This window comes from Phocoena phocoena, chromosome 19 (genome assembly GCF_963924675.1).
Source record: "Phocoena phocoena chromosome 19, mPhoPho1.1, whole genome shotgun sequence".
NCBI classification, from domain to species: Eukaryota; Metazoa; Chordata; class Mammalia; order Artiodactyla; family Phocoenidae; genus Phocoena; species Phocoena phocoena.
This window is the reverse complement of record NC_089237.1, coordinates 21,997,302-22,128,287: the sequence shown is the minus strand read 5'-3', so window position 1 is coordinate 22,128,287 and position 130,986 is coordinate 21,997,302. Positions and strand designations below refer to the sequence as shown.

The 130,986-nt window shown below is 38.9% G+C and overlaps 1 protein-coding gene across 2 annotated transcripts; it reads right to left on the bottom strand.

The window, feature by feature from the left end:
• Window positions 1-21,305: 21,305 nt before the first annotated feature.
• On the bottom strand, window positions 21,306-122,474 carry NPEPPS (aminopeptidase puromycin sensitive). 2 transcript variants are annotated; one of them, XM_065896551.1, is made up of 24 exons: window positions 122,413-122,474; window positions 117,302-117,473; window positions 106,563-106,647; window positions 61,597-61,674; window positions 53,160-53,281; window positions 50,555-50,662; window positions 49,104-49,304; window positions 48,554-48,650; window positions 48,411-48,444; window positions 47,433-47,547; window positions 45,133-45,297; window positions 44,217-44,321; window positions 43,608-43,668; window positions 41,635-41,744; window positions 39,217-39,280; window positions 36,710-36,849; window positions 34,743-34,877; window positions 33,276-33,495; window positions 29,157-29,299; window positions 27,975-28,031; window positions 25,020-25,127; window positions 24,376-24,531; window positions 23,874-23,921; window positions 21,306-21,629 (listed from the first exon to the last, which is right to left on the bottom strand). In XM_065896551.1, exons 1-24 carry the CDS (start codon window positions 122,472-122,474, stop codon window positions 21,477-21,479), a joined length of 2,739 nt encoding a protein of 912 aa, XP_065752623.1. In that variant the 3' UTR covers window positions 21,306-21,476. The 2 variants fall into 2 exon arrangements, with proteins under 2 accessions (XP_065752623.1, XP_065752622.1); XM_065896550.1 differs by lacking the exon at window positions 122,413-122,474 and having other exon boundaries at window positions 117,302-117,562.
• Window positions 122,475-130,986: the final 8,512 nt, after the last annotated feature.

Sequence of the window (130,986 nt, the reverse complement as noted above, 5' to 3'; positions counted from 1 at the left end):
CAGTTTCTTGACTTCCCCTTACATTGGTACAGGGGCTCCAGGTGAAGAATTTCCAGAATTGTTACATTTTCACCATATTGATCTAGGGTTAATTGGATGCAGCTAGCTTATAGAGCTCTTTGCCATATAGCTTCAGCTTGTGGAAAAATTGCCCTACTCTAGCCATACTGGGAAAACCTAAGAGCAACTCTGTCCTTGTTGAGAAGTTCCAACCAAGAGTTAGGAAGTTTCCTGGTGGTCTAGTGGTTAGGATTCCGCGCTTTCACTGCCGTGGCCTGGGTTCAACCCCTGGCTGGGGAACTGATATTCCACAAGCCACGCAGCGCACACACAAAAAAAGAATTAGGAAAGGTTGGCCAGCTACCTTTATTCCTTAAAGGAAGACGAGATCTTTCTCTGCCAGAAATATCTGGAGTTCTAAAGCTGGAAGTGTGTGGACACCGTTCCTTACCCATCCTGTGACTAGTTGATTTCCTGTGGCTTAGCAGTCCTTTTAATCTCAGCCTTTTGCTTCATCTATCAGCTGATGAAGAACTGCCCTGTGTGTGTAACTTTATTAGGAATCAATGAAGATTGAGATGACGTCCATCAAAATCTTTGTATTGTCTTTATGAGTATTACCCATACTACAAATGATCCGCAGTTCTGTTTCACTCCAAGCCAAGTTTCTCCTGTCCTCTTAGCAGTTTGCTGAGACACCTCCTCTGCTCAGCATCGGTCATGATACTACCAGTGAGGGGAAATGGATTTTTAAAGTAGCTGGAATAAAATGCTGGGAAGATCAATGTTTTGCAGCAAAGTTCCAGTCAAACATAAGGTCCTTACCACAGCCAACTGAAATGAGTTTTTAGTTGAGCTAAGATAGGTGCTTTGTAGTCCCTATCAAAAACAGCCAAGGCTGTCATGCATTCAGCAGATGCTACTGGGCGCGATAATGTGAGTGCTTAGCACTGAGATTCCAGAAACTGACTGCCTGAGTTCATAACCCAACTCTGTCACTTCTAAGCTTGTGTGATTTTCTTTGCTTTATGTAAAGTGGGGCTAATAATTGTACCTGCCTCATACACAACTTTTAGGAGGTCTTAGTGAGTTGATACACGTTAAGAGCTAACACTGCCTGGCATCTTGTATATGTTGTATATACATTGGCTATTATCTATTTGGCATGTATTTTGTACGAAGTGAGTGGTTCTTGGCCCTTGGCCTATTAGGGAAGAAAGACTTTAATCAGTTAATCTCACAAACAGATGTAAAGTTGTAAAAGTGAGAGATACCAAAGAATGACCCAGCCAGGAGGCTCAGGGAAAGGTACTTGAGAAAGGAAGAGTTAATTCAGGTGGAGAAGGGAAGAACAAACATGTGCAAACGCCCTGTGGTGGGAGGGAGCTCAGGGATTATAAGAAACTGCAAGAAAGCCGGCACACCCAAAATACAGGGAACAAGGAATTGAGACAAAGCTAGAGTGTTGAGTAAGGGAAAGACCATGTGAGAGCCTCACAGGCCAATGCTTTTGTCTATATCCTAAGACCAGAGGGCAGCTACTCAAAGGTTTTAAAAAGGTCTTTGGTTGCAATGTGAAGATTAAGACTGGAAAGAGAGGAGCAGATGCAAGGAAACCAGTTAGGAGGCCATTGCAATAATCCAGATATGAGCTGATACTTGTAGAAAGGAGAAAGGTAGAAGGAATAGTGGAAATAGAGATAGGTATTGAACTTGGTAATTGATTGGAAGGAGAGGGAGGCGTCACTGGTGCCTGCTAGATTTCCGGATGGTGATGCCATTTGCAGTGTTTCCCAAGTAGGAGGAATTGGAGGCCATGTGGTTTAGTGAATGTGGAGAGGTACACAGGGGCTTCAGGTTGTATTTCTTGAGCTATGTATGGAGTCCATGGGTTTTAATATGCTATTCTCTATAACAGGAATATTCATGTCCAATGAACAAATTCTGAAATTAAAGAAAGTGGATTTCAGTCTTACTCTGCCACTTCCTGCTCTCTGATCCTGAGCAAGTTACTTGACGTCTTAGTCTTGTGAAATGGGAGAATCTCTGCCATACCATTGGGTGATCTGAGCATGAATGGGAGTTGGGAAAGTGCTCGGTGCAAGTGTCTTATGACGGGAGATGTTCACCAGTATCTGTTAAACAATGACTTGGTGAATGGTTGAGATCAGATGGCATTCTCCAGCTCAGTCCCCCCACTAACCCATGGTGCTTATGCGTGAGGAGACTGGCTGCGAGGGGAGAAGCAATCATGCTATGACCTGATGCCTTTTCCTCCTGAGCAAAGCTGGCTGACCTCAGAGGGGTACATGCAACTCGTCCTTGTGTCCCGTGAGAAGTGATGGTCTAGCTTTGAAAAAGGCGCTTTAAAACTTAACTTCACCGTCTTTTCCAGTGTTATCCACACTAGGGCCCATGTGTACCATTGGTCCAATCAAGCCGGTCATATAGTTTCGTCCTGCATAAGTGCTCAGCACTATCCTAGGCCTGTCCCCTGCCTAGGTTCCCTCCTCATCTCTCCCAGTCTTCAGGTCATGTACAAGTTTGTTTCTTTGTTCATTCATTCAACTACATGAATTTATTATATGTACCCCCCACCTCCCAGGTTATTTCAGGTATAACATGGGGATGTGATAAAGTCCATAAGAAAGGTTCAAACCAAATGCTGTCATGGAGCTAAAATATCAGAGGAGGAGGAGGGATTTTTTTCCTGACTTGTGAGAGTACTTAGTAGACAAGGGGGCTTTGAGCTGAACCTTGAAGGACTGGAGAACTTTGTAAATATAGAGTTTGCAATGAAGCCTTCTACAACTAAGGTAGTACACATTTATATCTTCACTTACTAACAGTGTGATACTGGGAATGCTTATTTGATATCTTTGTGTCTCAGTTTCCTCATCTGTAAAATGGAGATAATAGTTTTAGCCAGGGTTGGCTTATAGGTGTGAGACCTATACAGTCACACAGGTGCTTAGAAATGCTGGCCCCTCACTTGGTTTAATGCTCTGCTGTCACCATGTTGAAATTCTTAATAATTTTTGAACAAGGGGCCCTGCAAATTGTGTCCTGATCTTGCCTTGTAGGATTATTGTAAAGTCCTGAGAAGTTAATACTTGTAAATTTCTTAGAACAGTGAGGGCCTGGCATATGATGGGGGTTCAGTAAGTGCTAGCTGTTATTATTATTATCCTCTGAAAATTACCACAGTGTAGCTCACAGTATACCTCATAGTTTATTTAGCATTTAAATAACCAGCAGATTTTTTTTTTTTTTTTTTTTTTTTTTTTGCGGTACGCGGGGCTCTCACTGCTGTGGTCCCTCCCGCTGTGGAGCACAGGCTCCGGACGCCAGCGGCCATGGCTCACGAGCCCAGCCGCTCCTGCGGCATGTGGGATCTTCCCGCACCGGGGCACGAACCCGGGTCCCCTGCATCAGCAGGCGGACTCTCAACCACTGCGCCACCAGGGAAGCCCACCAGCAGATATTTTTGAGTGCCTGTTCTACAAAGGCACTGGATGGGTCACAAAGATGAATAGGACAGTACTTCCTCCCCTAGTTGGTGGAATAAAGCGTGTATTTTAAGCATACTAATTAGTAATAAATAATAAAATATGTCATATGGTGAGTATAGAAATTTTTAAAAATAGATTTTTGGGCTCCACCTTCAGAGAATCTTAGTAGCTCTGGTGTGGGGCTTCAGAATCTGTCCCCCAGGTGATTTTATTTATTTATTTATTTAAGGGTTTTTTGTTTGTTTTTTTTTTTTGATGTGGACCATTTTTAAAGCCTTTATTGAATTTGTTACAATATTGCTTCTGTTTTATGTTTTGGTTTTTTGGTCACAAGGCACGTGGGATCTTAGCTCTCCGACCAGGGATCAAACCCACACCCCCTGCACTGGAAGGTGAAGTCTTAATCACTGGACCGCCAGGGAAGTCCTTCCGCCAGGTGATTTTAATGAACAGGCAAGTTTTAAACCATGGGCATTAACTCCAGGGAGGTCATGTGGAATAGAGGCAAAAAGCTTGGCATTGGAGTTGGTCAGGCTGGGGTTCCAAGTTCTGCCATCTGCTAGCTCTGTTACTTTGCATAAGTTACTTAGCTTCTCAGTTTCCTCATTTGTAAACATTAAAACCATACTTTAAAGATTAAATTTTAAGATGGTTGAAAAGCTGAGCGCATAGTGGACACTTAATTATGGGTTTTTTTCTCTAGAAGGGGGAGATGGTATCCCAGAAAGGGGCAGTCAAAGAGGGCTTCCTGGAGGAGAGGATAATCTACCCCCATACAACCAGTATGGTTTGGATGGGGAGAAAATCCTCTGATTCCACACTCTAGCAACATCCAAGATATTAGGTGAATATTAGAGGAATGCTAAGTCACAATAATTGATGGGATTTAGCGGCTGATTAGAGACAAAGGAGAGAGAAGAATGAAAGGTGAGTCATAGGTCTCCAGCCTTGAGTATTTTTGAGAGTAATCATTTTAAAAACAAGATCATGTATAGGAGCTGAGTTGGTGCAGGAAGGTGGGGTAGAGGTTAGGGGAGGGGTCGTGTGTATCCAGTTTTAGAAGCGTTTAGTCTTTCATGTCATAAGGGGACAATCAAGGGAAACTGTACATTTTTTTTTTTTTTTTTTTTTTTTTGGCTGGGCCGTCCAGCTTAACGGATCTTAGTTGCCTGACCAGGGATTGAACCCGGGCCCCCGGCAGTGGAAGCTCTGGGTCCTAACCAGTGGACCACCAGGGAATTCCCAGAAACTGTACATTCTTGATTGGGATTTGGGAGAAAGGCTGGTGCTTGGGAAAGAAGTTAGAAGTCAATAGATCAGAAACAGTCACTGAGCTCCCAAGGATAAATTATGTCTTAACATTCTATAAAGAGAGAAAGAAAAGGAAAAGATTTTGGAACTGGAAATGGGGTTACAAACTAGTAGGCACTAAAAGTGAGAGGGAGAAAAGAAGGAAGAGCAGAGGTAGAAAAAGAAGTGGGAGAGTGGACTGTTCATAGCTATGGTGGTCTGGATAATGTTCCCCAAAAGATGTCCATGTGCTAATCCCTGGAACCCAAGAATATGTTACTTTACCTGGCAAAAGGGACTTTGCAGCTGTGGTTAAATTAAGGATTTTGCGATGGGGAGATTATCCTGGATTGTCTGGGTGGACCCAGTGTAGTCACAAAGGTCCTTAGAAGAAGGAGACAGGAGGATAAGAGTCAGAAAAGGAGATGTGATGACAGAGGTAAAAGCCTGAGTGATGTGGAGCCATGAGCCAGGGAATGTTGGCAGCCTCTGGAAGCTGGAAGAGGCAAGGAACAGATTCTGCCTTAGGGCTTCCAGAAGGAACACGGTTCTGCTGACCCATTTTAGACTTCTTTCAGAACTGTAAGAGAATATATTTGTGTTGCTCAAAGCACTAAGTGTAGTAATTTGTTACAGTAGTGATAGGAAACTACTGCAGTGGTTAACAACTGAAAACAACCCAAATACCTAACAGTGATGGATTGGTTAAATAAGTTACAATACATTAGTATGATGGACTATTATAATTGTAGTTAGCCATTAAAAATTATGCAGTAGGGCTTCCCTGGTTGAGAGCCCGCCTGCCGATGCAGGGGACATGGATTCGTGCCTGGGTCTGAGAAGATCCCACATGCCACGGAGCGGCTGGGCCTGTGAGCCATGGCCGCTGAGCCTGCACGTCCGGAGCCTGTGCTCCACAGCAGGAGAGGCCACAGCAGTGAGAGGCCCGCGTACTGCAAAAAAAAAAAAAATTATGCTGTAGAAGATAATTTAATCGTGTGGGAGATGTTCATAGTAGATTGCGAAGTACAGAAAATAAGTTAAAATATTGTAGGTATTTATGTGGAAAATTCATCAAGAGGTACACCTAAGAGTCATGCATTTTTTGCACTGACTGTATGGTATACCTCAAAAAGTTTTGCAGATTGCACATAGATGTCCTGTTTGGTTCAAAGAAGGGAAGCATGTATTATACCTGTGTATTCATGAATAGGGAAAGGACTGGGAATGTATAAACCAAATGTTAATAATGGCTGTCTCTGGGTGGTAGGATTACAGATGATTTTTTTTATTTTTTATTTTTTTTTTATTTTTGCGGTACGCGGGCCTCTCACTGCCGCGGCCCCTCCTGTTGCGGAGCACAGGCTCCGGACGCGCAGGCCCAGCAGCCACGGCTCACGGGCCCAGCTGCTCCACGGCACGTGGGATCCCCCTGGACCGGGGCACGAACCCGCACCCCCCACACCGGCAGGCAGACCCCCAACCACTGCGCCACCAGGGAAGCCCTATATTCATTTTTTATTCTTCTCTGTGTGTTCCAAGTTTTCTTCAGCGAACAAGTATTACTTTTTTGATCAAAAAATATATTTAAAAAATTAGTTTTTAAAAATCAAGGGAAAGGGGTAGGGAGAAAGTCTGGAGAATGATTTGCAAGCTCAAGGGCAAGGGCCCTGCAGCACCTGGCACAACCAAGCTTCTATAAACTATTTTCTGAAAATAGGTGATTTTATTTTGGCTGGGGTACCGGGGGCATGCTGCATGGCATGTGGGATCTTAGTTACCCGACACGGGATCGAATCCTTGCCCCCTGCATTGGAAGCACGGAGTCTTAACCACCGGACTGCCAGGGAAGTCCCAATAGGTGGTTTTTTAAAACATTGTATCCCCCCCACCCCAAAGCAGAAAGGGACTCAGTACTGGGGACATAGAGAGAAGGAAGAAGAAGAAAAAAGGCAAGAATATAGAGATAAAAGCTTCCTGGATCCTGAGTTAGGAGGGCCTCCAAGAGATGTGAAGGAAGTGGAGCAGATTGTCTAGTCTTACCCCGGCCCGGTTCTGTGTTTGTCAAAGAGTCTGGAGACAGACCAAACACCCTCAGCCGTTTTCTCCTTTCATTTATTCAATCCTTCTTTATTTTCTTCCTTTGTTCTTTTTCTAATTATCAAAGTAATACATGCTTCTCACTGGAGAAGTTTGAAAAGCATGAAGAGTTAAGCAGAAATCACCTGTAATCCCAAATTATATCCACCACTGAAATATTGGCATACTTCTCAACGTAGTTCAATTTTAAATGAAAATTGAAGTATTATTATGTAACATTTTTGTTAGCCCCCCCCCCCCCAAAAATGTACTTTCAAGAATTTTAAATTGGTTCAACTCATTGTCAGGTTGTGTTAAAAATTAGTATAGGGGCTTCCCTGGTGGCACAGTGGTTGAGAGTCCGCCTGCCGATGCAGGGGACACGGGTTCGTGCCCCGGTCCGGGAAGATCCCACATGCCGCGGAGTAGCTAGGCCCGTGAGCCATGGCTGCTGAGCCTGCGCGTCCGTAGCCTGTGCTCCGCAATGGGAGAGGCCACAACAGTGAGAGGCCCGCGTACCGCAAAAAAAAAAAAAAAATTTTTTTTAGAACCAGTTTACCAGTACCACAGCTTATGCCCCTTTGCAGTCAACCCTCTATCTTACAACCACAGTCTGCTTTCTGCCATCTTTCTTTTACATTTTTAAAGGATTCTAGGGACTTCCCTGGTGGTCCAGTGGTTAAGACTCTGTGCTTCCAACACAGGGGGCACAGGTTTGATCCCTGGTCAGGGAACTAAGATCCCACATGCTGCTTGGCGTGGCCAAAAAATTTAAAAAAAAAAGAATTCTATAAATAAATCATGCAGCATATACTCTTTGTGCCTAGCTTCTTTTGCTCAGTGTTTTGTTTTGTTTTTTTTGAGATTCATCAGCATTGTTGCACATAGCAATAGTTCATTCCTTTTTGTTGTATTCCACTGTATGGATATACAACTTGGCCACAGCCTTTATTTTGGCTTCCACAGGAAGGAACAGGTGAAGCTGGGTAAGCAGGCTCAGGATTGGCTAGTTTAATAATTTCAGTGGACATTGGGGCATAGGGACTATCTCTAGTTGTCTGGTATCTGGCCCTGGGGTGATGAGGGCAGAGGAATAGTGACTCTAATTGTGAGAGCCTGATAAAATAGGTGGTTGGAGTAAGGGTTTTGGATCGGTTGTTTATATATAAAAGGTGCACTGGCAGGAGAATGGTTTACTATCTCTAAGAACTGGCTAGTGTTGGGAGGGCCAGTCTGTCCAGGGCTAGCAAAGCCCCAAGATGTCAAATACAGAAAATTTTTTAAAACACGATTAATACACCTTGTTGAAAGGTTAATCTAGGGACTTCCCTGGTGGTGCAGTGGTTAAGAATCCACCAATGCAGGGGACACAGGTTTGAGCCCTGGTCCAGGAAGATCCCACATGCCGCAGAGCAATTAAGCCCACGCACCACAACTACTGAGGCCGCGTGCCACAACTGCTGAAGCCCGCATACCTAGAGCCGGTGCTCCACAACAAGAGAAGCCACCGCAATGAGAAGCCCGCGCACCACAACAAAGAGTAGCCCCTGCTCGCCACAACTAGAGAAAGCCCATGTGCATAAATGAAGACCCAGTGTAGCCAGAAATAAATAAATTTATTTTTAAAAAAAAAGAAAGAAAGGTTAATCTAATCTAGAAAGAATCTGAACTCTGGGATGCTAAGCATAGCTGAAACAAGCCTACATAACAGATGGTGCGACCTGGCCCCCTTGTCACACTTGGCCCTAAGATTCTCCTAGCCAGGCTATTACCCTACAATCAGTAGATTGGAGGATCCTTTGGGAAAACTGACCAGCTCAAGAAGAAATACCTATAGATACTGTATTAGTCTCCTAGGGCTGTTATGACAAATTACCAAAATCTTGGTAGCGTAAAACAAAATAAATTTATTCTCTCTCAGTTCTGGAAGTCAGAAGTCTGAAATCAATCAAGTCTGAAAACATGTCAATAGGGCCACGTCCCCTCTGGAGGCTCTAGGGAGCATTTCTTTGCCTTTTCCAGCTTCTGGTGGCTCCAGGTGTTCCTTGGCATGTAGCAGCATCACTCCAATCTGCCTCCATCTTCACATAACTTTCTCCTCTTCTCTCTGTCTCTCCTCTGTGTTATCTCTTATAGACACTTGTTATTGGGTTTGGGGCCCACCCAGATAATCCAAGGTGGTCTTATCTCAAAATCCTTAACTTAGTTACATTTGCAAAGACCCTTTTTCCAAATAAGGTCACATTCACGGATTATGGGGATTAGGATGTGGATATATCTTTTGGAGGGGACACTATTCAACCCACTAAGAGCTGAGAGTCCCAAGTGAAAGTCAACTCACTATAGTAATGCCCAACTGCAAAGCCCTGTCTCAGAACACAGAGCTTCCAGAAAACTTTAGTGCCTCAGTCTTAAACATGAATGGACTGTCAGAGATTACCAGGTAGTTGAAGAAAATCTCTGACATGAAAAACAAAGACCAAACAAACAAACAAGAACAAAGGAACTTAGAGGATACAGAAACAGCACAGAGACCAGAACAAAACAAAGTATAACTTAAAAAGATGATAGGGGACTTCCCTGGTGGTCCAGTGGCTAAGACTCTGAGCTCCCAATGCAGAGGGCCCGGGTTCAATCCCTGGTCAGGGAACTAGATCCCACATGCATGCCACAACTAAGAGTTTGCATGCTGCAACTAAGACCCGGTGCAGCCAAAAATAAATATTAAAAAAAAAAAAGATAGGTACTTCCCTGGTGGTCCAGTGGCTAAGACTCCACATTCCCAATGCAGGGGGCCCGGGTTCGATCCCTGGTCGGGGAACTAAGATCCCAGATACTGCAACTTAGCCCACACACCATAATGAAAAGCCCATGTGCCACAGCAAAGACCCAGCACAAAGTAAATAAATAAAAATAAATTTATAAAAGGATGATAAATATTCTCAGATGTGGAGATGTTATGTCCAAGAAATAAGAACAGAAGCGTATGTATATTAAAAGAATAAAACAGATCTTAATATAACCAATAACTTCAATCAAAGAGTTGGAAGATAAAGTTGAGAAAATATCCTTTCTTTAAAAAAAACGCTGGGGAATTCCCTGGCGGTCCAGTGGTTAGGACTGCGCTTTCACTGCCAAGGGCCTGGGTTCAATCCCTGGTTGGGAAACTAAGATTCCACAGGCTGCGCAGCCTGGCCCTCCCCCAAAAAGTAACCTGGAAAATTGGCATGAAAAGATTTTTAAAAGCTAGAAGTAGCCCAGGAGGATTAACATTCAACTAAGAGGAGTTACAGAGAAATAGAGAAAAGTGGAGGGAAAGCAGCATTGAAGGAATAATTCAAGAAATCAAGTCGAAACTAAATGGCCTACATCTCCAGAATGAGAAGCCCACTGAGTGCCCAACATAATGGATGGAAAAAACCCCAGAAATTTCAGGTCATTGAGTAAATAGAGGAAGGTTACTAAAAAATTCTGAGAGAAAAAGCAGTTAACGTTCAAAGGAACAGCCGTCAGAATGGTACCATGCTTCCCATCAGCCATGCTGGAATGGTGGAGGAATGCTTTCGAATTATTTATGACCTCTAACTTTATGAATTAGCCAAATTGTGAATTCAGTAAAGTAGGCATATTTTCAGATGCGTGAAATCTTTAAAAATTTTACTTCCTACCCATGTACCCTTTCTTAGGAAACGTCTGGAGGATGTGGTACACCAAAACAAGAATAAATCAAGAAACAGGAAGACGTGATCCTGGAAACAGGATATTCAACAGAGGTGAGAAATGAAGAGAATCTTCAAGATGATGATGAAAGGAAATCCCAGGGTGACATAACCTGGCTGCAGGCCTTTGAGAGTAATCAGGACTGGGGCAGGAGGACAGAAGGGACGTCTCCAAGAAATCAGATGGAATGAATAGAGGAAAAATTTACACTTCTGGTGATGGTGGAGAATAAATTCATTATAGGGACATGGAAAACTAAGCCAAAAAAAAATTTTTTTTGTTTTGAATTAATGATTAACTCCAGGTAAAAAATGTTTTAAAAAACCGAGAAAGAAACAAAGCTTAATCATAGTAGACTAGCTTGGCTGTGGATAATATTTATGGAGGCGTAATTGTGTCAACAGAGTATGGATGTTGATCTCCACCAACCCCAGCACTTGTGGGCTTTCCTTTGTAGACTGCATTCCAGCCAGCAGGAGTGCTGTTTGTTCCAACTACCCAGGGCTTCTTTTCTTTAAATGGGAGTTAAGTTAATTAAATTCAATTAGTAAATTAATAGATTAAATTAATTGTTGAATTAAAATATCAGTAAAAAATGAGTCTAAGCAATACACACACACATTTTTTTCTTTTTTAGACTAAACACCTTGAAAAGATTATCAAGCTTTAAACTTGTGTTCTAACTAATTTGAGACTTTTGATTTATCCAAACAACATGTAGTGTATACCCAGCCTTCATCCCATTAAATAGGGAAGTTAAGTGCTATGTATTTGAATCTGGCATATGTTAGGCTGACGTGTGACACATTATATTGTAAATTTTTTTCTAGTTTTTTTCCACTAGTGAGCAGTTTGAGGGCAGGCTCTTGTCTGTAAGGTTCTGGCACTTGACACAGACCTTCGATTTTTTTTTTTTTTAATCTAATTTTAAGTCACCACAAGAGACCGCAGTTTGAGTTGATGACCACATCTAATACTAGCAGAGCCTTCCGTTGCTCACACACTGTCACATCCGTCTGCCCCATACTGAGGTTGGTGTTTTCAGTATTCTCTCTTCTACCGTCCCATTTTGCAGACGACGACCTGAGTTCCAGAGAGTGCCTTGCCGAAGGTCGCACAAGTCAGCGTTGGAGCCTCTAGCAGAACTCAGGTCTCCTGACAACCAGTGACGCATTAAAATACTTTTTTTAAAACTGTGGTTAAAAAAAATTACCATCAACCATTTTTAAGTGTATAGTTCAGTAGTGTTAAGTATAGTCACATGGTTGTGTAACAAATCTCTAGAACTTACCCATCTTGCAAAACTGAAACTTTATATCCATTGAACAACTCTCTACTTTCTTCCCCTCACCCCTGCCCCTGGCAACCACCATTCTACTTTCTGTCTCTATGAATTTGAGTGCTCTAGATACCTTCTGTAAGTGGAATCACACAGTATGTGTCTCTCTCTGATTGGCTCGTTTTACTTAGCATATGTCCTCAAGGGTGATACATTTCCTCCCTTAAGGCTGAACAGTATTACATTGTAGCACATTTTGTTGATCCGTTCTTCCATCAACGGACACTTAGGTTGCTTCCACCTTTTAGCTATCACGAATAATGCTGCACTGAGCATGGGTGTACACGTATCTCTCTGAGATGTTGCTTTCAGTCCTTTTGGATATATACTTGGAAGTGCGATTCCAGTAATGCATTTTTTAAGTTCTCCATCTCATTCCAAAAATGATTTGAGGCCACTGTCCCAGCACCTTCATAAGTATTAAAAAAAAAAAAAAGTTCTGAATTTCTAATGAATGAACAAAGGGGTCAGAATGGAACAGAGGAGACAACAGAAAGGAGTGGCCTATGAGAAGTCTGGTAGAATAAAGCTTTTTACCTTTACCCTCGGGAAATAGCTGCAAATAATTAAGATCCACCAGAGATGGACTGGAGTGGCCAAGGCTTGTTTTCTCATCTACATAAAGGTCTCCAAAGCATTCCCAAAGTTGCATGCAAACAGAGTAAGCCCTGTGCATATGAAAGGGTCACAAAGGAGGGATTCGGTATTCATGATACGTGGTCTGTACAGGGGTGGGTGCACAAACTCAGATATTCTGGGCCTGTCATGGGACCTTCATAAAGGATCTAGTCAGAGTGGGGACTGTGGTAGAGTGTGCTGGTCATAAGTCTGTACTCAGCTCCAGACATCGATGTCAGATCTTACGATTTTTCAAGAAAAACTAGATACACCTGAAACTAACACAACATTATAAGTCAACTATACTCCAATAAAATTTTTTTTAAAAAAAGAAAAGCTGGAAATCTGGATTTCTGTGTGAAATACCATGATTTTTTAAAGCTGGCATTTAAATTTTCAAAGATTTAAAAGGCATTGTGTAAATCAAAGACAAAATACAAGTTTGCAACCTCTGGTGTGTGGTACTGTGGAGCATTTATGGTAGGTAGCTCTGGGGAAGAATTGTGTCTGGTTTGTTTGGCCAGGGCTGGGAAGAGGTTAATGGGGCCTAAATCAAATGCCTGCATCTGCACAAGCTCTGCCCTTCTGTCCTTGGGTAAAGTTTAATGTGTTGCAGGCAGAGAGGAAATGGCCTAAAATGAACCATTAAGTTCTCCTGGTAGCCTATCTGCCGGTCAGACAGGAGAGGAGGGCCCCCAATTTCGCATCATTTCTGTGAGATTCGTTTGTGCCTACTTTACAGAACCGCTGTAGAATAAAACATCACAGATTTGGAAAGGTGTTGAATTTCTCCTAAAATGTAATGCAGGTGCTAGCTGGGATAATTATCTTGCTGTGAAGAGCTCAGAAGAGTGTAATGTTTTGGGAACAGCTTCTACAAAAGCTGACCTAGGAGATGCTGGGCCCCAGCTGTGGCTGGAAGAAATGAAGGGGAAAGAACGTGTCAGCCGTTGTGCTCTGGTGGGTTTGAGAAGGAGGCAGAACACTGATCTTTCCTGGAAGTGGCATTGAAGAGTCAGTGCAGAGTTGAGAAATACGTGTGGCCATAAATGGCATGACCCTGCTCCAAACAGCTCAGCTCATGCCTGGCTTCGTGAACCTCACACTGGAAGTTTCAACTGAAATAAACTTCTGACCTTTCCATCAGTTCCTTTCAGTCAGAGTTTTATATGTTATAGACTATTTCAGGGACTTCCCTGGCGGGCCAGTAGTTAAGACTCCTCACTTCCACTGCAGGGGGCACGGGTTTGATCCCTGGTCGGGGAACTAAGACCCTGCAAGCTGCATGGCACGGTCAGAAAGAAAAAAAAAAAAAAAATTTCATATTCCCACTTAGGAGATTTGAACTGTTACTTCTGTTACTTAAGAAAGCAGCACTGCTTATTACTACTACTACTACTACTATCATAATGTTAGTAATATTCCTATCATGCTTTATAACTTACAAGACCTTTCACTTGCATTCTTCTCATTTTGTTTCCTGGTAACTCTGAGATTATTATTTCTCACTTTACAGATAAGGAAACTGATGGTTTCCCATTGTCCTTTAGCTAAAGTTTAGAATCTTCAGCGTGACCTAAGTCCCTCCCTAGTCTGGGCCTTGCCTACCTCTCCAGATCCCTCTTTCACTACCTTCCCAAGACCTCTCTTTGTTCCAGCTATTCTGGGTTTCTTTTGAGTTCCTTAAGTAGGTCAGGTTCTCTCCAGCCATAGGCCTTGTGTTGCATGTGCCGTTTCTCCCACATAGGACACTTTTTCCCTGTCCTCTTTGCCTGGCTAGCAACTACTCATCTTTTGGGTCTCAGTTTAACACCATTTCTTCACGGGAGCCTTTCCTGAACATTGAGGCTATGTTGGACTCCCCACTAATATCCTCTTATACCCCCCGGCACTTCCCATTCCAAAGACTCATCACACTTCAAGTTACTCATTCAATAATTCTTGTTCCTGCTGGACTGTAAGCTCCATGAGGCAGAAACCAAATCTGCCTTAATTGATTCTATAGTCTCAGTGCATCGTATAATATACTTTCATTCTGAAAGCTTTTGTAATGAGTCTGCTATCTGGATTCCATTGCCATGGAACTAATGCATCAAAACCTTGCCTTCAAGTCCAGTGCTGTGGGGCTTTTCTGACAGGCTGCTTCTGATATTTCAATAACCAGCATCCTTTGATGAGTGACCAAAATGCACACCTCCCACATCTAATAGCAGGTTGTAAGGTTAGAACACAGTGACACTGTATTCTTTATTAATGACTAGAAAAGGCTGGTGCTGTTCTCACCTCTTCTGTTGTTTCTGTGATGCTCACATACCAATGAGAACCTTTGCCCAGCATCCTTTTGGAGCAGTCAAGGGTGGATCACAGATGACAGGGACATTAACAGCTATTCATGGCTTCCCTGGTGGCGCAGTGGTTAAGAATCCACCTGCCAATGCAGGGGACACGGGTTTGAGCCCTGGTCCGGGAAGATCCCACATGCCGCAGAGCAACTAAGCCTGTGTGCCACAGCTACTGAGCCTGCTCTCTAGAGCCCGCGAGTCACAACTACTGAAGCCCGCACGGCTCTAGAGAAGCCACCGCAGTGAGAAGCCCACGCACCACAACAAAGAGTAGCCCCCCCACCCCCGACCCCGCTCGCCGCAACTAGAGAAAGCCCACGTGCAGCAACGAAGGCCTAACGCAGCCATAAATAAATTAATAAAATCTATTAAAATCTTTTTTAATAAAGGATTATTTTTAAAAAATGAAAGCTATTCTGACTATTCGCATCTCAGGTCTTGGTTTGGTGCACACCTGGGTCATTTATAGTTGGATGGCACATTTGTTTCACTTGTTGGAAGCAGTGAGGTATAGTTACCAAATTAATGGTGCAAGCCTAGGAGTGGAAGTAATACAGTTGCTCAAGCTGGCGAGGCAGGCATTAAGCAGGTAAGCAGGGTCCAGTGGGAGGAACGCATGGCCTCATTTCAACAGCTGCAGCAAGCTGAAGTCCCTGAAGGTGTTCAAGCCAGCTACATCTCTCCTCAGCACAGTCTTTATGAAATCTGTCACCATATAACTTCCTTAGTCCAGTTCACGGTGATCAAAACTTGTGGCTAAATACCCAGGCAGTGGCGTATAAGGTTGCAAATGGTAGTTCCAAATATAGTGCAGTTCACGTCTCCAGTAAGGAAAGAACACTGAACGAATTCATTACATGAACTGCTTAAACTAACTGAGCCTGAGAGCTTAAAGCCACATTCCTCAAATATGTGCACTCCACAAAACTGGCACTTAGTGTCAGGCAGTCAGGCTGGAAAATAGTCGTGAACCAAAGAATCTAAACAAGGAAGAAATGCTCTCAGGGTATGCATTTGCCATATGTTACTTTGTTCTCAAGTCATCTTTGGTGATGAGCTCCATGACTTAAAGCATGACATCAGGGGTCGCAGTTCTGAGCCTGGCACACTTGGCGTCACAAGGCAAAGACTGAAGATGTGTGGCACTGGTTACAAAGGGGAATAGGCAAAAGGGGCACAGCCTGTCTTTGTTACCAAAAATAATTAAGTGCATAAAGTATAAAAACATAGCTGGAAGAGGGCTTCCCTGGTGGCGCAGTGGTTGAGAGTCCGCCTGCCGATGCAGGGGAATGGGTTCATGCCCCGGTCTGGGAGGATCCCACATGCCGCGAGCGGCTGGGCCCGTGAGCCATGGCCACTGAGCCTGCGCATCCGCAGCGGGAGAGGCCACAACAGGGAGAGGCCTGTGCACCGCAAAACAACAACAACAACAAAAACATAGCTGGAAGAATATGCCCCAAAGTTATCTATTAATCATGATTGTCTTTGGGAGGTGGATTTATAGGAAGGGATAGTCACTTTCTAGGGTTTTTTTTTCCCTTCAAAATTTGGAAAATGGATCTGTATTACATTTTGTGAACAGAATTAAAATTTTAAGTGGATACAGTATTCTCAGATGAATAGCAAATTGTTACAATGAGGTTGGTAAAGAAAAGCCACAGACTGTAATTATTTTCTACCATACACAAAAAATACACTTGCATATAGTAGATATAGAACAGTTCAAATAGAACTTTCTTTGGTGATGGATATGACCTATATCTGTGCTGCCCAATATGGTAGCCACTAGCCATGGGTGGCTACTGGGCACTTGAAATGTGGCTAGCGCAGCTTAGGAACTTATTTAATTTAAACTTAAATAGTGCATATGGCTAGTGGTTACCGCATTTGCACACACAGGTCTAGAACTTTCTATTTACAGGAAATAAGATTGTCAGCAGGGGCAGGGAGAGACCAGATTTGGTAGCCAAGAGATCTTCTATAAGCCATGTTCTGTTACGCTGTCTATCCAGTAGAGTCTATGTACTCTAGGATTGTTACAAGAATACAGGAGGCACTTCTTTACACTTGTAAAGGCCACAGCATTAACTTCATCCTACCACACCCCTTCACATTCTCCTGAGTTTAACTGCTCCATTGATAGACGAAGGAACTGACCTATTAGAAAAGCAACAATCATCTCACCCATCCTCATTCATCTCAAATATTTTAAATGTTTTGTATTTTTTTCTTATAAGCTGTTTCTTTTCACCTCTCCTCCATTATCTTGTATTCTATGTTGTCTTGAGACTTCTCCCATTAAACCATCAGCCATTCAGTATACTGTTTTCTTAATTTCTTTGTCAGTCTAATAAGCATTAAGACTATATATCCATAAGACTAGTATGTATTATACAAGGTAGATAATCAATCCCCTAATAAATTAGAGTGGATTAAAATTGCAGTGTAATGTAATATACCTGTACAGTTTGTCAAATTTACGATAAAAGTTAAGGTTGTTTTGGGGTGAGAGGAGGCGGATGTCTCAGAGGACCATACTGGTATGATCAGCCGAACCATGGCAAGATTTAATTTTTCTTTCTTTCTTGGTTGTCATTTTAATTGGTGTATAACATGTCTGCTGGCAGCTGCTGGCAGCTTCCTGAGAAAGCCCAGATTATGATAGTAAGCTGTGTTCCTTCTCTTGCTAATTCCACCCCAGCATCAGACCAGTAGTGAAAGCTACAGGTGCCAGATATCAGCAACGAAATCAGAGGAGCAGAGTTCTTTACAAATGCCATAAGAACCCAATTGACTTTCCTGACACTGCCATCTATCACCGTTTGCCGTCAATCGTACTGTTAGAGCAACCTGATTTGGGTTCCTAGGGAAAGCAGTTGTTTGGCCCAATGTTTCATTAACCTCAGGGTCTCCTGTCTCAGTCTTGCACTGGAAACCAAACACCTTAACCACTTCGCTGGCACTCGGGTTGGTACAAGAAGGCATGGTCCATCTTGGGTGGGTATTTTCCATGACCACAAAAGAGAGTCCTATTAAAAACAACAACTCTGAGATCCTAAAACTAGTATTTAGTAAGAAGAGATTAAATTCTCATCAGCTGATTTTATTATTGAGTCAAAAATGATGCTGTAGGGCTTCCCTCGTGGCGCAGTGGTTAAGAATCCGCCTGCCAATGCAGGAGACACGAGTTCTGGTCTGGGAAGATCCCACATGCCGCGGAGCGACTAAGCCCATGCACCACAATGACTGAGCCTGCACTCTAGAGCCCGCAAGCCACAACTACTGAAGCCCGTGTGCCTAGAGCCCGTGCTCTGCAACAAGAGAAGCCACCGCAATGAGAAGCCTGCGCACCGCAACAAAGAGTAGCCCCCGCTCGCCGCAACTAGAGAAAGCCCGTGCGCAGCAATGAAGACCCAATGCAGCCAAAAATAAAAATAAATTTATAAAAAAAAAGATTCTGTAAGTATAGATTCAAAATTATAAATTTATTACCCACAGCTTTTTATTTTCTTGCTGAGAAAAAAATTACTAACCCTACAAATGTGGCTCCAAGTCCAGGACTCATTTGGATAATAGAGTTGAAAACTTGATTTAAAGCTATAAAACCCCTCCTACCCCCCCCCCCAAATTGCACACTACAGAGATATTCTTTTCAACGAGGTTCCTTGCTTCCTGAAATTCATCCTTAGAAAATGCAAGATAAGAATTCACCCACAACTGCCCACTGTCCCAAAAGGCTTTACTGCTTCCCATTAATAAAATATAAAATAACATTCTCTGTAAGGAAATAATAACACATTCATCTTTCTTTCCAACCTTCTGATTTCCACTAAAAATTTTAACCAAAGAATATTAGGGAAAAGGAAAATGACTGAATATCTCTAAAGCTATTGCCTGGGTCCAGTGTGACTGTATGATCTTCTAATTGTGTAGACCTAACAGTTAGCTGGGAGAACACAGGTTTTTGCAGTCTGGCAAGCTTGCGTTGATCACTAGTACTGAGAGTCATTTGCTGTTTAACTACTTTGCCTAATTTTTCGGTGCCTGCTTTCTCATCTGTAAGATGAGTATATTACCTAGGATAGGGAGCTATTTGGAAGACAAAGTAAAACATCTGACAGGGAATTCCCCGCCGGTCCAGTGGTTAATGCGCTTTCATTGCCGAGGGTGCAGGTTCAATCCCTGGTCGGGGAACTAAGATCCTGCAAGCCTTGTGGTGTGGCCAAACAAAACAAAAATATCTGACATGCAAAATGTCGGACTAAGACCTCTAGAGACCCCAAGCATCAGGACTGTGGTGCCCAGATCAATCAAGATATTAGTAGAAAACAGAATACACTAAAACTGGGGAATTTGAGAAAGGTTTAATAAAGGGACTGTTTACAAAGACATGGGCAGAGTTCAGAGAAACCAACAAGGAATAATGGAGTTATCCAGAGCTAGTAAATGAGTGGTCCTTTCTATCCCTAGATCTGAAGGGCCAAAGAGAAGGAGCTAGAAGCTAGAGAGGCTGCCTGATAGGAGTCGCAGTCCTTGGTAGAGGGACTCAGACAACCTATGTGACCTGGCAATTTAGAAGCCAGGGGAATAAACACCCTAGCTACTAAATATCCATTCCTCAGCCTTTTGATCTTCTGAGGGTGTTACTAATTGGATCAACACAACCGGAAGTCAGAGGGCAAAGGAGCCTGTTAATGCAGTCCATGGGGGTCAATACCTCCTGGGACGCAGAGCAGGATGAAAAGCAGTTCTAAAGAGGAAGCGGAAGATACCTAGCGCAACCTCTTCCCCAACGTAATTCAAACTGCTAAACCAGTATACACAAAACTTGCATGTATGCTGAAACTAAAATAACTTCTTTCCAGAATTTGATTGTGAGTTCTTTAATTAAAGCAGAATTTCTTTCAGTCTTTTTGATGCCCCTGCTTTGCCGGTGGCACATGCCTAGATAAAAGGAAGCCTCAATAAATGGGAACTGGCAGGCTCAAGTTAACTCCTGAATGCTGACTCTAAGAGACTTTTGAGTTAACCCAGAACTAATTTAGGAGGAATCTTAAGATTTTTCTGGTTAGGTACTCTTCATTAGGAATTCAGCAACTGGATTTTCTTAGACTCAGAAAAATCCTATGGTAGTAAAACTTCTTATAATCCTACTGAATGATAGGAAAGGTTTTAGTTGCTTATCAGAGAGAATAAAGGACGTCAGGACATCAATTTCACATTGACATTTTTATTAACGCCAACTGTTTTTTAATTATTTTTTTTTAAAACAATAGCACAAAAATGTTTCAAGGAAGCAGTCTCACAATCTGATGACCTTCTGAAATACAGTTAAGCCACACCAAATATGAATTCCTGTTAATAACACACAAAAATATTTTTTTTAAGAAAAAGAAAAGAAAAAAGGTAGGGAAAGAGGAAAGGAATGAGATTTAGACTTAAAATGTACTGGATTAGGTTGGTGAGGCTTGTTAGTAGGATACACTGTGGAAGCAGAGTGGCACACACAGGCTTATAGTCTTTGTTGTTTTTAAAACCAGTTACCACTAATATATAGGCCCTGCAGCAGTTACCAATGACTTCTTACATGCCCAAAATGAACCAGAAGAAGCCAGTGTTGATACTGTCATAAAGAGATTCAACAGTTGGCCTGTCAGACAACTAAGACCATTTTCAGCAGAGTAACTCCTTCAGAAAGGCCTGGATGAAAACCTTTCGTTTCTATTGTCTCACCTATATGCATTTCAGGGTTCTTAAAAGTCATCTTAAAAAAGAAAGAAAAAAATAATGTATATCAGTTTCTCTTATTTAATGTGGCTATAAAAGATGTTTCCTTATTATTTCTTTATCTCTAAGAAGGACACCGGGGTGGTGGGTTGGGGATGGAACTAGGGGAGGAAAAAACCCAGACCAGGATAGGTTTTTTTTTTAAACTTTTTTTTTTTTTTTTTTGCCAAGGGGTCACACAGAAGGGAAAGCAAGGAGGAAAACTACAATCCTTGGTTCAGATTGAGTTATGCAGGAAAATATATCTTCCTGATCAGTCCCCATGCCAAAAAAAAAAAAAAAAAAAAAAACCCACTTGAAATTATGCACAGACTCTATGTTATACCAGCTATCAGCCTTTCATGTTTATCATCCCCAGCAATGGACACTACCCTTGGTTTGTAGGCTGCTTGTAGAACCCATTTCACAAAAATCCTCTTTACCCAGAAGCCTCTAGTTTCCTTTTGGTAGGTTATAAAAACAGAACATCTGTCATTAACAGGAGAGTGTTAAATACTTTTAACCACTGACAAGGCTTCAGGAAGTTTCACAGTTTCGTTATGCTCTATTTTATTACTATCATATTTACATTTTTTTTATTTTTTATTTTTTTTGCTGAATTGCTGATTTTCCTTTTTCAATAGAATTTAATTCTGGAGTGTGAGCAGGAACCAGTTAACTACATTCAATGTCCAACCCCCACTGGCTTGAAAGAAGACTCCAAATTCTTGGCATATGAATCAGCTGTTCGGTCGCTCCACCTTATCCCTGCATGAAGCAGCAGAACCACAGTGGCGGCATGCTCCGGGTTCATGCTGTGGGTGGTGAGGCCTTTCGCTGAAGGAGGTACTGGTGGATGCTCTCAGCATCACGCTTTAGCCAAGCAGCATTCAGCAGGATATTTTCACAACACTGCTGGATGGTACGCTCAGCTGAAGGAGCTGGGTGACTCTCGAAGAAAGCCTGGTATAAAACAACCCAGAATGTAGGATCATTACCAGCAATAGTAAGAAGCTAATATCACAGGCTCTGAAAAAATACCCACTGTCTATAAAGGGTTCATAAGCTTCACTCATGAAAATTTACCACTGCCACCTCCAGGCTAAAAGAAAACAAGCAGCTCCTTGTACCTGCCTACAGGAATTCTCCTCCAAATATATTATATGCTTACAACCTAATTAAAAGTTAACAGTAAAGAGACAGAACCTATGGCCTTTCTTTTAAGTTCCTTGTCCAACCAGCAAAATAAAGTAAAAAAGAACTGATATCAAGGACCTACTCTGTTCCAGGCCCCCTGTGTTAGTTACTTCATCTAAATGACAATCTTATCACTTCATTTTACAGATGAAACTGGCTCACAGGGGTTAAAAAACCTACTTGAAGTCTAGGTTTTGGAATCAGACTTGGGACTTTATCTAGGCTCCATCATGTACTATCCTGTGACTGAGTACGTTAACTGCTCTAAGTATGTTTTCTCATCTATGAGAAAATATTTACTCCAGAAGATGGAAGAGACAACAACCCATATAAACAGCGTAATACTTGGCACAGAGTAGTTAAGGACTCAACACATTTTGGCTGCTTCAAATAAAGATTAATTTGTAAGGGTTGATAAAATTAAGAAGCTTAAATTGCTTCTATATCCTAATAATTTAAAATTTTATAGACTCGCATTTTTCATACAGTAAAACTACTTCAGTTTCTTGTAATTATCACAACGCTTATTGATTAAACGCTGAATAAACCATTTTCTAATGAAGTACACCTGGTTCCATAGAAAATACCAACTAGCAAAAGGACAGGGGTCTTTCCTTTGAGCTAGTATATAAGAGAGAATGACTAATTCATCAGATTAAGTCTAGACCTTTTAGAAATCAGTAACTTTATTTACATGGATGACAATGGCTCCTGCTCCAAGACTCCTATCACAGTTGGGTTCTTAGGGCCTGAGTAAGATACAAGACTTCCTCTCATTTCACTTCGAGAAGCAGCACCACTATTTACATACCAGAAACCTGGGAATTATCCTTGACTCTTCCTTCTTCCTCCCCAGATACGTTCACAACACAGAGAAGCCACTCAGTAAATACTGGTTGAATTAAAGATTAACAAAATCAAGCCCCTGAATTTCTTTCTTACTCCATCTTCTCCAAGCTACTAAATCATTTTTGCTTGGAGAGTTAGCTTCCCGACATCTTCTCTTCTCCTTTCCAAATTATGCATTCTCCACACTGCGGCCAGACTGAAATTTTTATCATATAAACAAAGGAGTGACTTGATCTGGTTTGTAAGCCATTCAAGGGCTTCCCATTCTTAGGAAAATTTTAATATGGCCTACAAGGCCCTCCTCGGTCTGGCCTCTACCTACTTTACCGGGCTTAGCTTAACCAGTGCCCTCCCCTCAAACTAATTATACATATTTCTCCTTCAGAGTATTTATTACCTTTACAATAAAGTAATTATTAACACAATACAATACACAATGTAAACTAAATGAATCTTATTTCTAACAATGGATCATAAAGTGAATCAAACATTATAGCTCTCAGAATTTCCAAATTCACACCTGATAACCCCCTTGCTTTCAAGAATGAAGGCGGAAGTGACACTTAAAAAATACTTCGCAATTAAATGCAATGAAAGGCTTAAAGTTAAGATTTTCCTAATCAGTGTAGATTTGTCCTCCAAACGCTGAACTCTGCCACTAAACTGATTATCAGTCTTTCTAAGAGCTAAGAGGAGAGTCCCTACATAGTCATCTTGTCTCATTGTGCCTACAAAAGACCTATGAAGGTTTTAGAAAAGGAAAAAGAACTAATATCAAGGACCTACTATGTTCCAGGCCCCCTATGTTACTTAATCTAAATAACAATCTTAACACCTCATTTTATGGATGAGGAGCCAGGCTCATAGAGGTTAAAAAACTTGCTTGAAGTTACACAGCTTACAAGGGGCAGAGCACAGATTATTTATACCCAGGTCGACTGATGTCAAGTTCCACATTCTTTCAACCACACTTCAATGCCCCAAAGATGATTCCAACTCTAAATTCTTCAAGCATTAAAGATACAACCTAACCCGTCTTTCTCCAAGCAAGAACATGGAGACCCTAAAGCACAACATTACCCCAACACTCTATCATTACAATTTGGTTAGTGTTTTTACTTACTGGATTGAAAAGTGAAAAGTAAACAGTCCTTTCCTTACCTTAACTTCTCCAGCCATTTTATCAACTGCAAATCCCTCAACTGATAGCTGAAAAAAAAATGGTTTATAAATAGTAAGAACAGCTAAGAGTTTAGGAACAAACTTCCATTTACCATAAAAACAAATCATTCCATTCTTTCCCAACTTCAGTTTATTCTAGAGGGTACAGGATGGGTTATGGAGAAACTCTTTAGTAAAGCTAATAACTACTTAAGGAAACTCTTAAAAAGCAAAGGCCAGGGCTTCCCTGGTGGCGCAGTGGTTGAGAGTCCGCCTGCCGATGCAGGGGACACGGGTTCGTGCCCCGGTCTGGGAAGATCCCACATGCCGCGGAGCAGCTGAGCCTGTGCGTCCGGAGCCTGTGCTCCGCAACAGTGAGAGGCCTGCGTACCGCAAAAAAAAAAAAAAAAAAGGCAAAGGCCATAATCTATGGGTCTAGTGAATCATGGATGTTTCTCAATAATATCCATGATAAGCAAGCTACTCAAAAATGTTCACCTACCTTTATTAGTCTAGATATTAAGAATCCTCCCTGGTAGCGATTATAAAGTTCTTCCCAGTTGTCTTTTATGAATTTCCAAGCAGCCTTCCTTCCATGCTTACTGCCTCCAGCCACTCCACCAATTACTGATACAGTGTCCTGTGGACGTACCTCTTCCTAAAAAAAGGAAGAGAACTAAAAGTCTACCATATCCAGAACATCGTCTGCTGCCAGAAAGGGCAAATGCTGTTGAGGTACCCAAGTAATCCCGCTGAAGACACTTATTGTTTTAGGAATAACTTGCACCAGAAGCTTCTAACAAAGAGGAGAATGTTCAACCTAAAGATCAGCCAAATTGAGAATGAAGCACTGGGATGGGTACAAACAGGCTGCTCAATAAATACTTGCTCTAGGGTAAAGAAAGGAAGAGACAGAAAGTAGGCACGGGGATGTGTCAGCTTTCCAGTTTATTTCCTCTCCCAACTATTCTGATTCTCACCACTAGAGGGAGATACAGTGATTAGTAACAAAAGCTTATTCCAGTCCTCCAAGAATGAGAGGGAGCCTTTAGTCTAGGGTTAAGGCAGAGAATACTGAATCAAGGACATTTGCTACAGATCAGTGGGTAACAACTCCCTCTAAAAGCAGTTTTCATGGTAACTTACTGAAAGTGCAAACGTGAGGACTTTTTGAATCAATTCAGGTGAAAGAGTAGCCCCAAGGACTCTTTCAATCCGGTTTTTCTCTTCCTGCATATCTGCTTGTTTGTGAAGCTATAGTGAAAAAATACAGATAGAGATAATTAACTTCCCCCCCATTAAGGTGAAACTTTTGCTCTACATTCTCATTGGCTAAGACTGCAGGATATGAAATTAACAAAAGAATATTTTTCAAGATGTTTGGGCACTAAATTTGTCGTGTGCCCCTATAGTAAGACACTAGGTGTAAGTGCTTACTGTATGAATAGCTTGTCATCAGTTCTAAGCAGTTCAACATCAAGATCTAAGGGGTCAACCTGTCATGACCAAATTCTTTACTCATTGATGTCTAACTAATGTTCTATGTTAGATGAGCAAAATAATAATTACTAATACCACTTCAATTTATAGTATTTTTCACTATTTACAATAGTGAAAAATATAAGATGCATTATTGAAAGTAATATTTTAAGAATGTTTGATGACATAAACATGCTCTTGATATATTAAATGAAAGAAGAGAGACAAAGCAAAATGATTCTAAATTTTTAAAAAGTTAATGTGAAGGGGAAAAAACACTTGAAAACACATCAAAATATTAACAATAATAATGGTCTCTGATCAGTGGGATCATCATATTTTTTAACTGCAAAAGCAGCACATGCTGAATGAAGAATATTAAGAAAACAGAAAAGCATAAAGAAAAACCAAATCAGAAATAAGATCATATTATACATGCTATATTTGTGACATTTTAAAAATTACAGGTAAGTTCTGTTTTCTTCTTTATACTTTTCTAGTCTCTAAATCTTCCATAGTGAGTATACCAAAATCTTTTTTCATAATTAGAAACAAAATATTATTATATATTTTTAAAAATTAGAACTACAAATGTATATGAGATACTTCTCTAGGACAACTTAATTTATAGACTCTCTTGACCTTTTTTCCCCTCTGAAGATTTAACACTGACCAGTGTCTGGAGACCCCATCACAGCTCCCAGTTTCCTCTTCCTTTCCTTTGGACTCTTTTGAGCAGCAGTGTAGTAAAATAGATAGGAGGTCAGAAGACCTGGGTTCTAGTCCCAGTTTTGCCTCTAACTAGCTGTGTGATCTTGACTAAGTCCTTAACCTCTCCGGGTCTCAGTTTCCCCATCTGTAAAATGAGTGGGGTGGACAGATGATTTCTAAGGTCCTTTTCAGCTCTAATACTCAAGGTCTGAACTCTGGCTTTTAGGAAGCATTCCCCACCCCACCCCCTGGAGAACCTGTTACAGGAGTCCACTAGATGGCATCATAACACCACATTTCAAATACACTTTGAATTAAAGTTATTTATCCTGCTTCATTATTCCTAAATTACCAACAGAAAACTGTATTCCTCACCTCTCATCAACTGGTTTCTTTCTTTTTTTTAAATTTATTTTATTGAAGTATAGTTGATTTACATTGTTGTGCTAGTTTCTGATATACAGCAAGTGATTCAGTTATACATACATAATAATAGTTTGCATTTGCTAAACTCCCAATCCATCCCTCTGCAACCTCCCCTGACTGGTTTCTTGAAGAACCCTGATTCTGCCTTCATTAGAGCTCTTTCACTCTTCATTAGAGCTCTTTAACACAAGCTGAATCACTCTGAGCTCCCTTGTGTTAGATGCAAACATTTATTAAATAAACATACTAGTATAAATTCTTAAAAATATGCCATGACATGAAAATGTCTCAGTACCTCTCATGAAAATTTCGGAACCCCTATTTTTCCCACACCTTTATGGAATAGACAAAAAATACCAAGTACTTCATTTCATATGCAAAGAAATACATGATTTATAGTGCATAGGTTCACAGAATATTAAGAATGAGAAGGGACCTTAATGTCATTTAGTTGAAAGGTAAACCCGAAGTATTTTTTTATGTTATTAGAAAGGAAATCCTTATACAAGATAAGTAGTTAAAGCAATACAGTTTGAGATGTAGTTTCTTAAAAAAAGTTTATAATATATATATATTTTAAAACATTCTAATCATTTAAATAGGATTTGTTTAGAACTAAAATACTAGAAATTAGATTTGCAGTTCTGATCCACTTGGGATAAGAAAAGTATTCTGATTAAGGGTAGAAGTATTAAAGCACATCCCATTCCTATGCTGTTTGTCTCCCTAAGTGCAGATCATTTAATGAATGGGTCTGATAGATGATTTGGGTATTTAGGCACATTTTGCACATTTTATTTAATGGTAATAAGTAGAATCAGCTCTCTCCACCTCTAATACAACCAGATTGTCAAGTTATTTCTTAGACTAATAACTGCATGGACAAGGACTGGAGATAGCACTTGTTCCACAGCATTAGGACTTTCAAACAGATTACTGCCATTATAAGGACATGGAAAGTTTTACCTATATTTTTCTAAGTTGGAGTTTAATTATATGCCAACCACCCTGGGAAACTACAGAGGCTGTGAAAGCAAGTGAATTAATTTCCTGTCCATTCATAAGAGGCACTGGCACAGACCAAACCCTTGAGACACCTAATCATCTATCCCTTTTCTAAGCACAGAAACAAACCTTTTGTATAAAATGGGCAGAACCCCAAGTAAATTTGCATTGATGGGAAAAGTTTTAAGAACTTGACTTTTTAATCAAAATTAACATTTCGGTATTAAGATTTAAGATGCATAAATTCGTGAGTAAAAAAAAAAAGTGAAAAAATTAGATGACTTTTGGCACTTGTATTGGTAGTACAAATAAACATATTATATATTTCTCTCACAGTTTCCTAATATTTGCATGTCTACAGTATGCATATCAGCATGTATTTCTTTTGCCAGGACTTTTTTTTAACCACTCAAGCTCATACTCTCTATGTCAATTCAACTTAAAAAGCAGAAAATGGGAGCCCTTTCTAAATTTACTCACCTTCAGCATAATGTCTAAGGTAGTGCCATCACCATGCTTCAAAACAGTCAGATAGACCTACAAGAGAATACAGGAACAGAAAAGAAGGCATCTGATTAAATGTAACTTGTTCCAAATATTCTAACGTTAAGAAAAGACAGAAAGCAAGTCAAAAAAAATTGTGTGGATATTACATATTAATACAAATTGTGGCAAGGATCTAAGAGCCCACATTAACAACCAGAAAGGTAGATGGCAGGTAGTAAGTAACAGCAGAACACACCAGTCTTTCAGGAGAATGTGCATGGATAGTCAATCACCTTTCAGTACCCTAGTGCAGACTGAGAAGCTTGACATCAATGAGAAGCTGCCTACAGACCTCGTAAGTGGTGTATATTGAAAGAATCAGGAGGGACTTCCCTGGTCACAGTGGTTAAGAATCTGCCTGCCAACGGAGGGGACACGGGTTCGATCCCTGGTCTGGGAAGATCCCACATGCCGCGGAGCAACTAAGCCTGTGCACCACAACTACTGAGCCTATGCTCTAGAGCCCACGAGTCACAACTACTGAGCCCATGCACCACAACTACTAAGCCTGTGCGCCCAGAGCCCATGCTCCGCAACAAGAGAAGCCACCACAATGAGAAGCCCGCGCACCACAATCCCAGCTCGCCGCAGCTAGAGAAAGCCCATGTAAAGCCAAAAAAAAAAAAAAATCGTAATAAAATATCTTAAAACAATAAAAGAATCAGGGGACTTCCCTGGTGGTCCAGGGGTAAAGAATCCGCCTTGCAATGCAGGAGACACAGGTTAGATGCCTGTGTGCCACAACTACTGAGCTCGCGTGCGTCAACGAAGGAGCCAGTCTGCTGCAAACTACAGAGCCCACGTGTTCTGGAGCCCCCGTGCCACAACTAGAGAGAGAAAACCCGCATGCCACAACTAGAGAGAAGCCTGAGTGCTGCAATGAAGAGACTGTGTGCCTCAGTGAAGATCCCGTATGCCGCAAGTAAGACTCAACACAGCCAAAAAGTAAAAAAAAAATAAGAAAAATAAATAAATAAATAAAGGAAAAAAAAAAAGAATCAGACATGATTTGTGAGTCAATACTTAGGTCATTTTTGGTTACTATTAAATACATTCCACACTACACAGAATAATGAAGTCACCTAGAAATCAAGGTACTTTATTATGAAAACCTACCGGACTCCTCAAATCAGCGGAGAGAATCTGTTTCCCTTCCACATGGTCCTTAAACCGACGACGGGCTTCTTCTAACGTTGCCTTATGTCCTGCCTTCCCTAGTTTTCCCAGAACCAAGCCCCTCAGGAGTGCATCGAGATGACCTGATTGAGAAGTAAAAGAGATATAGAACTACTTAAAAAGCTTATTTTTACAAATATGCCACCTGGATATCTTATAATTGTGTTATACCATGTCTACAGTCTTGAACAAACAAAATCAATTACCTTAGTACTCGAGAGAACACTTGATTTAAATTTATCAAATAAGAATGAAATGAGTGCTTAACACACTAGACAAGCAAATATGATGCCTCTGTCTATAGTTACAATGCCAACTTGATTTACTAAATGTTCACTCCATCTAGGTAATTACACTAATAAGAATTATGTGTGAAAGGAACGACTTAGATCATGCAATTTTGACCCAAGATTTAGAGAAAGGTCACATATAGAACTAGTATGCTGGGTACATTGAAATCTTAGATTTTTTAAATCAGAATCTGATAGATTACTCCGAAGATATGCAGATGGCCAATAAGCTATCACTGGCCGTTAGGGAAATGCAAAACAAAACCACAAGATACCACTTCACACCGATTAGGATGGCTAGAATAAAAGAGACAATAACAAGTGTTGGCAAGGATGGGGAGAAATTAGAAACCTCATACATTGCTGGTAGGAATGTAAAATGGTGTGGCCACTTTGAAAAACAGTCCAGCAATTCCTCAAAAGGTTAAACACAGAGTTACAGTATGACCCAGCAATTCCACTCTTCAGTATATACCCAAGAGAAATGAAAGTATTTGTCTATACAAAAACTTGTATACATATGTTCATAACAGTATTCCTAACCGTCAAAAAGTAGAAACAATCCAAACATACATAAACTGATAAATGAACAAAGAAAATGTGGTATATCCATATAATACAATGGAATATTATTTGACTATAAAAGGAAATGAAGTACTGATACATGCTGCAACATGGATGAACCTTGAAAACATACTAAATGAAAGAGGCCAAATATAAAAGGCCACACAGGGTATGATTCCATTTATATGAAATGCCAGAACAGACAAATCCATGAGACAGCAGATTAGTGGCTGCCTGGGACTGAGTTGCCAGGGAATACAGAGTGACTGCCAATGGGTATGGAGTTTCTTTTGAGGGTAAAGAAATTGTTCTGGAATTAGATAGTGCTGGTGGTTGTACAACACTGTGAAAAAAGACTGAATTGTATATTTAAAAGAGTGCATTTTGTGGTATACTGATTATACCTCAAAAAAAAATAGTTAACCTAGCATACAAACTGATGGACTGCAACAGCACAATGGACAAATAAATTGTGGTATATTCATACAATGAAATAGCACTCAGCGGTAAAAAGGATGTTATCTCTAGAACATTATACTGAGTGAGGCAAGCCAGATAAAAGAATAGACTATATAATATGATTCCATTTATATAAAGTTCTAGAAGAGACCATATTAATCTAGGGTGAAAGAAGTCAGAATAGTGTTTGCCTGCAGGGGATGTGAGGGTTGGTGGGGTGGGTAGAGTGGCAGGGACTGGGAAGCGGCCTGAGGGCAACCTCCTGTGGTGATGGAGATTTTTATGCATTTGTCAAGTCCCTGAATTGAACATGCACAATTTACCATATTTAAATAGTAACTCCATAAAAAATACATTTAAGAAAACCGTAAGAAATCAATAGATAACACGATGCTAGTGAAGGTTCTTATAAGAACCAATTTATAATTCTGGTGCTGATTTGCTGTGTTGATACAGGCAATATTTTTATTATTTTGCTATGTTTGATTCTTCTATCTGTAAAGCTGGGAAACTAATGACATTCTCTCTATTTCAAAAAGGTATTTTTTAGTCCCCAAAGTTTCACATATTATCATCATGAAAGAAAAGTGCAACATCCACCAATTTACCTGCATCTGTGTCCATATACTTCCTGTCTTGTTCTTATGGATCTGCTGTATTCCTACCTAAAGCCAACTCCTCCACTTGTGCAATGGATCCTGACTCCTCTCGATTATTCAGCCATCACTCCAGCAATTACCTCTCTTTCACATCATGAATTTTTCTATTACTGCATCATTTCCATCAGCACAAAAACATAAAGTCTCCCACTTTAAAAAAAAAAAAAAGCCCCCTTGACTTCACATCTCTCTCCAGACTATCCCCTTTTATCTGATCCTCTTTTTAGCAAAACTCCTTTAAAAAGTTGTCTAAAAGTGCTGTCTCCTTTTCCTCTCTTCCCTTTCTGGTGTTGTTCATCACCATGCCACAGAACTTGGCCAATGCAATCAGAGCAGCATTTGTCACAGACGATCACTTCTCCCTCTCTACTGCTTCTTTAAGGCTTCTGGGACACTCCTCTCCCTCCTGTCTCTCCTACCTTATTGTCCAGTCAATCTCCCTTGCTGATTCCTCCTCTTCTACCGAATCTCTAAATCTTGGACTGACCATGCCCTCATCCAATCTTATGGCTGTAAATACCATCTATGCGTTAAATGTATCTATTCAGCATGGACCTCTCGGCATGGGACTCCCCACTTGGATGTCTAAAAGGACCTCAAATTTAAGATGTCCAAAACCAAACTGCTGATTCCCTTTTGTACCCAAATCTGCTTCTACAGCAGTCTTCCCCGTCCCTGCATATGGTAACTTCACTCTTTCAGTTCTTCAGGCCAAAATTTGATGACTCCCCTCTTTCTCTCCACCACACAGGGCACCACCAAGTATTTTCAGTTCTACCTTCAAAACATACCCAGAATTTACTACCTACAAGTGCTACCTGCAACCAACACCTAACTGGATTACTGAAATAGCTTTCTAACTTGTCTCCCTGCTTCCTCTTTTGCCTCCCCTGCTACAGTCTGTTCTTCACACAGCTGAGTAAATAAGTCATGTTCCTCTGCTTTAAACTCTCAAATGAGTTGCTCATACCACTAGATGTGAAAGTCCCACGGGTTCTATAGGAGCTGATATGCTTCCACCCTCCTCTCTCCCTCAGTTTCTCTGTCCTGACTTTACCAGCCTCCTTGTTATTCCTTGAACATCTAAGCATGCCTCTGCCTCAGGTCTTTTGTACTTGCTGTTTCCTGTTTGGACCATTTTCCCACTAGATATCCTCACAGTTCTCTCCTACAGGTCTCTGCTTACGCTCAAATATCACCTCACTAGTTTTCCTGCATTTTCCTGTGCACTCTCCATAAAATAGTGGCTTACTACTCCTTTTACTCCTGATCTACCCTACCTAACTTTATTTTTCTTCATGATACTTGCTGCCACCTAAAATATTATCTATTGAACTGTTTGCTGTGTCTTCCACTAGAATGTAAGCCACACAGAGTGATTTTTTGTTCACTGTTATACCACCAGCTCCTAGTATGGTACCTGGCATTTACTGGGTACATAAATATTTGTTGAATCAATAAAAGTAAGACATAGAGCTCTAGATAATTGTTACTATTGTTCTTATTGTAAAAGACTGCCAGAATAAGAAGGGCAGGAGGAAATACCACCTTCAGTTATTAGCATATGGTAGAAAATAATTATATTTAAAGCCCTGTAATCACTATTCCCAACATTTAAATGACAGCAAAAGAGTAAATACAGGATTACAGAAATAAAGAGGAGAGGATACATGTAGAAAGCAAATAACTCCTTTAATTCAGAAAACTGGCCCCTGTGTCTCTCAACACCTTTTCAAGCTGTACATAAGGTGCCTGGTATTTATGGTAAAATAATAAATAAAATAATCCAGAATTCCCTTTAGCTTTTCTTTACTAAAAATGGGCCTTTGGAACTTTGTGAAAGACTTCTATTTCCACCATTTGCTCTGTGCATATATCATATTTAGCAACAAATACACATAGCCACCACTGTTTTTATGTAACTTCACCAGGAGGCTTAAAAGTCCTAAGTCTTACTTTCTAGTTAGCTGAATACACAGTAACATCCAGCAGACACAAAGATGATGCTATTGTTATTGTTAACCACAGCTGAGTAAAAAAAAGACCAATTTCTGATCAATTCTTTCCCCATTCAGTACATCCATTACCTTCTCCAGGCTTGGGGTCCCAGCCCAGTCTCTCCCCTATAGGTGAAAAGACATCTTTCACAAACTCCTGGATTTCCTCATAGAAGTCTGTGTGGGACAAGAGAGTTGAGAGAATCCCCAGGTTACAGCTCAGGTCGCTCCATACAGTATAATTGGGCTCATTCACAAAAGCCTCCATGACTTTTAGAACCTCTACAGTGCTAATGATTCCAGCTCGAGCCTGGGATAGGAAAAAACATAAATTAATCTAGTCTTCAAACAAAAGCAAAACAAAAAACACAAGCACGTATTTTTGGCATTATCTTCTGCTAGTTACTCATCCCTTAAGGAAGAGACTAGACTATATAAGCTCAGACTACTACAGAATTTTATAAAATAAAAACTGTATTATGACACCACTCCTTACTTTTTTGCTATTTATAGAAGAGCCACTTTAAAAAATTGCTAGAATTCCACCAATTTAGAAAAAGAAAGAAAACAGTTAACGTCCTATTTCTATTCAGTTTCCGGGGTCTTGGCATTGTTTTTTATTTTGAAAATTTTCATACTTTCAGAAAAGTTGCAAAAACAGTTGGGGCTTTGGTTTTTGACAGAGGCGCTTTCAAAACTAGACCTGCAAACTATGTCAACGTCAGCCTGTCCTTTACTCATTTCTAAAAGAAGGCAAACTGGAAGGCACTACAAATTCAGTCCTTTCAGAACTGACTAACAGAGTTAGGAAAAAGAACTTCTGTTACAGCAGCCAACTGCACAAACACACCACTCTCCTGGGACAGGTCTCTCTCAGCAATGAAATCAGCAGATGTGAGGTTTTGTGCATCAATGCTAATCTGTGTTTATACAAAGGAGGAATCCAAAACCAGTTACTGCAGAGGGGAATGAAAATTTCAAGTCCAATTAAAGGAACACTAGGAGGAATCTGACAATTTTATCACAGAGACATCTAGAAATTATCTAACCTATGTTTTGGGGTCATAAAGATAATACTACTAATTGCTCCTTAAAATTTTTTCTGGAACAAAGCTAAATATAATTCTAAAGCTAATGGGATATTATAATTTGAATAGTAACGGAATGTTAAAAAATTCTACTAGACTTCCCCTGCAAAGTACAACCACTATTTTACAAAAATATAAATCACTCTGAATTATTTTTAAAAACTACATAAGTAGAGAAATTTCTTCAAGGTTCATATCTATGTGTGTTGAAAAGAATTTTTGCCTTACAAAGGATCGTTTAAGTATAGTTGCAAAAAGCTGGCTTAGGAGTAATAAAATGAGATTTGTTTCTGGTAAATTATATAGGTTCAATCTTGTCATGTTAATTAATAATTAGTCATTTGCTTTGGTACTAAAGGCATTCAACCTTCAGGAAGAAATATATTCTTCTAGTTATGTTTCAGTCAGGCACTCCAGGAAAAACAAAATCCTTTAATCAACAAAATCCATCATACTACTGGAGGCTCACCAAGGAGAAGAGGTCATTCTGTAATCCAAGTCGATCCACAGGGGGCAGAGAAAGGTCACGAATGCCTGGTAATAAACTTTCCAGCATGGCTGAGCTGTATTGGGTCCGATAAAACCCAACTGTTCCCAGGTTTAACTGAAAAGATATACAACAGGTATTATTAAGGAGATGCATTTATTTTTTAAATCAATTTTTTGTAGGTATGAAAGAAGTTCTAGTTTTAGTATATCTGGATGAAAAACAACAAAGATCATTTATGCTAACAGACAAAGTATTAAAATGAAACAACATATAAAGATAGTAATCAGTTGTCAAAGATGAATACAGAGGCAAAAGAAAACAGAAACTTGGCATAGTGGGAGGCAAAGTGAGCGACAGTGAAAAGAACATGGCTGAAAAGGAGGATATAATGCGGCTAAGTTTCTATTTCTAATTTCAGTGAATGGTTTTCAAGTTACAGAAAACATTTACTACAAAATAAAAATACTTGGACAATAAAATCTCTGAGGAAGACTAAACCTTTACAAATACTGATCTAATGAGCCCAGAGCCTCAATAGAATAACAACTGTCAGGTCCTAGATTTTAAAGAATTACATGGAGTTAAAAGGCAATTTCATATGATTTTTGGAGTGAGGTAATCATTGACTATCATTATTTTCTATAGGCTATTTACCAACAGTCAAAAATATTTTTGATAATATTTATATGCAAAGTATTTTAATGATAAAATGACAGTATAAGATATAAATATTTTGGGCTTCCCTGGTGGTGCAGTGGTTAAGAATCCGCCTGCCAATGCAGGGGACACGGGTTCGAGCCCTGGACCGGGAAGATCCCACATGCCTCAGAGCAACTAAGCCTGTGCGCCACAGCTCTAGAGCCTGTGAGCCCCAGCTACTGAGCCCGCGTGCCACAACTACTAAAGCCCGTGTGCCTAGAGCCCCTGCTCTCTGCAACAAGGGAAGCCACCGCAATGAGAAGCCCACACACTGCAACAAAGAGTAGCCCTCACTCGCTGCAACTAAAGAAAGCCCACGCACAGCAACGAAGACCCAACACAGCCAAAAATAAAATAAATTAATTTTTTTAAAAAGATATAAATATTTTACTATTTATATATATTTAAGTCACTTCACATTTCTAATACAGTAATTATTTTATTGATTCCCTTTATCTTTTACTATAGGAATAACACCTTTGTTTACCTAATTACAATCATAGTGTTTTTTCTTATAAGAAAAATTTCATATTGCTACATATGTTCCAGAATGTAATTTAAAATGGTAATATAGTATTCCACTGGGTATATTATAAAAATATATTAAAAAAAAATTAAAACAGAGGGAGAAATAGTTCTGCAAGCACAAAAGCCTGAGACAATGTATAATTCCTATTGGGAACCTATAATTGGGAGAAAAGTCTGTAACAGATACTTTCGTTATGAAAGGCAGAGTACAGAATAATGAAAAATAATATTTACTGACTCTTAGTGTTGTGAAATGGCTTTAAAACACCAGCTAAAAGTAATTTCACATTTCAGTGACACAAACTGATTATTACATGTCTGATCTCACTTGATTACAGTTGTACATGCACAATGACGACACATCACTGAGTTAACATGTCATTACAATGACAGGGCAGTTTGAAGTTGCAAGACTACAAATGTTTTGGTTAATGTGACTTTATACATAGACTACTAGTTTTTTCCTGTTTAATCCTATCCCTTTGTAACTGCTTATTGACCACTCCCTTACCTGACATAAAGGCAAATATCTAGACAATATTATTTGAAAGTTGGCCCTAAATTTCACACAAGAAAGTTCAGAAATGTTTTTTTCTTTTCAAGTCCTAGTCCAAAATGAAGCAGTAGAATTTAGAGCCAGCCATAAAATGAATAAAGGAAATGAAAGAAATAAATCAATTTAGGTAAGATAAAAATGGCCATGTCATTTCTGGACTCACCTTCACCCATTGGTCTGGTTTGACATCTTTTAAAACTACATTCATCTCTGGCTTGTCCATGAGAATCTTCATTTTGGCATGGCTGGAATCTTCACTAGTAGAGATTGTGATAGGAACCATCCACTGGGGACAGTCTTCTCCTTAAGCAAGAGAAGAACAAAGAGGAAACTTGAAAAATAATTTCTCACTGGGAGAAATAGAAGGTAAAGTAGAGAGAGAGGCGTGGTGTCTCATGCATGGGTTTGAATCCAATTGTTAAGCCAATAGCTCATTTTTAATGGTACATGAACTCTTCCAGGTAACCTGAATAATAATAAGGAAGAGAGAATTTACTAATGAAATCACAATAGCCTATAAAAAAGAGAACACTGTGTTTACTTGTAGAATCACAAATACAACAATTTTAATTTAATTGTTGTTTTCCCTTTTCAGAGCAAAAGAAATAATGATTTTACTAATAAGAGACATTTCGAGTGGGTTAAAGCTCTCACATAGCATTTAAAAACAAATTCTAAGGTGCAGGGCTTCCCTGGTGGCGCAGTGGTTGAGAGTCCGCCTGCCAATGCAGGGGACACGGGTTTGTGCCCGGGTCCGGGAAGATCCCTACATGCTGCGGAGCAGCTGGGCCTGTGAGCTGCGTCCGGAGCCTGTGCTCCGCAATAGGAGAGGCCACAGCAGTGAGAGGCTTGCGTACAACAACAACAAATTCTAAGGTGCAATTCTTAACAGGTATATACACTGCTGAGAAACTGAAGGGCTGATTCTATTTCTGCAACAGATAGGATACACCTTGGGAGCTGCTGGATTCGAACACTGAGGAGTCACATCTAAAAGCCAAAGCTTTTGTAAGGCAAATACATACACTCTCTTAGGTACTATACAGCAAAACAGATTTTGCATTAAGATGCCAAACAAAAGAGAGTCATTGCCCAGTACATTAATGAAACTATCTTAATAAATTATATAGCTTTATGCTATCAGGCTAAACCACAAATGAAAATTCCCTCCTGACACTGGGATAATTCAGGTTTTAATAATGCCTAGAGCGGTCACAGAGTATTGGAAAGACCTGCAAAACCTGTCAGTCCTACAATGCAGATTGCAGATATGTGCAGAAAACAGCAACTGTGACACTATTTATTTAGATAATAAACATGTCACCTCACTTGTCAGACGTATTTATTAAGAGTAACTCTCAATGCTAAGACTAAGGGTTGAAGGCTGTACCTCTTAAACCTAGTAGAGTGCATCATCATTTGGTGGGCGGAACATGAAAAGGCATTGGTGATTCTGATACACCCTTCCCCCTCTTGGGAACTACTATTTTAAAGGAAGTGAGAAAGGTGCAGGAAAACAGTTTACTTCTTGATTTTTCAATTCATCTTTCATTCCCTGGGTAGAAGAGTCTATTGTCGGGCTTCCCTGGTGATGCAGTGGTTAAGAATCCACCTGACAATGCAGGGGACACTGGTTTGAGCCCTGGTTCAGGAAGATCCCACAGGCCATGGAGCAGCTAAGCCCGTGCGCCACAACTACTGAGCCTGCACTCTACAGCCCGCAAACCACAACTACTAAGCCCAAGTGCCACATCTACTGAAGACCACGTGCCTAGAGCCCGTGCTCTGCAACAAGAGAAGCCACTGCAGTGAGAAGTCCACACACCGCAACAAAGAGTAGCTCCCGCTTACCACAACTAGAGAAAGCCCATGTGCAGCAACGAAGACCCAACACAGCCGAAAATAATTAAACAACAACAAAAAAGTCTAATGTCATATAGAAATACTTGAAAAAGCAGAGTTGAATGATAGTTAAGGGTATAAACTTAAGGATTATAAACTTATATAATCCAACTGTTTTGTTTGAATTCCTACTCTTTGACTTATTATACAGGTTATCTTGCACAATTTAACTTAGTTAGCTATGCCTCAGCTTCCCTATTTGTAAACAGAAATAACATGACCTACCTAATAGGGTTGCTGAGAGTATAAAATAAGGGTCAGTTATAGTGCTTAGCACAATGACTGGTACATAATAAATCTAAATAATCATTGGGCTTTATTTATTTGCTTAGTTACTTACTATGCCCAAGAATTAAAAAAAAAAAAATTAGCCACAATGTATACACTTGGTACACAAATATACCAAATGTACTTAGCACACGAGTGCATAAGACTTAGTACACAAATGCATACCAAGTCTTCTTTTAGGGATTAAGGTTAGAGACATCACTTCTTGAGTGTTCCTATACTTCTTCATTCATTATAGCCCCCAATAACACACAGAGACATGGACTTTCAAAAATCTAAGAATATGACACTACTACAAATACCCCATGAATCTCCTGTTTTGATTTCCTAGATTTCGTTTTTATTCTATTACCATTACCTTGTTTCTGTTTAATTCTATTAAAAATATTTTTAAATGGATAATTATTTCTTATTAGTTGGAACACTATGGTATGGTATCCAAACTCACTGATCAGCTCCCACTCATAGCCATTTGCTTACCAACATATGGTCCACTGGCACAGAACTTCCTTTGGGACAACCTCAGTAGTCTGTCATCTTCTTTCTAAAGAAGCAAAACAAAATAAAGGCTGTAGTAGCAACACTTTTTTTTTTTGGAGGGGACGACATCTCTGTGACAAAGTAGAGGTGAAACCATATAGCCAAATGGCTCCTGAATATACAAAATGCAATGGTGATAAAGAGCATGATACTACAGAATGGTAGAAAAGTCACTATTTCGCATTAAGGCCTCAAAATAACAATACTCTAAAAATTAAAGGCCAGGTGCTATGAAATATTGCTCATGTGAAGAGATATGTATCCAGATAAGAACTTCAAAGTGTTAAAGTTTTCAAAAAGGATACATAGTTAACCTTTATGGAGGAAGGTTATGTCTTCAGCCTTTTCTACTTCCAAAAAGTGGCAACATTAAATTAGCATGGGGACTCAATATTCAGAATTCAAATTCTGAATTCAGAATCCAAAGTCATTTTTAGAACAACTGACAAACATGAAAGCAGCACACACCTTGTTTCAAAGGATGAGCTTTGCAATGAAACACAAAAAAAAGTCGGGGAGAGGTACTGCAAAGAACTAAAAAGCCAGAAGCAACAAAGGCAAGTACATATTTTTAAAAAACTACTTCAACAATATGCAATCTTTTATTTAGTTATCATTTGTTACTATGCCCTAGACATTTTAAATAATGCAAGATAAAACAATTTTAAGATCACTTAAATCAAACACTAAATTGGGTCAATGACCTTTATAAAGGGATAAACTGCAAGAGACAGAAATGAAAAACTAAAAAATTTGAGTGAGGAAGCAATGGCCACTTTGATGCCATAAAGAAACTACTAATGAACTTAAATGCAGATACTACATCACTGATGAATTATGTATCACATAGATTTCCTTGAAAAAGTTATTAGGTGACTTTTAAATTGATTCAGAAATAAAGCAAAAATATTTCAATTTAGGGAATATAAAGTAAGATACAGATCATAATCAAGATACAATGTTGCAGAGTTCTCCTATTTGTAAAAGAACTGAGCCATAGACAGGCTTTTTATTGTAATGTAAAATGGAGGATTAGTTTGGCTGTGCTTGGAGACAAAAAAAAATGCAGAGAAAAAGTAAGATCTTGAAAGTAGCTTGATGGAAAAGTTGGCTGAGTCTCAATAACATTGGGAGGAAGTGGGGTATTAGTGTCCTCTCTTCTGATAAACTAGAAAGAAACAGAATGGTCACAATGATAGCTCACTAAAGTTTTAGATATCCTTTCTCACCAAATATGATTAATTGTGTTCCCTAAATTGCCTTTTCAAATGCTTGCAGCCAATCTAACTGAGAGGTTCTCCAATGTATATACTTTATTGCCACATTGAGCCTTTGTAAAATATTAGCTTCATGGACAATGCAGAACCACAAGGACAAACACATACCTAAAAAAGAGCTATGAATCCTCCTCCCTAAAAAAGAATGGAATTAATTCCCTATGCAGCTTATAAAACCATGGCAAAGAAATTTAAGAGAATGATTTCATAGTTTCAAACAATTAAACTAAGTTAAGACAAACTTTCTGGTATGCATTATAGGTTGATGTGTAATTCTCAGTACTGTTGGAGGACAACTCATTTTGAACTACACCTGTCTGAATTCAGATAACAGTTCAACTAATATGAATGCAATTCTAATCAAAATCACAATGCCATCCAACATTAAAAACTAATTTTAGGGCTTCCCTGGTGGCGCAGTGGTTGGGAGTCCGCCTGCCGATGCAGGGGACGCGGGTTCATGCCCCGGTCCGGGAGGATCCCACATGCCGCGGAGCGGCTGGGCCCGTGAGCCATGGCCGCTGAGCCTGCGCGTCCGGAGCCTGTGCTCCGCAACGGGAGAGGCTGCAGCGGTGAGAGGCCTGCGTACCGCAAAAAACAAAAAAAAAACAAAACAAAAAAACCCCTAATTTTAAAGAATGATATTATAAACGGGTGTTGAATTTTACCAAATCCTTTTTATGCAACAGGTGAGGTCATTATGTGGTTTTTCTAATTTGATTCTGTTAATGTAGTGACTATGAGTCAATACATTGACTGTTTTTTAATATTAAACCAACCTTGCATTCTCAGAATAAACCTCATTTGGTGATTTTAGAACTATATCAACAAGGTTACAGTGTTTTCCTTGGGGACAGTAAGGGCAGACAATATTTTGTTTTCTACCATAAGCATGTATAATTTTAAAGACATGGGGGTAAATTGTTTGGTATAGACATAATAAATCATTGAGAAAAGAGTATAAGGGCTGGCTTAAATCTTACCTAGAATTCTTAAAGGACAGAAAAGCAAATTTGATAACACTGACTGAATTTCATTTAATACAATATCAGAAAAACTGAAGGACTTCTTATAAGTTTACCTGTTCCGCTTCCACATAAATGAGAGGGAATCCCATTTGTTTGGTCCAGGTATTCATCACAGCGGCTATAGGTTTACCACTGGCATTTTCTAAACTTTCCCAGAGATCCTCTAGAAGATATACAAACAATGAAAATCTAAAATGTTTCCATTTTTATTTTCCTAAACAAACCAGAAATTTTATATAACTCTTGACACTGCAACACTGACCAATTTTGTGGTTCTTTCAGGTTCAGGAACAGTGGGCCAAATTAACGTTCCCCTTGCCTTCCCATTAAGTGAACTCTATGGTCTTATATTCTAAGATGTTCTTAATTGTTCCAATTTATTAAAAAATTACAAGTTATAAACAAAAGACAAACAGGTGAGTTCAAACAAGAAGAAACAGAAACAAACAAATGGAAACATATTCAAGGTCAATACTAAACAATCATTCACAAACTTAAAACTATTATACCCATTCAATTAACAGAAGTTAAAAAATACTCAATGCTGATGCTGTTTTTGACCCATATGGTCAAACAACTCTGGTGGTAGAATAAGCAAATCAGCAGTACAATGTGGTACATACTATAACAGGGGCAAGAACAGAGAAAGAAAAATCCAAAGAATAAAGGCTTCACAAGAGGTAAACTTTTGGTCTGCAGCTTGAAGAGGAGTTGTTCATTAGACAGTGGGAAAAAGAGCATTCTAGGTAGACAGAATAAAGGTACAAAGAGGAAAATAAAAAGGAATTCGCCGGCGGTCCAGTGGTTAGGCCTCTGAGCTTTCACTGCCGTGGGCCCGGGTTCGATCCCTGGTCAGGGAACTAAGATCCCATAAGCTGTGCAGCACGGCCAAAAAAAAAAAGAGGAAAGTATAAGAAACGACAGAAAATGTCAGTACAGCAATACGTTCAATAAGCTGAAGACAGAGGCGCATGTGTGGGAGCAACAGGCCATGAGGCTAAAAAAGTAGGCAGGGGTTGAACTGTTCAAGACTGTATGGCTAACAAAGAAGTATAGACTTTATCGTGAAAGGTATGTGGCATCTCAAGTGTTTTTAATCAGTAGGGTGATGTAATTAGATATTCACTTTAGAAAGATAACCCTAGCTAGCCTCAGAGTGAGAGATGAAACTGAAGAGAGTGGGACAAGGCAAGTAGTAAATTAGTAGTGAATTCCAGGGCAGAGATTAAGAAAGCATAAATTAAGGGCGGGGCGGAGACAGTAACCAGAGAGCACTACAACTGCTACAAGAGAATAAAAACCATGGATGATTAACGGGAATGTATTTGAACTGCCAATTGTCTTTCATAAGTAACAAAAACAAACCAAAAAAAGTTACATGGTACACCCTGTACCAGTTACACTTTGGTAAGCTAAAGTACGGTCCATGAACTAGTAGCACTGGCTTCACCTGGGAGTCTGTTAGAAATGCAGACTCTCAGGCCCCACCCCAGACCTATACTAATGACATTACACAAATCTTGTATTTTAAACTATTTTTGTTCACTAAGGAACTCAGCTTCACAGTCAATCAACTATTACACCTTTATTCTTCCTTTTGACTCTAATATCTAATAGACCATCATAAAATCTTAAGAATTTACTTCATTGAAAATCTGTAGTTCCACAAGTTCACTCCTACAAATGGTTAATTTGCAGCTATTTTAATGGCCAATGGTCAACGGAGGGCAACAAAACCCACAAATCATCAAAAAGAACAAGCTCTGGTAAAGTAAACAGAACTTTTCAGACTCTTTAAAGTGAGAAAACATTGAGCTGTGGAAAGCAGACTACTGGAGGATGACCAAAAGGATAATAGGTCCTGATTCATGTTGTTGATCCATGATGTAACACATCTTCAAATAAGTCAACTCTATTTCCTATCCAGCACATGGAAAATTAAGTATTTAGAAAAAATAAAATGTCACACTCTAGACAGTATGCCAACACTTTCTCTCCATTTCTATCTCAAGCTATTAAAGATTACCTGTGGCAGCATTCTTTTGTTGAAACTTGGTTAAATACATGTTCATTCCTTTCTTAAAGTCCTGGGAAAACACAATTTTTAAAATCCAGGAGAGTCAGAACTTAGAATTATAGTATATTTTGAGTATATAGTACTCAAAAACTAATTTACTCAAATTACTTGACTGTTAGATTTACTAAAACACATGTATCCCCCTAATGTCTACTACCCTCTGTTTAAAAATGCATACTCTTTGCCTTCTACTTTTGCTTTTAAGTTTTATACCAGACTTCCACCAACCCCCAAAACTTATTTGCATCATTCATCTCAGAGACCAAAATAATCAGCATAAAAAGAAATAAAGACAAGCCAGAGTACTATCCTTATAAATTCTAGAAAAATTACTTAGGAACTTAACCTAAATAAAATCAAAATAATCAGCAAAAAAGAAATAATAATCAAATAATCAGCATAAAAAGAAATAAAGACAAGCCAGAGTACTATCCTTATAAATTCTAGAAAAATTACTTAGGAACTTAACCTCAATAAAATCAAACTTTTTTTTTTTTCATGCAAAACTCTGTGGCTTCACCATAAAAGAATGGAAGATTTTCTAAATTGCTTTTTTACCTTATCCCCAATGTAGTCATGTAGCATTCGGATGACAGATGCACCTTTGCTATATGATATAGCGTCAAATATCTCATCAACTTCAGAAGGATGGCCCACACTGACCTAGCAGACAGTGTGATTCAAGGTTATGACAGGAAGCAGACAGCCTGTAATACTGAATTACATAAAAAGCTTTCTAGGAAAACCCTTCTAAATCATAAGATACTTTTTCCCTTTAGGTGACTCATAATGTGTAACTGTTTAAAAGGGTTTAATAATTAATACTAATAAAATAGAACATATAACACAATCCCCATCATCTCTTAGGACCTGGGTTCCAATCTTGGCACTGCTTTGCTCGGAGGCAAGTCACTATTGATCTCTTTGTGGGTAGGGAAGTGAGGGTAAGGAAGGGAGAGATGAAAACCATTTGACGTCTTGCACTAATTGTAATGGTTTACAGTTACACAGGACCCTGGTTAAATATGTCCAAGTAGACTCTAAGTCTAGCTCTTTAGAGGCAAAATTTATACAGATAAACTAGTTGAAATAAGGACAGGCTAAGTCAAAAGAATTAAAATATTTATATAAAAACAGATAATGACAACAATAAAAAGTATGTTCAGAATTTTCTCTGAAACAACAGAATCATACTACCCAACAGCTATGGTTCCCCCACACTATTCAATAAAAATCTATTTAGTGAATGCTTATGGGTACAGAGCACTTGCTTCTACAAAGATCATAGATGTTTAAAAAGGAACATAATTAGAACTTAGTATTGCTAGAATTTCAAGAATGGAAATATAAACTACAAAAGTAAATGACATCACCCATGCAATTTTCTTTACAAAGTCCTAAGTATCTCCATAAACAAATTATATATTTTATTGAAAATGAGAGCAAAGGCCAATGACTGAAAATTATGTCTCACTTCAATAGGATGGCTGTTATCTAAGGCATCAAGCTCCTGGGCACGTGTGTAATCAGCAGAAACAAACTGAGTCCAGATATCATACTCTGGGAAGCAGTGGTCTACACACAGATATTCAATCCATGATGCAAAGCCTTCATTTAACCAAAGATGAGTCCACCATTCCTAAAAACAGAAGATGGAAATATATTAAGAAAACAAGATGCTTGTCACTCCACTAATTTAAAAAACTCATATGTCCCTTCCACTATACTCTAAAGCTCTTAATGAACTGAAATTCATTTCAAAACATTTAGTGAATAACTCACATCCCTGAACAAAAGAAATGCCAAGAAAGGCCAACCTGGTGACACTAGCATTATCACCACTGCTAAGTAACTTTCTGGTACTGAAGGTAGAAAAGGAGGAAGAAGGAGGATGAAAAACACCCTAAATATGGAAAAGGGGAAGAGAGCGCATAAATATAGGCAAGAGCCTACCTACACTGTCATATAAAATTTAGTTTAATAAACAGTTCTCTTAAAAACAACAGAAAGCTTATCAGGACCAAACAAGGAAAACCAGAAACTATTTCCATAATGACAGGGAAAAATCGCTGTTGATTGAAAAGTTAAACTTTTAGATAAACAGAAAAGCAGTACTGCTTATATAAGAATTATGTGAAATTAACAGAAATGTCATGGCAGTAAGTAGTTCAGTAACGAATTGGTGTTTAAACATTTATGAAATATAAAATTCTCATCTGTTAATAAGAATTAACAGTGGAGTGGATAAAGAATATAATGGGTCACAGACAAAATCAACTTTTTTGAAAAAGAAATCAACTTTTTAGAAAGAGATTTCAATCTAATTTTCATTAAAGTTGATTAAATCTCTTATGAAAAGAAAGCAATACTATATGAATTCAGGACAAAGGACTAATGCAATGGTGAAAAACAAAAGGGCATTTTAAAATTCTGAAAAGATCAAATATTTTCAATATCAACTGATAAATGGCTATCTGTCTATATGCTTTGTGCACTTATTTAACTAAAAGCCTCCACTGAGATAAGCTGGTACAAACCTAGTAATTTTCCAACTATCTCTAAGCCTTTGAATTTTGGTTAATGAAACAAGTGACATCTAATAACTAGAAGTTGCTCCAATCCAGTAAAAAGTTGTTTAAAAGCAAAATGAGAATGCACACATTTCCCCTACTAAAATTTATTACTGGAAGTTTAAAAATAAAATCATGAAAAATAAAGTTTGTTCAACACTGAGCAAAAAAATTGTTTGGCAGCAACAAACTTGCTGCATTAGGAGAAAAGAATGTTTCTGACATACTGAATACAGGTACTAGTATACTTACTTCCAAATAAAATTATATTTCAAAAACATTTTTTTTACCCCTAAGCAAAATTTTAAACATCCAAAGCAAAAGGGAAGGATTTACTTTCAAGGGCTGACTTTCTTTACAAACTCTTTCAAATATGTAAGAGTTGCCAAATGTTTTCCTTTCTTGCTTATTTTTGTGACATGTGGACTCAACTAATATCCAAATTGGGCTCTGCTCTTTGGCAGCCTAAAATGCCATCAGGGAATCTGGCTGGCTCCAGAATCTCCAGTTCTTTCTTTGCAGAGGCACTTCTAGTTCACTTATTAAATGCTGGGCTCCCAAGCTCTAACATAGTTGGCTGCTATAGATAGTACTTATTCAGAGTAAGAGGGAAAGGTCAAGACTAGAGAACAGAGATCATTTACTGCAAACATTATAATAAACAAGAACTTCAATAGGACAGTTGGAAATTTTAATATACTTCACAATTATTGTTTCTTTGCTTTCATTTCTGTCAAATTTCAACTTAAAATTTCAGGCAATGAAGAAAATGACCCTTAAAAACATTTCAACCTAATCAAGGATAGTTTGTCATTTATCAGGTTACTTTACAGCTAGTGAGCTACATAATATATATGACACAAGAAACTACAATTAGTCTGAATCTCACTGCATGGAATCTCTCTACCTAAATGGAATCTCTTCCTTTCACCCAAATTAGTATCATGACTTCCCCCGCTTGCAGGCAGTATTTAGAACAGTTTAGGAAGTATTTTCTGTTGAATAAAGATTATCTATATGCTTTTGATCAACAAGAATATTCTGATAAACACTTCAAAGTGGACCTTTTAAAATAAAGTTTTTCAATCAAAAAACTACTTTTTTGGTACAACATTCCAGCCAAACCTGAAATACTATGTAGACAAAAAAAAAATGCAGCAGGAAAAAAAATAAATATATTTGAGCACTTAAAAATATTAAATACCATAGTAACAAGATTTCCAAACCATTGATGGGCGAGTTCATGTCCCACAACCAGGGCAACCCACTGGCGTGATGAAGAACAGGAGTTTTTTGGATCAATGAGCAATGCAGTCTCCCTGTGTTTAAAAAAAAATTTTTTTTTTAAGTATTACAACCAAAGCAGGCATGCAGAAGTGGGGGAGGGAGATTCAAACAGTAAATAAGATGGTTAAGTTAGGCTTTAAAGATGTCAAGAAAACATTTCCTCAGAGTACACAGGATAGAAAAAGTTCTGGGAAGATTAAAGACACCACTCCAATAGAATTCATAACAGAAGATCAAAGATGTGACACAAGTTTAATTATCAGTTTGTTTATAGGACAGCTGCCTGAAATTTCAGAAAAACTTTGTCTAAAGGATTAGGGATTATTGTGCTAGACAGAGAGAGAAGACAGTCCTTCCATTAAAAGAAGGGGAGCAGAAAGTGGGGGGAAGATACATTCCACAGTCCTAAAAAGAACACTGAGCAGGCTGTCCAAAACTTAGCTCACTGAAGAAGAAAACTGAAAGTAGAAGACAAAAACTTGTTTACAGACACTGCTTTTAAAATTATACAACCTACATGTTTGTATTGTAGGTTGTATACATGTCTACATTACATGTAGACATGTAAAAATTTGGCCAGAAGATATTAAATCAGGGAAAGTTCTTCAAGCTGGATATATAACTATGTAACTACTAGAAGGAAGAGAAGGCACCGAAATGAGAAACTCAGCCAAAAATACATCTACAAATGCTACTAATGCCAGATGCTCACTTTAAAATCTTATACTCCAGAGGGTGTTCATCTGCATTCTTGACATGTTCAAGGAAGTGGGGGGAGGTAGGAAAATTTATGACAGATCATAAAGCAGAAGCTACTGAACTGTACTTAGGAGTGAAGCTCTCATGAAATCAGTGATTTTAAAAGATAAGGCAGGGTAATACATCATTAACATACCTATAAGTAACAAGGCCCCAGTTCTCCATGGCACCTTCATAAAACAAATATAGACATTTATTGATATTTATATATACTTCTTGAAAAATCATAAAATTCAAAAAAGTTATTACAATTCATCAATAAAATGAAATTTACTTTACCAGCTGCAAAGTCTGCAATAGCAATGAGATCAATTTTAGGTAGAGGATAAGGAACATTGAAGTAGTCCTTATAAAAAGGCAGAGTTTTAGCAGCAACCTATAAAAGTATAGACAAAAGAACCATCTGATAAATCTTACTGTCATTCATATAGAAATCCACAAAGGAATCCTGTTGCAAGCCAAATATCTCAAGTTACTAGAAACCAACCCTGGGGAGCCCCACCTCCAAAGAGTGCTTTAGCCCTAAGCTTTGTATGTCAGCCAAACTTTAATCCATTTATAATTCAGAATGAAAAGTATAATTACATATTTTCCCACCCACTCTCTGGGTAAATAAATTCTACTCTAATATTTTCTTAATCATTATCTTGTAAAATGTTAATAAAACACCAAAGTTGCTAGTTCCCAGATTCTATTAAAAGTAAAACCAAAGTAGTACATGAAATTTCAGATTAAATTATAAATAATTGTACTAATAATTGATCAGAAATGTAAATTCCCCAACCTGGAGTTATGGACTGTTGGAACAATCCTCTTCAAGTACATTTACCTCTAACGCAAATTTTCCTTGCTCTGCTTTGCCAACAGGGGTGTAAACACGGACACACACACCATCTTTTGACCTTGTTTCTACAAAGTCATATTCACCCACAACAAATGCCACCAGATATGTAGACATGACAGGTGTGCGAGCAAACTTCACTTCCACTACATTTTCATCATCAGGATATGGTTTCCGATCAATTACATTCTTTAAAAAAAAAAAAGGAAAATTTAACAGATTTACATTAAATACCTTAGAGCAAACACTAGCCAAAAACTCTAGGCTTTGGGGCCTTTTCTTCCCCCTTTCCAGCACTGCTTACTTCTCTATCCTAATTCATCCAGTGCTATTACGCTGTCAAGATCTTTCCTATTAAGAAGGAAAGTCACCTGATAAAGCATTCACACTAAGAAACTGGAGCCTAAAGTGTTAAAACTTCCAAGGATTTGTAAGAAAAAAGAAGCAACTTTTCTTGAATACCTATTAATATGCCAGATACTGGGATGTTTTAAGACCTCAATACTTTTCAAGTGAATGAAGGATAGGAGACAACAAATATTAATGAAAATAAAATGTAATTCTGGAATCAGACATTTCAAAGGGTACAGATTTCTAGATTTAGAGCATTCTCTGTACAAAGGCTGGCTCTAAACAAATTAGTCACAAAATCTCCACTTTACCTTTGGAGTCCCCTAATTTCCCTTTGGTGTTCTCCCTCTTTTTCCTATTCAGGCTCTCAGTTTCCTCAAGGTCTCTCTATTCTTTCTTCCAAGTAAGACTTATTCAGGAATTGATCCGATAAATTCATTCATACTAAATTGTAAATGAACATTTCAGTGTAATATATTAGCTTCCTCTCTGAGAATATTTGAGAAGAGAATCTATGGAATTCTCTCCACCAATAAAGGAGGCAAAAGCCAGTTATTTTCAGGTGCAGCCGGCATTTCCAAGTTCCCTAGATTCCTATTATAAGCTACAAGCTACTCTATGTCTTAAGTAAGGCAGTCTCAGACAATACACTTCAAGTAGTGAATGCTTACTCTATTATGAATGAGGATCAACGACATCAGTGAAGGGAGCATATTCCAAAAATACAATCAGCCAAAAACCTAAATACACTTCATTATGTGGCTATATCTTTTGGCACTTAATATCAGATTTTTTTTCTTTCAGGTAATATTTATTAAACTTATTTCTTATTTAGATTTCCAAATTGAAGGAATTAGATGATCTTGTTAATACAGTTTATAAAGAATTTCTTCCAGGAGGGGGGAAACTCCCCAAATAAGGCAATAAAGAAAAAGAAGGCTTTTCAGAAATTAAGAAAACTAACATTTGTGTTCCAATTATGTGTCAAGCACTGTGCTGGGTGGTTTCATGCTATACCATCTAATCAGCAAACTAAATCTGCTAAACACTTATTCAAAATATGAACATACTCACAAACACAAACGTACCATGTTTGATAAAGCTACTCTGTCTTTAGGAACAACCAATGAGATATCAAAAGTTGCTTTGATGGCAGGCTCATCCCAGCAAGGAAAAGCTCTCCGGGCATCAGTAGCCTTAAGAAAAGAATATGAAATATAAAATATCACAGAATTAACCTACCAGACTATTTCATGAAATAACAGACATTTCTTTCTTTCTATCATTTGTTCATTCACTTTTTCAAATATTTATTTTCTACTCAGTGCCAGGCAACAAGCTAGGCACTGACTACAAAGAAAACACAAGGTTTACTATCATTGCCACATCAGCAATTATCCAGGAACTAGGTCTGCTATAGAGCTTATAGTATTAGAATAACTGACAATTATACTTTTGTTTTTATTAAAACATTTCAATATTTCAAATTAAAGGCAAATGGCTTTATCTATAATGTCAACAGAGCACAGGAAGGTTAACAGTAGTCTACTGTAAGGATTCAACGATGGGAAAATATGACTGGTTGCCTCTCTGGCTTTGATTTCAAAATAAAAATAAAAATATCTCCAGAATTTTTGATGTGCTTTGTTCTTTATCTGGAATGGTAGAAACAGGAATAAAGACAGATGCTGTATCAGTTCCAAACAGGTCATTTGTTTAATGGCACTTCCATATACAACACATAAAACTGTCACCATTTGACCTACCTTTTGAAAGAGATCTCATTCTTTCTTTAAAAATAAAAAAGAGCAAACTTGTTAAAGCAAAATACGATTAATGGTGCAGTAGAATATCAGTTATAAAAGAAAAAATCTTTAATAAAATAGAACCATTGACAAGATTCTGTATCTTAAAAAGAAGTAACAAAATATGCAGAGGAAGCACATACTTCTGAAAAAGGATTTCTCCAAGGAAAAACATTAGATGGCTGATTGCACTCTCAAAGAAACTAATTATGAATTCTACTAAAGAATAAATAAGACTAAAGATGTTTAAAAAAAGAATAAATAAGACATTTGGAAAAGTAGAGTGTAAAGAAAGAAATGCACAGAAAAATTCAAATTAGGAGCAACAGCAGTAAATAAATGTATTTATATTAGAGGAAATCAAATGAATGACATAGATAGTAAGATTTAAGTTTCCAAAATATCCAAAGGACAAAGTGATAAGCAATCTAAGGTACATTTGGGGGATAGACACTAGAGCTAAAGCTATTATTAAATGATGTTCCTGAAGAAGAGATCAGAACAGAAACCATGATGAAGACGCAATAGAAGAAAATACTGCTACACTGAAGAAAGCTCTGAATATGAACATCAATAGGGTTCACCAATTATTAAAAGTTAATGAAAAGTGAACACCTGGTGAAATTTTTTAATTTTTACATACAAAGAAATAATTTAACAAGCAATCAGGAAGAAAATAAAACAAAATTTTAAAATGTGTTACCCTACAAAGGGAGAAGAAACATTCTAGTCTGACTCCTCCCCCTCGACAAAATGAGACGTGAAAGACTTTAGAATATTTATGCACCTTTGAAAGAGAAAAATTGTAAGCCAGTCGTACCACTCTTATCACTGAAGAAGTTGGGCTTATTACTCACTGTAGCAAGGGAAAACTCACATCAAAAGAAACCATGGGGTATCTCAGTAAGAGTCTAAGAAAGAAACAATTATGTGATTTTGGATTTGGCTGAATGATTTGGAGGAGGATTTAAGAAGAAAGGATTCATTCTAAGTTGGGTGCTGTCAACGCCTAAAACTGCAAATGGTAAAGAAGCAGCAGTCACTCATTTTAACCAAGAGAGAGAGTTATTTGTCTTTTGTGATTAACAAAGTGAACTTGTTTTTGTCTATGCTTGGATGAAATTATGAAGTGCCCTTGTTTTGTCTCACTTTATCATGGTCTCGGAGTGACCTTGTCTGAGGTTGGCATTCTATGATACTGTTTATGTCCAACAGGAAAACAACTTGGACTAGATTTCAGTGCTAGGACAACTTCTGGATGTCAGGGGCTGCTCTTTTTTTCTTTTCTCCCCCAACAAATCTCTTACATGCTCAGTAAAACTGGTCATGTATAAAGGCAAATGAAAGATTTTCAGATATGCAAAGACTCAGGAAGTATACCACCCACATACCCTCTCTTAAAAAAAAATCATTTGGAGACACACTCCAGCCAACCATTCCAGGATGAAGACGTGCTCAAAAGGGCTAGAGATAAGCATTGGAATCACACTCACACTCATACACATACACATACAGGTAACAAAATTATATTTAAATTGATAGGTCTATATCTATATATATCCATATATAACTATATATACAGACATACAGGTAACAAAATTTCAATACCTGGATTGCTTTTATACTTTGTACCTCTTTTTGTACCTGTGGCTTTTCCTACTAAATTAATAATGGTACTGTTATAAATAAAATCATTCCCCAGCCCACACCCCTAATTCTCTCTCTTGTATAAGAGAGATAACTGGCTGAGTATAAAATAAAAATTCCAAAATCAATAATACAATTATGGCCAAAGGCACCTAAGCCTCAAATAATCACGCAAATAATAGAATTAGACCTTTGTGAGAATGTCTAATTTAAGGTCATAATATATTAAAGAATACCATACCTCAAACTGTGTGACAGCAGCATAGCGCACCTCTCCAGAAGGGGTAGTATATTTACTTCTATAGAAACCTTTCATTTTATCATTCAGCTCTCCAACAAAATCTATCTTTAAAGTTCCTGTACCTGTGATTGAAGGTAAATGAAAACATTTTCATGGAGATATTAAGTACAAGTTATCAAAAGTATGTCCCTAAAACACTAATTCAGCTGGCTATTGACAATGTTCAAATCATTCCTTCCTTTCTCAAATACTCCTCCTGGCAATGGAGAGAATACAGTATTTACTAAAGTAAATGGCAGACTAATCTCATGTTTAGGGTGACTGCTTAGAAAGTTCTTTAATTTTACTAACTTAGTCTCAAATTACCAATACATGAAGATAAAAGCAGGAAAAGAAATGAACATTTATTATTAAATGTATGACAAGCTATTGTGCATTGGTGCTTTAAAAATATTTAGTTGGGTAGGTATTGTCTCCATTTTTTCAGATGAAGAAACTGAGCCTGAAAAGTTAAATAACTTGCCCAAGGTCACACCATTTGTAAGTAGCAAGAATAAGATTAAAAAGTTAGGTCTGTTTAATCCAAAGTTCATGCTCTCTGCCAATTATACCATGTAAATTGGTCCTTTTAGATGACTTCATGCCAATTATTCTATTATTAAGACAAGACACAGATGTTCAATCCAAATGGAACACTGATTCCATACATTTGTAAGGAACTATAGAGAAGACCAATGATTTGATCAGCAACAGGGCATAAAACAAACTTTTACAGTTACCTCAGTCATTTGAAATCTAATAATATTAAAGAAATAAATTTTAATCAATAATTATTAAATGCAAATAAAAATGAAACCTGAATACATATACCATTGTTATATAAGAGCAAAATCAATTTAGACAAAATGGGAGTTTCTGTTTTGTTTTGTTTTTTACCGAAGTGTATTTGATTTACAATGTTGTGGCAACCTCTGCTGTACAGAAAAATGACTCAGTTATACACAGAGACGTTCTTTTTTTTATATAAAATGTGATTTTGGACTTCCCTGGTGGTGCAGTGGTTAAGAATCCACCTGCCAATGCAGGGGACACGGGTTTGAGCCCTGGTCCAGGAAGATCCCACATGCCACGGAGCAACTAAGCCTATGCGCCACAACTACTGAGCCTGCGCCCTAGAGCCTGCAAGCTACAACTACTGAGCCCATGCGCCTAAGACCCCATGCTCTGCAACAAGAGAAGCCCATGCACCGTAACGAAAAGTAGCCCCCGCTCACCACAACTAGAGAAAGCCCGCACACAGCAATGAAGACCCAACGCAGCCAAAAATAAAATAAATTAATTTTAATAAAGAGAGAGAGAGAAGAAAATGTGAGTTTTTATGAGTATATATACAGTTAACCCTTGAATAATGCAGAGGTTAATCCACCTATAACTTATACAGGGCCCTCCATATCCACAGTTCCTCCACATCTCCTAATTCAACCATCCTTGGACTATGTGGTACAGTATTTACTACTGAAAAATACCTGAGTATAAGCGGACCCGTGCAGCTCAAACCTGTGTTGTTCAAGCATCAACTATGCTCTCTTTCGCTAACAGAAAAAAATTATCACCATTATCTAGTAGTCGTCTACTAAATTCAGATGCATGACAAAACAATAATCCCATTCTACATTTTACAAATTCAGTCACAAAAAAAAAAACCCCAAAATGTTGACTTTGTAATAGATCCCTTTAAAGTGCCTATTTATAAAAGGATCTAGAGCATGGGAATCTAACAAGTCAGATACAGTATGACTATAAAGTAATTAGCCACTTATATTAAAACTTTTATATCCTAACGTTTCAAACTGTCATTTTGGAATGCTGTAGAGCAATGACACTGACATTGTTCAAAATGTTCTTGACTCTCTCTCTGACATATCCTTTTGGATGTTCTCAAAGTCATGTCTTCACCTTCCAAAACTGAACTTGCTTTTTGGAAAGGTCCAAGTCATGAAGAGTTCAAGTCTACAGAATATGTGAATGACAAATTGCAATCTATTTCTAGACAAAACACTAATTGTGTCTATGAAATAATTAAACTGATTTTCTTATGTGCCTCAAACTGGCTCTGAAAATAATTTCAAGTGAAAATTTTAGAACTTTGCAGCAAAGTCACCACTAAAGAAAGTGCCACATTCTTAAATTAATCGTGCTGGGAAAATAAAACAAAACAACTCAATTGAAGGTCCAATGAATAGACATTTGTGATAGTTTTTTTTTAAAACCAGACATTCTGTCTGAAGGGGTCAATAAATGCTTTTTTCTTTATATTTCTTTATTTTATTTATTATTTATTTTGGCTGTGCCAGGTCTTAGTTGCGGCATGCGAACTCTCAGTTGCGGCATGCTTGTGGGATCTGGTTCCCCGACCAGGAATCAAACCCAGACCCCCTGCATTGGGAGCACAGAGTCTTACCCACTGGACCACCAAGGAAGTCCCAATACTTTTTACTTTTAAAGAGAATGATAGATTACTGGGACAGTAAATAAGAATACAGTAAAAAAATCTGAAAGAATTCTAAATGATTGATACTGAAGAGTTTAGCTATAAATAATAAAAAATTTCTCTCTATTTTCATTAGGAATTCACTGATTTTTTTTTTAATATTTATTTATTTTCTTTATTTTTTTGGCTACATCAGGTCTTCGCTGTGGCGCTCAGGCTTCTCTCCAGTTGCTGCATGTGGGATTCTCTCTAGTTGTGGTGCGCAGGCTCCAGAGCATGTGGGCTCTGTAGTTTGTGGCATACGGGCTCTCTCATTGAGGTGCGCGGGCTCAGTAGTTGTGATGAGCGGGCCTAGTTGCCCCACGGCATGTGGGATCTTAGTTCCCTGACCAGGGATCGAACCTGCGAACCCTGCATTGGAAGTCAGATTCTTTACCACTGGACCACCGGGGAAGTCTCTCACTGATTTTTTTTTAAAAAAGCAGATGTGTTCACATTAATAAAGTTTACAAGGAATATCTAATAGATTACAAAAACCCCTTTAAAGATAACTATTTGATGGAACTTTATGTTACAATTCCATAAATGGAATTGGCCACTCTGTTTTCCCTAAGTCGGCTGTTACGATGCCTTTTATATAACTCATATTCCACAGTAAATCTACTTCTGACTTTTCTTATTTGGAATAAAAGTGGATTTAAAACTCAAAACTAAATAAGAAAGGCTGCTTACACTTTTAATTGGTTTTAAATCTCCAAGGTCATCATACTATATAGCAAGATACTGACAGTGACCACTTCCAAAAAGTGGCATACTAAACAAAATATAAATTATTGGGAATTCAAACAAAACACAAATTTAAGGTTTTTTAATATATTAATAAATTTAGTGTCACATTATACAATACTAATTACAAAGTATCTGCTATTGATATAGTAGAATTTTAGGGCAAGAACAGGAGGGAAAAGGACTTCACGATAAATTTCATTTATTGACAAACCAATTGCCAGAAAGCCTGATTTTATACCTATTTTCACACATAATTGACACTGCTTCCTCAAATTAGATACCTTATTTGAATATCCAATGTATGCAATATTTATCTGCTTGGGGTACTAAGCCTCTTAAAATATACAATAAGCTCATTTATTAATTAAACGACTGAAAAATTGGGACCTCCCCCAAAAACCTTATTTGTTTATTAAACCTTAGGAGAGTATAATAATTGTTGTAAAACCTGAGGTAATAAAATTACTAAAAATTAAATTATTAAAAATTTAATAAGCCTACCAAACACTATGAAATTTAAGACAGATTACTTTATATAAAGAGAAAATAAAGGTCTCTGCCTTTCTGTCACCACTTCTTATGATCCTGTTTTCCACTCTTCAAAATGTTAACATCTTCTAGTGTTTCTCCAAATGAACGTCACTCTACAGGATCCTTAACCACCGATTCTGAGGCTGTTAGGCCTTACAATGATCATGGTAAGTTAACCACTATTCTAGAATGGTTCTAATTTCAGAAAAGAAGATATTTTACTTAGCTATATAATATTCGGCATGACTGTTAAGTTTGAAGAGGCTAAACACAAAGGTTACTAATATCCTCCTGATATATGTTCAATATTTACTCCATTACCAGAAGAGAGACCACTTAAAATTTGAAAAAATAAGGACTTTATTCTTAAAGCAAAGAATGACTAGGTAACTTTGACCCAGAGAATCTTGGGAAAATGTGAAAGGCAGTGATTTTTGAACAGATATTTATAGATATTCAATAATTTAATATAGTCACATCTGCAAATAATTTTTTAATTCTAATATTCATATCAATTACTTATGTATATCATTATATTAGCTAAAAATCTCCAAAACTCTGTCAAATGATAGTATACTAATGGTCATAACCTTCACTGACTTGTTCCTGCTTTTATTAGAATTGACTTAATTTACCATGTCTACTGTAAACAGTCCTTATCAAGAATGATGCAGCTCTTATATACTGATAATAAATGAACTCATATATATAAGGGGAAAAGAAGGGTACAGAATATGTATGACATGCTAACTTCTGTGTTCTTAAGTGGTACATACATAAATGCTTATAAAAGCACGGAACAGTTTTGAAAGGATACATAGGAAACTGATCACTTCTGAGAAGTGGAGCTGAGAGAGGAAGACAGGATAGAATGACAAATTATCACTATATATCATTTGAATTTCAAACCATGTCCATGTATTATATTTTTTAATATTTAATTTAAAAAATAAAAAGAGCATAATGTGGTGGTTAGAAGTGCAAAGTTTTTAGTTAAACTGCTGGTGTTCAAATTCAGACTCCGCCTGAGTTTATTTAACTTAAATAACTTGCCCAAGGTCAATAGCTAGTAAGTCATTTTTATTTCATTAATTTCTGCTCTTAAATCTTTATCTCTTCTACTTTCTTCGAGCTACCTATTCTTTTCGTCTAATTTTGATGTTGATGCTTACTTAGCTAATTAATTTTCAGTCTTCCTTCTTAGCTAAATATACTCTCTGAGAATGTTTTACCTGCATCCCACATGCTTTGTAAGTAGTAATTTCATTATTCAGTTCTAAATATTTTCTAATTTCCCTAACAAATATTCTTTGGCTCATTAATTTTCAGAGGTATCATTTTTCCAAAGAAGGAATTTTTTTGTTTCTCTTTTGCAACTAACTTTTTTATCTTTTCACAGTGTGAACATAGAATATAGTCTGTAATGATACAGATTTTAAATTTTTTTTAAAGTTCATGTTACTTCTATCAAAATAGTATTTCATAGTTTAAAACCTCATATAGTTCTACAGGCTTACATATATAAGCTGCAGGCACCTGCCCAATGCCACTTACTCCCTACACTTGCCTCAGTAGCAACTCTGTGATTTCTAAATACCTTGCTTATTTAGCTATTTTTTCATTTTACAATTTTACACACTCTTTTCTTCTTACTATAAAAAGTGAAGCGGGGCTTCCCTGGTGGCGCAGTGGCTACAAATCCGCCTGCCAATGCAAGGGACACGGGTTCGAGCCCTGGTCCGGGAGGATCCCACATGCTGCAGAGCAACTAAGTCCGTGCACCACAACTACTGAGCCTGAACTCTAGAGCCCACGAGCCACAACTACTGAAGCCCACACATCTAGAGCCCATGCTCCGCAACAAGGGAAGCCACCGCAATGAGAAGCCCGCACACCGCAACGAAGAGTAGTCCTCGCAAAAAAAAAAAAAAAAAAGAGTAGCCCTTGCTTGCCGCAACTAGAGAAAGCCTGCGTGCAGCAACAAAGACCCAACGCAGCCAAAAATAAAATAAATAATAAAAATAAATACATTAAAAAAAATAAACAGTAAAAAGTGAAGTGTAGCTAAACTACTTCTCTACTCCTACATCTTTTACAAAGAATTAAATTTTCTGTAACCTTCCAAATCTGAAAATATTTTATTCTCTTTAACTTCACAGTTGGGCTAAGCACAGAATTCTAGATTGAAAATCAGATTCACTCATAATTTTGAAGGAACGGCCATACTAGAGTCTAGTTTCCACTGTTCCTGATGGTAAAATCTACTGCTATTCTGATTCCTGAACTTTGAAGGTAATCTGTCAGTCTTCCTTCCTTCCTCCCAAGTCCCTCACCTCGGGTAGAAACTCTTTGAGAGTCTCATTTTACCCCTGAAAGTTCTAAAATTTCCTCTGATGTGAGACTTTTTACATTTGAGTCAGTCCCTCTCAGTAGTGTATTTTTTTCAAACCTAAGGCTCATGCCCCATCCGTTCAGAGAAATGTTCATGTTTTGTGTCTTTCATCATTTCCCTTTACCATCTCCTCTGTCCTCACTTTCACTAGATGGATGTCCAGTCCTGCTAGATTGGTCTTCAAACTTTCCTAATTGGAAGATGCCTCTATTTCATCTTCTACAACTTATTTTGGTTTTTTACTTCTAATGTATTATAATTTCCAAAAGTTTTCTTACTCTATTCCATACTGTCCTTATTTAATGAATGTAATATTAATAATACTTCTAAGGATATTAATCTGTTTGGGTTTTTTGAGGCTTTCTTTTCGTTTGTCTTTGTTTCTTCCAAGTTCCTATATTTCTATTATACTTATTGTTTTGCTTTTTGCTTTATGTTTCATATTAGAAGTTTTATCAAATGTCTGGTAATTGTTGTGACTTTGGGCTTGGCCATGCTATTTGCTTTGGCCAATGAAATGTGAATGGACATCACCATCCACGCAGAAGCTTTAAATGTGTCTTTGTGGTTTGGCTCTGTCCCCATCTCTGAGCTTCTGCCTTCTGCCATGTAAGAGAACAGCATGCTACAGATAGTAGCTACTCACTACAGAGCCTAGAATGAGCAGACTTGTGAGCTTAGTGGTGCTCAGTGAAGTTGGCAATATGGCTGCAGATGATCAGCAGTCCTCAGGGCCATGTGTAAACAAGAAATATTTGTTGGAAGCCACTGACATTTGTGATCCCATCTGTGGGTTAAAATGTACATATACACTTATGGAATATTTCTAGAAAGAAACAGAATATTTCTGGAACGATTAGTAGACAATGGAAGTAGAAGGGGTCAGAGAGAGGGAATCTCAATTTTCAGGTTATATTCTTCAGTATCTTTTAATACATGTTCATGGCAAGCATTTGTTTTTATAATAATTTCACACAAAAATAATCCTGGTTAGAAAAAGACGAAATGAAAGGTCTTTAAGAGTATCAAAATAAAAGACAAAATTTCTCCAATTTAAAATTTTTCTTAAAATACTTTTATATTAAGGGAATATATTCTCAATATAAAAATTATGGAAACCAGAGAAAGGTATGAATAAGAATAAAAATCGTCAATTATGTCAACAACCAGACATATAATTTCATTTGTACCATTTTAGAGATCTGATTCATCACCCTGTATATGTAATTTTGTATTCTGCTTTTCAATTTTACATTATAATAAGTACTTTACAGTGTTAAGAATTCACAAACCTCACTTTTAATTGCTATATATATTCCACCATACAGGTATGTCATAATTAGCTTAATTATTCCCTTAGTGTTGGACAAATGTATTAATTCTAATTTTTTACTACCTTAGGTAACGTCTCAATAGACATTTCTAGGCATAAAGTGTCTCCTGTATTTATGACTTTTCTTTAGGATATATTCCTATTACCAGAATTGCTGGGTCAAAGACATGAACATGTTTAGGCTCTTAATACATACTGCCAGACCACTTTCCAAATAAATTACATGGATTTACATTCTTACCAGTAATATGAGGCAGTCACATCATTGAGAATCGTTTTTTTACTTCAGCTTATATGACAGGCAAAAACTGATATATCAGTAGCTGTTGTTTTAATATTTCTCATTACCAGAAGGGCAAATATCTTTTCACATGTTTATTATTTATTTGCATTTTCTTTCATACAAATTATCTGTGGCTTTTCATTTGCTCACTACTCGAAGTCTTAGTGCTTTACCAATTGATTTGTATATGATTTCTTCCATTATATTAAGCTCAGAACATCTAGTTTCTTTGTGCTTTTATATAGCACATATAGTAACATACCAACGAATCTTTTCATCCATGCCCTCACTAGCATAATAGCTCCCTAATCTCTGGTTGTATCTCAGAATTATCTGTGGGACAGTCATCTCAGAGATTTGGATCCAATTAGTAGAAGATGGAGCTAGGTAGATATATTTTTAAAAAACTGAAAAGGTGAAAACAATGCATTATGTTCTATGTTTTTTTATTTTTTCTGGTGGCCCAAAAGTTGAAGTGCACCTGACTCTGTCTAAAGCTCTGTCTTAATACTTAATCTCCGTAAAACAATGAGTTAAAAAAATAGGGCATATGATAAATTTTTCTGGAAGAAGATGTCACTATTCATAACAGGATTTTACAAAAGCCGTTTCTCCTACCTGGTTGGAGAGTACTAGGAAAAGACAAGGTGACTTTTTCATCTTCATTCTGATAGTTAAATCCTGTAGCATGTATTTCTGGAATGGAAAAAAAAAATTACTTCACAAATCTGACTGGACTGATAAGACCAAATCCAGATGGCAGCAATTAACATTTTCAAGAGCAAAATCTCTACTAAAACTAAATATTCTTAATTTAATAAATTAAGTTCCTATTAACAAGAGTATCATTTCAAAGTAACGTATTTTAGGCTATGTAACCTAAGTTAAATATGCTCCTTAGAAACAATTACACATCCTATATTAATTCACAAAACTTTTATAAGGGAAACAGGGCTGCTATAAATATGAAAAGGTTTTCTACCAGATTCCCAGACACGCTTCATTCTCATCTTTGTGTGACTATGATACTGCTTTATATGTTGCAGTCTTACTCATGAACATTTGAAATACTGAGCAGATTGCTAAGATTTCGGTGTTAAAGATACATCAGTAAAAGTTCTGTCCCCCACCCAAACATAGGTAACAATTCCAACAAGATATAAATCATATTTCCAGTGAAATTCTTTGTTACATTTTACAGAAATAAAGAAGGTGAAAACAGGTGTGTGGATTAAATTTAGACTTTGATTTATTCCCTACCAGGAGTGAGAAGAGTCTGCTTATTTAACTGATACTTCAGAATGCTTAGTTGACACTTTAGGAAAAGAGCTAAGTAGATCAACTCCCAATCACATCATATCCCCATTCCAAAAGAAAAACTGCCCAAAGAGGCAGCCTTAATAAGCACTTGAAAAGATGTTCAACATCTTTAACCATCAGGGAAATGCAAATCAAAACCACAATGGAAAAAAAAAAAAAAAAAACCCACAATGAGATACCACTTAACACCCACTAGGATGACTATAACCAAAAAGATAGACAATAATAAGGTTTAAGGGAGGATGTAGAGAATTTGGAACCCTCATACATTGCTGATAGGAATGTAAAAATGTTTCCAAATGCTATGGGACAGACTTCCCTGGTGGCACAGTGGTTAAGAATCCACCTGTCAATGCAGGGGACACGGGTTTGATCCCTGGTCCGGGAAGATCCCACATGCCACGGAGCAACTAAGCCCGTGAGCCACAACTACGGAGCCCGTGGGCCTAGAGCCCGTGGTGCTCCACAACAAGAGAAGCCACTGCAAGGAGAAGTCCGCGCACTGCAATGAAGAGTAGTCCCCACTCGCTGCAACTAGAGAAAGCCCACGTGCAGCGACAAAGACCCTGTGCAGCCAAAAAAACAAACAAAAACAAATGCTATGGGAAACAGTCTGGCAGTTCCCCAAAAGATTAAATACAGAGTTACCATATAATCCAGAAATCCCACTCTTAGTTATATATCCAAGAGAAATGAATACATATGTCCATACAAAAATTTATACACAAATGAGATCTTAGTAGCCAAAAAGTAGGAACAACCCAAATGTCCAACAATTGATGGACAGAAAAAACGTGATATACAATGGAATATTATGCTACGACAAAAAGAAACGAAGCGCTGATATATGCTACAAAATGGATATGCCTTGAAAATATTATGCTGAGTGAAAGAAACCAGACACAAAAGGCCACATGTTTATATGAAATGTCCAGATTAGGCAAATCCATAGAGACAGAGTAGACTAGCCGTTGCCTAGGGCTGGAGGTCATGCAGAAATGGGAAGTGACTGCTCATGGGTACTTTCTTTTTGCGATGATGAAAATGTTCTAAGGGACTACCCTGGTGGTCCAGTGGTTGAGAATCCACCTTCCAATGCCGGGACGCAGGTTCAATCCCTGGTAGGGAACTAAGATCCCACATGCCGCGGGGCAACTAAGCCCGTGCACTGCAACCGCTGAGCCAGTGCACCTCAACTAGAGAACCTGCATGCCGCAAAATACAGAGCCCACGCGCCACAACTACAGAGCGCACACACTCTGGAGCCTGCACACCACAGCTAGAGAGAAGGCCCCGTGCCGCAACTAGAGAGAAGCTCGCATGCCGCAACGAAGAGCCCACATGCCGCAATTAAGACCCGACGCAGCCAAATAAATATTTTTTTAAAAAAAGGGGAAGAAAATGCTCTAATTGATTCTGACGATGATTGCACAACTCTGTGAATATATTAAAAACCACTGAATTGAACTGTATGGTGTGTGAATTATATCTCAATAAGCTATTATTAAAAGAGAGGTAGCCTTACCAGTCACAGGCTTAAGTTTGATATGAGTAACAGTGATTCAAACTTAATAACATTCTATGAACCAGGCAAGATGCCCACAATTCACTTTTTTTTTCAAATGAGTCAGCCAAAGATTAAATTTCCAGTGTTTCTTTTTTTTTTTTAAATATTTATTTATTTATTTAGGTTGCGCTGGGTCTTAGTTGCGGCATGCAGGATCTTTTAGTTAAGGCGCGCGGGATCTTAGTTGCCGCGTACAGAATTCTTAGTTGCGGCATGCAGATTCTTAGTTGCGGCATGTGGACTTCTTAGTTGCAGCATGGAAACTTTTAGTTGCAGCATGCAGACTCTTAGTTGTGGCATGCATGTGGGATCTAGTTCCCTGACCAGGGATCGAACCCGGGGCCCCTGCACTGAGAGCATGGAGTCTTACCCACTGGACCACAAGGGAAATCCCTCCAATGTTTCTAATACGATGGTTCAAACATGTCTTTATAAAGCCAAAATCTTTACAAAACCAATAAGAAACTATAACTTCAGTTTTTAAAAGAACTTTAATCAATTATTCCTCATTTTACAGATGAAGAAAATGAGGCATATAAAGTTAATGATTCACCTAAGGTCACAGAGCTGGACTAGAACTCAGTTCCCTTCCTATTCCTGTTGCCAAAATTCTTTCTGCTATCATAAGCTAGTTCCTAAATTTGAACAAAAACTCAAGACTTGGTATATATATACAATATTAATGAAATCTCTACTGAAACAATGACTTTTACTGGCAAAAATCTGAGATTTGCTCTAACTTGATCCCCAAGAATAGAATCTTACTTTGCCTACAGGGAAGCTAAGAAGCACTTCAAGGCTTAAGTATGTACCTTTCTAACTAATATATGAAGTAGCATTATGATACCTCTGAGGTACTATGATCAAAGACCATCTCCATAAAAGTTTACTAAAGCTAACTTGTTTTTATAGATGCACAAAAAAGCTTCAAAATGGTAAGAAATGAAGCTAGAAAAACAAAAGAATAGCAGTTTTTAAATTGAAATAATCAAGCACTGTATTGTTCGGTTACATTCTACAAAATATGCTTCCAAATGTACATATCAACTATACATGTGTACCAAAAAAGGAGCAAAATTTCCGCCAAAATTCTCTTAGTAAGAAGGGAGTAGCCATATATTTGAATTCTTTAAATGTCTATTGTATTATGGGATACTCTTCCAATTACTTTATATTGGACAACATGTTACTTGGCAAATGTACATTAGAGTTTGAAATAACCTCGGTCAATTGTAGTTTTGTATATTCTGCATATGGCACCACCATTTATCCAGTAGCTCAAGTCAAAAATACGAAATGATCCTAACTGCCTCCCCTCCATGTCTGTCTGTCTCGTATATCATACATCCAACAAGCAAATTCAACACCGTTAATCCCAGACTTTTCAGTGTCTCCACCACTACAGCCCAGTCCAGAGTACCATTATTTTCTCTCCTCGACCACTACAATAGCCTCTTAACATTGCTGACCAGGGGATTTTTGCAGAAACTGTGGCTGGCAATTTGTTACATAAGAGAATATTGAAACACCCAAGTTTGAGTAAATATCAACAACTTTTTTTGCACGTAATGTACTTATTTGAAACTTTGTACATGTCTTACTAAAGCATTCTAATACTTTGTTAGAGTGTGATATGCAGTACAGCAGGCACCTCTGTGCAGGGGAACAGAACATCTATCACAAATATACTGTGTTTCACTACGCTTTCCCCTAAGAGCAGACTCTACCCTTTCTGGCAGCATTTTTTTTTTTTAGTCCTGTGTATATGATTTCCTCTAGCATATATTCTTTTATTTTACCTGAGAGTCGACAAGGTGGATTTTTGCGAAACGCCACAAGAAGGACCAGGTTCGGGACTACCACTACACTTACCAGAATGTCCAGTTACCCATTCTCTAGCTACTGCTAAGAAAAATTGCTTGTAAGTCATTTTATTCCATGCATTAAGTTTACAGTAAAATTTTAAATGCACTGAATAAACCTCAATTACTCAAATAGAAACTTACTTTCTTATACCATTTTCAAGTTTTCTGGAAGATACTGAAGTTTGCCAGATATTGATCAGACTGATCAACTCCTTTCATATATTTATTATACTCTAATACAGGGGTCCCCAACCCCCAGGCAACGGACCAGTAGTGGTCCGTGGCCTGTCAGGAACTGGGCTGCAGAGCAGTAGGTGAGCGGCAGGAGAGCAAGCAAAGCTTCATCTGCCGCTCCCCATCGCTCACATTACCACCTAAACCATCCCCCCGCCATCCGTGGAAAAACTGTCTTCCACAAAACCAGTCCCTGGTGCTAAAAAGGTTGGGGACAGCTGCTCTAATATATAAGTGGGCTTAGTTATCTGATGGCCAGTCCTCCTGTCTTCCTTCCTGTAGATGTTATGGATCCATGCTATGGAGAGGCTATGGATGCGTCATGAATAGTTGTCACCATGTGGACCAGTCTCTTGTCTTTCCATATAAGAAGAGTCACTTCTCCCTTCCGTAAGAATGTCATTTCTCCCCTCTGCAGATATTTAGATTTCTCCTTTAATTGGTTTGGTAGATCACGATTCTCTCTTATAGTCCCACAAACTCTGGTTTTATTTTCAACAATATTTCAGATGTGGACACACTGTTGTAATAACTGTCTTGGTAAATATGGTGCCACGAACCAAGATAACGTTGTAGGACCGATAATATTGTTTCTTATAGTTTCTTTCCTTCATCCATGTAAATCTCAAGGTTGCATATATATCCAGTTTCACTTTCACCAACCATCCTGACCAAAATTCCGTATTTTGTAAGTTTTCTGGGGTTACAGGTCTTGAATCTGAGTCATCCTCTCTACTTTATCACTGCCTCCACAAGTGACAGCTCTTGTATGGTTATATAGATTGATTGAAATTTTGGTAGAGGGACTTCCTTGGTGGTCCACTGGGTAAGACTCTATGCTCCAAATCCAGGGGGCCCAGGCTCAATCCCTGGTCAGGGAACTAAATCCCACATGCATGCTACAACCGAGAGTTTGCATGCCGCAACTAAGACCCGGCGCAGCCCGCATAAATAGATAGATAATAGATAGATAAATAAATAAATAGATAAATAAGTAAATAAATATTTTAAAAACTTATTAAACATTTTTGGTAGAAAATAAACCAAAAGAGGTTTAACTTTTGAAATTCTGTCTGTAGGAAGTGGAGTTCCTGAGTTATCATTAAAGTGAAGAAATGTCATTATTTGTTGGAACCTTCTTCTCGTCATAATCTTTGGAAAGATAGGTGTTTCAAGTAAGGTATCAGTCGACCAATGTTCTTTCCAGTGTGACTTTCTTATTTGTCCCAACAAAGTTATTAATCCAAGAAACTTCTTCATGTCACTATTGGTTACATCAGAACATTTTAAACCCTCATCATACTTTTTATATGATTTTTCATTCTGCTGATGATACAAGTTTGTTTGAGACGTGACCAACTCAAAAAGTCGTTACCAAAAATTGCTATTTCACTAACATTTTGCGGGTTATTACATTCAATAGTTAAACCTGGGCTTTCCCGGTGGCGCAGTGGTTAAGAATCCGTCTGCCAATGTAGGGGACACGAGTTTGAGCCCTGGCCCAGGAAGGTCCCACATGCCACAGAGCAACTAAGCCCGTGTGCCACAACTACTGAGCCTGCGCTCTAGAGCTCGTGTAACTACTGAGCCCACATGCCACAACTACTGAAGCCTGCACGCCTATAGCCCGTGCTCCACAACAAGAGAAGCCACTGCAATGAGAAGCCCGCACACAGCAACGAACAGTGGCCCCAGCTCGCTGCAACCAGAGAAAGCCTGCACACAGCAACAAAGACCCAACGCAGCCCAAAATATAAATAAATAAGTAAATTTATTTATTTAAAAAAAAAGTTACACCTGACACACCTGTAAAGTCTTCTAATTTTTGTGAAATGTTGTCTTCAACCCATTCTTCTGCCGAAGAAAAGGATCATTCTCCAGCACCATGGGTTTCATTTTCACTTTCCATATCAGAATCAATCACTAAGGTGTTTTGTCTTTTTGTTGGTCTAATATTCACATTTGTCTGAATCAGAACTATGTTCTGAAGAACTATCATCTTCTGAAACACTAATATATACGTCGCTCAGACAAACAGTGAAAGTATCTGGATAAAATTCACTGAAATATTCTTCACTCAAAATTTCACAATGCATCATTTTTGAAAATTTTACGGTAATAAACTTGCGTTTATAGTATACACAAGGTGGAACAAAAACCTAATGGAGCAAAATGTGAATGATAACGACAATCATAAGTTGTATAATGAACCCTTGACCAATTTTAAGCTCTAACAATGTCTCACGGTGATGTTAATTGTATCGGCTAACAAAAGACGTATTAATATGTCCCCGGTCAATAAACTGTTAACTGGTCTGTTTCCACTTTTGCTGCCTTATAATCTTGTCCTCACACAGCAGCTAGAGTAATCAGTGAGATCTAAGCCTCTAACAGAGTCCCAAATATTCAGAATGAAAAGCTAAGTCTGCTTAAGATGGGCAATTATTTCTTGGAGAGGACCAAAAAAAGCACTCACCATAAAATAAAAAAATTGATAGATCAAATTTCGTTAATATCATACTGTACGGCACAGGGAACTATATTCAATATCCTGTGATAAACCATAATGGAAAATAATATATATATGTAAAAAAATTTTTTTAACTTGTAATTATCAAAAGACACTATTAAGAAAATGCACAGGCAAACCACAGACCAGGAGAAAATATTTTACTTTGTATATATGACAAAACACTTGTATCCAGAATACACATAAAAACTTCTACAACTCAATAAAAAGACAGACAACCCCAGGGCTTCCCTGGTGGCGCAGTGGTTGAGAGTCCGCCTGCCGATGCAGGGGACACGGGTTCGTGCCCCGGTCCGGGAAGATCCCACATGCCGCGGAGCGGCTGGGCCCATGAGCCATGGCCTTTGAGCCTGCACGTCTGGAGCCTGTGCTCCGCAACGGGAGAGGCCAAACACGGGCAGAATCTTCGACATTGGTCTTACCAATACAATGTCTTTCTAGATATGCTTCCTCTGGCAAGGGAAACAAAAGCAAAAATAAACAAATGGGATTACATCAAACTAAAAGGCTTCTGCACAGCAAAGGAAACCATCAATAAAACAAAAAGACAACCTACCAAATGGGAGAAGATATTTGCAAATGATGTATTTGAAAAGGGGTTAATCTCCAAAATATATAAACAACACATACAACCAACAACAAAAAAACCCCTGATTTTAAAATGGACAGAGGAGCTAAATAGACATTTTTTCCAAAGAAGACATATAAATGGCCAACAGGCACATGAAAAGATGTTCAACATCACTAATTTTTAGGGAAATGCAAATCAAAACCACAATGAGATATCCCCTCATGCCTGTCAGACTGGTTATTATCCAAAAGACAAGAAATAACAAGTGTTGGCAAGGATATGGGGAAAAGGGAACTCTCATAAACTGTTGGTGGGAACGTAAACTGGTGTAGCCACTATGGAAGACAGTATGGAGATTCCTCAAAAATTTAAGAATAGAATTACCGGGACTTCCCTGGTGGCGCAGTGGTTTAAGAATCCATCTGCCAATGCAGGGGACACGGGTTTGAGCCCTGGTCTGGGAAGATCCCACATGCCGCAGAGCAACTGAGCCTGTGTGCCACAACTACTGAGCCCGAGTGCCACAACTACAGAGCTCTGCAACAAGAGAAGCCACTGCAATGAGAAGCCCACGCACCGCAACACAGAGTAGCCCCCGCTCACCACAACTAGAGAAAGCCCGTGTGCAGCAATGAAGACCCAACACAGCCATAAATAAATGAATGAATGAATGAATGAATGAATGGATAGAATTACCATATGATCCAGCTATCCCACTTCTGGGTATTTATCCAAAGAATAAGAAAACACTAATTCAAAAGATATATGCACCCCTATGTTCATCACAACCTCATTTACAATAGCCAATATATGGAAACAACCTAAGCACCCATCAACAGATAAATGGATAAAGACGTGGGATACATACACAATGGAATATTACTCAGCCATAAAAAGATGAAATCTTGCCATCTGCCACAACACTGATGAACCTTGAGGTTATTATGCTAAGTAAAATAAGTCAGATAGAGAAAGACAAATACCATATGATATTACTGATATGTGGAATATAAAACAAAACTAATTTTAAAAAAGCAAAATAAATGAACAAACTAAATCAAACAAAAACAAACATGCAGATACAGAGAACACAGTAGTGGTTACTGGGGGTGGAGGGTGCCCAGGAGAGGGCAAAATGGGTAAAGGAGATCAACTGTATAGTGATGAACAGAAATGAAATTTTTGGTGGTGAGCACACTGTATGGTATACAGAAGTAGAAATATAATGTTGTACACATGAAACATAACAAAATGTCATTGAAGATACGGAGCAATGACTAGAACTCATATTTTGCTCCTGGTGCCTCACTGTTGTTCCTCAAAGACTGTAAGCATTCTCCAACCTCAGAGTTTCTGCAACTTCATGGAAAATTCTTTATCCAGTTACCTACACATTTTATGTCATTCAGGTCTCTGCTCAAATCACTTCTTTAGAAATCTGTTCTATCATCTTAAACAACAATCTTCACTCTATATCCTCTTATGTGATTTCTGAGTACTTATCCCTACTTTACACCACATATTTGTTACTGTCTTTCTTTCCAGATTGAATATATGTATCTAGAATGTTGAGTCTTGGTTTTGTCCACAATTCTACCTCCAATGCTAGAATGGTTTCTGGAACATAGTAGGTTTAGTAAATATTAGCAGCACAAATAGATCACTTTAAAAAGCAACAGACTAAGTGATTATATCATAGAGATCATCAATACCATCCATACAAAATACATTAATAAAAAAACCCTGGGACTTCCCTGGTGGTGCAGGGAATAAGTTGGCACAGGTGGATAAGACTCCACGCTCCCAATGCTGGGGGCCTGGGTTTGATCCCTGGTCAGGGAACTAGATCCCAACATGCATGCCACAAGTAAGGAGCCTGCCTGCCACAACTAAGAGCCAGTGCAACCAAATAAATATTTTTTTAAAAAAACTTTACTAATGTTATATGAATGGGGATTTATAGCTAGAGAGAAATTTTCCAATTAAAACATAATACAGTGATTCAAAAAGGGATCTATCTCAAATACCTTAGAAGATAATATTTGCTCTGGAACAATTAGATTGTTCAAAGTGTGGAAAGCCATTAATACTAAAATACATATGAAAAGTCTGAATAAATATACTTCATTGAAGTAGAGAAGAAAAGGTAATATTTCTAAATTAATGTTCATATTAATTTAATACTAATGTATCAATAACAGTTTATATTAACATATTTATAATTTAAAATGTATACATGTAAACTGAGCATTATAAGTAGACACTTTCCTACATCATGTATAAACAATAAAATTAAACTTAACCAAACTTAACCTTGATTAAAAAGCTTTTTAAAAAATATTTTAAATGGGAGAGTAGGAATCTTATAATCAGGCATATATGGTTATTCAACTCTCTGAGCCTTCATTGTCATACTTGTAAAATTAAAATCATTACCTACTCCTTAGTTATTTGAAGATTATATAATATACTCTATGCAAAGTGTTTAGCATAGTGTCTGGTTATGACAAATTACTTATCATGGAGTGCTACATTTCAGAAAAAAATTAAATGTAATTGGCATTTTCAAATCTATGGATATAAACATACCTATTTGGGAATAAGCATGCATGTGTTAAGTATGTATTTTAGTAATCAAATAAACAGAAGCAAAATTTGAATATAACCATAGCATGTACAAAACTATAACAAGAAAAATCTTATACTCAAAACTACTAACAATATTCACTTTGACTATAAAAGTTTACTCATGACAATATATACCTACAAAGTTCATAACAAGATAGACCTATAAATTGGATTTTAAATGTCACTTTTTAAAAACCAATTAGGATATAATTTTGACTTAAGTAAAAAAAATTTCAGAACACAATATGCTATCATTTATGAGCACACACACATTACATATGTATATATAGAAATATAGACACACACATATCCATATATCTATAGATATCCGTAGATATACAGACACACACACATGAACGTATATACACATATATGCGTGTAAATGCATAGAACAATCTAAGGAAGGATACATACAAACCTGACAACTTTGTCTCCACGCAGGAGAGCTGGAAGGCTGGAGAGGCCTTATTAGCAGGCTTACTTAGTACTACATATCTTTTGAACTTGGCATCATGTGTACATATTAACTATGAAAAAAATTTTAATTGTTTAAAAAATCTTTTTAAAGATATTCCTTTTGAGATCCTGGTCAAATTTTTATAGGGAGCCCATTTATCAAAAAAATCTAATGAATATGTGTTCTCATTCTGGGTTTTCCGTGTGGCTTATTGACAAGGAGGCACTCTTGCCTAGGTCTTTAGGACTTTGGCCAACCATAATTCAAAAACCATACTCATCTTTAGAAAACACAAAAGGTGAAGTGGCTCATCTTCTTTGTACAATCAGCCAGTGCAAAACTCTCTAACTATAACCAAAAGAAGGCAGACTCTTAATCACTGTACCACTTAGTCTCTGACAAAATTTGAGAACCTCTCTCACATGAGTTCTTCTAGAACAAAGAGTTTGTTCAATATTTGTGCAGGTATCCTATCTAGTCCGATACCTTTCCTTTAAATTACCCTGCTTACTTCCACAAAGAATACCAGGATCCTCAGGCCCCTTCGTGAATCTGCTTTACTTCATTGTAATTTCCCCCCTCTCAGCTGGCCTTTCCCACTTTGTCACTTAATATGTTAATTCTCGTTCTCTCTTCTGCCATAATAGGCCTCAAGAGGGATACAATGCCTTTTATTTAGTAAACACCTACACCGCTATAAGGGAACCTACTGTTGCCGTAAAAGCCAATTTGTGTTATCAATGAATAACACAATGAGTAATTATGAGGTAACTCCTGCTCTCCTTATTAAAAAAAATCTAGGTCAGGGACTTCCCTGGTGGTGCAGTGGTTAAGAATCTGCCTGCCAATGCAGGGGACACGGGTTCAAGCCCTGGTCTGCTAAGATCCCAAATGCCATGGAGCAACTAAGCCTGTGTGCCACAACTACTGAGCCTGTGCTCTAGAGCCCACGTGCCGCCCGTGCACCTAGAGCCCATGCTCTGCAACAAGAGAAGCTACCACAATGAGAAGCCCACACACCGCAACGAAGTGTAGCCCCTACTCGATGCAACTAGAGAAAGCCCGAGTGTAGCAACGAAGACCCAACACAGCCAAAAATAAATAAAAACAAAAACAAGGCAACTTGTAAAAAAAACAAAAGAGGCACCGTTAAGAAAGTGAAGATGCAGAAGATATTTGTAACACACAAGGGGCAGAGAACTTATATCCAGAACATAAAAAGAATTCCTTTAAATTCTAAGAAAAAGACACAGAACCCAGTAGAAAAATGGACAAAAAATTTTTAACAGATACATCACAATAGAGGAAATAAATATGTCCAATATACATATAAAAGGTAACCAACCTCATTAAAATCAGGAAATAAAAATTAAAACCTCCATCAGATACCCACCAAGTTAGCTAACAGCAAGAAGTCTGAAAATATCAAGTGTTAACGAGGACAAGAAAAGATGGTACCCACTCCTGGAAGTAGTGTAACTGCTCTAACCTAAAGATATGTATACCCTATAACCTAGCAAGACCACTCCTAGGCATATATTTTATGGAAAAGTGTGCTTATGTGCACCAGCCTGAACATTAAGTACACAGCAGCACTGTGCACAGTAGCCCCAAACTGAAACAATCCAGATGTTCATCAATGTCCACCAGTGGGAGAATGGATAAATACATTCAGTATATTCCTATAATGGAATACAGGGCACTGCAGCTACACAAAATGACATGGATAAATCTTTAAAACTTAATACTGAGTGAAAGCAACCACACAGTATTTACTGTGATTCCATTTATATAAAATAACAAAAAAAAAAGGGTAAATTAAGCTATATTGCTCAGGGATGCACACTTACATCGTCACACTATAAAGCAAATTAAGAAAATTACTGAGGACTTCCCTGGTGGCACAGCAGATAAGACTCTGCACTCCCAATGCAGGGGGCGCAGGTTTGATCCCTGGTCAGGGAACTAGATCCCACATGTATGCTGCAACTAAGAGTTCGCATGCCACAACTAAGGAGCCCTGTGCCACAACTAAGGAGCCCCCTGCCGCAACTAAGGAGCCCACGTGCTGCAAGTAAGACCTGGAACGACCAAATAAATAAATAAGTATTTTTAAAAAGAAAAAGAAAATTCCCACCTCAAAAGTCAAAGTAAGGTAGTCTCTTTGGGGAAGGAGAGGATGTGATCAGAAGGGGGCATATGAGGGCTTCCCTGGTGGTGCAGTGGTTGAGAGTCTGCCTGTCGATGCGGGGGACATGGGTTCGTGCCCTGGTCCAGGAGGATCCCGCGTGCCGCGGAGCAGCTGGGCCCATGAGCCATGGCCGCGGAGCCTGTGCGTCCACAGCCTGTGCTCCGCAGCGGGAGAGGCCACAGTGGTGGGAGGCCCATGTACCGCAAAAAAAAAAAGGGGGGCATGTGAGAGGTTCTTAGGGTTATAGTACTAAGCTGTAAAATTGTTACATGCATTTTTCTGAGGTAATGATAATTTTCACAATAAAAAGTTTATAATTTTTAAGGAGGGGGGTCATACTAAAAACAGATGGATACCATCTACCTTAACGCCAAAACATTTCTTATAGTGTTTTAAACACAACTAAACCAATTCAGTAAAACAGATTTAAAAGACGAATATAATTTACTCCATAGATGCTGAAAACAGAATACAAGTTCAGTAGCCACTCTTGATAGAAACTCTTAATAAAATTGTTATCGATAAAAGTTCAATGCTTGCAAGTGATAAGACTATATGTCAGGAAAGTCTAAAAGAGTCAACTGAGAAACTATTAGAAATAAAAAGAAAATTTAGTAAGGTAGCATGATACAAAATTAATATAGAGGGATCAAGAACCTCATATATCTCATAACTAGGAGATATAATGGAAGATAAGACCCCATTCATAATAGCAACAAAAAGTATAAAACACCTAGGAATATATTTAATAAGAAATATGTAAAATCTTTACGAAGAAAATTTTAACACTACTTAAAGACACAGAAGACAAACAATGGAAAGGTAAATAATATTCTTAGTTGGGGATATATCTTAAATATTGTTAATTCTCTTAAGTTACATATCATATGATCCCAATAAAAATACCAACAGGATTTTTTTCATTTTATAATTATGCAATCTGACTCCAATGTCCATATGCAAAAATAAATAAGAGGAACTAAATGAATTCAGAAAAATAAAGTGTAACAAGAGGGCTTGCTCTACCAGACATCAGAACATATTACAAAGTTACAGTAACTATAATAAGTATGGAACTAAACACGAATACAGAGCATATTCAAAGAGTAAGAAGAAGAATCAAATACATATATAATTTAGTGTATGATAAAGGTGGCAACTGGATGTGGGGAAAAAGATGGATTATTCCATAAATGGTGTTGAAGCAAAAATCTAAGTTGTATTCATACCTTATACCTATTAGGAAAATTCCAGATGGAACAAAGATTTAAATAACAGGAACTACTAAAATAGTGATTTAAAAAAATAATCTCTGGCTGGCAAAAGCCTTTCTAAATATGTCTTAAGCACATGAAAAGATGCTCAACACCACTAATTATTAGAGAAATGCAAATCAAAACAACAATGAGATTATCACCTCACACCTATGTCAGAATGGCTATCACCAAAAGGTCTACAAATAATATATGTTGGCAAGGATGTGGAGAAAAGGGAGCTCTTGTACACCGTTGGTGGGAATGTAAATTGGTGCAACCACTATGGGGAACAGTACGGAGGTTCCTCAAAAAACTAAAAATGGAACTACCATATGATCCAGCAATTCCACTCCTGGGTATGAATACAGAAAAAACAATAACACTCATTCAAAAAGATACATGCACCCCAATGTTCACAGTAGCACTATTTACAACAGCCAAGACACGGAAGCAGCCCAAGTGCCCAATAACAGACAAACAAATAAAGATGTGCTACAGGGACTTCCCTGGCGATCCACTGGTTAAGACTCCATGCTTCCACTGCAGGGGACATGGGTTTGATACACACACACACACACACACACACACACACACACACACACACACACAGAATGGAAAATTAGCCATAAAAAGGAATGAAATTCTGCCATCTGCAGCAATGTGGATGGACCTAGAGAATATTATGCTTAGTGAAATATGACAGGCAGAGAAAGACAAATACTGTATGATAATCACTTATATATGGAATCTAAAAAATAATACAAACGAACGTATATGCAAAACAGAAACAGACTCACAGATATAGAAAACTAGTGATTACCAAAGGGGAGACAGAGGTAGGAGGGGCAAGACAGGGGTATGAGACTAACAGATACAAACTACTATGTATAAAATAGATCAGCAACAAGGATATATTGTATAGCACAGGGAATTATAGCCATTATCTTGTAATAACTTTTAATGGAGTATAATCTGAAAAATACTGAATCATTATACTGTACATCTGAAGCTAACATAAGATTACAAATCAACTCTACTTCAATTAACATTTTTAAAATTTGTTTTAATAACTAAATGTCTTAAGATCTAGAAGTTATAAAAGAAACAAATACATTAATACAAAACAGCTTGGCATTATAAAAATAACCATAAGCAAAAATCAAAAGACATATAACAAAATCAGGGAAAAAATACTACAACCCATATTATGGAAAAAGTTAAATCAGTAAAAAAGGGCAGCACCCAAGTAAAATGGACAATGACTTGAACAGATTACAGAAAAGTGAAATACAAATGGCTTTTTAAATATATGAAAGATTTAAATTTTACAATATAAAGAAATGCAAAGTAAAGGCAGTGCAAAATAATCATGTTTTACCATCAGATTAACAAAGATCAAAAAATTTGAGATATAGATACGCTGCTGAGCAGGGTGTCTGACTAACAAGCTGGTAGGTGTTGATACAATTTCTATAAAGTGCAATTTGACAATATCAATTAAAATCACAAATATAAATACCTTCTGACCCAGCAATTCCACTTCAGGAATTTATCCTAGATAAATGATGTGAGATATGTACAATACTATTCATTGCAGCATAGATTCTTAATGATTTATGATAAATTCATTCCATTTCATTATAAAAAGGGGACTTCCCTGGCAGCACAGTGGTTAAGAATCTGCCTGCCAGTGCAGGGGACACAGGTTCGATCCCTGGTCCGGGAAGATCCCACATGCTGCGGAGCAATAAGCCCGTGCGCCACAGCTACTGAGCCTGCTCTCTAGAGCCCGTGAGCAACAACTACTGAGCCCACGTGCCATAACTACTGAAGCCTGCGTGCCTAGAGCCCGTGCTCTGCAACGAGAAGCCACCGCAGTGAGAAGCCTGTGCATCGCAACGAAGAGTAGCCCCTGCTCGCCACAACTAGAGAAAGCCTGTGCGCAGCAATGAAGACCCAACACAGCCAAAAATAAATACATAAATAAATAAATATATAAAAATTTAAAAAAATCATAAAAAGGAGGAAGCTCTTTTTTTTTAATATGCTACTTTTTTTTTTTTTGGCTGTGTTGCATGTTCATTGCCGCGCACAGGCTTTCTCTAGTTGCAGCGAGCAGGGGCTACTCTTCGTTGCGATGCACCGGCTTCTCATTGCTGTGGCTTCTCTTGTTGCGGGGCACGGGCTCCAGGCACGGAGGCTTCAGTAGTTGCACCACGCAGGCTCAGTAGTTGTGGCACACAGGCCCCTAGAGTGCATGGACTTCAGTAGTTGTGATGTGTGAGTTCAGCAGTTGCGGTGCGTGAGCTCAGTAGTTGCGGTGCGTGAGCTCAGTAGTTGCGGTGCATGGGCTTCAGTAGTTGTAGCTCGCAGACTCTAGAGCACAGGCTCAGTAGTTGTGGCATACGGGCTTAGTTGTTCTGCCACATGCGGGATCTTCCTGGACCAGGGATCGAACCCGTGTCCCCTGCATTGGCAGGCAGATTCTTAATGACTGCGCCACCAGGGAAGCCCCGGAAGCTCTTTATGTACTGATTTATAACAAGCTCCAAGATAAGCAAAGTACAGAACAGTTTTTCAGAAGATGCTACATTTATATCAAGAAGGAAGTTTACAATTAACTAAAGTTGTTACTTCACCAGTAAAATTTAGCAGAAGCAATTAGATTTTTTAAATTAATTTTTATTGGAAGAAGCAATAAGTTTTAAGTTTAGAACAACACCTCTTCTTCCTCACTTCATTTAACATTTTAATGTTAGCCCTCTACCTACACATATACACTCTCTTTCTCCCTCTCGCTGCATCAAAAAAGCCTTCTTATATTAATATTTGAGCATGATTGGGACTTCCCTGGTGGTGCAGTGGTTAAGAATCTATCTGCCAATGCAGGGGACAAGGGTTCGAGCCCTGGTCTGGGAAGATCTCACATGCCACGGAGAAACTAAGCCCATGTGCCACAACTACTGAGCCTGCGCCCTAGAGCCCATGAACCACAACTACTGAGCCCACGTGCCACAACTACTGAAGCCGACGCACCTAGAGTCCGTGCTCCGCAACAGGAGAAGCCACCACAATGAGAAGCTCCCACACCACAATGAAGAGTAGCCCCCGCTCGCCATAACTAGAGAAAGCCTGCACGCAGCAACAAAGACCCAATGCAGCCAAAAATAAATATATAAATAAATTTATTTTAAAAATATTTGAGGGCTTCCCTGGTGGCGCAGTGGTTGAGAATCTGCCTGCTAATGCAGGGGACACGGGTTTGAGCCCTGGTCTGGGAAGATCCCACATGCCGCACAGCAACTGGGCCCGTGAGCCACAACTACTGAGCCTGTGCGTCTGGAGCTTGTGCTCCGCAACAAGAGAGGCCACAATAGTGAGAGGCCCACGCACCGCCATGAAGAGTGGCCCCCGCTTGCCGCAACTAGAGAAAGCCCTCACACAGAAACGAAGACCCAGCACAGCCAAAAATAGATTCATTAATTAATAAAAAAAATAAAATAAAATAAAATATTTGAGCATAATAATCTTGGATTGAAAGGTAATCATTAGTTGAGCCATGATACACTTTTCTCCCTCTTTATGTTTAAACATGGTGAAATTTAATCACAGAAAAGGAAGTACAAAGAGAGAACTACAAGGTGGTACACTCAGGAGCCCACATTTTTTAAAAGATTGAAATAGAAAAAACATACAGAAAGTCAGCCAAAGTTGTCATTGCTTATGTCATATAAACAGGCCTCTAATGGATTCTGCTTTCATATTATATTGAGATTCAAATGTAAAATCTTCTAAAAATCCCAACATTAGAAGCTCCAATTCAACTGTACTTTAAAAGTTCCTTTATATATTGTCTATTTGGAACTCAGAATGTCATTTCCTCCAAGCCACTGCTGTATGTAAGTAACAGGAAACCTAGCCCACATAATTCTATATAGCCCACACACGCCTGTATAGTTCAGTAACAGATTAAACATGTGATGAGGTTTTATTTTGTTTTTTGGCAACCTACCTACCATATTGTTTCTGTGGTTTTAGAAACCATTCTGGTGTATTGCACAGTTACAGATCAAGCAGTAACTATATTCACAGTTCCATATTTTGAAATGGATTTATATAATATAATAATGATCCTACCCCATTAGGCTATCTAAAAAGTCTAAAGAGAATTAGCCATATACCAAATACAAATCAGGCCCAAGAGAACAAAGAAATCCCTTCTAGAGTAAACCTATTTTAACTAAATTACTGTTGTATATTTAGTTAAAATGACTTATCATTAGTACAAGTACTAGAGTAACACAAAGACATAGATTGTAGACCTGGTTCTGCCGCTGATTATGTGGTCTTACAGTATTACTTAATCTGTTTGGATCTCAGTTTCTTCACCTATAAAACAATTAGAAACTTTATTTCAAGTAACGGTGTAGTATATAATTTAAACAAATTCTCCCTCTCACTTACCCAACTCCCTCAAAACTAAAAAAGTTAGATGGGGGAAAAAATCTCTTCTTAAAAAGCATCAAAAAGCAACAAGATAAGGAAGTCAAGATGAAAAAGAAATAGGATTACAAAAGTAGGAAACTATCCCATGCCAGGCCACTGTTGTTCTAGAGTCATGTGTTGATTTGGTAGACATGCCTTAGAGGCTGAGTCTAGTAGGCCCTTGGGACAAAAGTTGGAATTCAGGGTCCATCAAGACTAGTGGGGAGGGGTCTTGGCAAACCAGTTCCTCCTTTGGACCTGAACCTCAAAAGGTGATAACCTCATAGTAAAGGTGACTAAGAAGAAAACTAGTTCACACATGGAATGCAATAAGACTTCAGAAAATCTGAAGCCCTGATGTTGGAAGAAGATTATAACTAGTACTAGTGACCCCCAGATGAAGTAAACAAAAATCTTCCCTAGACAAAGAAAATATCATGTTATTTTGACCAGATAATTTTCCTAATTTAACATACAATAATCAAATAAACCCTGGCACATCAGAGGACAAGACAAATTAAATGAAAACAGTTAAAACAATGGATGATAAAACAGGAGTCCCCAGGTATTAGCAGATATATTTATATACTTTCTTACTATGTTCAAGAAGATAAAAGCCCAAGCTTGAAAAATCTGGCAGAGAATGACAAGCTACCCCCGCCAAAAAAACCCACAAAAACAACCTGTACACTTGGAAAAATAAATTATAGAACAAAAATATACAATGACAAAAACTGAAACAAAACACAAAGAAAAACACCTTCAATGGACAACCTTAAAAGCAGACTAGGGACTTCCCTGGTGGCAAAGTGGTTAAGAATCCACCTGCCAATGCAGGGGACATGAGTTCGAGCCCATCCGGGAAGATCCCACATGCCATGGAGCAACTAAGCCCATGAGCCACAACTACTGAGTCTGCACTCCAGAGCCTGCAAGCCACAACTACTGATCCTTAGTGCCACAACTACTGAGCCCACGTGCCACAACTACTGAAGCCTGCATGCCTACAGCCCATGGTCCACAAGAAGATAAGCCACCGCAATGATACGCCCACACACCGCAACAAAGAGTAGCCTCCACTAGCCACAACTAGACTAAGCCTGTGTGCAGCAACAAAGACCCAATGCAGCCATAAATAAATAAATTTATTTTTTTTAAAAGCTGATTAGATACAGCTGAGGAAAGAATTAATGAGTTGGAAGATAAACCAGAATAAAAGATCCAAACAAGGCACATAATAACAAAAGAATAAAAAATACGGGAAAGGATAAGAAAGATGGAGGATCTGTTAGGAGAACAAACATATATTTAACTGGAATCCCAAGAGCGCAGATGAGAGGACAGAATGGAGCAGAAGCAGTATCTGAAGAGATAATGACCAAGACCATTCTAAAACCAATTTAAGATATTAAGCCATAGATTCACCAAGCCCTTCAAATCCCAAGCAGGCTACATAAAAAGGAATCCAAGTGCATACAGTATAGTTAAACTTCAGAAAAACAAAGACTATTAGCATCTGGGGTAGGGAGGTTTGGAGGAGGGCTATTTTTAAAGAAATAACAGCCTGAGAGCTGACTTCTTAAGATCAACAATGGAAGAAAGAGGACAGCTTGAATAAAAGAGTGAATGTACTGGAAGAAAATATTTGCAATCTAGAGTTTTACAGCCAGCAAAAAATAATCCTCGAAAATAAACTTTATAACCCAGGCACCTATGGTCAATTAATGTATGACAAAGGAGGCAAGGATATACAATGGAGGGGCTTCCCAGGTGGTCCAGTGCATAAGACTCCACACTCCCAATACAGGCACCCAGGTTCAATCCCTGGTCAGGGAACAAGATCCCGCATGCATGTCACAACTAAGAAGCCTGCATGCCGCAACCAAGAAGTCCACATGCTGCAACTAAAAGATCCTGCATGCTGCAACTAAGACCTGGCACAGCCATAAATAAATAAATATATATATATATATATTTTAAAGAATATACAATGGAGAAAAGACAGTCTATTCAGTAAGTGGTGCCAGGAAAATGGGACAGCTACATGTAAAACAATGAGATTAGAATATTTCCTTAAACCATATACAAAAATAAACTCAAAATGGATTAAAGACTTAAATGTAATACTTAAAACCATAAAACTCCTAGAAAAGAACATGGGCAGAACACTCTGACATCACAGCAATATTTTGGGGGGTCTGTCTCACAAAGCAAAAGAAATAAAAGCAAACATAAACAAATGGGACCTAATTAAACTTAAAAGCTTTTGCACAGCAAAGGAAACCATCGATAAAATGAAGAGACAACCTTTGGAATGGGAGAAAACATTTTCAAATGACATGAGCAACAAGGGATTAATATTCAAAATATATAAATAGCTTACAACTCAATATCAAAAGAACAAATAACCCAATCAAAAAACGGGAAGAAAGCCAGAATAGACACTTTTCCAAAAAAGACATACAGGTGGCTAACAAGCACATGAAAAGATGTCCCAAATTGCTAGTTATTAGAGAAATACAAATCAAAACAACGAGATATCACCTCACACCTGTCAGAATGGCTATCATCCAAAAGTCTACAAATAATAAATGCTGGCAAAGATGCAGAGAAAAGGGAACCCTTGTACACGGTTGGTGGGAATGTAAATTGGTGCAGTCACTATGGAAAACAGTACGGAGGCTCCTTAAAGAAACAAAAATAGAACTACCATATGATCCAGCAATTCCACTCCTGGGTTATGTATCAAAAAAAAAAACAATGAAAACACTAATTTGAAAAGATACATGTACCCCAATGTTCACAGCAGCATTATTTACAATAGCCAAGATATGGGAGCAACCCAAGTGCCCATCAACAGATGAATGAAAGATGTAATTTATATACAACAGAAACTTAGCCATAAAAAAGAATAAAACCCTTCCATTTGCAATATGTGATGAGTCAGAGAAAGACAAATACTGTACACTATCACTTATACTTGGAATTCTAAAATATAAAACAGGGCTTCCCTGGTGGCTCAGTGGTTAAGAATCCACCTGCCAATGCAGGGCATACGAGTTCAAGCCCTGGTCCAGGAAGAACCCACGTGGCGCGGAGCAACTAAGCTCATGCGCCACAACTACTGAGCCTGCGCTCTAGAGCCCGCGAGCCACAACTACTGAGCCCACGTGCCACAACTACTGAAGCCTGTGTGCCTAGAGCCAGTGCTCTGCAACAAGAGAAACCACCGCAATGAGAAGCCCACACACCGCAACAAAGAGTAGCCCCCACTCACCTCAATTAGAGAAAGCCCACGTGCAACAATGAAGACCCAACACGGCCAAAAAATAAATAAATTTATTTTAAAAATAAAAATAAATAAAACAAATGAATTTATGTAACAAAACTCAGTTATAAAGAACTAGTGATTGCCAATGGACAGAGAGAAGGGGTGAGGGGCAAGATAGGGGTATGGAATTAAGAAATACAAACTACCATGTATAAAGTAGATAAGCAACAAGGATATCTTGCATGGCACAAAGAAATAGAGTCATTATTTTGTAATAACTTGAAATGGAGTATAATCTGTAAAAACGCTGAATTGCTATGCTGTACACCTAAAACTAATACTGTAAATCAACTACAATTAAAACAACGTAGGAGGGCTTCCCTGGTGGTGCAGTGGTTAAGAATCCGCCTGCCAGTGCAGGGGACACAGGTTCGAGCACTGGCCTGGGAAGATCCCACATGCTGCGGAGCAACTAAGCCTGTGTGCTACAACTACTGAGCCTGCGCTCTAGAGCCTGCATGCCACAACTACTTAAGCCTATGCACCTAGAGCCCATGCTCCGCAACAAGGGAAGCCACCGCAATGAGAAGCCCACGCACCGCAATGAAGAGTAGCTCCCACTCGCCGCAACTAGAGAAAGCCCGCGTGCAGCAACAAAGACCCAACTCAGCCAAAAATAAATAAATAAATATATTAAAAAAAAAACAACGTAGGCTTTCCAAACGAAGGTAAAAAAATAAGGTAAAGCAAAGATATGCTCAAAGAAACAAAAACAGACTTTGCCATCAACAGACCTACATTAAACATTACAAAGGGTATTCTTCAAACAGAAAAAGAATGATTCTAAAAGGATTACTGGAATAAAGAACAACAAAAACAGTAAATATTTGGGTAAAGCTAAATGAACATTATACTATATAACAGTAATAATGTCTTTATTATTTAACTAAATATACATACATACATAAGAAAATTAAACTACACCACAATAATACCATGTAAATCAGAGGGAGATAAATGGAGATTAAGTGCTCTAAGATCCCTGAATTATCCAGGAGAAGGGTAAAATGATCAATTAACACTGGATCTTTTTTTAAGTCAGGGATGGCTGTTATAGTTCCTGGGGTATATTGACACACATCCAAAAAACAACAACAATAAAAATTTTTTTTTAACTTTTCTAATTAAGAGAATGTGAGAATGTACATAAGAAAATGGTAGATTTAAAGCCAAATAACAGTAGTTACATTAAACGTAAATGGATTAATAAATGCTTTATTTAGAAGGCAAAGGTTTTCAGACTGGATTTAAAAAGAAAAAAAAAGTACAATGAGCTGTTTATGTGAGATATACCTAAAACATAAAGATTGAGAATAGTGAAGGTAAAGAATGAGAAAGGGCTTCCCTAGTGGCGCAGTGGTTGAGAGTCCGCCTGCCGATGCAGGGGACACGGGTTTGTGCCCCGGTCCGGGAGGATCCCACATGCCATGGAGCGGCTGGGCTCCTGAGCCATGGCCGCTGGGCCTGCACGTCCGGAGCCTGTGCTCCGCAACGGGAGAGGGCACAACGGTGACAGGCCCATGTATGGCAAAAAAAAAAAAAGAATGAGAAAAAAATTACATGCAAACGTTAACCAAAACAAGCAAGAGAAAAAGAATCAGTAAAAATGAAAGATTTAAATAAAATTAACAAACTTGACTTAGTAAGACATACATAAAACATTACATCTAACAGCTATACTCTTTTGAAGCACACACAAGCATTTTAAAAGTTGACCATATCTTGGGTCATAAAGCAAGTCTTAAAAGTCTAAAGGACTGAAATCATATGTTTCCTGACCATAATACAAGTAAACTAGAAAATCTCCAGGTACATCTAAACATTCCAGATCAAAAATCACAAAATATTTTGAATTGAATGAAAAAAACACTAAATGTCAAAAACTGTAGAGGCAGATCAGTGGTTGCCTGGGGATGAGAAGAAGGGAAGAAATGGATTACAAAGGGACATGAGGAAACGCTGTGGGGGTGATGGATATGTTCATTACCCTTGTTGCATTCATAGGTCAAAAAGTACCAAATTACACATTTTAATATATGCAGATTATTGTATGTGAATATTGAATATACCTTCACAAAGCTATTAAGAGGGGTGGGGGGGAGGACAGGAGTGAAGGAGGAGGAGCAGCAGCAGCAGCGAGCAACAAGAGCTACAGTCACTGCGTGGAGAATTTCCCCCAAAACAAACAAACTAAAAAAAGTGGGGGATACAGCTAAAAGCAATATATGTTTAGGAGGAAAATTTACAGCTTTAAGTGAATATACTAGAAAAGCAATTAATAAGTCAAGTATCCATCGCAAGAAGTTAAAAAAAAAACTACAAAATAAACCCAAAGAAAGTAGAAGGAAATAATGAAGATAAGAGCAGAAATTAAGGAAACAGAAAATAAACATTCAGTTGAGGATTTAAAAAATCAAAAGTCAGTTTTTTGAAAAAACTAATAAGGGACTTCCCTGATGGTCCAGTGGTTAAGAATCCGCCTTCCAATGCTGGGATGCAGGCGGGGATGCAGGTTCGCTCCCTGGTCAGGGAACTAAGATCCCACATGCTGGGGGGCAACTAACCCGCATACCACAACTACTGAGCCCACGTGCTCTGGAGCCCACACACCACAACTAGAGAGAAGCCTGCGCACCACAATGAAGATCCTGTGTGCTGCAACTAAGACCCAATGCCAAATAAATTAAATTAAATGTTTAAAAAAAGACTAATAAAATGGACAAATATCTGGGGATTAAGGGCAGGAAAAAGAGAAGACACAAATAAATAAAATATATAAATATGTTTATAAAATTATTATTTATAATAGAATATATACATAGAAAAATAAAATAATATTTTATTATAAAGGATCTGGAAAAGAAGATCCCTTGTAATTCTAAAAGTTTGAAACTATTTACAGCAGAGAATTTCCAAGCAATATTCTGTGGCAGTTCCAAATATGAATTACAGGTTTGCCAAAATATTGATTTCCTTGGCCCTTGGGGCAGCCAATAGGTCTTGAGCAATGAGGGGCCTCTGACACCCTCCTTGTGTGAGCCTGTTCTTTCTGGTGTACCAAGAAAACATCCTTTTCTATTAACATCTTGGAAAAAAAAAAGTTAAGAAGCACTGATTTGGAGAACTAACTCTTCAGTTTAGCATTTAAGAACAAGCATATGTATTATGAAAAAAGACAAAACATACTAAACAAGTGGTGGCAAGGATATGGAGAAAAGGGAACCTCTGAAATACTGTTGGTGGGAATGTAAATTGGTACAGCCATTATGGAAAACAGTATGAAGATTCTTCAAAAAATTAAAAACAACTATTTTATGATCCAGCAATCTCACTTTTGGGTATACAACATAAAGGAATGAAATCTATATCTCCCATGTTCATTGCAGCATTACTCACAATAGCTATGATATGGAAACAAACTAAATGTCTGTCAGTGATGGATGAATGGATAAAGAAAATATGTTATATTTATGTGTGTGTGTGTGTGTGCGTATATATATATATATATATATATATATACGCACACACACACAGAGACATATATATACACACACATACATACACACAATGGAATACTATTCAGTCTTAAAAAAGAAGGAAATCCTGCCATTTGTGACAACATGGATGAATCTGGAGGACATTACAGTAAATGAAATAGGTCAGACACAGAAAGACAAATACTGCATGATATCACATATGTGGAATCTAAAATAATCAAACTCACAGAAGCAGAAAGTAGAATGCTGGCTGCCAGGAACTGGAGGGAGGGGGAAACGGGGAGATATTGGTCAAAGGGCACAAAGTTTCAGTTACACAAGATGACTAAGTTCTGGAAATCTAATGTACAGCAATGTATCTATTGCTGTACTGCATGCTTGAAATTTGCTAATAGGGTAGATCTTAAGTGTTCTCACCACAAAAAACAAAACAAAACAAAAAAAACAGAAAATGGTAAATGTGCGAGGTGATGGACATGTTAATTAGCTTGTGATGATTATTTCACAATGTATATGTATATCAAAACATCAAGTTGTATATCTTAAAGATATATAATTTTTTGTTAATTATATTTCAATAAAACTGGAAAAAACAACAGCATATAATACAATATTATATAATGCTATGGAATCAGTTTTTCTCTCCATTTAATCTAAAAAGTACGTAATTTACAATTTTTACACTCTGCATTTCCTTAATATTTAAAACACTGTACAGAATCTTTACAGTTAGTAAATATCTTGATTGTATTCCTCAAAGGGAAATAAAATACAAATTAAAGCTAATGAAAAGTAGTCCCAAATATAATTTTGTTTGTTACACATAAAGTCAATAGAATAAGCATATGAAGAAATTCAGGGGACTTCCCTGGTGGCACAGTGGTTAAGAATCCACCTGCCAATGCAGAAGACATGGATTCTAGCCCTAGTCCAGGAAGATCCCATGTGCCGTGGAGCAACTAATCCTGTGCCCCACAACTACTGAGCCTGTGCCCTAGAGCCCACAAGCCACAACTACTGAAGCCCGCGTGCCTAGAGCCCATGCTCTGCAAGAAAAGAAGCCACTGCAATGAGAAGCCCGTGCACCACAACGAAGAGTAGCCCCCACTCACCACAACTAGAGAAAGCCCGCGTGCAGCAATGAAGACCCAACACAGTCCAAAATAAATAATACATAAATTTAAAAAAAAAAGAAATTCAAGCCCAAAAACTATGACAGACTTATTACTGCATTTCTTTACATTTTGCTTTAGTTCACTCAATACGTATTTATTGAACACCTACTATACGTCAGATACCATGGAAGACCACAGGTGAAAAAGAATGAATCATGGCTCTTAGTCCTTAAGGAACTTAGATTCTAATAAGAAGTAGCACAGACACAGATAATTAAAATATGGTGTGGAGACTGCCCTGGTGGCTCCGTGGTTAAGAATCCTCCTGCCAATGCAGGGGACATGGGTTCTATCCCTGGTCCAGGAAGATCCTACATGCCACAGAGCAACTAAGCCCATGCACCACAACTACTGAGCCTGCATTCTAGAGCCCACGAGCCACAGCTACTGAGCCCTTGCACTGCAACTACTGAAGCCTGCGCACCGCAACAAAGAGTAGCCCCCACTTGCCGCGACTAGGGAAAGCCCTCACGCAGCAACAAAGACCCAATGCAGCCAAAAATAAAATAAATTTATTAAAAAACATATATATATATATGGTGTGGTTTTTAATGACAGGCAGTAGACTGTGTGATGATGTGCATGGACCCAAGGAGCTGAACTGTCTAGGTTTGAATCAGTTACCAATTTTATGACCTATAGTAGGTTATATAACCTCTCTGTACCTAGGGTTAGCTATATGATTATGTAATGCATTTAGTGCTAGCATACACTAAACAATGAATTCATTTTTTTTATTATCATCACTATTAACATTATCATTATTAAGAAAAATGATACCCTTGGTTGGACCTGGTCTGAAGGTTAGGAAACCTAACTTAGGAAGACAAATACACCTTGTATAATCAAATGATAAGTCATCTAAATTCTTAAAACAACAGTCACTAGAGCAATCCATATCAGCTTAAAGCTGTTTAAATATGTTTTAAAACTTGCCAAATACAAATAAAACTTGAAAACCATTATACACTCATATACTTTATATTTGTATACAGCCATATGGAAACTTAACTATTCCTCATCAGCGAGTCTTTCACTATCACTCAAAACCAACTAAAGTGAAAGTGAAAGAATGTAAGTATGTAGAATTGCAAAGTTCATGTTCTTTCTCTCTGACCTGTACTAAAAAGGAATAAAAAGGTTGGCTACTGTTATCATTTGTTCCTTCTAATGCAAGGATTTATTCAATGGGACTCCAGTTTTTTTTTGGCCATGACTCACGTCTTGTGGGATCTCAGTTCCCTAACCAGGGATTGAACCTGGGCCACGGCAGTAAAAGCCTGGAATCCTAACCACTAGGCCACCAGGGAACTCCTGAAGATTACTTATTTTAAAATGGATGGTCTAGTAGTTAGGATTAGGTGCTTTCACTGCTGTGGCCCAGGTTCAATCCCTGGTCAGGAGCTGAAATCCCACAAGCCGCAGTGTGGCCAGAATTTTTTAAAAAAAGGATCCATTCTGCATAGAATGCAGAACACAGTTCACAGATAAACTCAGAAATCCCAACAAGATCAGGAATTAAAAATGTGAGGTTTTGGGACTTCCCTGGTGGTCCAGTGATAAAGAATCCACCTTACAATGCAGGGGACGCAGGTTCGATCAGTAGTCAGGGAAGTAAGATCCTACATGCCGTGCGGCAACTAAGCCTGCGTGCCGCAACTACTGAGCTTGCACGCCTCAACTACAGCCCACGTGCCACAAACTACAGAGCCCACGCGCTCTGGAGCCTGCGCACCACAATTAGAGAAGAGAAAAACCCGCACCCCACAACTAGAGAGAGGCCTGTGCACCACAACGAAGAGCCCGCATGCCGTAACGAAAGATCCTGCATGCCGCAACTAAGACCTGACACAGCCAAAAATAAATAAAATAAATAAATCTTTTTTTTTAAATGTGAGGTTTTATCTTAATGTTAATACTATTTATAAATTCTTCCCTTGAAAAATATGTCTTCTGTTTGTCTCTACTGTCTTTGCAATTGGTTTTAAGTTTCTTGTAGATAAAGGATACTTCAGACATGCTTTCACACTTACCAAACTACTACTTAAAAATGGATATTGGGACTTCCCTGGTGTTTCAGTGGTTAAGACTCTGTGCTTCAGGACTTCCCTGATGGTCCAGTGGTTAAGACTCCACACTCCCAATGCAGGGGGCACGGGTTCAATCCCTGAGCAGAGAACTAAGATCCCACATGTCGCCCGGCGTGGCCAAAAAAGACTCCGTGCTTCCACTGCAGGGTGCATGGGTTCGATCCCTGGTCGGGTAACTAAGGTCCCATGTGCCACGCAGTGTGGCCAAAAAGAAAAAAAAAAACTTTTTTTTAATGGATATTAAATAAAAACTCCTTGAATTACTACACAAATGACCACTTAAGCAAACAAAACAAAACAAAACAAAAAACTTTGATATGGGGACGGGAAGGCTTCAAATAAATAATAAACTTAACTTCCTTTAGTTAATTTATCTGAAAAGTAAGCAGACAGGCAGAACCTGGGAGATAGAGGGAAACATTCTGTACAATATTACTTGCAGTTCCACAATAATCGAAGGTACTTGATTCTAACATTAATTATGATGCTTACATAAATAATTATTTATGTACACATCAATAAGACTTAAATAAGGAATTCCCTGGCGGTCCAGTGGTTAGGACTCGGTGCTTTCACTGCTGTGGGCTCAGGTTCAATCCCTGGTCGCGGAACTAAGATCCTGCAAGCTGTGTGGCCCAGCCAAAAAAACAAAAAAGACTTAAATAAACCAAAATGTTAAATGTTTATAAAGCAGCCAAATAATGTAGGTTTTGGAACCAGTGCTTAAATGTTAGAATATATATACCTTCAGAGTAAAGTTCCATTAAAGTGGAAAATAGGAAAATGTGGGGAGGAAAAAAAAAAACAACCTACTCACCAAAATTGTCACTGAATTGTTTACGGTTGTCAAAGCATCTAAAGACACAATCTGTAGGGGATTCCCTGGCGGTCCAGTGGTTAGGACTCCGGGCTTTCACTGACAAGAGCCTGGGTTCAATCCCTGGCCGGGGAACTAAGCTTTCACAAGACACACGGTGTGGCCAAAAAAAAAAAACAAACAAAAAAAAGGATCAACTGTTAATATATCTGGATTAAAAGATATGAGAAAGTTTTAATTTCTATTTGAAATGGTCTCACTTTCCTCTTTCCAAGGGAGAGCGGGTAGAAGAGTAGACAACTCATACTCAGTATAGGTAATATAAATCCTATTATGCGTTATTTTAAGGCAAGTTCTAAGATTTCTGGATAAGTCTCAAGTGACTGAATGGTCACAGGATGCTAATTAGAAATTTTAATTTGTAGACTCATAATACCACAGACTGAATCAAGTCCAGAAACATTAACTAGAATATAAAAATCTAGAAAGACACGACAAAAGAGAATTCTAAACCAAAATGCGCCTTTCAGTTAGCTGCAGATTAGCAAGGTGGGAGAAAGCTAACTTAAAAAATTCACTCAAGTGACAGATTTAACTAGTACGGCAAAGTTAAAACACAAAAGACAGACACAATGAAATTTTGCAATGATAGATAACAAAGGGTGTACCTACAATATATATCATGTATGTTCAAAGCAATACAAAAATAGGCCAAAAAAATTACAAATATAAAATTGTTACCAAAAAACATTAAAAGGCCAATAGTATATGAAATGATATTCAACTATTAATAAAAAGTTCAAATGTAAACAATATATTTTTCATTTCTCAGATGAGAAAAAATAGAAAGATTCATAATAACATCCAGTAAACCGGGAATACAGCTATCCAAAACCTGTCACACTGGTTCACAAAAGATGTCTTTTGCACTACTGTTTATAACAGCCAAAAAAGGGAGGGATAACCAATATGTGCAACATTAAGAAATGGCTTTGTAGGGGGCTTCCCTGACGGCGCAGTAGTTAAGAATCCGCCTGCAAATGCAGGGGACATGGCTTCAAGCCCTGGTCCGCGAAGATCCCACATGCCGCGGAGCAACTAAGCCTGTGCACCACAACTACTGAGCCTGTGATCTAGAGCCTGTGAGCCACAACTACTGGGCCTGCGTGCCACAATTACTGAAGCCCACGTGCCTACAGCCCGTGCTCCGCAACAAGAGAAACCACCACAATGAGAAGCCCACGCACCGCAACAAAGAGTAGCTCCCTCTCATCGCAACTAGAGAAAGCCTGCACGCAGCAACAAAGACCCAACGCGGCCATAAATAAATAAATAATAAATAAATTTAAAAGGGAAATAACCTTCTTTAAAAAAAAATCAGTTGCTTTTCCATACTCTAACAATGAACAATCTTAAGACTTCCCTGGAGGCGCAGTGATTAAGAATCCACCTGCCAGGCCTCCCTGGTGGCACAGTGGTTGAGAATCCACCTGCCAATGCAGGGGATACAGGTTCGAGCCCTGGTCCGGGAAGAACCCACATGCCGCGGAGCAACTAAGCCCATGCGCCACAACTACTGAGCCTGCACCCTACAGTCCATGAGCCACAACTACTGAGCCCACGTGCCACAACTACAGAGCCCGCGTGCCACAACTACTGAAGTTCACATGCCTAGAGCCCGTGCTCCACAACAAGAGAAGCCACCACGATGAGAAGACAACCACAGAAAAGAGTAGCCCCACTGGCTGCAACTAGCGAAAGCCCATGCACAGCAACGGAGACTCAACGCAGCCAAAAATAAAATAAATAAATAAATAATAAATTTATTAAAAAAGAATCAACCTGCCAATGCAGGGGACATGGGTTCGAGCCCTGGTCTGGGAAGATCCCACATGCCGCAGAGCAACTAAGCCTGTGCCCCACAACTACAGAGCCTGCACTCTAGAGCCCGTGAGCCACAACTACTGAGCCCACATGCCACAACTACTGAAGCCCACGGGCCTAGAGCCCGTGCTCCACAACAGGAGAAGCCACCACAATGAGAAGCTCGCACACCACAATGAAGAGTAGCCCCCGCTCGCCATAACTAGAGAAAGCCTGCACACAGCAACGAAGACCCAATGCAGCCAAAAATAAATAAATAAAGTTATTTTAAAAATAATGAACAATCTCAAAGGGAAATTAATAAAACATTCCATTTACAATAGCATCAAAAATAACATAAAATACTTAGGGAAAAATTTTAACCAAAGAGGTGAAAGACTTGTACACTAAAAACAACAAAATGTTGCTCAAAGAAGTTAAAGAAGATACAAATAAATGGAAAGACATTCCTTGTTCATGGATTAGAAGACTTAATATTGTTTGATGTCCACAATAGCCAAGGTGATCTATATGTAGATTCAATGCAATCCCTCTCAAAAGCCCAACAGTGTTTTTTGCAGAAATTTTAAAACCCATCCAAAAATTCAAACAGAATCTCAAAGGACCCTGGAGAGCCAAAACAATCTGGAAAAAGAACAAAGTTGGAAGTCTCACATTTCCTGATTACAAGGCTACAGTAACCTCAAAAAGTGTGGTACTGGCATCAAGACAGACATATAGACCAATGGAATAGAATGGAGAGCCTGGAAATAAACTCTTGCACATACAGTCAAATGATTTTCAACAAGGGTGCTAAAACCATTCATTCATTGGGGAAAAGGGAAGTCTTCAAAAAATAGTATTTGGAGGGCTTCCCTGGTGGCGCAGTGGTTGAGAGTCCGCCTGCCGATGCAGGGGACACGGGTTTGGGCCCCGGTCCAGGAAGATCCCACATGCCGCGGAGCGGCTGGGCCCGTGAGCCATGGCTGCTGAGCCTGAGCGTCCGGAGCCTGTGCTCCACGGCGGGAGAGGCCACAGCAGTGAGAAGCCTGCGTACTGAAAAAACAAACAAAAAATAGTATTTGGAAAACTGGATATCCACATGCAAAAGAATGAAGTTGAACCCCTTATACCATATACAAAAATGGATCAAAATGTGGGAATTAACACTATAAAAGGGACCTAAATGTGGGAACTAACACTATAAAACTCTTAGAAGAAAATATAAAAGTTTCATGAAGGCTTCCCTGGTGGCGCAGTGGTTGAGAGTCCGCCTGTCGATGCAGAGGACACGGGTTCATACCCCGGTCCGGGAAGATTCCACATGCCGTGGAGCGGCTGGGCCCGTGAGCCATGGCCGCTAAGCCTGTGCGTCCGGAGCCTGTGCTCCGCAACAGGAGAGGCCACAACAGTGAGAGGCCCGCGTACCACAAAAAAAAAAAAAAAGAAACATTAGCAAGGATATGGAGCAACTGGATCTCACACAGCTGATGGGGATATAAAATGGTACAACCATTTGAGAACACTGGCAGTTTCTTTAAAAATTCTCCATTTACCATATTATGCAGCCATTGTATTCCCAGGTATTTTTTTTTAAGTGTTTTTATTCATTCATTCATTCATTTATTTTTGGCTGCACTGGGTCTTCGTTGCTGTGCATGGGCTTTCTCTAGCTGTGGTGAGTAGGGGCTACTCTTCTTTGCAGTGTGCGGGCTTCTCATTGCGGTGGCTTCTCTTGTTGTGGAGCATGTGCTCTAGGCGCGGAGGCTTCAGTAGCTGTAGCACGCGGGCTCAGTAGTTGCGGCATGCAGGCCCTAGAGTGAGCGGACTTCAGTAGTTGTGACTCGCGGGCTCTAAAGTTCAGGTTCAGTAGTTGTGGCACACGGGCTTAGTTGCTCTGCGGCATGTGGGATCTTCCCGGACCAGGGATCGAACCCATGTCCCCTGCATTGGCAGGCAGATTCTTAACCACTGTGACACCAGGGAAGTCCCTATTCCCAGGTATTTACCCAAGAGAAATGAAAGCACATGTCTACAAAAGGGCACATATTGCTTTTATATTTTAAGAATGCAACCTTTTATATTGGAAATAAAAATAAAATCACTAGGAGGATTTCTGATATCTGGTCTTACATGTAAGGAGCCTAGAAGTTGCCACTCCATCCTAACAACACAAGTAAAAAGCTGGAGAAACTGAAAAATCAACAACTCTCCTTAGATCCACCAGAGAAGTGAGGACAAAGAGCAAACCACTGCTGAAAAAACTGGAGACAGGCAGATACAGAAGATCACAACATACCTGGGCAGAAACCCACAAGAAGAAATCACCCCTAGCAACTAGTGCTGGGGTAGGAATACCTGAACTGTAATTGATGAAGTGCTGGAGGCTCAGTGTGGACAAGCTTGAGAGTTTAAAATTCCAGGAGGACCCAGTCATAGGGAGACCCTCATGCTTTTTATGAGTCTTACCTCCAGGAGCTGTACCAGGTCCTAAAAGTAAATATCAGAGAAAAATCCTCTCATGCTTCCGGCAAGGGGAGGGGAAAAGAAACCATTCTGAAATATGCTAGAATATTCTGTTCTTAACAAAACCTGCCCTCAGAAGAAACTATTTTACCAGAGTTTAACCTGCTGGGGTTCCATCAGAGCCTAACCTACCTGGGGTAAAGTAAATGCCCAACTCCAGCCCCTCCTAAGGGGGCTACCTAAGTGGGTAAGAAATATTCTACCAAAGGGGGTAAGAAAACCTGAGAAGCACCAGTGAAGCTCACAGACCAGGAGCACAAGCTCACGGAAAGACTAAGATTTAATCATAGGACTAAAGAATGCTTCCGCTCCCCTCTTACCTTACCACTGCATTATTAAAGTCCTATTTATTACAGTTCCTTTTACCTAGTACATCATGTCTGCCTTTCAACAAAAAATGGCAAGGCACACTAAAAGGCAGAAAACACCGCTTAAAGACACTGAACAAGCATCAAAACTAGAATCAGATATGGCAGGAATGTTGGAATTATCAGACCTGTACGATTAATATCTAACAATGGATAATGCAAGCAGAGACATGGAAATTCTGAGAAATAAAAAGAAATGCTAGAGATCAAAAACACTGTAACAGAAAATAAATAATATCTTTGATGGGCTCATTATTAGACACAGCTGGAAAAGAATCTCTGCTCTTGAGGACTTGACACTAGAAACTTCCAAAACTGAGAAGCAAAGACAAAAAAGACTGAAAAAAACAAAAACACAACAAAATATCCAAGAACTATGGGAAAAGTACAAGAGGTGTTACGTACATGTAACAGGAATACCAGAAGGAGAAGAAAAAGAGAAAGAAATAGAAGCAATATTTAAAGCAATAACTAAGAATTTCCCCAAATTAATGTCAGAAACCAAACCACAGATCCAAGAAGCTCAGAGAAGGATAACGGAGGGGAAAGAAAAATAAAAACAAAACAATTACACCTACGCATATTAGAGTCAAAATTTAGAAAATCAAAGCTAGAGAAAAAAAAAATCTTGAAAGAAGCTGGAGGAAGAGAAAAACACCTTACCTACAGAGGACCAAAGATAAGAATTACATTCAACTTCTCAGAAACCATACTAGCAAGAAAAGAGTGGAAGGAAATCTTTAAAGTGTCAAGAGAGAAAAACTACTAACCTAGAATCCTGTACCTTTCAAAATTGTCCTTCAAAGTGAAGGAAAACCAATCTTTTTGTGAACCTAAACTGCTCTTAAAAAATAAAGTCTTTTGACAAAGTGAGAATAGACTTTCTCAAACAAAAATTGAGGGAATCTGTTGCCAGTAGACATGCTTTACAAGAAATGTTAAAAGTTCTTTAAAGAGAAGGAAAATTATATAAGTCAGAAACTCAGATCTACAATAAAGAAAGGAAGAGCATCAGAGAATGAGTAAATGAGAGAAAAATAAAAATGTTTACTTCTCTTATTCCTAATTGATCTAGAAGATAATAGTTTGTTCAAAATAGTAATAGCAGCAATGTATTTGATTATGTTGGCTTCTGTGTGGATGCAAATGTATAAGGGAAATGAATGACACAAGGAATGGGAGAGAAGAATTAGGAATATTTTGTTATTATAAGGTACTCACACTACCTGTGAAGCAGTATAGTTTTATTTGAAAGTGGACTAGATTAGTAGTAAATGTATACTGCAAACTCTAAGGCAATCACTAAAAAAACTTAAAAAAAGGAATATAATTGATATGCTAAGAAAGGAGAGAAAATGGCACCATATAATGTTCAATTAAAACCATAAAAGGGGGCTTCCCTGGTGGCGCTGTGGTTGCGAGTCCGCCTGCCGATGCAGGGGACACGGGTTCGTGCCCCGGTCCGGGAAGATCCCACATGCCACGGAGTGGCCGGGCCCGTGAGCCATGACCACTGAGCCTGCGCATCCGGAGCCTGTGCTCCGCAACGGGAGAGGCCGCGGCAGTGAGAGGCCCGCGTACCGCAAAAGAAAAAAAAACATAAAAGGTATCAATGGTATAAATACACCAATGAAAAAACAGACTGTCAGAGCAGATCAAAAAACAAGACCTAACTACATGCTGTCCACAAGAAACCCACTTTAAATATAAAGACACATATAAATTAAAAATAGAGATGGGACTTCCCAGGTGGTGCAGTGGTTAAGAATCTGCCTGCCAATGCAGGGGACACGAGTTCGATCCCTGGGCCAGGAAGATCCCACAACCCATGGAGCAACTAAGCCTATGTGCCACAACTACTGAGTCTGCGCTCTAGAGCTCGTGAGCCACAACTACTGAAGCCCATGATCCACAACAAGAGAAGCCACAGCAATGAGAAGCCCGCACACCACAACAAAGAGTAGCCCCTGCTCGCCACAACTAGAGAAAGCCTGCACGCAGCAATGAAGACCCAACGCAGCCAATAAATAAATAAATAATTTTTTACAATAAATAAATAAAAGAATTTAAAAATATGTTTCATAAAAAAATAAAGAGATGGGGAAAAGATATATTATGCTAACATTAATCAAAAGAAAGTGGAAGTAACTATATTAATTTCAGACAGAGCAGACTTCAGAAGAAGGAAACTTATCAGGGATAAAAAAGGGGAATTACATAATGATAAAAGGGGCAATACTCCAAGAAGACATAACAATCCTTAATATGTATGCCTCTAACAGCAGAGTGTCAAAATACATGAGGCAAAAATTGACAGAATAGCAAGGAGAAATATATGAATCTACTATTACAGTTGGAGATTTTAACACCCTTCTGTAAGAAACACGCAGATCCAGCAGCAGTAACTCAGTAAGGTTACAGCTGAACTAAACAGCACCATCCATCAACTGGATATAATTGACATCTATAGACTATTTCATCAAACAATAGCTCATTATACATTCTACTCAAGCTCACATGGAACATTCATCAAGACAGACCACACTCTGGGTCATAAAACACACATTAACTAATTTAAAAGAATAAAAAATTATAAACTGTCTGCTCTCAGACTACAATGGAATTAAATTAGAAATCAATAAAAGAAAAATACTTGAAAAAATACTAAAATACTTGGAGACTAAACACACGTCTAGATAAGACACAGGTCAAAGAAGAAATAACCTTCCAAAACAGAAAACACCAGGCCCAGATGGGTCCACTTGTGAATTCTACCAAACATTTAAGAAAAATTATACCCGTTTTCTACAATCTCTTCCAGAGGATAGAGGCAGAGGGAACACTTCCTAACTCATTCTATTAGGCCAGCCATTACCCTAATATCAAAATCAGACACATTACAAGACATTACAAGAATACTACAGACCAATAAATATCTCTTATAAACACAGATGCAAAATTCTCAACAAAATATTAGCAAATCAAATCCAACAATATATAAAAAGAATTATATACCATGACCAAGTGGAATTTATCCCAATATGCAAGGCGGCTTCAATGTTCAAAATTAAATTAATGTACTCCATCACAGAAACAGGCTAAAGAAGAAAAATCACACGATCAAATGAATAGATGCAGAAAAAACATCTGACAAAATCCAACAACCATTCATGATAAAAACACTCAGCAAACTAGGAATAAAGATGAACTTCTTCAACTTGATAAAGAATATCTACAAAAACCCTACAGTTAACATCATACTTAATGAGAAACTCTGAGCTTTCCAGCTAAGATGAGGAACAAGCGAGGATGTCCCTTCTCACTTCTACTTTTCAACATCATACCGGAAGTTCTAGCTAATGCAACAAGACAAGAAAAGGACAGGAAACAAAAGGTATACATACTGGACAGGTAGAAATAAAACTGTCTTTGTTCACAGGTGATATGGTTGTGTAGAAAATTCAAAATAATCAACAAAAAACTCCTGTTACGAATAAGCAATTAAAGCAAGGTTTCAGGATACAAAGTTCAAAGTTGCAGGATACAAGGTTAACACATTAAAGTCAATTGCTTTCCCATATACCAGCAATGAATAAGTGGTATCTGAAACTTTTTTTAAATTATATTTTAGGGACTTCCTTGGTGGTGCAGTGGTTAAGAATCCACCTGCCAATGCAGGGGACACGGGTTCGAGCCCTGGTCCGGGAAGATCCCACATGCCGCGGAGCAACTAAGCCCGTGTGCCACAACTACTGAGCCTGCGCTCTAGAGCCGGCAAGCCACAACAACTGAAGCCCGCACACCTAGAGTCCGTGCTCCGCAACAAGAGAAGCCACCGCAGTGAGAAGCCTGCGCATCACAAAGAAGAGTAGCCCCCACTTGCCACAAGTAGAGAAAGCCCACACGCAGCAACAAAGATCCAACACAGCCAAAAATAAATAAACAACTTAAAAAAAATTATCATTTACATTATCACCCCCCAAAATGAAATGCTTAGATATAACTCTAACAAAATATGTACAAGATTCATATCTGATGAAAGATGCCAAAGAAGTAAATGAATAAAAAGATATTTCATGTTCATGGATAAGAAGACTCAATACTGTCAAGATATTTCCTGTTCCCAACCTGATCTACAGACTCAATACCAATCCCAATCAAAATCCCAGGAAGTTATTTTGTGGGTATTTTTAAATTGACTCTAAAGTTTATATGGAGAGGCAAACAATCCAGAATGTCCAACTCAACACTGAAGAAGACAAAGTCAGAGGACACTACCCAATATCAAGACTTATTATAAAGCTACAGTAATCAAGATGATGTGGTACTGGAGAAACAAGAGAAAAATAGATCAATGGAACAAAACAGACAGCCTAGAAATAGACCCACATAAATATAGTCAACTGATCTTGACAAAGGAGCAAAAGCAATACAATGGACCTATCTTTTCAACAAATGGTGCTGGAAACTGGACATCCACATGCAAAAAAAAGAAAAAAAATCAATCTAGACAGACCTTACCCTTTTTATAAAAATTAACTCAAAATGGATTATAGACCTAAATGTAAAATGCAAAACCATAAAACTCCTGGAAGATAACATAGGAGAAAATCTAATTGACCTTAGGTATGGTGATGACTTTTCACATACAACACCACCAAAGACACAATCCATGAAAGAAATAAATGACAACCCGGACTTCATTAAAATTAAGAACTTCCGCTCTGAGAAGGACAACATTACAGAGAATAAGAATTCAAGCCACAGGGTAGGAGAAAATATTTGTGAAAGACACTCCTGATAAAGGACGGTTATCCAAAATGTACAAAGAATTCTTAAAACTCAACAATAAAAAAAAGAACAATCCAACTAATATTGTGCAAAAGACCTAAACAGATATCTCACCAAAGAAGATATATAGAAGGCAAGTAAGCATATGAAAAGATGATCAACATGAAGTCATTAGGGTCCTGCAAATTAAAATAATGGCATACCACTGCACACCTATAGAATAGCCAAAATCCAAGACACAACAACAAATGCTGGGGAGTATGTGGAGCAACAGGAACTCTCATTCATTGCTGATTGGAATCCAAAATGACAGTCACTTTGGAGGACAGTTTGACAGTTTCTTACAAAACTAAACACACTCTTCTATCATAGGATCCAGGAATCATGCTCCTTGATATTTAGCCAAAGGAGTTCAAAGCTTATGTCCTCACAAAACCCTACACATGGATATTTACAGCACCTTTGTTCATAACTGCCAAATCTTGGACACAACCAAGAGGACCTTCAGCAGGTGAATGGAAAAAAAAACTGACACATACAGACAAGGGAATATTATTCAGAGCTAAAAAGAAGTGAGCTACTGAGCAATGAAAAGACATAGAAGAAATGCATATTACTAAGTGAAAGAAGCCAATCTGAAAAGGCATGACTCCACCTAATTCTAGAAAAGACAAAGCTATAGTAAAAAGATTAGTGATTGCCAAGGGGAGGGATGGGTAAATAGGCAGAGCACGGAAGATTTTTAGAGCACTGAAAAACTCTGTACAGGGCTTCCCTGGTGACGCAGTGGTTGAGAGTCCTCCTGCCGATGCAGGGGACACGGGTTCGTGCCCCGGTCCGGGAAGATCCCACATGCTGCGGAGCAGCTAGGCCCGTGAGTCATGGCTGCTGAGCCTGCGCGTCCGGAGCCTGTGCTCCACAACAGGAGAGGCCACAACAGTGAGAGGCCTGCGTACCGCAAAAAAAACAAAACAAAACAAAAAAACTCTGTACAAGACTATAATGGTAGATACATGTCATTATACATTTGTCAAAACCCATGGAATGTATCACAGCAAGAATGAACTGTAAGGTAAACTATGGACTTTAGGTGATAATGAGGTCAATGTAGGCTCATTGACTGTAACAGATGTACCATCTGGTTTGGGATGCTGATAGTGGGACAGGCTGTATGTGTGGGGACAGGGGCTATATGAGAAATCTCTGTACTTTCTACTCAATTTTGCACTGAACTTAAAACCCTAAAAAATAAAGATTTTAATTAAAAAAATTAAATCAACAAAATTTAATTCAGAAAACAGGCAGCTCTGATAGTTACCAAAGAACTGGGAAAATATTTGGTTCCTCAATGTAGCCTGGACACTATGGTTAGCTTATGCATTAATTCATCTATTCTTCAGAACAGTAATAGTATATAACAGACTTTATTTTCAAAATTCCCAAAATTCGGGAGTTCCCTGACAGTCCAGTGGTTAGGACTTGGGACTTTCACTACCATGGGCCTGGGCTCAATCCCTGGTCAGAGAAATAAGATCCCACAAGCCTCACGGTGTGGCCAAAAAAAAAAAAAAAAAAAAAATCCCAGGGACTTCCCTGGCAGTCCAGTGGTTAAGACTCTGCCCTGCCAATGCAAGGGATGCAAGTTCGATTCCTGGTTGGGGAACTAAGATCCCACATGCTGCGCAGCATGGCCAAAAGATTTAAAAAACAAACAAAAGAAGAACACCCCAGAGAATCTGGGAGTTCTAAGTAAAATAAATAAATAAACAAACAAATAAATAAAATCCCCAAACTCAATACACTTGGGAATAGTAAATAAACGAGAGACAAAATAAAAACAAGTTCTCAAAAACAATGCCATTTTAGTGCTCGAAAAACTAAAAGCTACCTAAAAGAGCTATTATGCTAGATTCTGAATTTTTTTAAAGTACATACCACTGGAACTCATATAGCAAACTAAAACAATTTGCTTAACATATTTAATAGTGATATGGCATAATATACATAATTTATATCAGTTTCAATTAAGAACTTAGAAGGGTTCTTTCTCTTTTTTTTTTTTTAAAAAAAAACACTTTTTCTTTTTTTTTTCCTGGACGCGGGCCTGTCACTGTTGTGGCCTCTCCCGTTGCGGAGCACAGGCTCCGGACGCGCAGGCTCTGTGGCCATGGCTCATGGGCCCAGCCACTCCGCGGCATGTGGGATCTTCCCGGACCGGGGCACGAACCCGTGTCCCCTGAATTGGCAGGCGGACTCTCAACCACTGCGCCAATAGGGAAGCTCTGTTTTCCTTTTTCTTTCTTTATTTTTGGTTGCATTGGGTCTTCGCTGATACACGGGCTTTCTCTAGTTGCTGAGAGTGGGGGCTACTTTTCGTTATGGTGCGTGGGCTTCTTATTGTGGTGGCTTCTCTTGTTGCAGAGCACGGGCTCTAGTCACGTGGGCTTCAGTAGTTGTGGCATGCAGGCTCAGTATTGTGGCTCACGGGCTCTAGAGCACAGGCTCAGTAGTTGTGGCACACGGGCTTAGCTGCTCTGTGGCACGTGGGATCTTCCTGGACCAGGGCTCAAACCCGTGTCCCCTGCATTGGCAGGCAGATTCTTGACCACTGCGCCACCAGGGAAGTTTCTTTTTTTGGCGGGGGGGGGGGGCCGCACTGCGTGGCATGTGGGATCTTAGTTCCCCAATCAGGGATCTAACTATGTTCAAGTCTTATCTTCATGTCCAAGTGATAAGAATATGCATACACACCACAGTTCTCTGGAATCCCTCTTTAGAGGTTGCAAAATCAACAGAACTCAATATGGCCCACAAAAATGTTCTGTTTGGCCAGAAAAAGTTCTTGAAAATGTTAGTAGATTTACGTGAGACATGGACTCTTTGGTTCAGCCTCTGCCCCAACGTTCTTATTTTCCTACATCCAGCCCAATTCATTCAAGGTTGTTATTTGCTTAACCCCACAGTAACTTTGGTTTTAGGCCCCTACCCTATATTGTTATTTGTGTAACTAAAGTTATACTCAGACTTCTTTGAAAACTTCCTTATGAAATATGATATATTTCAATACATTTGTATTAGAAAGGAATATATTCCCTTCTCTTTCAATTCTCCTGACTTTGAGGGCTAGCACTTAATTAGTCACATATGTATTTTCAGAACAATGCCATGAACAATTCTATTGCAAAGAGAAGATGGTTTACTAATGTTTTTACTAATCCACACATAACTGTATGACAGAATATAGATTACTAACAGTTGGATAAAAGCTTATGATCAAGTGTGAGGAACGTTTCCTATTTTTGAAGTGAATAGTTTTGCTCAAAATTAATATTTGGCAGTATTTCTAAGCTGTTTGTTTTATCCTTCCATTAAACACACACACACACATATGCGTAACACTGAAATATACAATCCTACTTTAAGAATAAATGTGTTAAAATTTACATGCCTTCTATGGATAAACCAAAGTGATGCTGGTGGATCTGAAACTATAAGAACTCTGCATGAAATATGATGTAACCAATGGAAAAACTTTTTCTTACACAGCTAATTCTGCAAACACATACCTGACAGAGTATACTAAGGCAAAAGTTGGTACAAAACTTTCAAGTGATCATTCTCTATGTGGTTATGCCCAAGCCATCAACTATTAATGATAAATTAAAAGACTCTTTACCTGTCAGGACCTGAGTTCAGGCACTCAAAAGTTTCGTATTTCTCTTGCAGAAGCTGATGACAATACTAATCCCTGCACTGTGTAGGGAGGTGCATTCCTTGCACTGGCTTAAGTGCTAATGATTTCACCAACCCTTGAAGTGCAGAACAGTAAAAAAACAGTTTTCAGCCGTTTTTCTTACTGATTTCTCATTTTAAAAAATATTACAAAGATTTCAAATAGGTTTTAAAATAAATTATTTCTGTTTAAAAGGCAGTGCTTTAGTTTAAAAAAGACACACGCCAATCGATCTTTCTGGGTTACTGCACATATCACAAGATGGCCTTTTTCATCAATTAAAAACTTACACAAAGAAGCAACAACTTCACACCTTCAAATCATTTTCTGATTTTACCTGAAAGCACCAAGATTTTGGCTACAGATATGTAAAACGGTCTTCCAGAAGGCAATCCTAAGTAGGTACTAGATGAGATTAGCTGGGTTAAAAAATGGTATCTCTCCTATTAACCCATTTATCACCCTGTCACCAGCATACAGCCCTAGAAGGAGCTGACAGTCAAGTTCACAACTATTAGTTTCTAAAGAAACAATATTATACTCTCCTAATAAGATAAAAATCAAGAAATGCTTCTCTATCTAAGGGCAAAATTAAGCTATGTATATATCTGGAAGGCCAAATCTATCTGTTCTGACTCCTTAAAACATGAAATTAATACAACTCCCCATTCTTTTATACTCTAAAATTAAACGGGTTTACACGACTCCAGGTATTTCCTACTGCTATAGGAGAACAAATTGAGAAATGTACCTTAGCTAGTTCTGAAGAAAATATTTTATGTATCTAAAAAAATTTAATGTTTTATATGAATCACTCTCCAAATCCTCTCTACTGCATGAATTTTCATTGAGAATACTAACGCTGCTTCCTTAAGATTCAGATCATTATGAGCTTGGCACCATTCAGTTATGCATATTCAAACATTTAAATTCTCTGAATTCTTTCCTGGCATCTCAGTAGAGGAGGATAAAAAAACAAACCTGAGCTGAAACCATGCCAGCTGGAGGGTACACACTTATTTTACTAGTTCTACCTATCTAAACTTGACAACATTTTAAAACCCTATATTGAATGTAAATGTTCTCTATCTACAACAAAGAAAGCTTGCCTCGATATGCCTAGCTAAGGTGCTCCCATTTTTCTTCAGCTAAAGAAATTAAACAGTCTCTCTTTCATTTACCAAACAATTTTTTTTAAAGTTGGCACTCAATCAAAGTCCATTTGAAGGATCTGTTCCTCTAACTTAAAATGGCAGCAGCTGATCTCAATTATGATCAACTGAACATAAGTACTTCTTGGCAATAATATGCTCAACTGCTACTTGCATTTTTTAATCTTTCTATGGACAAGATATTTTAAGAAAAATCCACAAAATAAATATAGCCAGGCCTTAAAATGTTACTTGTATGCTTATTTTCAGTATAAAGTAAAGAAGGGAAATAGCAATACAAAATGTAAATTAAAAGGTCAAATTTCTAACTTAATTTATATCAAATGAGAAGACTTTCTAAGAGGAAAAGTCTGAGTAGTAGAGGCTAACCAATAAGCCATTTTAACAAGGAATGTGAAGAAGTCAAGAGTAAAAAGTAATTCAGATCCAATATTAATACACTTGTGAGTTTATACCAAACTTGATAACTTTTTAAAATGCAGTTTATGTGGGAATAAGAATTCAGGCCAAAACTGATTATTCAATTTAATTCTTCCTGTAATTACAAGGTCCAAAATATTTCTTATTTTAAAGATGCTAATTGAGTTCCCTCACATTCTATACCATGTTTCTTTTAAACATATTCTATATCCATCATCTAGTTTCTAACCTTCACATTAGATCTCATAAAGCAAATATTTTTCTCCCAATTATGAGTAACACTATCTCAATTTTAATCTATTTTTCAAGAGAAAACAAAAAAACTTTAAGAAAACCGCATATGAACTAAGCCTGCCTGAGAAACTTTTCATGTCCAAAGTACTTAATTTTTAAATAACTCTTCAGCTTTACATGATTGGTATTATATTTATTTTACACTCATGAAATGTGATCTGCCTAGGGTCACAAAATAAGTTAATGTTTGAAGCAGAATTTAAATTGTTATATTTCCTTTATCTTACATTACTCAAATATCTCCTATGAACATCTAAAGAATTTTCCTATTTCAAAAGTAACAAACATTAATATCTTAATTTGCAAGTGTATATATTATGTATACACACACACAAAAGCACATACAAGTACATATTATACATAAACACAGAGACAGCAAATTAAAAGGGAAAACAGTGCTTACCTTCATCTCCTTCTGGTACATATGAAGCTGTAATAATGTCAATATCAGCACAATTCATCACAATCTGATTGGTTGCCTGCCTCACCTAAGGAGAAAAAAAAAAAAAATCGGCAATGTCAGAAATAGCCTAGGTTAATAATACGTACATCTTCATCTCAGCCTAAAATATGTCACAGGCAATTTTTAAAAACCCATACATCAGCGGTTCCCACCTTTTTGGCACCAGGGACCGGTTTTGTGGAAGACAATTTTTCTATGGATGGGGGGGGTGCGGGTTTCAGGCGGTAATGGGAGCGATGGGGAGCAGCAGATGAAGCTTCACTCCCTCATCCGCTGCTCACCTCCTGTTGTACAGCCTGGTTCCTAACAGGCCGGACTGGTACCAGTCCGAGGCCCGGGGATTGGGGACCCTTGCCAAACACCACTTAAACCAATACTAAATATATATGCATCAATAGTATAAATTAATGAATAGTTCTGAATAGATATTATAATATCTGGATTATATTAAAAGCAATATTAAATACTTAGGTATTTCACAGAATTCAAAGATCTGACCAATGAACTAAATAAAAGCCTTTTTTTTTCTACTTAAACTTGATTTAAAACAACTTCTTTTTTTTTTGCTGTACGCAGGCCCCTCACTGTTGTGGCCTCTCCCGTTGCGGAGCACAGGCTCTGGACGTGCAGGCTCAGCAGCCATGGCTCACGGGCCAGCCACTCCGCGGCATGTGGGATCTTCCCGGACCAGGGCACAAACACGTGTCCCCTGAATCGGCAGGCGGACTCTCAACCACTGCGCCACCAGGGAAGCCCTAAAACAACTTCTTAATTAAACTTTTTAATTTCAAAAAAATTTTAATTAGGAAACATTTCTTATATGTTGCAATTAATCGTGTATTTCAACCTGCACATCAAAACCATCATGAGGGTCCCCTCTTTTTGTAAGGATAGAGGAAGAAATCTGGTATCATAAACTATGTCAGAACTTCATAAAACACTCTCTGAATTTTTTCTTTTCCTGAAGAAACATTTTGAATATAACAGACACTAATGACTCACCACCAAGATTAAATAAACTTTTAAGACTTTGTCTTACTTGATTTAGATCCAAAAAATAAAATACAGATATAATGAAAGCCCGTTCCTCTCTTCCTCATTCCCTAGAGATAACCACTATCCTAAGGCTAATGTATATCTCTCTCATATACGTTTAGTACTTCTGTTACATATATAAAGATCAGCAAACAATGTTTTTAATCTTACACAAGTGGTATCAAAAGTGTGTATAACCTTTTGCAACCTGTTTTTTTAATTTAACATTGTTTCTGAGATAGGTAAATGCTGATAGATGTAAACCTAACTCATTAATTTAACTTCTGCATAGTAGTATTCCATTCTATAAATAAACCACAGTTATTTATCCATTTCCTTCCTGAAGGAAGTTAGGTTATTTCCACTTTTTTGTTATGTAAAAGAGTACTATAATAAACATCTTGGCCCATGTCTTCTTGTGCACCCATTTTCTTTACCAAGAATTGCTAAAATTATCCTCCAGAGTAGTTTCAATGCACGCTCCGATAAGCAAAGAATAAAGAAATCCCAGTTTCAGCAACCTCCAAAAAACTTAATTTTTCGACAGTCTGCTGGGTATTAAATGGCATACCAGGGACTTCCGTGGTGGCGCCGTGGTTAAGAATCCGCCTGCCAATGCCTGCCAATGCAGGGGACACAGGTTCGACCCCTGGAAGATCCCACATGCCATGGAGCAACTAAGCCCGTGTGCCGCAACTACTGAAGCCCGAGCGCCCTAGAGCTGTGATCTGCAACAAGAGAAGCCACCACAATGAGAAGCTTCCACACAGCAAGGAAGAGTAGCCCCCGTTCGCCACAACTAGAGAAAGCCTGCGCACGGCAACAAAGACCCAATGCAGCCAAAAATAAATAATAAATAAGTAAATTTATTTTAAAAAATGGTATTCCATTATTGTTTTAATTAGAATTTCTCTGATTACTAGTAATATTAGTTACCTCTTTTCTCTTTCTTTCTCTTTCTCCTTTCTGTTTCTCTTCCTCTGCCTCCCCCACCCCTGCTTCCCTCCCTCCCTCCCTCTTTCTTTCTTTTTTAACCCTTAAGTTTTTCCTCTCCTACTTGCTCATTCATAACCCTTGCTCATTTTCCATTTGGTTGGAACCTTGTTTTTCTATAACTGTTGCATTACACAAAATCTCAAATTCATTTTCAGACATTTTAATGGTCTAAATCTAAAATAACAAAAATACAGATGTCCTGGGCTTCCCTGGTGGCGCAGTGGTTGAGAGTCCGCCTGCCGATGCAGGGGACACGCGTTCGTGCCCCGGTCCGGGAAGATCCCACATGCCGCGGAGCAGCTGGGCCCGTGAGCCATGGCCGCTGAGCCTGCGCGTCCGGAGCCTGTGCTCCGCAACGCGAGAGGCCACAACAGTGAGAGGCCCGCATACCGCAAAAAAAAAAAAAAAAAAAAATACAGATGTCCTAAATCACATATGCCTACAGAGGCCAATGAAACAGATGAGTACAGTAGGCCAGGTGAAGGCTATGCATAAAGGAAAGCTATGTGTAAAGGAAGGGGGAAGTAGACATTTCTTGGAGCTAACCAATTATTGCTATATACAATAAAAAACAGACTCAGTGTTGACAGATCTTCCAATTAAAAAAAGCCACAAATTCAGATTTCATGTGCAATCTCCCAATTTCTAATTGATGACAACTAATTCAAAATTTTCTAAAACACTGTATATAGACCAAACAAAACCCAACAGTGCCTTGAGTGTCACTGAACGGACCACAGAACTAGGTAAGGACACAGAGTAATATAAAATCTGTATGAAAAAGCTATACCTGAGAGTAATTATTTTATTAATAACCAATACATAAACATGATTAATATTAAACTAAAATTACCTGACCTAAATTACAGATAGTATGTTATTAAGCCTGTAACAGACTGTCAAAATCTCTAACACATAAAGTGAAACTATTTTGGCTCATTTAAAAAAAAAAAATTCTTCTCATAAATCTTCCTGTTTCTAAACAAAAATGCCATTTAGTGAACAGTTTTTTGGGTTTTTGTTTTTTGGGGGTTTTTTTGTAAGTGATAATATTCCTTCACACTGTTTACTTCACCAGAACATACCTAAACAGCACTAAAACTTTTACATCTCAACTGGCTGTTTATAGCACTATGTTTGAACAAAAAGAAAAGAACAACTCTTTGCCTATTCACAAACTGACTTTTTAAAAAATTTTCAGAAACACAAAAATGAAGCACTGGGGTGTGCTCCAAAGGGTAAAATGAATAAAAACCTTCCAGAGTTTGACATTTATGCCAACAAAATCATCAACAGTGGCTTAGTTACATGTTTGTTGTTTTGTTTTGGTTTTTTAAAATATTTATTTGGCTGCGCTAGGTCTTAGTTCTGGCACATGGGATCTAGTTCCCTGACCAGGGATCGAACCCAGGACCCCTGCATTGGGAGCATGGAGTCTTAACCACTGGACCACCAGGGAAGTCCCTAGTTACATGTCTTAATCTTTACCTAGGCAATCCTATTTTCATCCACCAACATCTACAATGAATTTAATGGTAGCCAAGCAGTTAATCTACCATGTCAAGATACCTGTACTGGGCTTCCCTGGTGGCGCAGTGGTTGAGAGTCCACCTGCTGATGCAGGGAACGTGGGTTCATGCCCCGGTTCAGGAAGATCCCACATGCCGCGGAGCGGCTAGGCCCGTGAGCCATGGCCGCTGAGCCTGCGCGTCCGGAGCCTGTGCTCCGCAACGGGAGAGCCACAACAGTGAGAGGCCCGCGTACCGCAAAAAAAAAAAAAAAAAAAAAAAAGATACCTGTACTATACTACATATGCCAAATGACATTTATCTCACTACTATTGTACCATTTTGAGGGAAAGTGTTCGTTAACTTTGGAAAGGTACAGGGCACAACATCTAGTTACAAGTACATTCCAATTCCTCCTGGGTTTAGGGAAAACCCACCTGTTTATACTAATGAATTAAGCTGCTTGTTGAACAGTAATTCTTTTTTTTTTTTTGCGGTACGCGGGCCTCTCACTCTTGTGGCCTCTCCCGTTGTGGAGTACAGGCTCTGGACGCGCAGGCTCAGCGGCCATGACTCACAGGCCTAGCCACTCTGCGGCATGTGGGATCTTCCCGGACTGGGGTACGAACCTGTGTCCCCTGCATTGGCAGGCGGACTCTCAACCACTGCGCCACCAAGGAAGCCCAATTAATTCTTTTTTTCAGGGTATTACCATTTCTGGAAGGGTGGAAGGGGAGAACTAAAGGAACAAAAATGCTTATCTTAATAATAGAACTCCACTCAAACTTTAAAAAACAGACAGTATATTCTGTCTCATATTAGAGATTTTTTTTTTTTTTGGCCACACCTCGCGGCATGCAGAACTTCCCCGACAAGGGATCAAACCTGTGCTCCCTGCAGTGGAAGCGTAGAGTCTTAACCACTGGACCACCAGGGAAGCCCCTAGAGATGCATTTTAAAACAACAGGATAATCCATAGAAAGGGCTTTTACCACTTAGTGCCTGATACATAGTAATCACTTAATAGATGACATTATTAAGACACATGTACAGAGGGCTTTTCTGGTGGCACAGCGGTTAAGAATCCACCTGCCAACGCAGGGGACACGAGTTCGATCACTGGTCCAGGAAGATCCCACATGCCGCGGAGCAACTAAGCCTGTGCGCCACAACTACTGAGCCTGCACTCTAGAGCCACAAGCCACAACTACTGAGCCCACATGCCACAACTACTGAAGTTCACGTGCCTAGAGCCCATGCTCCTCAACAAGAGAAGCCACCTAAATGAGAAGCCTGCACACCTCAACGAAGAGTAGCCCCCCACTGGAGGCAACTAGAGAAAGCTGGCGCAGAGCAATGAAGAGCCAACACAGCCAAAAATAAATAAATAAATAAAATAAATTTTTTAAAAAAAACCCGTGCACAGAGACCAAGACTAAATGTGCACCTAACAGTCTATAAAGTACCTAATCAAAATGCTATAAAATTTAAGAACTATGTGCTGTATTATATAGCACATATTATATCTTATATTGGATATCAGCATACTCTATGTACCAACCAAGTAATGTAATTTAAAATATCCGCGTGGACTTAAGCGTATGCTTAAGTACTCAACCACCACACTGATCTTTTTGATGCTTTCCCAACAAGAGCACTGACCTAATAATTCAATATGATTTCTCACACAGTAACATCATCATGTTATTGAATACTACCTGTATGTTCCACTGTCAAAAATACAGGTAATAATGTAAGTCAACTATACTTTAATTTAAAAAAAAAAACAGGTAATAAATCAAAGGAATTTCAGCATTATCATCTTCACTGGACTTCCCTGGTGGCGCAGTGGTTAAGAATCCGCCTGCCAATGCAGAGGACACAGGTTCGAGCCCTGGTCCAGGAAGATCCCACATGCCGTGGAGCAGCTAAGCCTGTGTGCCACAACTACTGAGCCTGTGCTCTGGAGCCCGCAAGCCACAACTATTGAGCCCACATGCCGCAACTACTGAAGCCCATGCACCTAGAGCCCATGCTCTGCAACGAGAAGCCACTGCAATGAGAAGCCCGCGCACCGCCACGAAGAGTAGCCCCCACTCACCACAACTAGAGAAAGCCCACGCGCAGCAACGAAGACCCAACACAGCCAAAAATAAAATATAAATAAATAAATAATAAATTTATTTTTTTTAATCCTTTAAAAAAAAATCTTCACTTTCCAAACTTAAAATAGAAGCAGAATATTAAAACTGGCATATAAATTGTGTTGATGACAAGCTTATTTTCAACTTTTCCATTTGGTGCTATTAATGAATGGAACGTTAGCATATCCTTTCTTTGATTCAAACCCAGGGTTAGTTAAGTCTTCTTGGAGTCCCATACAGACTGTACTTCAACTGAACCAAATGTTAAGTAATGGTTCTACTGAAGAGACAGCTTGACCATTGGTAACAATTTTACAATGGAAGTTTCCTAAGAGCTAGGAAAGCAGCAATCTGAGACAATTTTTTTCCTGAATAAGTCTTCACTACAATCACTCAGGAATACACATTACATGTACTAGAAAGGCTCAAAAGGGTTTTTTTCTGATTGCTAAAATCCTGAGATTTTAGTAAAAGGAAATCTCCAGTGTGATAATTCTAAATACCAGTCAGTCTGAAGCCTGAGTCACTTTGCCTAAAAAGCGATTTCATCATTAAAATTTTGTAATAATCATTGCCTTTGTGGAATAGGGCTATAATTTCTAAAGACAATAAGGAGCAAATAATTAGTAAACACAAATTGAGCTGAGTTTTCTAACAAAAGAGACATTAAAAAGGGCAAGCTGCAGAAAGTCAAACATAACACATAAACACAGAAACATACAGAACATTACTATTTATTGTTTGTAGCTACTTTTGTACACCCTAAAACTTTAAAACTATACATAGGAATAACACCTACCAAAAAAGAGAATTTACCTCTCAGGGTGAGGGTGAGAAGAGATGGAAATGAACTTTAGTGGTTTCTGTGACGTTTTATTTTCCAAAAAACATCATGTACACGCTAAAACAAATGTGGCAAAACATTAATATCTGCTAAATCTGGGTGGTGGTTACTTTCTCTGTATTTAAAATGTTTCCTAATTTAAAATAAAATTTTAAAGTGATTACATGTGGCCAAATAAACTGAGAGCTACATACTTGTATGGTGTTCAAAATGGAATCTCCAAGATCTAGACAACTAATCTCAGTTAACAACAAAACAGCTATCTGAAGACTCAGTCCTTTGCCACTGACTCAAATACAGATTAGAATAAGATTTACTTTACAATAAGAACAGGCTCATGTATGTAGCAAAGTTCACAGAAGTTTCATAGATAATTTACTACTCAAGACTGCATTTATCCAGGTTGTATTGTTGTATTGGACAATATCAATTATCAAGAACCAGGAAGTTTAAAAAAAAAAAAAAAGCCTTTATGGAAGCCAGAATAGATGATTCAAAGTCCATACAGTAAAGCTCATACCCTACACTCAGAAGAGAATCCATCAAACCCTCACTTAGAAAAAAATTTTAAGCTCAAACACGCTTGTTTATTTGGTTACTTAGACCTCTTCAGATCAAGTTCAGTAAAACAGAAGAGGTAAGAAATTGCACAATAGGGAGCAACAAGGCACAACAAGCAGCAAGTAATAACCTGAGAGTAAGGAAAACAAACTTTAAAGAAAAGATATGAAACTAATAAATTATAGTACACAGTTTTGGGTAATCTACGGTTATAAGTATCAAGGACATGTTAGAATGCTGTCCAGTATTTAGAAAAAGAAGAAAAGAAAGAAACCTAGATTATGAGGAATTATGGAGCTTAAAAAGATAAACATTTCCATCAAAATATTTACATATTTTTTAAAGTCTGAGTGCCTCAAAGGGTAAGCTTCATTTATCTGGAAAATTCACTGCAAAATTCAATGCCAGATGATACTGGATACAACTTACCATACAAAAGTTTCTTATACCCAGGTGTTTCCTCATTGATACATTTCAAGAAACAGAATAGAAAATCTGAACAAATTCAATTCCTTATGACCAATCTTTCAAATTTAATTTAAGACCATTTAGTGATCTAGCACGATGCTGTACAAATTAATTAACTTTATCTGTTTTAAGTAATAAAAAACTACTAAAATGACTGCATAGAATATCTGCAAAATTTGGGCAGAAAATTCCATAACACAGGGTGACAATAACATCCATTTAGGTGCCAAGTTGTAGCCTGCCAAACAATCTACTGTATGTGTAACTCTCCTCTACGTGCCAATTTAGTCATCACCATCATGAATATTTTGTTGGCGGAGGCCAGGGATTGTTTAGTATATCCTGACTTCTGGCATTGAAGGATAAAGTTAATTTCTCTGGCACAGGTGAAATATTTCCATAAGAGAATTACTGTATAAACCACTATACACTCATAACCAGGAACTATAGCCACTCACATAAACTTGTAATCTATTTTTAAATTAATTATCCACAAAGCAAGAGAGTCAGAATTTTAAATAGCTATGAAGTCTGTTCCTCTCAAATATCCTAATGTAAAAGGAGAGGAAAGGGAATGTCCCATTTTTCTAGGCCCATGATAACACATTTTCAAAACCTGCTGAATTAGACCACACTCACGTAAAAGACAACTACTTTTAAATCACTGCACATTGACTAATTTTCATCTTCCCCAGGAGTCCACACCCCAGACCAGGTTAAAAATCCACTCAGTTTCTAATATGTAACCTGTACAAATACTCTGAGCTTATCATAAAATTTTGCAACTAAAGCAACCAAGCAACTTGCATACTTTGTGCAATGTAATTCCAAACTGTTAGCGAACTGACACAATAGCAATTATCAATCTAGGCTTCTAGAGATATAATTTTGTCCACATTTTTATATTTCCACAATCAGATACCACCTAATGCCACAAGTTAAACTTATTGCTCCAATCTATGCATTTCAAAAACATCAATATATGCTTTTTACTACTAATGTTAACTTTTTACTAATGTTAACTCCTTTTTACACTTCCAAAGGTGGCAAAGCATACAATTAAAAAGTCCAATCATCCTTTAATAAAACCTGTTAGAATTCTGTATCATGCCATCTTTCATTTGTGTTGCCACCTTGCCTGAAAAAAATTTTCTGAAAAGCTTTGAAAACTTAATGTTACAAAAAAAAAAAAGATTCATTTATTTCCTTGTATCAAATTAATGAGTCCCTGCTAATACCTAGTACATTACCACATGCTCCTTCATTGGCCCAAACCAGTCCACCAACTATTTCTCATTTCTTTCCAAATGCAAGTAGAAAAGGGGTAAGGACAAGCATGTCACTGCTTGTTGTCATACCATAACACAAATAAAACTATAATCTCCCAATAAAATAATCATTTGAAAATCTTTATTATTGATAATATTTTTTCTGAAACTTTTCCCTAAATATGTATACCCCTCAAAATTATGAATGCATTATGGGGTACACCAACTATTGGGGTAAAGAAACAAATGATTTTTTTTTTTAATGTTAGTCTTTGCACATAATGCAAACTCATTCATTGCTAGGTCCTTCTTCCCGCAGGTCTGCCAAGTCACAAGACACACTACTGTTTACAATCCCTCCCATCTGCCCACAGCCAATATATATCAAACACTCTAGTCACTTGGCTTAAATAAACAGTCTCTCCCAAATAACCCTCTCAAATTCTAATTTAGACCCAAGATGCACTCATTCTGATTCATATTCTTAATGGAAAATTTTTAAATCACCTGACTTTCACAGGGGTAAGTTTTGCCTTTTGATGCAGCCAGACAACAGAGCCCTCATGCTTTCGTACAAGCACTCCAAATCTGACAGTATACTTTTTAATTCTACACTTTTAGACATATTTTCAATCTGAGTACTTGGCTTTCAAAAACAACTGCCAACTTTCGATTCATTCGAACGCTACACTAGTCTACATTTCTTTCATTTCGCTGCTACATACACCCTAATCTTTAAGGTTGAGGCCTACTAATTTTTTCCCCCTGACTGCAGTAGAAAAAGAAATGAAACAAAATGTATTTACCATCATTCGTTTTAAAGGTAACTACTAAACAGTTCCCATTTTTCATTACAGACTTCACATAATACATCATATAACATGGTATCACAAATGTCTATTGTTCTAGATCTTTGTAGGGCATCAATACTAATGATCTCCAAAATCAAACAATACTTTAGATAATCTGCGGGGGGAGGGGCGGGGGGAGCATGATTCACCAAAAACTGCAATGAAGAGTAATGGAATATTTTCACCGGTGGTATGCTAAAACCAATAGCTTCTTTCAGAGGAGGGTACTGCTAAGCAACCATCGCTGTAGCAATAAATTCACCTGCTTTAAAGGCTGCAAAGCTAAGAAGATGGAAGGAAAGGCGGAGATGGGGGTCCTCCTTCAGCTTCTTTAGAGGTTAGGAGAGAACAAAGTCAATGCTGCACTGTCACTTGAGGGAAAGAAGGGGGAGGGGGCGGATCATCTTAGAAACCCAGCCCCTGGGCCGGAGCAGGCGGGGAGAACTCAGCAAGGCTGCCCGGGATTAACATTCTCCTTCTCACCCTCTTCTCCCTTCTAGAATCTCCCCTCCTGGCTAACGCGCGGCAGCCAGAGTCCCAGATGACTGCCCCTTCCAATGTGTCCTCCATGGGGCGTAGGGAGAACGAGAGAAAAGAACTGAGTCAGGAGGCTACGCATGGACTCCGATGACCCCTCTGGCCTCCCCAACACCCTCCAGCCTCTCCCAGACCAAGACCAAGCCCGGAAGGGCCGGGGTTTGGGGGAGGCTCCACACAGGTGTGCTGGCCCCGAGGGGCACACGGGCCGGGCCGGCCGGTTCCCGCGGCGCTCCCTGCAGCACGGCCCGGGCCCCAGGCCGGCAGGGCAGAGCACAGCCGCCGGGCGCCCCGCGGCCGCCCCAGAGGGGCGCGCCCGTCCCCGAGCCGGCCCCCCCAGCCCCAGGTCCGCAGCGCCCAGGCCCGCGCGCCCGCTCGCCCGGCCGACCGGGCCCCCAGCCCAGCCCGTGGGCGCGGCCTAACTGCTTGCCCGGCAGCTCGCCCCCGGCACCCGAGGGTCGCCGTACCTGGGCGGAGGCCTCCAGCTTGCCCTCGAAGGTGAAGTCCAGCAAATCGGGCTTGAGGCAAAGGCTGTAATTGATGGGGCAGACGTCGGCAGGCAGCCGCTCGAAGGGCCTCTTCTCCGGCATCGCGGCGAGGCCCAGGCTGTGGAGGCGGCGGCGGCGGCGAGAGGAGCTGCTGAGGAGGAGAAGGAGGAGGGGAGGAGGCGGAGGGCCGAGGAAGAGCAGGCGGCGAGCGAGGGAGGGGGCGGCGGCTGCCAGCCACATCCACCGAGCGCCGGCGACCGCCTGAGGAGAGCGACCGGGGGAGCCTGGGGGCGGGGGAGAGACCCAGCCCGAGCGCCAGGGGCCGGGAGGCAGGCAGTACGGACGCGCGGGCTGGCGGGCCGGCTGCCTACAGGGAAGGGGGCGGAGGGGAGGGAAGGGGAGGAGGGCCAGCAGGGAGGGAGGGAGAGAGGGAGGGAGGGAGGGAGGGAGGAGGCGGCGGCGGCGGCGGCGGCGGCAGCGGCAGTTTTGCGTGCGCGGCCCCGCCGGACGGGCGCGCCTCCGCCGGTGTGCGCGCGCGCGCCGGGAAGGGGGCGGAGCGGCGAGGGCGCGGCCAGCTTGGCGGGATGTGGGGTCGCCGGCGAGCCCCGGGGGAGGGAGGCGGCTGCCGGCGCTGCACCTGTCTACGCCGCTGCGGGGAGCAGGCCGCCTGCGAGCTGGAAGAAGCCCGGAAGGGTTTGAGAAGCACAGAAAAGGCATGAGGGCCCCCCACCCCCTACACACACACACCTCTCTCTCTCTCTCTCTCTCTCTCTCTCTCTCTCTCTCTCTCTCTCTCTCTCTCTCTCTCTCTGTCTCTGTCTCTGTCTCTCTGTCTCAGTCTCTCTCTCTCTCTCTTTCCCCCCACCCCGCTAACCCCCGGGCTGTCTTTGGAAATAGAAGCCTATGTAGTTGGTCAGTGCAGTCAGGCAAATTGTTGAAATATCAATTAAGAGCAAAACCCCAAACTAGATTTTTACCTCCAGACCAGCAGAAAACCCTGATGGGAGGCTCTTTGGCCGTAATTATTTCTGTTATTTTAAGTAGTAACTTCAGGGGATGATATGAAAAATTTTGTCAGAAAACCTTTAATAATTCAGGTTACTTAAACCAATAAGATTTGGACCTTTGAGGGTGTGATTTCAGAAATTAGAAGATTTTTGTTTTCACGATTTAATGTTCAAAAGTAAGATGTGCTTCACCTTTTTTCTGTTTTCGTCTTTGTTTCTGCTTTTTTTAAAAAAATAGAAGACCTGGGTATTCCCTGCCGGTCCAGTGGTTAGGATTCTGTGCTCTCACTGCCAGGGCCTAGGTTAGATTCCTGGTTGGGGAACTAAGATCACGCAAGCCTCGTGGTGGGGCCAAAAAAAATAATAATAATAAAATAAAAGACCTTTTACCAATTGTGGCCTCTCTAAAGGTAAATTAGCTGTGGCTCCCTCAGTTTTGTAGGTATCTCGCAAATTGAGGTATATATATTTTTTAATATAAATATATATTAATTACATATAAATGTGTGTATATTTAAATATATATTTTAAAGTGTCAAGGACAAGGAGATTTTATCTATAATTCCCCATATTCCTTTATAGAACCTTCTCATGTAGAACTGCTTAATTTTTAAAACTCAGTGCTGAAAGTTGTGCTGGACCACTATTGTTCAATAGAAATATAATGCAAGGGACTTCCCTGGTGGCGCAGTGGTTGGGAGTCCGCCTGCCAGTGCAGGGGACACGGGTTCGATCCCTGGTCTGGGAAGATCCCACATGCCGCGGAGCAACTAAGCCCGTGCACCACAACTACTGAGCCTGCGCTCTAGAGCCCGCGAGCCACAACTACTGAGCCCACCCACCTACAGCCCACGTCCCACAACAAGAAAAGCCATGGCAGTGAGAAGCCCGCACACCCCAACTAAGAGTAGCCCCTGCTCGCCGCGACAAAGACCCAACACTGACAAAAATAAATAAATTTATTTTAAAATATATATATATATATAATGCAAGCCAGCTAAGTAACTTTAAATTCAAAAAAAGAGAGAAAAAGGTGAAACTGATACATCTTATTTAACCCCATATATCCAAAATATTATCATTTCAACATGCAATCAACAAAAAAGTTTTAATGAGGGAGTTCCCTGGTGGCCTAGTGGTTAGGATTCTGGGCTTTCACTGCCACCGTCTGGATTCAATCCCAGGTGGGGGAACTGAGTTCCCGCAAGCTGGGTGGCCAAAAAGATAAATGTATATGATTTTTTTTTCCATAATAAGGCTTTGAAATCCAGTGTGTATTTACAGCACATCTCAGTTTTGACTAGGCACATTTTGGGTTTTCAACAGCCCCATGTGACTAGTGCTATTATATCGATCAGCACAGTCTCGGACACTAGGCCTGCCCTCCTATCCTCTGAATCCTACATACCTTTTAGAACAGACTGAAAAGCTGCAATCATTTCAAAGTAAGATGTGAGATGGGGCCTTTTGTTACATGGATGCGTTTCTATGCCCACTTTTTGGTCATAAAATAATAATATAATACTAATATATTAATAATGTAATTAATAATTGCATACTAATATATTGAGTGCTTACTAAACACTTTTCATGTATTAATTCATTTAATCCATTCAACAATTCTGTTAGGTGGACACCATTATCCCCATTTTACAGATGAGAAAACAGGCACACAGAGATTTAGTGACTTGCCCAAGGTCATATAGCTAATAAATGGCAGAGCTGGCATTAGGACCCAGCCATTTTTTTTCTCTCCTGGAAAATTTTGCAGCATCTCCCCTATTTTCTACTTCTCCAGTTTTGTTTTATTCTAATTCATCTGTACCTCAGCTTCTTAAAAAGTTAGTTTTATTATGCAAGAACCTTTGAGGCTCCCTCTTTTCTGTTAAAGCAAATTTGATATATAACCATTTAAGGCTCTTCATGCACTGTCCTTACCATTTTCTCCGACTTGTTTCTCCTTACCCTTTAACATAGATTCTCCAGTCTCAGCAAGCTAAGCTGTTTACCACTTGGTCCTTAGGGCTTGCTCACTCTCTTCTCTACCATTGCTCATGCATTATTGCTAGGAAAGGCCTCCTCATCCTTCTTCGCAAACCCATGCCCCTCCCTTCCTTCAAAACTCACCTCTTCCAGAAAGTCCTCATTGACTAACTCCACCCAACTGTAACCCATTTCCCATCAAGTACTGGCTTTTGCTGACTTATTTGGACTTGTTCTGTTTTTCTGTAATTGTATTTTTAATTTGTCTTATATGGATATCTTTTTAAGATGTACTACTAGCAAAAGCTTGACTTCTTATTCTTTTGTAACTGTCAGTACTGAGCCCTGCACAGAGTACATCTCAATTTTTATTGACCCAACTAGCCAACTGACCAAGAGAGAGTATTTTACCCAGTCTGTAGCCTTTCCTTTGTATACAAGCTATGTGCTCCACAGAGAACCTATGTGAACCTAAGGCTAGAAGCAAGCTCTTTTATAAAATCACAGAAATGTTTTAAAAAACAAAACAAAAAACCTACCAGGGCCATAGACTTCATGGCAACAGTAATAAAGAGGAGAATCTTACTTGGCCACATCCCTAGTCCCATGACCCACGAGGTTCCAATGCAGCAAATAAAGATTGAACCCAGGCCTACTTGGGATAGGGGAATGGAAGGTAGCATATAGTTCCCATTAAGAAGACTAAGGAGCTAACATATGCTCCAGGCAGTCTTCTCTGGCATAGTTTAAATGAAGTTTAAGACTCTTGGAAATTAATTTCCCTCCAATGGGGCTTCAGAAAGAGTAGGGAAGTCAGCAATATCTCAAGGTCATTAGCAGTACTTCTAACAGATTCCTCCTCGGCTTCTCTGTTTAACAAAGCCCTTGAAAATCTGCAAATGAAAAAAACCTATGCAAGTTGTATCCTTCAATAAAAAGAAAGAAAAAAAACTAATCAAATTCATTTTGATCTTAGTCCCTTTTGTCTTTAGTTTTAAAGCACTAGTCTGAGAGTCTGAGGACATAGTCCCAGTTTTTATATATGACCTAGAGCAAGTCTTATAATTTCCCTGCTTCAGTTTCCACATTTGTAAAGCAGATAAGTGCATAATACATACTCTTCTCAAAGAAAAGTATTATTATTTTACTTGTGGCTTGGGAATTTCTTTTAAAAAAAAGAAGTCTGTCATGTTCTTTTTTGTTTTTTGTTTTTGCCGCGTTGGGTCTTCATTGCTGTGCGCAGGCTTTCTCTAGTTGTGGCGAGCGGGGGCTACTCTTCGTTGCGGCGTGCGGACCTATTGTAGTGGCTTCTCTTGTTGCAGAGCACGGGCTCTAGGCGCGTGGGCTTCAGCAGTTGTGGTGCGCAGGCTCAGTAGTTGTGGTGCGCAGGCTCAGTAATTGTGGTTCGCAGGCTCAATAGTTGTGGTGCACAGGCTTATTTGCTCCGTGGCATGTGGGATCTTCCCAGACCAGGGATCGAACCCGTGTCCCCTGCATTAGCAGGCAAATTCTCACTATGCCACCAGGGAAGTCCTGTCATGTGCTTAATATCAGAATGATCTTCACAGCATGAGTTGTAGATAAAAAGTTGGAGTAAAGGATATACATTTGGTCCTTGAACAACACAGGTTTGGACTGCACGAGTCCACTTATACATGGGTTTTTTTCAATAAAATACAAACTATAGGACTACATGATCTGTGGTTGATTGAATCCTCAGATGCAGAGACTGACTGTAAAGTTATACATGGATTTTTTTTTTGACTGGAGGGAGTGGTCAGTGCCCCTAACCTCCATGCTGTTCAAGGGTCAACTGTATAGAGCAAATGTAAGAAATTGAAGGAGATGTTTCAAAGCAAAGAGAATATAAAGGAATCGGGTTAGGAAGCCAAAATATTCAGGCAGAAAGGCGAGACACACTGGCCATGGAACATTGAAACGGGAAGAGAAACAGGTCGAAGAGTTTGGGAGGCCATTATAAAACCCACCACATTAGATGAAAACAAAGCATTACTGTTACTATTTAGACTCACTTAGAAATTATAGCCTTCAACGTCAGTTTCAAGCATGTAACTCCAGTTCCACTAACATGAGTCTTACCTGTGGAAGATGGTGAAGGGGTTCCAAAAACCAGGGAGACAAAAAGTTGGAGAGTAATCCATAGGAAGCTGATGCCATGAGATCCCAGCTTCACTCTTTTCTCTAACTTAAAATGGCTGTTGGAATGACCGTTGGAAATGTGGGGAGTAGATGGAATGTTGCCTACCCATCCTGTGTTCTTCATGAAAGAGAGTAGATTAATTCCATATGCTTTATTTAAAATGTATACTGGGCTTCCCTGGTGGCGCAGTGGTTGAGAGTCCGCCTGCCGACGCAGGGGACACGGGTTCGTGCCCCGGTTCGGGAAGGTCCCACATGCCGCGGAGCGGCTGGACCCGTGAGCCATGGCCGCTGAGCCTGCGCGTACGGAGCCTGTGCTCCGCAACGGGAGAGGCCACAGCAGTGAGAGGCCTGCGTACCGCAAAAAATAATAATAAAATAAAATGTATACTATACTGATGGATAATAACTATATTTGATGTAACAGGTGATATATGTATGTGTGTATATATCTGTATGTGTTCATTTATTTATTTATTTGAGAGTGGCAATATGACATTATATACATCCAAATATAGCCAAAGAAAGGTCCTCAGATTCGGAAAGAGTTTTATTTCTCTTGGATCTTTCCATCAGGAAGTTGAAAAAGTCATGCATTTCCACCTGTCTTACTTCCTTTCTAGACCCTCCCCCCGCCCCTTTTTTCAGTACTTCTGCTTCCTTTTTTACTACTACTACTCCAGGATTATTTACCAATCCCAAGTGACTGGGCAGCTACATGACTAAACCCAGGCCCTTTGCTGGTGATCTTCAAGTTGAGATGAGCCTGTTTGACCCTGTCCTCTTATGAAGGATCAGCTGCTGGACTCCTGAGGACATCACTTAGGGAGTAAGGCCAACGCCCCCTGCTGCAGGGAAGAATGCATATGTCTGTGTCTGATGCGTGGGTCTCTGGAATGCTGCTATATTTCCCACGGAATCCCAATACTTTAAAGGTTACAGTGTTCTGGAGCTGGCATGCTGGAATTAACTTAGCAATGGTGTTGCCTTGACTTCAAATCCAAAAAAAAAATAGTGAGGGCTTAGGTTGAACCAGACCAGTGAAGTAGCCAAAAGGATTAGTCTCAGCAACTTGGCAACAGTCAGATAGCCTCAGTTTCTCCACCCTTGGCTCTATTTCTATTTGTTTTTTAAATCCCTGACAAGAAATAATTTACATCAGAATTAGTCTTCCTTCAAGACCTGACCCCATACCTAGCAAAGAGAATAATCTCACCTCTGTCCAACCCTAGGTTAAGGGTGGGGTGAAGAAAAGATACTCAAAACACTAAGGCCTGCCAACCTGGTGAAATCACGTCTTACAGGATGTGATTTTATGAGAGCAATTTGCCTTTGAAGTTTTAGCCACATCTTAAATAACTGAGGATGAAAATCTGCTGCTGCCAGCCTCCCTACAGGATTTGCATTGGAGTCAAGATTAATAAACACTTGAAAAGCATAGGGGGAACTAGAAATTGGCTTGTGGCCTGCTTACGCACAGGACTGAACTGAAAGTTATCTTGTCCTCAATAAAAAAAATAATGCCAGAGCTGAAGAGAGACTGAAAAGTAGGCATCTAGGCCCCTTTCCTTTGCAGATATTCTGCATTTACTAGGAAAATAGTCTTGGTATGGAGGCTAGCCTTTGGGATCTGATGCAGTTTTTTTCCGAAATAAAATCTAGAGGGTAACATCTCTGTATTGTGAATTGACTCAAGAAGAAGCCACAGACACAAAAAACAATTCCAACTGTTCATATTCTTTAGTCCTTGGGAAGCTGTACCAGCAGATTTCTAGATATGGTCTATTTTAGTTCAAAGTGTGATCACACTGTATAAAATATACATTCACTGAGAATGAGGCAGAGCACAGATACCCTGGGGACCTGACATCAGGAATTAGGGCAGGCCAAAAAAAAAAAGACAAAACTCTTAGGCAAAAAGGCATAATTCCAACACTCAGGAGAAATTTGTATTTTTCTTGCCCCAAACCTACATTAACCACTTAGTGGGAACCACAGTTTTAGGAACTTTGCATCAGGAAATCCTGAACTCTTTCTGCCCTGTCCTGATGTGTCTCAGTGCCAAGTGATGCCAAAATATGACATCTTTGTTTGGCCCTATGTACTTTTACTAACATGATTCATCACTATCTTATCTCAATTTAAGAGGATATCATATGTGGAGGGGAGGCTGACAGGATCAAAGGAATTGAAAAGGTAGAAAAGAGAAAAAGGAGACATTGTTTTACAGATTGTGCTATTCTTACTGTCTGACAGAGTAAATCACTTTCTTTAGTTTACAAGCCCCTTTTATTTTTTCCGGGAATTAGAATACTATAGTTCTATCCAGCTTGGGTTCAGACTTGAAGTTTACAAATTACACTCCTGAAAGCAGACACTCATTTTATCCTCCTAAACAAGAAGTTAAAATTAAATGGTAAAGTCTTTAAGGCCTTAGTTTTCCCTAACTTTCCCCACCCTCATGGTAAATGGACAGAGAAGCCCAATATGCTGTATTAAAACACTAGGATTCAAACTTAAATTTTAAGGATAGGCAGAGTAAGTTGAAAGTGAGTTCCTTTTGCTTTGTTCTTTTTTATTATTTTTATAAGGGGTTTCAAATAAAAAGGATCAGAAAGTGACAGAGATAGATGCAGTAATTTGCCTAAAATTAACTGCAAAGCAGTGACAAAAGCCATGAAGAGAAGAATTTCTGATTCCCAGTCCTGTCTCCTTTCCAAATACCCATGCTGTCCTAAGTAACTGTCAGAGGACAAGTGTTGAAATATTAGGGGGACTACATGCCCTAGATTTTACTGGACAGTCCTGATTTCAAATATTCTCCACTGTTGTCATAGCCATGTAAATGTCCTAGAAATTCCAATATTCTGGCATATGAGTTTAAAGAAAATGAAAGAAGAATTGTGGGCCTCAGAGTCAAGGCAAAGTGGGCACATGATAGCTGGTGTCAAGGCCAGGTAACAGGAAGGAGACAGAAAGATCTGATTGCTAGAATAACCAGGCAGCTCAAATGAAGGTAATAGAATCCCACGCTGCAGAGCATCAGCTGCTGCTAGAAAGAATGCTCCCTCCATGAGCGTTCAAAACAGACTCAGAGCAACGTTGCTGTTTTCAACCTACCTCTGGAGTACTAGTACTCCAGCCTCCATTAAAGAGGATAAGATCTGACAAATAGGGAGATCTGCCACAGTAACAATTCCTATAAAACCAGAACAATGTGGGTAATCCTTTAGTGAAAGAGGTGGTGGGAATAACTTCATTAGAAAATATTTGCGTGCAGCAACTTCGAAGTCTTCCAACTGCTTTACAAAACCAGGTCTGTTCATTCCTCACTAGGACTAGCAAACCTAGCAAGAGAAACAAGTTCTCTAGGTTCATAAATCCATACGGTTAATCCTAGGCTCTTAGCCCCTACGCAAACAAACCCTAGAGATCCAAATGAAGCATACTCTTTATTTAGTACAACTAATCCATTACCACTCTAAATAATTAGAAATACATTGAAATGCTTTTCACAGTATTTCTTCAGTGTGAAAGAGAGAGTAGAAATCCATGGAGCAGAAGAAAGGTTCAGTTCTTTTCCTTTAACCATGACCATTGCTAACCTTGTAATTCCATGTGGTAACCCTAAAGGCACATTCTCATCAGCCAGGTGGGGCCTCATGTTCTGCAGAGGAGGCCAAATAACCCTCCCCAGTACTAGGGTTGCCAGATAAAGTACAGGACGCCTAGTTAAATTTGATTTCCAGATAAACAACAAATTTTTTAAAATAAATTGTTTATTAGTATAAATATGTTTCAAATATTTCATGGGACCTGCTAATACTAAAATATGCAATATTTGGGGGGATACTTATACTAAAAACTATTCATTGTTTATCTGAAATTCAAATTTAATTGAAGATTCTGTTAAATCTGGCAACTCCACCAGTAGTCTTTCAGATTTTGAAGATGGCAGACAATGGTTTTTGAACTGTTTGATTTTATTAAAGGGAATTTTAAAGTAGCTTTGTGTGTTTACAAAAATCTTTCTCTTGAGAGTCATTGGCATTCTGTCATGTTTAGTTTTTTAGGTTATGAAACCCCTAAAAGGATTCTCTGACTCTCTTCTTCTAATTTTCATATCCCCCAGGGTATTAACTTTAGTGGAAAACAGCATAGGTTGATATCAACCAGCCCCATAAAAATCAACTTGTCTCTTCAAATATTTCAAATACTTTAAATAGTTTTTCTGAGATTAAATACCCATGTTCAAAATAGGGTGGCGATTGTGCCATATTTTATAAGAGAAATTGCTTTGAGAGTGATGTTGGCACGATTATGTGGAATCGCAGCCAAATGCTCATCTACCGCACTGGGAAACCAATGATGGTTTTTTATTTCTTTCTCTCACCACTGTTACTATCTTAATATCCTCTTAGCATTTCCACTCACCTGCAAATGATGCAGCCAGACATTACAGACCTGATTCTGCCATTTTGGGAGAGATCAAAGCTTAACCATTTTAATGCGGAAGGGAAAAACACCACTGTGAAGAATAAATATTCAGAGTTTTAATCAAGGAATATCCCACGAGAATCACATTTTACTATAACTCAGAAAAGGGAAATCTTTTCCATAATTATTAATAATTGGGTTCTTTAGAAAAGTCATCTCCTCTTCACTTGTTTATTAAACATTTACTTAGTGCCTAGAGCAATTCATTGTGTGTGTATGTGTGTATAAGCTTTGACTGAAATATAATTTTCATACAATGAAAATGGAGAAATCTTAAATGTTCAGGTCAATGCATATTGACAATTGTAACCACTGTGTAACTACCAGTCAAAACAAGATATAGAATATTTTCATCACCCCAGAAAGTTTCCTCATGGCCTTTTCAGTCAATCCCCATTCCTGCCCTCACTTCACCCGAGCAACCCAACTACTTTCTGATTTCTGTCACTGTAGATTTGTTTCACCTGTTCCTGTACTTCACATCAATGGAATCTTTTAGTATGTGTTGTGTGTGTGTGTGGGGGGGGGGTGTATGCGTGTGTACGTGTGTGGCTTTATACAACATAATTTTGTTTGGTTTTAAATTTATTTATTTGTTTTTATTTTTGGCTGCGTTGGGTCTTTGTTGCTGCACGTGGGCTTTCCTCTAGTTGCAGCGAGCAGGGGCTACTGTTCGTTGCGGTGCGTGGGCTTCGCATTGCAGTGGCTTCTCTTGTTGCGGAGCACGGGCTCTAGGCACGCGGGCTTCAGTAGTTGTGGCTCGTGGGCTCTAGAGCACAGACTCAGTAGTTGTGGTGCACGGGCTTAGTTGCTCCGCGGCATGTGGGATTTTCCCAGACCAGGGCTTGAACCCATGTGCCCTGCATTGGCAGGCGGATTCTTAACCACTGCGCTACCAGGGAAGCCCCAACATAATGTTTTTAATCTACACATGCTGTGTGTATCAGTACTCCATTCCTTTATAGTGCTGAGTAGTATGGTAGGACTATACTGTAATTTATTTATTCCTTCTCTTATTGATAGACATTTGTATTATTTCCAGTTTGGGGCCACTATAACTAAGGCTACCTATGAGTATTCTTGTTCAATTTTATACAAATATGTCTTCATTTCTCTTGGCTACATACTTAAGAATGGAATTGCTGTGTCACGGGTTAAATATATATTTAATTTTATAAGAAATAGCCAAACAATTCTCCAACATGGTGGTACCTTTTTGCACTCCCACCAGCATTATATGAGGGTTCCAGTTTTTCCACATCTTCACCAACATTTGGTGTTGTCTTTTTTTAGCCCTCCTAGTGGATGTAAAATGGCATCTCCTTATGGTTTTAATTTGCATTTTTCTGATGATTACTGATGTTGAGCATCGTCACAGGTTGAATTCCCTTGGAAGCAGACTCACTGGGAGATTAGTTGGCAGGAGGTTTTTTAGGGAGTGCACTTGGGCTCAACATCTGTGGAAGAGAAGAGGCAGAGCATGATTGAGCAAGGGAAGTTAAGCTATTATACAATGTAGTGTCAGAGGCCTCAGCTGACCTTACAGAAAGCGCTGAAACTGGGATGAGCCGTCAAAAATGTTCTGAGTTTGGACAAGTGGCTGGGCTTTTGTACCCCCATGTTGATTAGTCACTGGATGTAGACCACTGCGAGAAGAGCCTCTTGTTTATTAAACATTTACTTAGTGCCTAGAGCAATTCATTGTGTGTGTATGTGTGTATAAGCTTTGACCTTGGGCAAGTCAGGGCTGTTCAGCAGAGGCAATCACTGAAGTGGACTGATTGAAAGCTGTCTGCTGGCAGCCTTTCCAACAGCTGAGGAGTAAGTCCTTCGTTCCAAAAGGAGAATCAGAGTGGCACATCATAGCATTTACTACAAGCACTTTTCATGGCTTATTGGCCATTTATATCTCTTTTTTTGTGAGGCATCTTTTCAAGTCTTTCGCCCATTTTTTAATTGGGTAGCTCAACTTGTTGTTGTTAATTTATAGGCACGCCTTAAATTATCTGGATATGAATCCTTGGTCATGTATATGTAAAATGAAAACTGTTTTCCCAGTCTATCATTTGTCTACCATTTTCCTAGTGATGTCTTTTTTTTTTGTGGCTGCGTTGGGTCTTTACTGCTGCGCCTGGGCTTTCTCTAATAGCGGCAAGTGGGGGCTACTCTTCATTGTGGTGCGCGGCCTTCTCATTGCGGTGGCTTCTCTTGTTGTGGAGCATAGCTTTAGGGTGCACGGGCTTCAGTAATTGTGGCTCGCGGGCTCTAGAGCACAGGCTTAGTTGCTCCGCAGCATGTGGGATCTTCTCAGACCAGGGATTAAACCCGTGTCCCCTGCATTGGCAGGCAGACTCTTAACCACTGTGCCACCAGGGAAGTCCCAGTGATGTCTTGTGATGAGTAAATATTTATAATTTTGATGAAGTCCAAGTTTTCAATTTTTTCTTTTATGGCTAGTGCTTTTTGTGTCCTGCTGAGAAATCTTTGCTTCCTTCAAGGTCACAAAGATACTCTTCTGTACTTTATCTAGAAGCTGTATGGTTCTTGTGCTACTCATTTTAAAAAATAAGGTTTAAGGTAAGGAGGTTTCTGATTATAAAAGTATTACTTGATCAATGTAGGGAATTCAGAAAATTTAGATGAGCATTAAGAAAATAAAAATAATCAGTAATTCTAAACATATCACTGTTAATAATTAGTATACTGACCTCCCGTCTTTTTTGATGATACATAACAATACACACACACACACACACACACACACACACACACACACACACCATGTTGGGATCATAACCTATTTCACTTAATATATTATTCAAGTATTCATGTTATTAAATAGTCTTCAGTATGTCAATGGCTATAGACATGCGCTAACTTATTTAACTTATAAACTAGTTAACTTATTTAACTAATTTCCTATTCTTGGATATTCAGAGTGTGTCTAATTATGTTTACTGTTTTAAATATAACCCCTATAAAACCAAGCTGATGGGTAGCTCAAGCTAAGATTTTACAGAAACATCATTCCAGCATTTAAAAATAAAAGAAAGAATCAAGGAAAAAGGAGGAGAATGAGAATAAAAAGAAAAAGAAAAGTAAATCTTCACTTTCTCAAGATAAAACCAAAGGGAGGGGCCTCCCTGGTGGTGCAGTGGTTGAGAATCTGCCTGCCAATGCAGGGGATAAGGGTTCGAGCCCTGGTCCGGGAAGATCCCACATGCCGCAGAGCAACTAAGCCCGTGTGTCACAACTACTGAGTCCGTGCGCCACAACTACTGACCCTGTGTGCCACAACTACTGAAGCCCGCGCACCTATAGCCTGTGCTCCGCCACGAGAAGCCACCGCAATGAGAAGCCTGCGCACCACAATGAAGAGTAGCCCCCACTCGCCGTAACTAGAGAAAGCCCGCACGCAGCAACGAAGACCCAATGCAGCCATAAATAAATAAATAAATAAATAAAATATATTAAAAAAAACAAAACCAAAGGGAGAGTCCATTAATAAGACATAGCAAAGCTTCTCAAAATCCTCTCTTCTCTTCTCCCTCTTTCTCTTAATACTTCATGCAGAGGACAGTTGTTTGAAACTTCCTCCCAACTAGCTCGGCTTTTCCTGGTTTCTCCATTTCCTTCCTTCCTTTTCCCATCATCTCTTTGGTCCCTGACGCCAAACAGTCTGATAAAATTCTTCCCACTCTCCTATAAATATCTGCCTTTTTCAATGTTAATTAAATTGAAGCTCTATTGCATTTTCTCCAGGACCCAATACCCTCACTTTACCAATCGAGCAGCAAAACATTCTTTTTGCCTTGTGGGAGAGAGGAAGGTTGTGAAAATTCATACTTACCATATTATTTTCTGTCATATAAAGGAGTGGTCCCCAACCTTATTGGCACCAGGGACCGGTTTCATGGAAGACAATTTTTCCACAGGGAAGGGGGGTGGGGATGGTTCCAGTGGTAATGCAAGTGATGGGGAGCGGCAGATGAAGCTTTGCTCACCTGCCGCTCATGT

Bases quoted from the DNA above. Each gene is read 5' to 3' on its own strand.
- NPEPPS (XM_065896550.1), bottom strand. From the start codon at position 117,562: ATGTGGCTGGCAGCCGCCGCCCCCTCCCTCGCTCGCCGCCTGCTCTTC. The intron at 48,651-49,103 runs GTAAATGTACTT...ATACTTTTATAG, and splicing joins AAGGAAAATTTGCGTTAGAG to GTTGCTGCTAAAACTCTGCC. The intron at 28,032-29,156 runs GTAGGTTTTCAT...ATTCTCTTGTAG, and splicing joins CCGCTGATTTGAGGAGTCCG to GTCTATCTGACTGTTTTGAA.